Here is a 143,273-nt window from a genome sequence, read left to right on the forward strand (position 1 = left end):
TCATCGAAATTTCAGCGCAAAAAATCAACACAGATTTCAGAATTCAACAAAAAAGCAACACGATCGATTCAACACAAATTCAACAAAAAATCTACAAAAAATCAACACATATTTTAGAATCAATACGATTTCAAAAAAATATTCAACATCAGCAGAACAAAAGAATCAACGCAAAAAATCACCAACAGCAGAACAAAAGAATCAACGAAATTTCAGTGCAAAAAATCAACACAAATTCCAGAATTCAACAAAAAAGCAACACGATCGATTCAACACAAATTCAACAAAAAATCTTTATAAAATTAACACAGATTTTAGAATCAACATAGAATCAACACGATTTCAACACAAAATTCAACATCAACAAAGAATCAACGTAATTTCACCGCAAAATTCAAGCAAGTTGTTCGACGAAGGAGAGAGAACGACGAAGGAGAGAGAACGACGAAGGAGAGAGAACGACGAAAAGACGAAAAGTTGGAATGAGGGGGAGTAATTGAAACGGTTTAATTAGCGTGAATAGTGGAAGGAGAGAGAACGACGAAATCAGGATTACACAATTATTCTATAATTAAATGATTCACCGTATTATGAAAGTGTCTAATATACCCTTTGTTGATAGATTCATAGAAGTTATTGAAACTTTAATCTGGAAACATAATAAGCGTTGATCTGTAATAATTAGTGGCTAGGATTAAAGTTTTGAGTTTGTATTAGATATATGGTTTTCATTATATCACTACCCGTTCGTGATATTATTATTTACCAAGTTAAAAGTTTGTGCGGAAAAAACATTTTTTTAAAAAAATCGAGGGCCAATATATAGTCATTTTTAAAAATGAGGCCTTCAACTTCAGAGTTATTTGTAAGAAATAATTCGAACTTCTAAATACTCCCTCCGTCCTATAAAAGGAATTTTGGGAACGACAAGAGTTTTAATGCGAAATTGGTAAAGTATAATAGATGTAGAAAGAAAAAGTGATTGATATATTATTAGTGGAAAATGAGATGGGATTCACCTAATAAGTGGGAAAAGACCTGCCAAAAATAGAAATGAGTTATTTTTGTAAGACGTGCCAAAATGAAAAGTAAGAATATTTTTATGGACAAAGGGAGTATTAAAAAAAATAGTATAAGCTTGCATGAATCTATTTCTCAATTAATTGTTGGTTCACTTCGAAGATATGTTACTATGACTCAGACTAATCAACTCTTTAACACTTGTTTCAATTTACAGACTCGGAAAAGTTTGTCGTGAATTTATGGATTTTAAGTCTGCGTTTATGTTTTCTCTATTGTGTAGTGTTGAATGGTATTTGTATTATTGAAAATGTATTGTCCAATCGGTAATTAGAGGATATTTTCAAATATGAAAGTCAACTTTAATGCAAATAAATTGGCTCCATAAACTCGTGCATACAGTGTCAACGGTTGACACCGTGTTGATATTGTGTTGACATTGTGTTGGCATCAAAATTTTGAAATTTCACACTGTGTTGATATTGTCTTGACGTTGTATTGACACTATGTTGAAAAGTTTGGAGTTTGTACAATGTATATATGAGTTTGCATTTTATCACTACCCTTATATAAAAATAGGCCACGTCCATTTATGGAGAGTTTTTTTTTTCTAATAAGGTACGACTCATTCTTCATTAACAATATTTCAATTATTTAGATATTGCTTAATTTTTATAATTAAGATATATATAGAATTCAGTTAATCGGCCGTGTATAGCACGAGTATTACGTTAGGGTTTTAGGAAATTAACGTAAATGTCATATAATTACGAATAAAATCATATCATTAAGTAAGAGAAGTCAAAAAGATTTTTTCAATTGTTATGATATAAGTTTAAGGTTTAGGATTTAATGTTTATGATCAGAATTTAGAGTTTTATACTTTATCAATTCAACTCTAATTCTATAGAAACTTGAAAACTCTCTCTTTGTAAACAAAGAAAATTATCTTGAATGTGGAGTAATTATTTTAGGCCCTTATTATACGAGGAGGCAAGTAATAGTTCAATAACTTTGCCTTATCTTTAGACCTCATTAAGTACAAAATGAGCAAATTGTTGAGAAGCAAGAAGAAACTAATAGTGCGTGTCGGTGTGAGTTGGCCTTGCAGTAGTGTGGTAATGTCTGCGCCCAAAGGTCTCGGTTCAAATCGTGTGACGTTTAACTTGTGTTATTTGCCTATAAAAAATTGAAGAAACTAATAGTATAGACAATAGTTTAATTTTGCAAACAAAATTGTTTTGATGTCTGTCAGTCTGTACTTTAACTGTTGTCTCTCTATTTGATTTTTTTTTAGATTTTCAAAGCCTGTTATTTAACTAATACTGCATACATGCATAATCAATAAACTAATTAACAGAAGCGGCCAAAGTTTGGTTTTCAAACCACCATATCATATTACAACAAAAATTTGGATTGTTATTTTACAATCTAACTACCATATTCATATCTCCATAAATTGGAGATGTTTACAATCCTGTGGAATAGTACACATCGAGATGAGCATCCAAAGTTTTCTTCTAACAAATAAATGAGAATAACAGACTCTCATAGTCTCGTAGATGCAAGTGTGTTTGTGTGTGAAGATGTGATGAGAGAGAGAGAGAACAAAAATGAGGATCAAGTATAAAAAGAGAGGCAATCAAGAGTGCAGAAGAAAAATGGAAGGAAAGAATTCATAGGCGGTCGATTGGGGTAAAATCGATGGATTTTGATTTGGAAACCAACAAATAACCCACAAAGATGGAGACGGCTAATGCAACAACAGAAATCACAAAAGCAAAGGCACTGGCTGCATCCCAAGATCCTACTTCCTTATGTGTGGAATAGCCACGAACCACGTCCATCGCCACCCAATCACAGCTTACTGTATAGTGAGCTGAACCATGCCATGGATTTCCATCACCTGGGTACCACAGTGCAGCCGAGAATTTGCTTGACTGTCCAATACTGAATTGGGCATCCTGCACTCGCACCAAATAACACATAACTCTTGCTTCTAATAAATACCAGCACTATGACCAATAATCAGATATGCTTTTGAATAATACTTTAGTAACATGAAACAATGAAGTACAGATTTAACTGGAGAGATGAGACAAACCCGTTGAAGAAGATCCATGGTTCTCAAAGGGCGAGAGAATTCAAAGTAATATGTGCCTTTCTGACCAGATGATCCATAAGGACTGTCAACCTCAATATATCCTGTCAGTTGTCGTATCATGCGTGTTAAAGTTTAAGAAACATGGGGAAACTTCATTGAAGTTTTCAGTGTTAAAGTTTAAGAAACATGTCATCTTTAGTAGGGAAACTTCATTGAAGTTTTCAGTCTTCTTCGCTATATTACCATAAGAAACTAATGTCTTATATTTTCTCAAAACTAGTAAGTAAAAAGCAATACCAAAAGAAGATATAAAATAATATGCATGTAGTGTAATATGCAGAACCAAACAAATAGGAATTAAAGGGAAATCATTAATGAAACATATAAATATATATATATGAACCACTTAACTTTAGATATAATATACTAGTACTATCAAAGTATTAGTCAGAGAAGCAGCCAACAAACAAATGAACAACAATGGTGGGAGCATGAACCAAAATTATCTTTGTACAATAAATTGACTGCTAAAAAACGTTGCATTTTTTCCAGAGTTACTTCCACTCCACGAAGTGGGCCTGAAAGAAAACAAATGAATATAATCTTTGCATATTTGAGAAATACTAACCTGTATTGGTCGAAAAACTGCTGTGCCACCATGCACCTCTCCAGTCGTTCTGTGCAGCAGAACTATTTCCTGTCAAGAGAATTAAAATGAAAACTTGTGTCAAATGACTCTTCAAATAAACCCTATAAAGTTGCTCAACTGATTAATTAGGAAAATATATACAAAGCTCTTGAAAAAGAAGGAAGGTAACTGGAAGCTCCAAATGCTACATAAATATTGATATCATGTAAGTGTATATAAATTATATACCTGAAGGACCACTACCATCTATGTTTCGACAGTGTGGATTCCAGGAAAACATATCAACCAGACCTACACTGTAAAAGACAAATCAAGCAATAGCCTTTGGTCAATTATCGTAGTGATAATGGGGCCTTGTATAGAATATTAGAAGGGAAATGCTATTGACTCTACCTGTCTTCTTTACCCTCTTCATTTATGGAATTGCCACCATACAATCTTCCTGGAATAGAGTTTCCAATAGAGAAGTGCATGATGTCGACTTCATGGTCACGACAATTCGTGTAGTTGCATGTATCGGGTGATTCCTTGCATCCACCCATCTTGTTTCAAAAATATTAACACATGTCAGATAAAAGATGAGAAAAAAAACATTTAGGGTAAATGAAACTGTTATACAACGTACATTATGATAAGTAGCACTCTCTCCAACTTGAAACATCAAGGCTACTGATGGGCACATATGGTCATCACTGCATGATTGATAATCCAACAGAAATGGGAAGAGGCACTCAGTTTTCAGTAATAAGTCACTATCACTAGATCAAAATTACTAAGAGGGAAGTAAGAGCAACATAAAGTACTAATAAATAATAATATTAGACTTTTTTCCTTTTTAGCAAAATTTAGCAAATGACATCAACTACAGAAAAGTTTCAGATCATGTGTCTGTATAGAATTTGGATGGATTTTTAAAGGCCATTGAACTTTGTTTCCGCAGAAATTAACATAACGCATATTGAATATAATAACAGAACCAAAAACAGGGGATACAAAACTACTTTTCCAAACGTTCTTGCCACAATGCGAGGCTAACAGGAATCTCTAAAAAGGACAGTAAACTCAGTTACTCAAATGCACATCAAACCGCTGTAGGATCATGAATGGAGAAAGGCAACTCACCCTTTGGAGTATACATAATCTCCGGCAACTTGCAACATGAAGTAAACATCTGCTCCATCATGCAAAGCCTAAATACAATTATCAACCTATAAATATCACATCTCAAAAAAAACATACTCCATAAACTTATCTGTGCTTTGTCATTCCCAACCATATATAACTGGAATCCAAAAATCGATACGCAAACTTTGTAAAACAGAATCGTGGTGTATGGTCATTCACAAAGACGGACGATGGAAATATTTTTGGTAACAAAATCAACAACAGAAGTATAGTTTTCACATGAAAGTTGTATAGGTCAACATTGAAATTACCGGTTGAGTAAATCAATGCCATCTATTTCAACAAGCTCGTAACTATTAGAGGCCTCCAAATTTCAACTTCAATTTAACTTCAAACAAAAATCAGAACTCAGATGCTAAGATTTTTATTTTTTCCAAACGTCACATTTCCAGCCACCAAAAGTTCTAGATCCATCTATGTATAAAACGGAAAAACATCTATTCCAATTGCAACTATAGATTGCCATCTAAAACAGTTTCTGCAATTACAACTAATTAGGAAATAAGTTCATGTATGTTGGAAGTTAACAAACAATTCCCAAATTTGAAAATGGGTGTTTTACCTTAACGGTCATTTTTCCCGCTTTGTACTGTTTATCTTCATCAGGATCAAGCGCTGGGCGCAGCGGGAACTCGAAACCGTCGACGTCGACCCAGTCGTCGGCGCGGCCGTCGATAGTGACGATCCCGGGCCTGAACTGGGCGGAGATTCGGGCCTCGTCGTCGGGCTCGCAGGTCCACTCACCGGATTCTTGGTGAGAAGCTGCCAAGACTAATAGGCAGCCGATTAGGAGGTGACGAAGAAACAACATGAGTAGCCAATTCGGAGTTGGAAATTCTGGTTTACGATCTTAACTTGCTTCCCATTAATACATTTTCGAATTCACTCTGTCCCATCGTTAATACTACTACTATTTAATTTAATGTTATTTCTGTCCTATTATTCTTTTTTACTTTATTTTTTCTTTATTTTAATTACTTAGGGACAAATTGAGTAATTGATCTAAATGATAGAACAAAATCGAGTAAACTAAAACCGATGAAATAGAATTGCCTAAAATTATAGTTTTGCAAATCACTACATCTTATAAATCATCGTCATCTAGATGATCGAAGTGTAAATTTATCTTCTTCGTCAATATTTCAATCTATCATTTTTTCTTTTGCAAAATATTTTACACCCCTACCATAAAAGAAAGCGATGAATACTAAATGGTGAGATATTTTTGAATAAACACTCTAAATGACAGGACACAACAGAACATTTTGCATTAATTTAAGAACTAATAACCAATTTTATGATACAAAAGATAAAGAAAGATAATCATTTATATCAAATTCATGTTAAATTATTGACTCTCATGATTTAATTTATTAATTAGTTGTATAAAGTTTATATTAAGATGACATTTATTTTTTTATCTAATACAAAGTTAAATATTTAAATTTGAGAAAAGAAGATTTAATTTTTGTTATAAGAAAATAAATATCAAGAAAAATCGAATACTTTAATTGTTTGTCCGATTAATTGAATTTTTTCTTGTTCTTTACTTCCCGTCTTCAATAAATATCATATTTCCTTATTTGATTATATCTCAATAAATATTTCATTTTATTTTTTTACTATTTTAATAAATGAATTATACATTTTATTAACTTATTATACATACAATTATTATAAAATTAATAGATAAAAATAAGACATTAACTTTTTTTCTACTTACTTTTTCTTCATAAAGTCAAATACAGTAATTTTTTATAATTTGCACTGATTAAATATGTTGAAGACCGGAAGGAGTATTATTTAATTATATAAGATTTTGACAGTTGAAAAAGTTTTTAAAATTTTTTGATATAAAAATAAAGAAAGTTAATCTTTTTTCAGTTGATATTAAACGCATTTAATAAGTTAGTAGGAAAGTAATCCAAAAGTCGAGTAAGTTGGCTGATCTATTGATATCTACAGGATCAAATTTGATGAGGTTCGAATTTAGTGAGTGCTGTACAATTGATAACATAGTGAAACTCCCATAATGTTGTACTACTTCATAGCATTGCATTATCACACATAATTGAACGACTCAACTTTCATTCATATACATGTAACTCTACCGAAAATAAGATTATACCCAGAAATATAGATTCATGAGAAAAATAAACTTATTTCAACAAGGAAAGCCCTTTTTTCTACAAGAAACGCCTCAGTTAATAATGATTGCATACTCAAGATATATCTCAATGTATAATACTATCTCTGTCCATAAAAAATAGTTTTTGCAATAGACGACGCAAATTTTAATACAAAATTAGTACAACATATTAGTGTTAAATGAGAACTATACTTCATTCGAGAGAAAAACTTTCTAAAACTAGACATAGACTAATTTTGAAAAAACTTTTGTGACTGGAGGTGGTGCATATCTTCAAACCTCAAAAGATTATATGACAAGTTGAACATTAGAGTCCGGTTGTTCAATTTAAGGAAGAGTGTTAGAATGGAAAAAAAATGTTCCGTCCGTCCGTCCGCCATTAAATGTCTTATTTTTCCTTTTTTGTCCGTTCGCCAATAAATGTCTCATCTCAAATTTTACTATAGATGATAAGTAGACCCTACATTCTCACTAACTTTTTCTACCAACTTTACTTTATAAAGTCAAACAATTTCTTAAAACCCGTGCTGGTCAGATATGAGATATTTAATCTGGACGGAGGGAGGGAGTAATTAAATAAAAGAAGGGAGCCGGTGCGGGTGGATCTAGAGCCGGTTCGCGACGTCGTTCGATTGGGGCGAGGGCTAGAGGAAGGGGATGAAAACAGTTCATACACACTCTCAATACATAGATTGCATTCAACATCCACAGTCTCCACACATACATTGTTAAAACATCAATTTAATCATAAACTGCGGAAAGACATAATATCATACTCATATTCTTGAGAACACACTCAAATTGCTTGCACTGAGTAGGAGAATCTCTTTATCCTGTCGGAAAAATTGCATGTCCGATTCTTGCAAAAACACCCACGCTTCGATACCGTCGTTGCTTATGTTGTTTAGCATCATTATATGATCCTTCAGCTCCAACACCATCGTTGGCGTTGGGAGGCTGATCCAATCCGACTTTCCGAACCCAAAATCCAGCTCGTAATCACCGAATTTCGAGAAATCTGCCAACCATATCATCTTACAATCGTCGGTCTTGGCTTTCTTGTTGGCATTTAAGAAATTGTCGACCAGCAATTTCTGACCAAACTCTTTGTCCCTGAGCACCCGCGCGCAATCGCGGACTCCCTGCACCGTGGCGTGGCGGATTCTTGACGCCAGGGCTAGAAAATTTTCCCCTTCAGCGTCTGCCGCAGTGTCTTCTGCGGCTATGACGAGGAAAGAACTGGAAAGCCACGTGCCAAAAGTGTTCTTTGGCACGGGCGGGACAGTTCTTTCTCGAATATTGATGAGTTGCCCGATGAGGGCGGCTCAGGGTTCCCCACGACGCGCGATGTCTGTGCGGAGGAGGGCCTGGGCCAAGAAGGTAGAGACCGCGACCACCCTTGACAGAGGGGGCTCGGACGTCAGCCGCTGGCAGAGTTTCTTAATGGCTTTGTTGTCGAAGATGTAGCGCTCGGTGATGATGTTTTCATGAGGTCCGTCGTCGTGGGGCGGAAGATTCTCGGCAGGGAAGTAGGAGCTACGGTGGTCGAAATAGGGTTGAATTAGTAGTTTTCCGGTGGTGTGTGCGGTCGTGGCCCAGGCCGTAAAGAATAAGGAGAAGGAGGCGGTATCGACGACCCTGTTGTTGACAAAACAAAGAATATAAATATAACAATAGAGTCATGTTAGGTTGACAAGTATCTTAAATTGATAGCTGACAACTATGTCAACTACCTAATTTATAGATGTCAACTAAATTTAGTTGACATACGTATGTATGTCTTTTGTTGACATGTAATTTAGTTGACATACATATGTCTTCTGTTCAAGGCGGATCTACATGTAAGGTTGGTGGGGCATTTGCCCCTCCTCAAAAGTTTATAACAATGGTATTTTTCTCTAAATTTGAAAATTTATTTTATATTCTCCTTTAAGTACCCCTTCTCATTACTACAAAATATGTTTAGAAATATATTTTTGCCCCTCCTTAAGTCAAATCTTGGCTCCACCCCTGCTTCTGTTGACATGTATGTCAACTACATTTAGTTGACATACAAATGTCTTCGTGTTGACATAGTTGTCAGTTACTCCCTCCGTCTTTGAAATTTGTCATTTATTTCCATTTCGTCCGTCTCTAAAAATTTGTCACATTTCACAATTAGATTATCACCCACATTTTACTATAAAACGAATACTCCCTCCGTTTTTTAAAAATAGCAACTATTTCCATTTTTGGTCGTTCCTTAAAAATAGAAACTTTAGAATCTTTCTATTTTAGGACATGGACCACACAATCCACTAACTCTACTTTCACTACTTTTTCTCTTACTTTACTCATTTTTCTTTTTATCTCTCTTACTTTACCAATTGTGCATTAAAACCCCTGTCGTTTCAAATATTTCTATTTTTTGAATACGGAGGGAGTATATAAAAAAAGTAGGACGCACATGTCACTAACTTTTTAAACCTACTTTCTAGTATATTTATTAAAACTCGTGCCGGGTCAAATGGTGGCAAATTATTGGGGACGGATGGAGTATCAATTTAAGAGTTGAAAGTGTTATCAACTGATCATATCCTATAAGTTATACTCCCTTTGTCTCACAAGAATATGCACTATTTCTTTTTTAGTCATTTCCACAAGAATATGCATTTTCCAATTTTGGTAACTCTTTTCTTTCTAATGAGGTGGGACATTCTCTCTTACTTTACCAATTTTGCATTAAAACTCATGGCGAACCCAAAGTGCATATTCTTTAGGGACGGAGGAAGTATTCCACATCGTTGCATAAAGAAACCTTAAAACATTATATAAGTCTCATGGATTACTCTAAACCATTATATAAGTTTTATGGATCACTGCTTGTATGACCTGTGCGATACGCATGCAGCGATGGCCAAACCCCCGCATAGAAACCTGTTGATTTGGACCGCGAGGATTGGATGGGTGGGCCCGTCGACGGCAGCCAAGTCGACTGGGAGGAGCTGGTTCAGCTGCTGAGGATCAACGTGGCTCCTCAAGGTGAGAGAGAGATCCACATCGACTTGAGCAGTCGAAAAGAGAGCGCCTTGGTCGTTGCAATCCACTTGTTGTTTCTCCTTATTGTACCTCCCTGCTAGCAGGTAGAAGTTGGACAGAATTTGAGCCATTGATTCTTCCAACAAAATACATTTCGATTCTCCATCATCACATGAATAATAAAGGATTCGAGTGTGATTGACAGCCGGGTTGATCTGGTCTAAAAGGGAGATTTTGTAGCGACCGAGATGCAGCGGAGTAGCCTTGCATGGTTTCACTAGCTTCCGCGTCACCACCTTCACCTTCATCTTCATCTTCATCTTCACCGCACAAAAATAAGAGCAAATTGTAAGTGTTGTGTGTGGTGAGGAGGCTCAGCTCAATGTTTGCTCTATATATGAATGTAAATAGGGTTCCACAGATAGGGTTCTACACACACACACCCCCTCACATGATGGATGTAAATAGGGTTCTACACAAACACACGCGCGCGATGGATGTAAATAGGGTTCAACAATTATTTAAAATGCTGAAAGTTGGGGCTTAGTTTGGGACAGGCTGTATTGTAATTTTTGTGGCAAATTTTAAAAACCGACATGAGTAAAAGTGGCAGATTTAAAAACAAAATTGACATGACTAAAAGTGGCAAATTTAAATTAAAAAAACTGACATGACTAAAAGATGCCCTAGACCTTCGTAAATGTGAGACATGCATTAAGATAATAGACAAAATAATTATTAAAAAAAATTGACATGACTAAAAGTGGCAAATTTAAATTAAAAAAACTGACATGACTAAAAGATGCCCTAGACATTTATGTAAATGTGAGACATGCATTAAGATAATAGACAAAATAATTGTACTCCATTATTAAATTTCGTGGGGTCAACCCAATATATACTCCCTTGATCCCTCCGTCTCCAAAAAATATTCACTTTGAATAATGTATGAGAGAAAAACTTTTTTTATTTTTAAAAATGAGATTATTTTTCTTGGACACTCTATACCTATTTTTATTCGTGGACAAAGAGGGAATCATACGCGGACAAAATTAAACATTACCATTGTGCTTGCATTCTTGAAAGTAGCCCTGGAATCATTGGTTCGATTAATTGAACTTTTTCTTGATTTTCACTGAACTAAGAGCATTAGCAGTGGAATGGCCCATCCAAAGGGTCCTTTTTTATTATTTTCACATCAGCATTTTACCCAATAGCATATCTCTCCCTGCAATGGAAGGTCCTATCTTACTCATTTCATTTCTACATCATCACTATTTTATTTTAATTTTTTTACACTTCTATATTTAATATCTTATCAAATTAACTAAATTAAAATGCAAAAACTTTAATACGCAAATCTTTGTTGTATTACAATATTGGAAAAAATATAAAAAATGAGAGAAGATAAAAATGTTGATGTGAGAAATGGAAAGAATGGGATGGAGTATTTATAGTAGAAAATATGGAATAAAAAAATAAAATGTAAGGGCCGATGATCGGCCAGAGAAGATAAAAATGTTGATGTGAGAAATGGAAAGAATGGGATGGAGTATTTATAGTAGAAAATGTGGAATAAAAAAATAAAATGTAAGGGCCGATGATCGGCCATATGCCCGCAATGGGTGGCCGATCATTGGCCAATGGAGATCGGCCATATGGGAGGGGTCTTTAATTGGCTCTTTTCCCGCAATGCAGGGCCGATCTCCAGACCTCTCGATCGACCCTTCCATCGCTAATGCTCTAGTAAGATTTTGATAGATGGAAAAAGGCATTTTGATGGCCGTTAATCTTATCATCAAATTAAAGAAAAAGTCAAATTAATTTGGCCATTGTGTAATTTTCATCAAATTGAAGAAAATGCAAAAGATAGATGTATTGGTATTTGAGTTGGCTCTAAAAACTGTTGACGTTTGAGTTGTACTACTATGTCTTCATACGAAGAGTAATATAGTGTGTGTTGTACAATTCGAGCGTACAATTGATAAGATAGTTGAATTCCCATAATATTGGAGTACATTTGATAAGTTAGTGGAAACTACCATAATATTGTACGTACTTCACATCGTACTTAACTTGTCCAGTACATCATTAATTTTGGTGTGGATTACGTAGCAATAGATACACATAAAACCACTCAACTTCCATTCACATACATGTGACTACCGAAATTAAGTACCACAAAATATTGATTCATACTATCAAATAGTAGTATAAATTAATACACGCTATTATTCATAGACGATAATGAGCAACCAAAAATAAATCTCTTCCATATACAACAAAAATGATGATGAATTACCAGTCAATGGCTTTGCCATCAAGAATAAGATGTGATGATCTTTACAAAATGTTAGCATGTATTTACAGATATTAGGTGTAAATAATTTATGAGATATCATTTGTGCAGAATGGTTGAGACATTATCAAAGTAGCAGGGGAAGTGTAGTGTACCTCTCCTCGCCTTCCTGCTTGCACCTTTGCACCTTCATTTACACAATTTCAAATGCTTCACTCAATGAAACATTCAAACTACATTTTACTAAATCAAATAATCAAGCCAAATTCTATTTGCTTACATTGTGAAGGTAATGGCTCGAACGAAAATAGTCTTCTTTGGGCATCAGTGGGACTCTTCAACCATCTGCAGTACAAAGAAGCTGCTCCAACCACCGATGCAAGTGACAGCAATGCCAGATAACCAAAATGGGAAGCGTCGTTAGCAAGTATTGCGACCCCTAGCATCACCGACTCAGACAAACTAGCTACCGCCACCTCTGTTGTCCCACTTTAGATGCAGGGATCCCTGTTTGTAGAATCTGTGCCCCGACAACGTTATATGACATGTACCCCAATCTAGACAAAACCTGTGGATCAAAATGTCGAATTTCAAGAGTCAAATGAAGAGCAAACATAACAAGTTATCATGATAATATGACTGAGTAGTAGTAAGAAATTGAAATAGTCAAACAAAGAACAAAGCATAACAAGTTATCATGATAACTCTAAGAGTGATTTAGAATTTCAAAATGAGAGCAGAAAATGACTCACAATCAAACATAAGAAGAATACAACTGGAATTTTCTGAGACACAGATCCACTCCAGTAAACACCAACTGCAAGGGTAAGAAGAGCAGCATGAAAAATAAGGCCAGCTGCTCCAGCCTAGAATCCGAAAATAATCATTATCAGCAAAAAAGTCGATAAACTCTTACCAAAAAAAACTATAGATTAGGATCAACTGGTTTTTAAAACATACCTTAAACATGCCAAGTCGCTCAACCATCTTTGTAGAAATGAATGTTGCTGCAACACCCATAAGTGCACAGAGTCCAGTGAACCCTCCAATAATAGTAGGATTTAGACCTGAAACAATCACATTTACATCAACATAAATACTTGGTTTATCATTATGGAGGAAGTAGTTTTGAGTACGAACACCCAATATCTCATGAATCACTACGAATGAGTTTCCAAAACAAATTTCTTGTTGTCGATTTTAATTAAATTACTACTTAGATGACTACAGTGTCCAAAACACCTCAATTTCCATTATCATTTTCATTGTGTTATATTTCTCTTTTTTTTCTCCCCTCCACCTCTACTCGTCCCTGCTGAGTTCTCAAACTTTACAACTAGAACACCACTGCCGTAATCGTGCCAGTGATGCTCAAATTCAAAGTGGCCCCACTGAAGATCTGACAGGTGAATGCAAGTCAGACCTACCTTCGTATGCTTGAAATGTACAAGTCAGGGAAAAAGGCAGGACAGACTGTTCGTGTCAGGGGATTAATGGGAGAGGAATCAGTGGCCCATGCATATAAGTGAAGAGCAAGGAGTTAGGCTGCAGGTTTGTGGGCAAAGTCTGTTGGTGCTGGCAGTAATGGCTGTACTGGGGGAATCGGAGACCTAGGAGACTGGGTGGAGGTGAGGGAACAATTAGCATCGGAGGGGAAAATAAAAGGAAAGGAAGAGAGGGAAAATTGAGTGGCGGCAGGAGCAGAACAATTGAAAAGGAATAATAAAGTGGCAGAAATGAAAGAAAAAGAACAGCAGCAAATTTGACAATCATGGGCTAAAAGAATATCAACTGTACTGGGTCTTTCCGGCAAGCAAATCTTAAAAGAGATTTGATGTTTTTTAGAAAAGCATAATGATAATGATAATTTGAAACTTGACACCAGATCAATTTGACATGTGTGAACTTGTAATTTATAAATCGACATACCACAGTTATCATGCATTAACCTATTCGTTTAAGTTTAAGGTTCAAGACAATACCATGTTGCGTTAAAAATGCAGTCATCATGCCTCCAGGAGTAAGAACATTGAAATAGAGTAGCACATAAGCAAGGCTTGCAGGCAAAACAGGCTGCTGAATGTATTCTGACCACCCATGCTTGATTGCTTCTACACTTGTGGCCACTATGCAAAAAAAAAAGGTATCATTAGCTCAAACAATAAGCAGAACCAGAATCAACACAAATAAAAGTTAGTAACCATATAAACCGTTAGATAAAAAACGATATATAAACACATGTCTAGACATAAAAACCATTATATTACATAAGTTTGGGGTATTTGGAGTGGATTCTACTGATGAATTAGCAGAACAAGTTTGTGGACATTTGGCACGGTCCAGAACTCCAGCAGAAAGCTTGTTGGTTAACCAGGTAAGAACAACCTACGTCGTGCGAGAGAAAGTAAGAATTTAAAGGAAGCTATTAAACAAAGAACCAGGGAAAGACCAACACATATTATCACAACAGGTAAAGACCATATCATCAAACTAGCTGCCAGTTTTAAGTAGGGGTGGGAAATTATACCGAAATACCGTAATACCGGACTTACCGTACCGAAAAAATACCGAAAATACCAATTTTTCGGTATACCGCAGTTTCCGGTACGGTATGATACCGTACCGCAGTGTTTCGGTACGGTAACGGTATCAATTTTTCTATACCGCGGTATACCGAATCCTCGGTATACCAGTATACCACGGTATACCGATAGATTATTATATATATTAATATTAAATGTGTTGTAATATATATATTACATTTATATATATTATATTAAAAAAAATTTAATACATCAATTAATACAATAAAATTAAACATTCAAATGATAATTTATTCAAACAAATTCAAAATTAACCTGAATTATTTTTTTATCAACTCATCCTATTAAATATAATAAACACAATAGCACATAATACTGAAAGAAAATTGGAAATACGATATTGGGAATATGTTTCAACAGAGCACATTTGAAAGAATTTGTATTAACTCACACCATTTAGTATTTGATTCTTTGTGTAATGTCATATTCCAAATATACTAAGTATTAAAATTTTTGTTTTATTCTTCGTCCCACTTCATAAAATGTCAATTAAAAATATGTGCAGCTGAAAATGAATCAAATCGTTTAATTAGTGTTTAATTCATTGTATGCTATCTTATTTTATATACTACTTAAATTGAAGGATGAATAAATAGGATACTGATCAGTCATTCTTAATTCTTAAAGAGAAATAAATGTCCAATTTAAATTACTAACTAGTGTCACTCTCGTGTGATGCACGGGTCATTTTAATTTCTTCATATTTATTTCATTATGCGAAATAAAAGTTGTGAAATGATAAACAAAAGAATATTCGACATCCTCTTACTTTGGATTATACTTTTTCAATCACATTAACCCCACATAGCCACAAGAGTGCGTTTAAATGCCACATTTTCTTAAAAATGTAAATACGATCACATTAAAATTTCAACACATATTTGTGTTGACATTTTAATAAATTGTCTTGACATTTAAATATCAGACTTAAAATTAAAAAGCATTTTAAATCTGTGAAAATATGAATTAACCGTTGAGTTATAACTGCAGGAGCAAGTTTACGTTGCAATAATTAGGTGTTTTGATATATGGATGTTACACTCCATACATTTCTTTTGGTTTGGTTGTTTGTGTATTGTGATTATGCTCGACTATTAATAAAGGTTATCAAATGCAGGGTCATCTTCAACGATTTTTTGTGGAATTTTGAGAAATGAAGACAATGTGGTTGCAAGAAATGAAGATAATGTTGTTGATCATGACTTCATAAATTGTTTTAGATTTGAATGTTGAAGTTTTATTAATTTGAATGCTATGAACAAGATTTGATTGTGATGAAGTTTTATTATTTTGGGCTTTTTTAAATAGTTGAACACTTGAATTGTTATTTTAAATATTTTGGACACAATAGGTTTTTTTTCGGTATACCGTTACCGTTACCGTTACCGTTACCATACCGTTATTACGGTGTACCGTAATAACGGTATGGTAACGGTATCAAAAAATATCATACCGAATTTCCGGTATACCGAAAATTCGGTACGGTATCGGTATTGAATTTTGTCATACCGTACTTTCCGGTACGGTATGCGGTATGGCACGGTCGGTACGGTATACCGTACCGACCCACCCCTAGTTTTAAGCATTTCACTGGTTCATATTTAGATAAGAAAATGCCAAATAAAGATGCTCCTGCAATCTGCATTTGCAAATCATGAATATAAGCACTAAAAATCTAACAAAAAGCAGGAATTACAAAGGGATCATATTTTTCGGTCATTACCTCACATATGAGATCAATTCTACTCAAAGTTGCATTTGCTTGAGCAAGAGCAATTGGTCTATTTGTTCCTGCCAACTGTTGAGAATTACACGAACAATATAAAAATACTGCATAGCATAAGCAGGCTAAATAGTGGTTATGGAAAAGGAACTGATGAACTAGATAAACGTGTTACCAAAACAACCCAATCACGCTCCATTGCAACCCCTAGAGCCAACCCAGAGAGCCTTTCAACAGCCAAAGCAATAACGAGTACAGCAAACCAAGGTTGGAGAAGAATAGAATATGCAGCTTTTTGGTTGACTCTATGGGCTTGGATTATCATTCCAACAGATAACAGCTGAGCAGCTGCCTAAAAGAAGAAGAACAAAAGAATAAATTTATTATAGACAGGTTTCACCTTCAACATTATTCCAGGAAAGGAAGTAGAAGGTACCTGAACAACAGTCAAACAATTATATGCAGGTACTCTTGGAAAATGATCCATTAGCTTCCCTACCAAAGGTCCTCCAACAATTACTGCAAGCTGTTAAAGCAATCACATCATTGTACAGTTATCCAGCTGCCTCCAATTGAAAGTCTTTGTTATCTGTGTGCAACAATACCTTTGCAAAGAAGCCCATGACCGCCACAGGAAGAAGACTAGGATGAATCAATGCAATGGCAGCAGGCCAAGCAAAATTCCACAGCTGTTCGACCAAATTCCCAGCCAAGCAGCTACCATATAAAGCTAATTGAACATGCAATCATCATTAGAAGTTTAGAACAAGCACAGATAGAGTTTTGTACAACTGTAAATACATGAATATGAATATGTGGATTCACAGATAAAATATTCCCCGTTATCTCTTTAGATGAAACTGGAGAATCAGGTATAAAACAAGCTAGTATGTATTGGCACAATTAGATGATTATGAAGCATATGAAGGCATCTTGATTCGACAATAGAGACAGAGAGCATAAAGAGGGGCATCTTAGTGATCAGATCAAGTCTGTGGAAACCTTATGTTCCACTCAAGAAGATTTCACGGTGCCACTATACCTTGCAGCACCATTAAAGTCAAATTCTTCACAATGTTTTACACAAAGGCATCATCCGGTCAGCTGTTTAGGCAATAATACTCCAGGATATACCAAAGAAGACAGAAAAGACAAGGTGTTCGTATTACAATATGTTAATCACAAGTCTATGTGCTGCAAGGAAAAGGGAAGGGGCAAACATAGGCTTGGCCTTTCCTTCTTGTTTCATAATTTTAATTGCACTTAGGTATTTTAGTCTGGCCTGTCGGTTCCTTTCGTGGGTTTAGCAGGCTAAAGTAGATAAAAGAAGTGTCTCTCTTTTAGAAGATTTTTCTAGGAAGCTGAGAAAAAAACCTTTTCTAGGAAGCTAATAAAATAAGTCTCTCCCTTCCTGAGGAGGACTATCTAGGATTTTACCTTTGATAATAGGTTTATCTTCTAATAGTTCTCTTTACTATAACCTTGTTTTTTACTCCTCTGTTCCACGGTAAGTGACTTGTATTCCTTTTTGGGCCGTCCCAACTAACTTGATGCATTTCCTTTATTGGCAAAAAGCAATACTTTATCTTCTCTCCTAATTTTTTTCTCTACTTTTTTCACACTCCTACTTCATTCTCTATTTATTTGACCACTACCTAAAATCCTGTGCCCAAAAGACATGCCCCATTTACCGTGGGACAGAGGGAGTACTTTGTTTAGTTATCACTCATGTTGAGACGGATATCAAGGTGGTTGCTTCTCTTTAATCTTACACTTGTATATCATTTCTGAAAATGAAATATTTTTGTGAAGTATATCAATTTAGTGAAGAAACTAACTCAATTTCTTCAGCAATCTTCTTTTTTTTCTTTCTTTTCTTTACACCGTCTTTCTTTTCTTGTTGTTTGTAAACTCTTTGTTTGTAAAAATTTCTAAAATAGAATAGTAGTTAATTTTGAATAGCGGAAAGCTAACATTATAGTCCAGTTGGATGAGCAGGAGTGGCAGCAATTGCATTCTGCTCTTCCTCTGATAAGACCTACATAATCCCAATAGATAAAGATAGCCAACAATCAGATACGCAGAAACGTATAGTTTCACACTTTAGAAAATGCCAAGAAATATGTATCAGAAAAAAACTCACAGGCAGTGCTGTCAAAATTGTGTCTACATAGGTGCTACCACCAACTAGTAACTCAAGTCCATCTGTCTCTGAGGTATCAGATTTTATATGAACAACTGGGATTGAAGAATTCGAATCAAGACATGCACTATCCTCATACACATCCTGAGTTGCTACAGGATCCAAGACTGTTGGGAAATAAACACAGGCAATCACGAATATGAAAGAGAATGAACACAAGAAATTGTTTACCCAGTTCGATACAATGTGTATCTACGTCTGGGGGCGATGCCAAGCCAGGGATTTCACTATATAATTTCAGAATAAGCATAATTTAACAATGAGGGAGCACCTCTATTTATAAGCAACTAGAGAACCCTAATTCTAGTCAAACTAGGAAACATATATCACAAGGAAAAAATACTTCAGGGAAACAAATCCTAAACATGGTAGGAGATAAATTAGGCTACATAATTAACAAAAACTTCCGCGTTGATCAATGAACACCTTAAGTTAAATGGCATAAGCCTGCACATCAACGGTCGAACCTTTTGTGATAAGCAAAGTTACAATTAAATTGGATATATACACAAAGACTGCAATCATCGAATGGTTCAGCTTATCCAAACAGTGGCAACAATATACTCACATTTCAGCATAGAATCACCCAAACAAATCAAAATCATGAGAACAAAAAGGATAAAATTCCTGTGCCTAAAATTGAATACCTGCTGGGGACAGAATGGAGAGTCAACAATGGTGGAGTGTGAGAGAGGATTGGGTGACGTAATCGAAGATAAGACGGCGGAGGAGACAAGGCAGAATAAGGTTGGAGGAGGCGAAGGGCGGGGGAAGGGTGAGCGTGAGGAGTGATGACGATACCCATGGGTGCACCGTCAATCTCTCCTCCGAATGAGTGCCACAGCAATACGCAAGTCTCTCCGATCACCACCGGCGGCGCTAATGCTGCGGAATCCGAGTCGTCGTGTTGAACAATGATGCATTACATTTACAACGAAAACCTATTGAGAGTAGAATTGGAGAGGGAGAGAAAACAAGCAATCCAATTCCAAGTGGGATGAAATGGTTAGAGGCCATAAATCAGTCTGACGTCTACCCACATTCCCAATTTAGAGTACTAACGGGAATTAAAAACCCAATCACTGTGATTAGGGCATTAGCAATGGGGCGCCCTAAGGCGCGCCATAGGGCGCGCCACGTCAACAGTTTTATTCTCCTACCTCCCCACCTGCAGTGGGGCGTCCTAAGGCGCGCCCTATGACGCGTCACGTCATCATTTTTTTAATATTTACAAAATCCATACGAATTTTAAAAAAAATAATACATTAAAATACGAATTTCAAAACTTCATTTCATTTAATAAAAATTAATACATTACAATGCGAATTAAAAAAAATGCAAACTCAGCGACGGCGGTTACGAGCCCACACTTCTTCAATCATGTCGCTCGTGAGCTGTGCATGCTCCTGTTGGTTGCGCATTGAGGCCTGTCTAGATAGAACCTCTTCGAAGCCTAACGGTAACCCTCTATCGGGTGCGTCGGTCTATGTGCCGGAAGAGCTAGATGCACGGTCGTCTTCATTCCAGTCGGTGATGCTTCCGCCTTCACTCTCGACTATCATGTTGTGCATGATTATGCACGCATATATGACATCGGCGATGACTTCCTTGTACCAGAAACGAGACGGCCCTTTCACAATTGCCCACCGTGATTGGAGTACCCCAAATGCCCGCTCAACATCCTTCCGTGCCGCCTCCTGCTTTTGCGCAAATAAAATCCTCTTCTCACCAATTGGGCAGCTGACCGTCTTTAGGAAAACTGGCCACCGTGGGTAGATGTCATCGGCCAAGTAGTACCCCATATGATATTGGCGTCTGTTGGCAGTGAACTCGATGGCAGGGTCGTTGCCGTTACATTGGTCGGTGAAGAGGGTGGACGAGTTGAGGACGTTGATGTCTTTGTTCGACCCGGCTACGCCGAAGTAAGCAAGCCAGATCCAGAGCCGATGGTCAGCGACGGCTTCGAGGATCATCGTCGGGTGGCTGCCCTTGTATCCACTTGTGAATTGGCCTCTCCACGCCGTCGGACAATTCTTCCATTCCCAGTGCATACAGTCGATGCTCCCGAGCATCCCGGGAAACCCGTGCGCCCTCTCGTGCATCTGCATCAGACCCTGGCAATTAGTGGCTGTCGGCTTGCGCAAATATGTGTTGTCATAGGCCTCTACTATCCCCCGACAAAAGCTCTTCAGACACTCGCGGCCTGTAGTCTCCCCACAGTGGAGGTACTCGTCAAAAAGGTCCGCCGTGGTGCCGTATGCCAACAGACGAATAGCAGTCGTGCACTTTTGCAATGGTGTAAGACCGGGTTTCCCGATGCCGTCCTCCCGAAACGTGAAGTATTCATCACGTGAAGACAATGTACGAACAATGCTGAGAAAAAGGTACCTCGACATTCTAAACCGGCGGCGGAAAACAGTCGGGCCCCATCGCGGTTGATCGGCAAAATAGTCTTCAACCAGACGTCTGTGAGCTTCCTGGTGGTCGCGTCGGACATACGACCTATGTCGAATAGGCCAATGGACTTGCTCAGCCGCCGCCGCCTCCTTCTCGCGCTGCATTTGCGCATAGCATGCCGCCATGGCCTCTTCAACGGCTGCATCTAATGCTTCGTCAAGCGAACCACCGGATTTAGACGAACTAGAACTATTGGTGTCGCCGAGATTCATTTTGGTTGGATGTACAGAGAGAATATGTAAAGAGATAGTCGATATGTTCGTATGCACAACTGAATAAGAAAAAAGATTTAAATAGAAAATCAAAACTGCGTGCCATCGTCCGCGTCGATCATCCGCGACCTCCACAATGGGGCGGACGATGGCCATCGTCCGTGCTATCCTCCGCGACCGAAGTATAGGGCGCGACTATCGTCCGCGCCCTATGGCACGCACCCGCAATGGGTACTGACGATGGATGGCGCGGACGATGCGCGCCATCGGGCGTGCCATTGTCCGCCCATTGCGGATGCTCTTAAGGATGAACCACGAACCTAAGGAAATTTTTAAATCATTGGACCAATTATCAAATCCTAAGGTCCTATAAATTAGCAAGGGACTTTTTTACAATAATTGCTAGTGGATGTCTCTGATTCATAGGGATGACCAAAATACCCGTTCCAAACAAAATTGGAATTTTAAATTTGGTCATGTTTTTTGAAATTTCGGTTTAATTTGATTCGATTTAGATTTTTGAAAAATTTCGATTTCATTTTGATAATATAACAACCAAAAGCTGAATTTATTTTTGATATTAGCATACCTAAACCAAACTCTGTCTTGATTCAAAATATTGATTGATTAATTTTGAGGTTATTGGTAACGATGAATTTCCGTTTTTTTTATGAGCATCTGTTGTTGATGTCGTTTAGTTGATGTGGTCGTGGATGAATTTTTGTTGTCGTTTGTTTGATGTTGTTGTTGTTGCGGATGAGTTTCTATTGTTGAATTTCTATTATTGGAGATATGTGACCTTTCCCGCTGCCGGCCCGTTCCAATGGGGCGGTCCGAGCTCCCGGTGATTGCGGTTGCTCCCAAACCATTAGTTTTGACAATAGGTTGAAATCTAGAAACAAATGTGTGCCTTTGGAATGTGTTTTCAGCACTCACCAGAAAATAAAATATATTTCGTGAGTATAGGTGCACTGTGCACATATAGTAACAATATATAGTTTAATCTCTTTCTCTTTATCATCGCCAAAGGAAATAAGACACTTGAAATAAATAGCTCTAAACAAGTATAGTGGGAAAGTCAAAACCAGAGCGATCCCGTTTTGCTCAAAGAAAGCGAAAACAGGGGATTTTCCAGAGGAAAATGGCGAAGCAGCCCGGAGGTTTTTCCGGCCATCAAATGCCAGAATCAGCCACTAATGGAAAGGTGTCTGTGGATCTTTTCTATGAAAAACTAGGCAAACTGAACGAGTCATCAGGCCTCAGTTCACTGTGAGACTTCTTTCCCCATTTGCATGCATCCATTCCCATCTTCAAATATAACTACATGCATTGGGGATTTATATTTGATCGATTAATGCAACCTTTTTCTGTTGGTGCGGATTCTTCTTCTTGAATTTTAGCTCTACTCAAATTTCCCTTCATTTGGAATGGTTTAATCACAATGCTCTGGTGTTTTATTAAGAAGATTTTAGTTGAATCACAATACATTGTTAAGATGTTCTGCTTGGAAATCATGATGAGAAGGAATGGGGATAAATCGATGGACTAATAGTTTTCAATTTTCTAATTACTCCTTCTATCCTTGGTTAATTGAGGCATTTCTTTTCGTCATGCGTTTTAAGTAGAGAAAAATAAAGTAAATTAAAAGGGAATAGAGTAAAAGTGTTATTTTTGACAAAGAAGGCAATGATTCACTTAGTTTGGGACATCCCAAAATTGATTTCAAATCGCTTAACAAGAGGCCAAGGGAGTGCTATAGAAACAGAGTTTTTTATCTATCATTGAGATCTTTTTCTGCGAAATGGAGTAGCGTTTTCATTAATATTACTCCCTCCGTCCCAAGATAAGCGAAACACTTGTTTTTTGCACTCTTTTTGGAAAAATAATATAAAATAGTTATAATTGAGAGAGAGTAAAGTAAGAGAAACAATGTAGAGAAGAGTCTCATTTACATTATTCTACTTTACTCTTTCTCCACGTTAACTATTTTATACTATTATTTTCCCAAAACGAGTGCGAAAAAGAAGCACCTTGCTTATCTTGGGACAGAGGGAGTATAAGTCATGTATGGTGATCTGATACTCCTAATTATGCCGCTTTAATTTCCGTCAAGCAATGTTGGATTTGGATTGTGTCTACATGGAAGTGATGAAACGGGGAGGATTTTATCAGGTGCATATGTCTTACTCATGAACAAACTTTTTATTTTTTTCCTGTAATCTTCGATCTGGTTTCATTTACTTATCCTGCCGATGCTCGATAATAACTACTATGTCAAGGAACTCAGAGTCAATATTTGACGTGCAATGTAGTATACTATCTTCTGTGATCAAATCTTGTTCAACTCTTTTAGGTGACTAAAAAGGGAAAATGGGACGATGTTGCGCTAGTATCAAACTCGCGAAGCCGTGTATCCATGTCGTCAGCAGCTCAACTTCGGAATGTTTATGAAATGCTGATTCTCCAGTATGAACTAATGTCTTGTGGCAAGAAGTCCAGTCCAGCAAACTTATGGCCCGCCAAGAGTTCTCCAGGTTGTTATGCTTCGCTCTCCTTTACACGTCTTACATGTATATTTTGGTTACTGAAGCAATCTTCTGTTCTTCAAAATTTGATAATACTCTTCATGTTCTTTATTTCACACATAAAAAAAAATAGTGAGTGGTATTTGACAGGTTATTTTGGCTCTGGGACGAGTCCAAGCTGCTCGGCAGGAAAAAGGAAGCGCTGTGACAGCTCGTCTCCGTTTTCATCAGTTCATCTTGGTGATCAAGATGGCTGGACAGAGGAAAAGGATTGCTGCCGGAAGGAGACCAAAGGTCTTACATTTTCTTTTTTGTTTTGAAAAAGAGTGTTGTCGAGTTCAAAAACAAGTTTACACACCAAACAGAGATGCAATCATGCAACTGACATCTCAATTATTTCCTTCATTTTTGCATTATCAATTTGTTATAAGTGCAGGCCAGGAGACAGTTAACAAGAAATCAACCGTGATCATATCGGAAAACTCAAATGCTAAAGCACCTCAGAAGCCGAGGACTGGATATCATATATTCCTTAGATTGGAGACTCATAGGCTAAGGAAACATGCTGAGCTTCTCTACACCTAAGGAGCCTGCGGACGATGTTTATCACGTGTCCTTCGAAGATGACCTCCATTCACCTGATGAGTCAATGGTTGGATTGGCAATTGAGGCGATGAAGAATGCGGGATCCAGCGACTCGTTCTTCCAGATTGATTGGGAAAATGGCCCTCCTGGCATACGTTTTAACTGAAGTATGACAAGACACCCTCTGAGACGACGAGCTTGTAGATCTGGTGTGCAATTTTGAGCTTTCCTGGGAGAAGTTTTTGCATAGAAGGGCTTCTATAAGATGCAATATAGGTATGGTTCTAGTAGCTATTTCAATGAACATGAAACATGTAAAAGGACAAATCCAATTAGATGGGTGAAATTTGTGTGCAGATAAGAGCAGCATGGAAGTGGGCCCGACTCACTTTTATTCGTTTTTTACTCCATGCTCTTCCCCAAAAGCACAACACTCACATCCACGCTCTTCCGCAAGGACATGCTCAAGGGTCCCACCATTCTATTATTCAATTTAAATAAAAACATTTCCACAATATTAAAATGCATTAAAAATACCCGAAATACTATTATAAATTAAATTTTTTTTAAAAGTACATAATTAAAATCCTAAAAATTAAAAATTACATAATTAAAGTCCTAAAAAATAAAAATTACATAATTAAAATCCTACAAATTAAAAATTACATAATTAAAAATACCCCCGTGGAAGACTAGTCATCTGGCCCTATCCCTAATGTTTTTCGGAGACCGTATCATTGCCAAATGTGAATCAAGTTGCTCGGGAGTCATCCGAGACCTACCGGCCAAATTGAGTTGAGCCAAAAGGGTCCACAACGAGTTGGTGGGGTTTGAGGTGGCACAAAGGGAGCGGGGTCGGATGGAGTCTCGGCGTGACGGCGGTTGGCCGTCGCCTTCTTCCTTCCTTGTGGTCGGCGTTGGGAACTGCTCGTGCCTGCGTCGGGGCTACCCAAGTTAGCTCCGGCAAGCTGGCTAGCCACCTCATTAGAGCCGTCATCGTATAGGGATAACGACCTCAACTGTTTGTTGGAGGAGCTGGAGGAGGATGATAAGCCTCCCCTATACTTCGAATTTCTACGCACCTGTTGCCGAGCGCCGAGGTGCTTGAATGGTTTGTAATGCATGGAATGGTAGGTCGACATGGTGGTCGTGATGATGTCTGCCTCACTCATGCCGTTCCCCGTCGACCGCTGTTCCTGGAGGTAATACCCCTGGAATTTTTGAATTTCTTCGTTGGCTCTGAAGATGGTATTGCGCACCATACTCTCGTTGCGCTCGATGGTTCCCTCCGGTCGGTTGGCATTGTACCGGTGAGAGACGCGCCACCAAAACCTCTCCCCGGTTTGGTTCGTGCCGGTTTCCGGATATTCGGATATTTTTAAATAGGCTTTGAACATCTTCTCCATCTCCGGAGGAGTGTACGCGATGCGGACGTAAGGGTCACTGCCACGACTATGAGTAGGAACACTACGAGGAAGAGGAGGAGGAGCGAAGGGGTTGTCCTCCGGAGTTTAGGAGCCGCCGCTCCCTCCCTCCCGATCCTTGTTCGGGTGCCCACCCGTATCGCTCATCGTTGGCATCTTGCTCGTCCACTAGATAAGGCCGGTAGCCACTCAGAATTTGAGAACCTTGGGTTTGAAGAGGGGGTGAGAATTTTGTATCCGGATGAGGGAATGGTGTTAGGTTGAACCACTCGTGGTTCCATCCGCAGGAGTCGAAGGGGTGATCGCTAGAGCCGGACATTTTTTTTGCAAGAGTGAAAGATTGAAAATTGATGAGAGAATTTAGATGAGAATTGTATAGTGTGTTGTGAAATTTTTTTTGTAGAAATAGGGGTATTTATAGATGAAAAATGTGAATTTTGGGGGAAAAATGAAAAATAAAGTAAAAGTGGGGAGAAAACGGATATAATATATTGGGAAGTGGGAAAATATTTTTTTTTATTTAAAAATGATTTTTTAAATTAAAATTTAAAAAATAGAAAAAGCCAACAGCATTGCTGTTGGCCAATAGGAGACTGCCACGTCGACCTGCTCAGCGGCACGGACGTCGTCCGCCCCATCAAGCAGCGATGGGGATGGTCTAATGTGGCTGCTGTAAATAGCTTATCTATGTAACTAAGACTTCCTATTTTGTATTAATTGCATGTACATTAATTATACATGATGTCTAAAATGAAAATACACACACTCGGTACATACCGTGCCTTTGCTTGAAGTCGTGCACGGTATGTACCGAGCTTATGAGGAGCCTGATTTTGACTCGATTTTCGTCCCAACTCCATATTTCATCTTGTTTCACATCCTACAATGAAAAAACAACGTACTTTTATAAGTCCAAAACATATAAAACCACTTAAAACTAAGAAGATAAAGATCGTATTTTTTATTTGCTTCCGAGATGGGCTTGTGGCGAGACAAGGTTTCGCCAAGCTAGTCGCCATGTGCATATCGGGCTTGGTTCTCCTTATCTAGTATCTAGGCAATCTACAAATAAAAATAAGAAATTGAAAAAACATTAACTTATCAAAAGACCACACCCTTATTAAAAAAATCTTTTTTATTAATTTAAGATTATTTGTAATTTACTATCTTTTATTAAGGCTATTTACCAATAATAAATGATAACATAAACATACAAAACAGCAAAAACATACAAATTCTGATTCTGATAATTGTAAAAAATGTGTGATGACAGATCTGAACCTATAGGCTATTAACAATTCTATACAAAAGGGAAAAAAGAAAAACAAAAAACTATTTATCGCAGGTAAATCCACGAATAATGTCATTATAGTTTTAACTTATGTAGATATGATACTTATAAATTTACTTTTATTCGGTATAGCTCCTCGTTGCAGTATCTTCAACTATTCATTTTTTTGTCCTTTATCATTTTTTGAGATACTATAACACAATTTCTTTTTCATATTGTTGTGCCATCACATTCTATACTACTACTACTACTACTACTATCTGCAGTTTGTTGTCCTTTTACTTGTCGATTCATAAGTTTTAGTAATTTCATTTGTTACGTATTGTATATACTACCGTGCTCCGTCAATTGGATGTCTAATTTAATTAAACGACAAAATTGAAAATTAATATCGATTTAATTAGCCATTATATGTGCAAGTTGAAGAATTTGTGGTATAATTGAATGTGTACAAATCGGTAAGTACAGTGCTGCACCAGACCATGTGTTGCCTATTATCCTTCACATGATTTTTGCTTCATTTAAAAGCAATGAAGCTTTACTATTAAATTCAATAAAGCACATATATAGACTAGTTATCAAGTAAAACGCACCATCTCCCTATTCTTTTAACGAACAAATCAATTTTAATTAAGAAGGTTGCTAAGGAACAACGTGACTTAATTATTTACATTGTAAGACAAGATTTCTTTTTCTTTTTTGTGTGTGCGCGAGTTGTGTCGGCCAAATGGATTAGTTTTTTAACATTGTATTATTTGTCATTGATTTTGTAGTTTACATTCGTTCTTACATAAATACGCACTCGCAATTTTAATACTCCACTTAAAATAGGATATTGCAATAGAAAATATATTTGTCTGCAAAAACCAGTTACTTTGTCCTAATGTTCATTGGTTTTAAAAACGAGTACGGTTATTTGTTTGGTTTCACGTGCATCCGAAATGATACTATACAAAACAGCAATTTATTCGATTAAGAAAAATATATTACCAACTGAATTGGGCTTTGTTATCATAATTGTTATGATTATTGATAGATTGAAATGTGCTCTCTTCGTCTGGCTGGCATCCCATATTAAATATCACATTTAAATTCGATACAAGTTAGACGTAGAAAGTTATAGTGGAATGAATAATCTATTTTTATATAATTTTATAGTAAAATTCAAAGAAGATGTGCTAATATAATACTCCCTCCGTCCCTGAAGAGTATGCACTACTTTCTTTTTCTTTCGTCCCTGAAGAGTATGCACTACTTTTTTTTTCTTCTGTCCCCAAAGAGTATGAACATTCAAATTTTAGAAATTCCTTTCTTTCTAATGAGGGTGAGACTCATTCTCCACTAATTAACAATACTTAAAAAATGACTCTATCTATCTCTCTTTTACTTTATCAATAATGCATTAAAACTTGTGCCGAACCCAAAGTTCATATTCTTTGGGGACGGAGGAAGTATGTGATTAAGTTATTAAAATTAATAAAAAATGAAATGAGATATTTAGTGACGGATATTTCAAAATATGATATATTTAATAGCAGACGAATGTAATACCACAACGGAACAATCACATTTTATATATTTTACAAGTGCATGTTCCTTTTCATATTATACCTACGGTACATGTATTTTCATGGTGAAGCACTATACGTGAGTTTTTACGCCTAAGTTATCAATGAAATTCTTGAAGTGTCGGTATTTTGCCATCTATAGCCCAACAATAATAGAATATTCTGCAAAGTTGCCAAGTAAATGCAAAACCTACCACGACCAAACATAACATTTAAAGAAAATCTAGCGGAACAAATATAAAAGTCGGTGGTTGAATTAATTAATACTTAGGCTATTTCTAATTCAATTTCATTTCATATCATTAATCATACCATAATTCATTTTTTAACAGATAAATTACTAAATTAGTCTTCTACTTCAAACTCAAATCACCCACAACAGCTATATATACTCCAAATCATACCATAAGTTTAGTTTTTATTTTATCGTTTAATTATTCTTCATTTTCATATCATTTTAAAATGAACTAAACATTTAAAAAGTTAATTAATTTAAAATTTTGAAATTACAATAAATTATTTCTAAAATCTACTAAATAATAAACCAAACAATGCATAATATATAATCCTAAATTATTTTCGAATTATGCTTCTAATTATGTTAAGCATCTCTTGCTGGATTACCGGACAATTTGAGGGGCTTGGATGAGTACACTACTCAAAGTCACCTCAAACTTCCCCTTCCCCTTCCTCTTGGCCGCTTTATCTATGTGGGACAATTTTTCGACACTGTTGACGAGGAAAAGTGTAGATTCTCTTCCATCGCGACATTAAGATCGATGGTGGTAGTACCACTAGTAAATACTCTCTGAAGGCGAAGAAAGTCTCATTCGCCAATTGACAAATATCTTCCAAAATGCTTGCTACCCCAATTGATAAAGATGCATACTGATTTGGAGATACCATTCTATATTAAGGCCTAGTACTAGCGTAGCTAATTGACACATTTCGTCTTCAACTCGTTGTACTTCGTGACGCCCTTATGTTAGAAAATTCAAACCCATTGGTAATTTTAAATTATCAAATTTTCCGAGATTTACTTCATCGTTACACTAGCATATTTAAAAAGGACCAAGAATTAATAAAAGAGTTTTGAGATAAAACAAAAATTAAACATTTCGACAATTTAGAATTGAGTGTAGGTGTAGGAATTAGGATGCATAGACAAACTTATGTTTTAAGTAACGCAGGAATTTTTTGTTTTTGGTTTGGAAAACTTAAATTCGTTGAACCATCTCATCGACGATTTTGGCATGAAGTGTAACGAAAAGTTAATGGCAATTTAAGCCTCAACATTTATTATTGAATACCTACACTATTAATTAAAAAAATACCGAAAATTGAATGCTTCATATTTACACCTTCAGTATCTTGTCTATTGTGCACTGCACATTGCGTGGATGCGGTCAGGTCTAAGTTGTACGGAGCATTAGTAATGGCACCCGTCCCGGCGGAATTCCGACTGACGAGCCAGACGTCCGTGCGGGACGTCCGCCATTGTGCAAATGAGGCACGGATATGGACATCCGCTGCGGACACCGGAGTTCCGCGGATATCCGTCGAGACGTCCGTGCAAGGGAGGCACGGATATGGACATCCGCTGCGGACACCGGAGTTCACGGATATCCGTCGAGACGTCCGTTCGGACGTCCGCCATTGGGTTGACTCCCACGGACGTCCCGATTATTGCATTAATTTCTTTTTTTAAATTGCGTTGTCCTTGGAGATGTCCGCCACTATGCAGTAGGATGTCCGTATGACCTGACAGGAGGTGTTTTGGGGATATCCGCGGGACATCCGCACCGCTGCTAATGCTGAGGTGGAAACCTCATTAATAATTTTAGTAAGAAAATGGTGTAATTGTTATGCATATATTAACAGCTACCTGGTTTTTAGCACATGAAAAGTAGAGAGGGAAAAAAGAGTAACATGGCAGCACAATAAATTGATGAATAGACAAAAGACGCGTGTTTTGTCGTTTCTTCCCATCTCTCTCTCAACTAGTGCTCCACTTCTTCTTCCCCATTCTTTCTCCAATTCAAATTCTACCGTTTCTCTCTCTACAAACCGTTTTCCACTTTGATCAGGTATCGTATTTAATTTATCGGCGGATTTGATTTGGGGTGAATTGATTTGATTTTGATGTAATCCAATTTCTGTTGCTTTTTTGCAGTTGACTTTTCAATGGGATCGTCAAATCCCGACGCCAATTCGCGCAAGCGTCGCAAAATCGACCCGGATTCCCAAACCCGGATCCCGCCGGAAACGGGTCCGACCCGGTGGCGGACCGAGGCGGAGCAGCAAATCTATTCGTCGAAGCTCATGGACGCGCTCCGCCACGTCCGCCGCCCCGGCTCCGGCGGCCACGGCGCCGTCCGCGACGCCGCCGACCGGGTCCTGGCCGCCTCCGCCCGGGGCAGGACCCGGTGGAGCAGAGCCATCCTCACCAACCGCCTCAGCCTCCGCCTCGCGCAAATCAACAGGAAGCACAAAAAGGCGGCGAAGCCTTCCGCCGGAAAATCGCGCTCGAGAAAGCCGGTGAAGAAACTTCCGCCGGTGGAGAGCAAAGTGAAGGTGTTGAGCCGGTTGGTCCCCGGCTGCCGGAAGGTCTCGCTGCCGAACCTTCTAGAAGAAACAACTGATTATATTGCCGCTTTGGAAATGCAAGTCAAAGCTATGACTTTTCTCACCGGCCTACTCAATGCCGGCGCCGCCGGCCCAGCTTAGGTGTTTTTTTTCCTCTTTTTTTTTGTCTGTTTCTTTTGATTAATTTTTTTTGGGGTAAAAGTTTTTTAATTTTCAAGTGTATGTTAATAATTAAGGTTGATATATTCATGTTTTTTTTTAAAATTTGCCTGCCGTAGAAGTTAGCATACCCAATTTGTCATTTGTTTTTTGATATTTATTTGACTTTAAATTAGAATTATTTATTCTTTGGGATTATGAATTGTGACATGCCAACTCATATTTTGTTTTTATATTGTTTGCGCCATTTCATTTGATTCCCCACTAGCTATTCAATTATTGGATTAGGTTATTTTTACTTTGTTTTGTTCTTCTACTTATCTATCTCTTTATATATGATGGCTTAGTTTATTATAGAAGTACATTCGCGAGTAGCATCATCGATGAAAATTGGAATGGAGAAAGTAATACATTAGAGTTTTTTGTCACTTAAATTTACTTATAAACGTTTCATTATTAAATCAATGTAAGTATTCTTTCTTTCAAGTACTACAGTATGGTTAATTTTCAGAACTTTATTTTTTTTAAAAAAAGAAAAATTGACAAAATGCATTGTTTAGGACCGGAACCGTCAATATAAATAAAAAAATGGCTCCTTTTTCACTACCGGTTACACTTCCTGGAAAACCGGAACAGGTGGCATTACTAGCATTTATGAGGCCACCCACAACGCGTCACGCGGGTGGCCCGTATTCCGTCACGAAGGAACGAGACGGCGGCATGACGCGTTGCAGCGCTCCGTCTCGTCCCCAGCCCGTTCCGTGTTCCGTCACGGCGTGACGAATGGCGAGACGTCTCATCACGCGCCGAGGTGACGTGGCGCGCCCCGGCGCCATGCGTGACGCCCACTCGCCGGCCAGCGGATGGGCATCGTCACGTTGACGCAATAATTCATTTTTTTAAAAAAAATTGAATTAAATAAAAAATAAATAAATTAAAAATTAAAAATGGTAATATTACCGTTTATAGCCGTTTTCCATTTTTTAATTTATTATTATTTTTTTACTCTATAAATACTCCTAATTCATCCTCATTTCACACACAACTACATATCTATTCTTCTCAAATCATCTCCATTTCCTCTCCAATTTTCATCTAACATCTCATCACAAAATGTCCGGCGACGGAAACTCCGTCGGTGACGGCTCCGGCGGGTGGGATCTCAACGCGTTCGGCGACTGGGGGAGCATGTTTAACACATTGGGTGGTTCCGGTTCGTCGACGCCGGGCACCCAGGGTTCGTCGACGCCGGGGGGTACCAAACACCCAATTTTGACGTCGATGCATACGCCCGTTCCTCTGTCCCGCGATATTCGCAGGGATTATCCCAGATTTAGGAGGATTATTCCGTTGAACCCACTTTGGAAGAAGGCCAAGGCGGTGGAAGCTCCAGGGCGGACGAGGAGGAGAAGGATCTAGGCCGGCATCCGTACGGCCCCAAAGAAACGCTGGCGGTGTACAACGCCTGGATCAGCGCCTCGTACGATCCCATCGTCGGGAATCAACAACCCGGGAAGTGCTTCTGGGAAAAGGTCACCGAGGCCTACCACCAGATTAAGCCGAAGGGGTCCCACCGCCGCACATATAAGATGCTCCGCGCTCACTTTGACCGAGTCGACAGAGAGGTCAAACGATTCTGCGTCATCCACAAGAATGAAGCGGCTCATTACCAAAGCGGAGCCACGGGAGCCGACATTATGAGGTCGGCTTTGCCGTTTGCGGGTCTACTTCGACGACACCGACAAACAATTCCAGTATGTCGATGTTTGGGAGGTCGTCAAGGACGAGGAAAGGTGGGCCGACGGTGTGCGGTCCAGCACGGGCTCGACCTCGAAGCGCACGAAGCACACGACGAGTGGCCAATACTCGTCTGGTGAGGGCGGTTCGGGCAGCGGGCCACAAGAGTTTGCCTCGCAGGAGGTTGAGATCCCGACAGACGATGCTGGGGGGTCCTCCCGTGGGCGCCGTCGGCCGCAAGGGAGAAATGCGGCGAAGGCGGCTAGAGGGAGGAGGGGCCGAGCCGAATCAAGCCAGGCGGGCTCGGGCTCGGGGGGGACCCCCCCAACTCCCTTATGGCCCTGTACATGACCGCCACAATGACAGACACTTCCCGCATGACGCCAGCTCAATACCAAGCCTGGCTTAACGGAATTACGTTTATGGTAGCACAACTTGGCATTCCACCTCCTCACGGCTTCAGTGCACCTCCACCGCCTTCGGGGGATGATTCGCCGGCGGAGTAGTTTTTTTATGTTCTATAAAATTGTATTTTAAATTATGTCATTTTAAATTTTTTAGGATTTTAATTATGTTTTTTTTATTTTTTTTGAATTTTAAGTTGTATTTTTATTTTATTTTTAATGAAGTGTGTTTTTTTAATTGAATTTGGTTGGAAATAAAAATAAAAAATGAAATTGAAAGAATAGTAATTTAAGGGACGGTTAAAGGACGGAGGGTTGCAGGTTCCGTCCATTAGTTAAGGGATGAAGTTAAAAAGTACAGTGAGACCCGTAAATAGTAATTTAAAAGACGGTTAAGGAACGGTTTAGTGACAGCGTTGTGAATGGCCTGAGATATGTCATCTAACCAAAAAATCAAAATACTATTTTTAGCAATTGGCTTTATTATTTAAAGCATCAAATAATAAGCAATGTATCCATCATTAGTGTGATACCATCCTTTAGTAGTACATAATAATTATCATTTATAATTAATTTGGATTTAAAAATTGATGGTTTAAATTTGATGAAATTAAAATCTATACAGTATGTCAACTTAAGTGTAATTTAGGTAATGCCTAAAAATTAGGGTGGGAATTTAACTATAGGTACTGAAAATGTGGGATTCTTTTCCAAATAATTGAATGTTCATGATGTGATTTGAATAATTTACATCATTTTCCTCCTCTTCAATTATAGATGTGGAGAGAGAGAGATAAAACCCCACAAATTTAAAAGTAGGGCAAATTCCGCCAAAAGAACAGCCTAATTTTGCAACAAAAATGGCATGTCATGTTGTGGGCTGACCCACCCCGCCCCACTTATACCGCATGTGACATTCCTATTAAACATTCAAATCCTCTCAACTTTATGCTCCTATTAAACATACAAAGTATAACATACTCAAATATATAATTCACTAGCTACTTTGAGTATTCATCCACCACATATATTAACCCCCACTTTATTTCCTTCTTTTCCCATTGTGACTCTTAACTTATTCTTTCATTAACTTCCTCAATTTTAATTAGCCTTATGTCAGTATTTATCACAGAAGAAACTAGAAAAATAAAGTGACTCTCAGAAATAGTGTCAAGAGGCAAGTGTGATCGAGTGAGAGTCCCAAATATTGTCATTTGTTGGGATTGAGAGAGTGTGGTCGCCATCAAGGGTAATGGTGTGCAACTAAGACAAAGGTTTATGATGTTGATCAAACTTGGAAGCATTAAGATATCGTATATAAACATTTTTTTTGACGCACAACTTATATATATGGATAGTTGATTTTTTGAACAATTTAGTATTGACAATATCAAAGTGTATTCTCTCGTTGTGTTGGAATCTAGCTCGATCAACGTAATTTGACTGGGCTGTACAAGTGACATAAAATTTCATTTTGAAAAATCAAATAATATGATCAATCCCATTCCAAATAGATAATTATGATATAGTCATTTTTTATAAACCGATATCTGATGAATAAAAAATAATAGATTGAATATGTCCCAATAAATATGGAGCTATGAGATTAATTAATAAAATATTAATTTATCCCATAGTGGACACGTAGACCAATACTACAGGGAAAATAAGCATACGTGGCTTGACACGCTGTTTTCCATGTGTGTACATTGAAATGATAGTCCAGATACGTCCCTTGAACGAACAACAACATGAGAGGTGTACAGATACATTAGCCCAGGTTCATGCTTCATGATAGATGTTTGTAACGTCTGTAACATCCGAGTTACACTCCAGTATTATTAGCAGAGTTGACTCTGCATTGATTCCACATGCTCCACATATAGTAGGCATGGCCAATAATAGGGAGGCATACTCATGCATTCTCTAAACCAAGACACTTTTATCTGCATTAGTATAAACTCTCTATTTGCATTTCATAAGTTGAAGTTCTGCCTGCATATATAGCTGTAACAAACAAGGTGTAGCCATTTTATCTTTGAGAACGACACGCCTAAACTGAGAGCACTATTGAGATATTGTATTGCAGAAAAAATCATTCTTCGATTCAACTAAATACTAGTACTATTGTATTGTTTTATTTGTAATTCAATTTTGTAGTCCCATTTCTTTATTGTCTTATAGAAAAGAAATTATCTAAATTTGTGTATTATAGATAATATTGGGTTAACTTGATAAATTGGTGGGTTACATAAACATTGTTAAAATTATAATTTTGGCAAGATTGAGGCGGGCCTTTATCTTATGTTGGGTTCTGAATTAAGCTTACGTATGATACCAAACAATTAGAAATGTCCATATATAATTCTCTATCTTGATATTATTATCTTATCAAACACATCCTAGGTATTTTTTAGTATATGCAACTAGAATCGTTTGAGACACTTATATGTATATATCAATGGTCAATGGAATGCATGGAGTACTACGAATCATCACATAATTAAAACATCAATATATATGATAGAGATTTTCATAATACTAACACAGTAGTATAACTCGATACAGATGTAGAAATCACATAAACATATCAGTGACAATGAGAATTCCATGACATGAAAGCAATAGAATTCTTACATAATCTATAGATTGTACCATAATCTAAATACTACTCCTACGACCTAGAAATGATGAGAAACAAATCTTACCTAAGTGAACCACATAGATATAGACATATTCCGACCTCAAATCCCAAGGTTCTTGACAAAGAAATGGAGTAGCTTTTAGATATTAATAGCATTTGGGCATGGGAAAATCTGTTCACCAACCTTGAAATTATTGTCACGTGAAATAAGGCCAAATATTCCTCCACAAAACTACAATTGTATAGTTTAATAGATGAGTAGAAATTAAAGGTTCCATGGTCCACGAAGCAACACGTGCACATGATTTTACCATGTTTCGATTTCGAGGGAGGATTCATTTTTGTCGGTAGGCATTGCCAGTGCATTTAAAGATTTCACTATGGATCGTTATTGCTTCCAATTGAATTAAATTATGAATAAATAAAATACAAAAATTACATAATTAAAGTAAAAAAATATCCAAAATAAATAAATAATTGAAAAGAATCATAATCACCGAGGGAACTAAGAGCATCCACAACCGTGCTCTTGCCAGCGGCACGGTTGTGGGCCCGACCCCACTTTTTCTGCCTACTCTCTGGCAAGAGCACAACACACACAGCTGTGCCCTTCCGCAAGGACGAGCACAATTAATTTAAAATTCAATTACACAAAAACATTTCCATAATACTAAAATTCATTAAAAAAATCACAATAAATATTACAAATTACAAATAAAATAAAAAAAGACATAATTAAAATCCTAAAAATTAAAAATTACATAATTAAAATCCTAAAAATTAAAAATTACATAATTAAACTCCTAAAAATAAAAAATTACATGATTATTGGCTAATAATACCCGAGGAAGACTACGCATCCGGCGGCACCAACCCCAATTGTTTTTTGAGATCCAATATCATGTCCTCGTGCGTTTGAAGTTGCGTGGGGGTCATAGTTGACCTATCGGCCATATTGAGTTGGGCCAAAAGGGCCCACAATGAGTTGTTCGGGGGTGGAGGTGGAACATAGGGTGCGGGTTCGGGGGCGGGGGCCGATGGAGTCGCGGAGCGCCGGCGGTCGGCCGCAGCCTTCTTCCTTCCTTGCGGTCGGCGTTGGGAACCGCTTGGTCCGGCGTCGGGGCTAACCAAGTTAGCTCCGGCGAGTTGGCTAGCCACTTCTTCGGAGCCGGAGTCGGATAGGGATACCGACCTTGACCGTTTGGAGGAGCCGCTAGAGGAGGATGTTACGCCTCCCATATACCTCGGGTGGAACCGCGTTTCCTGCCAAACGTTGAGGTACTTGAATGACTTTCCGTTCAAGGATTGGTAGGTGCTCAGCGCGGCAGTGATGATGTCGACCTCGCTCCGGCCGCTCCCGGCATTCCGCGACTCCTGGAGGAAATAGCCATTGAATTTGCCAATTTCTTCGTTGGCTCGGCCGATGAAGTTGCGCACCATACTTTCATTGCGCTCGATCGTTCCCGGCGGCCGGTTTGCATTGTACCGGCGAGAGACGCGCCACCAAAAGTGATCGCCGGATTGGTTCGTGCCAACCGCCGCATCTTCGGAGATTTCGAAGTACGCCTTCAACAATTTATCCATCTCCGCCGGAGTGTACGGTGTGTGGACACCGGCGCGAGTAGGAGGAGTCGGAGTTTGGGAAGGGGCTGTCGACCTAGGCTCCGGTGTCCACCCGTATCGCCCTTCGGAGGCACCTTGGTCGTCGATTGGGTATGGCCGGTAGCCACCCGGAACGGCCGAATCTTGGGTGAGAGGAGGGGCAGAATATTCCGTTTCCGGACTAGGAAACGGTTGTCCCCCGAACCATTGGGGGTTCCAACCGTGAGAGGGCGGGTTGTCATCGCCTTGGCCGGACATTGTTAGGGTATGAGAGAATGAAGATGAAAATGGATATGGGAGAATGAAGATGAGAATGGATATTGGAGAATGAAGATGAGAATTGTGTAGTTTGATGTGAATTTTTGGGTGTGAAAGTGGGGGTATTTATAGATGAAAGTGTGTATTTTTGGGGGGGAAAAATAAAAAAATAATAAAAAAAAAGTGTAAAAAACGGTTATAATCTTTTTGGGAAGTGAATTTTTATTTTTTATCGGTTTTTTAATTAAAAACTGATTTTAAATAAATAAAAAAATTTGAAGGCAACGGCTATGCCGTTGCCCAATCCCGTGCCGCCACGTCAGCTGCTCGCTAGCGTGAGCGCAGCGGCGGCGGTGCTTCGCCTTGCCAGCGGCGCGGACGGCGGTGGCGACCGTCGCCACCGTTGCGGATGCTCTAACGCTTGCCAAATTTCTTCAATTAGATAATAGTGGAGTTGTCGACCATGTTGGTCTTTATTGCATGTCGATTCACATTGAGTTGGGTAATTGCATAAGATCGTAGGCGCACCTTGATTTGAGTGTTGCTTGCAATCGATGAGTCACTGTGTCTTCGTCTGCCCAAGGGAGAGGATCCCCTGCTGTGCCCAAATCACAGCAGGGCCTGCTGCCCCATACAATCCTATTTTTTTATTATTATTTCTTGTATTAAAAAAATAATAAAAATTTAATATTAAAAATATTTTTGTGAGGGGCAGCAGGCCCTGCTGTGATTTGTGCACAGCAGGGGATCCTCTCCATTGTCTGCCCAATTTAGGACATTGACTTTTTCGTCGTCGAAAAATCATTGCAATAGATATTTGAGAGAGAGTGAAACATAGAGATGAGTTAAAGAAAAATGGAAGGAGAATATAATTTTTGTGTGAATCATTAGGTGAAAGGTATTTATAGATAAAAATCGGAATAAAAATATTAAAAATACAAATGTAACGGCTATTTAATTTTTTAAACCAATTTTTCAGATTTTAAGAAAAATATGAAATGTCATGTGTCAACTGTAGTTTGGACGACACAACTCGTGCGAGAGTCGTGTAATCTTCGCCTTGCATCGACGTGCAATGACGTTGAGCACGGCTACTTACGGCGATGAATATGGCGTTGCCGAACTCATATATTTAACACTAACAATTTGATATCTCATGCAAAGAAACAACATTCACTTGTTTTATGTTTTCTACTCCCTCTGTTCTATAGTAGTGGAGTCATTTTGTCATTTTGGTACGTTCCAAAGTAGTAAAGTCATTTTTTTTAGTAAAAGTCAACACATTTTTTTTCACTTACTTTTCTCTCTCTTACTTTATTCTCTTTTCATCTCTTTAGCTTAATATCAAATGTGGATAATATACATTTGTAGCATAGAATTACGACATAATAAATACTTCCTCCGTCCCCAAAAAATATGCACTTTGGGGTCGGCACGGGTTTTAATGTAAAATTGGTAAAGTAAGAGAGATGTAGAGAGAAAAAACAATTAAAATATTGTTAGTGGAGAATGAGTCTCATCTCATAAGAGAGAAATGACTTTCCTAAATTACAAAGTGTATATTCTTGTGGGACGGACTAAAAAGGAGGACGAATGTATTATAAATTAGTGCTCCCTCCGTCCCGGACTACTCGCACATTTCCTTTTCGGCACGGAGATTAAGGAATGAGTGTATAGCAAAGTCAACAATTGCGGCTGTAGGTGATAATTTTTACTAAAAATGAAAAGAGTGCAAATAACTTGGGACGCCCAGAAAGGAAATAAGTACAAGTAGTCCGGGACGGAGGGAGTACTAGTATAGTATATAACCCCAACAATCCTATGGTTGTGATGGAGCCAGCAAAGCAAATATATGTGTGTGATTGTGAGGCACATCATAGGGAGTATATACTTATTACTACTATAGATACATATAAACAGTGACTAAAACAAAAATTTGTTTTACTTATTCAGAAAATGATGATGTGTGCCACATTGTTTTGTCAACAATCTCACATGCATCCATGTGAATTTCAATTAAGACACCCATCTTTTTTTTGGCATTATAAATTATAATAGCTCTTGCCGTCCTACAGGCTACAAGTTTAAAAATAAAATTAAAAAATACTCATGTTCCACTTCTGTTAATTTTCGATTTCACTGTGTGACTGTGTGTTTTTCATGCGTTCGTTTATGGGAAACTACGAACGCTATCCACGTTTTTTCCGCAGTTTTCTGCAAACCAATCAGTACGAATAAATTAAGTGAACTATAAAAATATTAGTGAAATTTAAATATCCAAAGTAAAGGGTCGTTTTCACCATAGCTGCAACATTCAATTTCCCAATAGTTATACCATGCATGTGTGTATATATCATTTCAATAAAATAAAATAAAAGATAAAGTTGTTCGATTTGGTTATTTTTGTATAAATGCTATGATGTAATTTTAATTAGTTCCATAATCCAATATATTGGACTTATACATGTCAAACTAATTAACGTCAAGTATGACTAACTTTAAGTGAATCAATTAAAGTTTTAAGTTATGAGTCTACAATTTTAAATAATTATGACTTTAAAGTCTAGATAGATTTTCAATCTGTTGAGTGATTAAATTAGAAATAAAAGTATTTACTCTTATAAGTATGTTTACGGTCCCAAACAACAGTTTCCACTCCATATTCTATATTATCTCAGCAGAAGAAGATTAAAATTGGTATTTTCGAACGTTTTGAAGACCATATCAACTTTTTGTTAATTTTACAGGTACACTTCCATATCAAGTTTTTAGTTTTGTGTAAATTTGTTTAGAGTAAAGTTGTGTTGTTTGAAATCAAATATTAATTCTCAATATTTTGTTTTGGAAATTTTAAAATAAGCGATGGCGTCGAGACGTTCTAAAATTTTCATAAATTGATTTTGGGGCTTTTTATACTTGTTTATTCAATTAAGTGATTATTAGCTGATAATAGGGATAGTGAATGAGTTCTGCCAATGTAAATCGAAAAACAGCAAATTTGATTTCGATAAGGAAAAGCTTATCGTGTTTAATTGTTAATTGCTTGTCAGACCACTATACTTGATTACATATTTACATGTTTGACAATTAAAGTTTCTTTTGAGAAATATTGGGAAATGAAATTCAGTTTTGGTAATTCTTCCTTTTTTAAAAAAGAAATCTAAATGTGGTATTTTTTGGGCCGATTCGGAGCCATTTTATTTCTCTCTCTCTCTGGTTTAGGCATTACATATGGGCATCTAGTTGTATACCAAAATAAGTGAATTATTCTTTCAATTTCTTCCCGGGCTATCAATTAATTGATGTCGGGCTATTTTTCCCAGGCTATCAATAAGTTGACGTCGGGCGGTTTTATTTGATTAAACAAATTAATCTTTATCAGACCTATACAAGGAATTATATACCTGACACAATCTTATTATTAATATTTGATCATTAATACGGATGTAAGTGTAGCCTCCAACTCATAGGCTGATCCTAATAACTCGCCAAATTAAAGGGTTAAGATTAGAAACTTTTAACACCGTAAAATTACAACTTAATTAACTCGCAAAGAGAGTGGGCCAGACCATAAACTTGATGAGTTGGCCTGATAGATTGGAGCTATTGTCTATTACTATTTCTTTATGTTCGACACATAATTTGATATTTAATAAATTATTTTTATGGTACAAATAACTATAAAAAATCATCTTCAATTTTATATATGATATAGATAGTATATGTTAGATTTTAATAATATAATAATAAATAAATTAATAAAGAATTTTATATTAATCATAAGAAGTATATGAATTCTAAATTATACTTTAAAATTTCTTAAAATAAGTTTAATTTTTATGTTATTTATACAAATTTTAAATTAGTACTCCCTCTATTTTATAGTAGTAGGGTCGTTTTTCCTTTTTGAGCGTTCCATAGTAGTAAAGTCATTTTTCTTTTTAGTAAAAAGTAACATATTTTCGTATTCTTACTTTTCTCTCTTTCTTACTTTATTCTCTCTAATTTCTCCTCGCTCCTACTTTATTATCTATCTATTTAATACATTACACACTTTTTTTAATCTCTGTAGCGGAAAGAAATTCCTATACTACTATGGAACAGATGGAGTACTATGTAATTGTCTGTTCAGTTTAAACATATATCTCAAAATTATTATAATTAAATGTTATACATACTATAAATATGACTAATTTTTGTCATTAAGTATTGGATTGAACACATGTTAAGTTTATCGCTAGCAACCCGATTAGATCATTGGACTAGCCCGAAATCCGAACATTTTTTTGTCATGATTGAATATTTATAACCCAATAAAATCACAACTAGATTAACCTGTAACCCGAGGAGGATTGACTTAAAACCCACTAGGCTGACCTGATTGACATCCATAACCATTACACAAACATTACTACTTAAGAATTAATATTAGTACTTCATTTGTTTTTGAAAAATAGTAACTCTTTCCTCTATGACTCGTTTCTTAAAAATAGAAACTTTCCAATTTAGGAAAATTTGAACCACATTTACCTTTATACATCTATGTTTTTAGCTTATTCTATCATGTGTAACTAAACTCATAGGTTCTAGGGGTGTGTTAGTAACGACTTTGGTTATACAATTTTGTTTTCTAATTAATATCCGTTTTGTTTTTACTTCGTTTCTTCCCTAAGTTGTTAGATAATGCTTCACGTTTGAGTGACACATTCTATGATGATTTAATATAACTTGCTACATAATCGTGAGAGGAGGTTGGTGAGTTAGATCCACTTAGTAGATACTACAATTAGTTTCCCTTAAAACGGCACTGTTAATTGAGACTGGGGACTTTTCAAAGGTCTTAGGAGCTTTTGGGAGTTACGGATCTAGGATTGACAACCCTAGTGTTAGTAATCTACGCTTGTGCCGCATGGGCAAAACTTATGTGATTTGTTCTATCGAAGTGAAGACTGTGCTAGGGTATTGTAGTATGAATTTGTATAACCATAACTGTGAATTAGTTGCAATTAGTTGTTTACTTGCTTTCAAACTGTTTTTATTTTCAAAATTCTAAAATTATCCCGGTTTTCCAAATAGTGAAAGAGGCTTAGTAGGAGGTAGTCAATCTGTGATTGTTTATCTTGTGTTCGATATCCGGTACTGATTTTTAGCTATACTATATATAGTCTATATACTTGCTGGTTTATTTAATGCTAATAAAAAGTGCATTAAGTTTTTGGTGCCGTTGTCGAGGATAACATTCACTACATGATTGATATCTTCAAAATGATTATTTTGCTACTTTGGATTTTAATTGCTTTCTGTTTTTAATTTTTATTTTGTTTTTGTTTCTGTCTCTTTCAGGTTGTGCATGCAAACGCGTTCTGGGAAGAACATCTTAGAGCCGCTCGATCACGAACTTGAAAGGACGCGTAGCAGAATAAGAAGTGATCGAAACACAATGGAGGACGAGACAAGAGTTGAGTTGGAGAAGCTGCAGATCTTAGTGAACCAGTTGATGGATGAAAAGACTGCCAGTGAGGAACAAGAAAAGAAAAATAGGGAAATCTTACCCGTGATGCATATGTTTAACCACGGAAATATGATTACTTTTCCCGAAGGCCCTCGTGTCGATGCTAACAACTTTGAACTACGAATACTCCTTATACAAAGGGTTGAGCAACATTCTTTTGCAAGTAGGGCCACAGAAAATGCAAACCGCCACCTTTAGAAATTCGTAGAGATTGCGAACACTCTGAAGTTGAATGGTGTCGACGACGACGCCATTAGGTTAAGACTCTTTCAATTTTCATTAATTTATTATGCTAAAGAGTGGTTTGAGTGTCTACCCACAGAGCAAGTCTCCACGTGGAAGGATATAGTGGCAGCATTCCTTGACAAATATTACTCGCCAGGCACCATCTTGAAGTTGAAGTGTGAAATCTTCCAATTCATGAAAGGCCATGACGAGCCCCTCTACGAGGCTATTGCTCGCTTCAAAGGCCTCCTCCGCAAATTCCCCAACCACGGTTTCACCGTGGACCATCAGGTAGGCATACTTTATAATGGATTTAATGAAAAGATTTGTGCTATGTTGGATTCAGAGGCCAACGGGGGATTCTTGCGGAAAAGTGGAGCGGATGCCATGGTGGTGATAGAGGAGTTCGCCACCAACAGCAGAGGGTAGTCAAAGGAAAGACATAACTCACGAAGGGTAGCAACCATCAACGAGGCCGATGAGAGTTCTTTTGCTAAGGAATTGGACGAGCTTAGAGTGCGGGTGGACCAGATGGACACATCAAGAAGAGAGGATCTGGTCCCACCGACCTCCATAATTGCGGTCACCAAACCCGACACTCCTCACGCTCCTACCGAGGATGTCAACTATGTGTAACAAGGAAGCGGTCCCAATAGGCCTTACAACAACAACAATTATGGCCCTAGCCAGGGGGTGGTAATTTAATAATTATAATGGGAACCGTCCTCACCCTAACCTTTCATATTCTAACAATAATTTCTTGCAACACCATGCAGGATTTAATGTGAGCAAATGTGGGGTAGTTGAGCCCATTAAGAAGGAGGAGAAGTACGATCAATGGATAATGAAAATTTTGGAAGTGCTAGTGCACGATAGAAAGACTAATGACACCAAGATTGGGGTCATTGAAGAAAGGTTGAACAACCTCGAGGCCGACATAAACTCCATTGTCACCGCCGTCACCAACATCAAGAATCAAATGGACCAAGTCTAACAAAAGATAGAGGAGGACAAGGAAAAGGCAGCAGCACGAGTGGCCGATATCAACAAAAAGTGGGTTGCAAAGCACAAAAGGGATGAAGTCAGCACCTCCGGGGCAAGTTCTGGAGTCTGCCCGACTCCCAGCGGACAACTGCACACGCCGCAGCTGGCCGCTGCCGAACAGTCAGAAGTACCCACCAAAGATGGACTCGTGCGGCACAATGGGATTGTACTCCCTTTCCAGCCAAAGAGGAAGTTCAAGCTTGAAGAGCAATTCAAGCACTTCTTAAATATGTTTTGTAAAGTTCATACTAACATCCCTCTCGTCGACTCGTTGCAGGAAATTCCTAGGTACGGTAAGCTACTAAGGGAGGCCGTGATGAAGAAGAAAAAGCTTACCAAAGCCGATCTCAAGTTGCCTCATTACTGCAGTGCGATCATTCAAAGGGAGAAGTCCGTGAAGCAAAGAGATCCCGGCCAGTTCATCATAAGGTGCTCGATTGGGCAAGGTAAGGTGGACAAAGCCCTCTGCGATCTAGGAGCAAGTATAAACATCATGCCGCTGAATTACTATGAAAAACTCAATATCAGGCCACTCAAAACATCAGATGTGATCATAAGGTTTGTTCGATAACACCGCAATCAGGACAGTGGGCATGATTGAGGATGTGTTGATAAAGGTAGACGATTTCATTTTCCCTGCCGACTTCATTATTCTTTGTATGAAAAAAGACAAAAATGTGCCTCTAATCTTAGGCAGAGATTTTCTAGCCACATGCAAAACTCTCATTAATATAGGTCGGGGCGAGATCACGATTAGTGACAACTATAGCAAATCCACTTACAAGATTGATAGTGTGATGCTTAAGTATGAAGAGGCGCAACAAGCTAAGATTGAGCATGAATGCAGGGTGGTCATGATGACCGACACGTCTAAGCCTTATAGGCCACTAGAAGGGGAAGATCATTCTAACCCTTCTATTTTCATCGTTAACACTTTACCTCAAGCTCCTAAAAAGGGCAAGCCTAAGCTTACTAAGGTTCCCTCGCAGGAAAAACCCAAGAAAAAGAAGAAGAAGACTCAACCTCTAGTCGACCCCGAAGTCTATGTGATCAAGACCTCGAAAGGGAAATACAAGTGGTGGAAAAAGATGAGCACTAAATTGGTCCCATTCGCGGTGTTCAACACTAGGATCGTCGATCCGCCCACCTAGTTGCGTCACTTCATGTCGAGCCAACGACTTAAAACAAAGGCGCTTGTTGGGAGGCAACCCAACTTGTTTTTCTTTATTTTCGTTTTTCCTTAATTTTTGTGCATTTTACACATAAAAAAATAATCCGGAGCGGCCACTGCACAATCCACAGCGGTCGCTACCCATTTTATACGTGTGCAGGTATAGGGCGGGCCTAGGGCAGGCTGCAGTGGTCGCTGTGCGGGCCGCAGCGGCCCGGAGGAAAGGCCCTGTTTCTGAACGCGTGCAGTGGTCGCTGCAGATTGGCAGCGGTTGCTGCGCGAGAGGCAGTGACGAGAAAATAGCCCTCATTCTTTTCTTCACCTTCTTATCCAATTCCAACTTGCACACGACCCCCACTCAAATTTATTATCAAATTCACACACCCACGCTCCCATTAATCCATTGCAATTCAATTCTCAAGCTTTCATCGTTCAAATTCACTCCAACACAAGGTATAAATCCTAACTTTAATTTTTTTAGTTCAGTTTGAATTCTTTCATAGATTTTGCTCTTAATTGATAAATTGTTTGGATGAAAAACCTGTTTTAGCATATGGGATGAGTGTGTGTAGTTTTTACTTGAGTTTCATGGTTCGATTTTTGCTTAGGGTGGTGAATTGCTGGGTTTTGTTGGTGATTTTCCTCTTGTTCTTTGTTGTTTATACATTGCGATCATGTTCATAGCATTGTGAGGATATTATTACTTTCCTAAATTGTGATACATGTGTAGTCATAGAGATTGTTGTTTAGTGATGATCATGTTGATACGTCTCTGCATGGGGGATTAATTCACGTTGGGGATGGATTGTTGTTGTTCTAAATTGTTAGCTTTGTTTTACATGTTCACATGCTACACTTTAGAACACATGTTTGATGCAAGCTTGCATATCCTTGTTGATTATTGATATATGTGTTTATTGGGTGCAAGTTTGGGGGAAATCCTTGTTTGTCTATTCATTGGTGCTCTTTTAAGAGTGTAATTTCTTTTGTCGGAAAATGACAACAAGAGGTAACCCCGAGAATGCGAAGAGTTACGGAGTTAGGCTTCCGACCGATGACCACAAGGTAATGTGGAAGAGAGTCTCGGCTAGAGACACGGTGCCCTCACGGTATCCACACGAGCTTCCCCTCACTACCTTGGGGATTCTCGAGGACTTTTGAGCGTTGGAAACGGCTTGATCCATATGTTCCAAGGGAGATGGCCCTCGTATAGGAGACTCACTCTCGATTTTCTTAGCACACTCAAGGTGCACAAGAACCGCCGGTCCCGCATCCCTGAGACGATAGACTTCCGCCTCGGCAACCGCAACCATACCTTCTCCATGGAGGATCTTTGTGAGGTATTCCATTGCTACAACCTCAACCTCGGTGAAGAAGTGGAGTATGACTACTCCGATATTTGGGGAGCAATGACCATGGAAGGGGAGGAATTCATCCCGGCCTATGCCAAGTCCTCTTCCATCCGCAACTTCGTCTTGAGGTACCTCCACCGGGCTATGACTAAATTGATGTTTTCCTAGATTGATGGTGGAGGAGTTTCCCAAACCGAGCTAGATGTGATGTGGAGTCTTCTCACCAAGAAGGGGATTAACTTTGGGATCCTCTTCACTACCTATGTCGACTGCATCTCCAAGAAGGACGGGAGTATCATTTGTTGCGGTGGGTTGATCACGGCGATTGCCGAACACATCGGGATCCCGACCACAGACTTTTCCGCGGACATGGGTGAAATGTTTATCAACTATGAAGTGCTCTTTTCGGTGGAGCTCATGAAGACCGACTCGAGTGGGCAAGCGTTATTCCTCCAAGTGGAGCGGATAACTTTCTCGTTCCTATTCCATACTTGACCAAGGTCGACAAGTGGGAAAACAAAGCCATGTGGAAGCTCGACACTCCCGCTCACCGAAGAGCCATTGAAGCAAACCCCGTTCAAGGGGAGTTAGGAAGAGGAACGTTCCGATGCGCATCCCCGCCTTCGACCCCGACAAGGATTCTGCTTTTGACGCCATTGATCAATATCATGACGACGGAGAGCATTCACATGCTCAAGGGAGTGGGGCACTGTCGCACCAAGAAGAAGAAGAGGAAGAGGAAGAAGTTGAGGGCCACCGCCGTCACAATAGAGCCAACCACCGTCGCAGAAGGCCAAATGCCAACAAGGAGTTTCAAGCCAACACCTCCGCCCAATTAAGAGAAATGTTCTCCTACATGCAAAACATGTCCAACACTTGGGACAACCATTGGGCGGAGCAACAACAAGTCAACGCCTTCAATCAACAAGGTTGGGAGGAGCAAGGTGATTAGCAGACGGCAGAACAAGACTTTTGGGAAGCTCAACGGCTCGCGGATGTGCAACAACGTCAACAAATCACCGAGCTCCAAAGGATGGTCGTCGTGGCTCGAGAGGAGCGCCAAACCATGAGTGGCGACATCGCCTATCTTATTGGCGCCTTAGATGACCTCAACACTCGCTTCCCTCCTCCTCAATGATCTTTGAAGAAGTCAAGCTCATGACTTTAAATGAGCACTTGTATCATAGTTGTTTTTGTTTCGAAGACAATTTCTTTTTATGTTTTGACAATTTTTGCTTAAGTTTTTGAGTACGTTTCAGGTTTAATTTTCGTTTTGTGTTGATTGAAAATTTTTGCAGGTTCTGAACTCTCCCCAGCGACCGTTGTGGCGCGTGCAGCGGCCCGCTGGGCACTCACGGGAAACGATCTGACCGTCGCCAGTGACCACTGCCCAATTGCAGTTTTCCAGCGTGATTTTTCAAATTTTTTGAATTTTTGCCCCGTCAAGCCATTACGCGAAAAATTTCAAGGTACGTTTTCTTTTTTGTAGTTTACTCACGTCCCTACCTACAAACTTATTTTACACTTTGTTGTAATTAAGTTTGGGGGGATGAAGTGGTGGACCGTGAGTTTAGGTTTTTGCTTTAGTTTTTAGGTTTTTAGTTTAAGTTTTTGTTTTAAAAACCCGAAGGTGAATCCATGTCATGAACATAGAATGAAAAACTTAGAAACACGCATGTTTAGATACAAATTATACCGAGTTGCCAATGATATGAAGTTCTTTTCATCTTTGCATAAGTATGGCTTGACGTCTTGATATGATGGTTTGGTGAAAAGGTGCATAATTAGTGAATTGCTTGTTCGCCTTGAATCACTTCCCATCTTTGGAAGTTTGCCACATGTGAGTGCCTGATTTGATTGCGTTAATTCATGCTTAGTCTATCTTTTCCATACTTTGTGCGCCTATTTTGTGTCTTTATTGTTTTGTTTGAGTACAAACAAAAATGTAAGTTTGGGGGAGTTGATACGCTCGGATTTTGCTCTCTTTTAAGGCCTTTATTTGGTCCCTTTTTAATGTCAAAATCACAATTCATGTCCATATTTTGCATATTTGACCTATTTTGGTATTTAGACATGTTTTGTGAGAAATGTGCACATTTGAGCCTAAAAAGACAGCTAAAAGTCGAAGTTGGAAATCTGGAGCATTCGAGATACCCAACAGTCCGCTGCAAGCCATATAGCGGCCGCTGGGGTGTAACGACCCGCTAAGAAGATATTATTAGAAACAATATTATTAGCTTGTTTATCTATATAAGTGACTTTTATGCGATTAAATCCGAGCTACGATAGATTGTCGTTGTTGTTTGTTTTGACGTTAGGCAAGTGAATAGAACACGTAAATATATTACACTTATATGAATATAATAAATTTAAATAAATAATAAATAAGAATCCCACAATCAAAATTTTAATGCCCGGTACATTCAACAAAAATCCAACAAAAGTCCAACAAAATTTAATATATCCCACGATCTAAGAAAGCGGATACTTCAACGCGGATGGCCCCGAACATGAACCGATTATATCTACACCAAATTAAATAAACACTCAAATAATTACTTAAATAATTAAATAAAATAAAATTTTAAAAAAAAGAAAAAAAAGAGATATGGCAGATCATGGAGGATCGATCTTCTGTCAGCAGCATTTAATACTACATTTAATACTAGCAGGGGGATATCAAATCTCCTGACAAAGGGGAATGATTAAGATAAGAATGTTAGCAACTTGCTGCCATAACTTGCTGCCAACGCCACTTTCACAGCCATCTTTTATACTTATACATGTAGATATCACAATCATTTTCTTCACCACCACATTACCATTAAACCCCAACTTCTTCCACATAGCAACAATTTTCAGGAGATATTAGGAATAACAGTGTGTGTGTTCCAGATCGGCCGTACCAACACTTTCTACTTTCTACCTTCTACCTACTAAGGTAATCTTCAAACTTTTTTATCTTCTTTAATGCAAATACATACATTCACACTTCAAGCCGAAGACTATCATAGATGCATTAGGCAACACCAACATCATGTGACTCTTATAACAATTATATGTAGAACCTCATGCTAAAGTCCTACAACAATTAACTAAAGCAATAACTGGAACTCATCTCTGGGAAGTGAATCTGCCGAATCTCCGGCAGCAAGCTTCGGCACTCCGTCACCGATAACGACACCCCCAAACTCTCGAATCTTGCACTAGAGTTAGGATCCTTACGAACCTATATAGTAAAACAATAAAACTTTCAGAATTTTTTTTTAAACAATCAAGTAAAAATCTAAAGAGGATGTGGAATAGAACCCTTACTGCTAGGGGACGAACGACGTAAGTGGGGCGTCAGGGGCAGCGGCGGCGAGGAGGTGCATGCCGGCGGTGGCCAGCGGTACGAGGCGCGGAGGAGGCCGAAGCCGCCGCCTGTGCATGCACAGTGGCAGAGGCGGCGGCGGCGGCAGCTGATCTGAACGGGAGGAGATCTAGAGGTGACGGCGGCGTCTGTGCTGCGCACAGTGGTGAAGTGGTGTGTGAGAGAGAGATAGGAGAGGGAGAGAGAGGGAAACCGACACAGAGAGAGAGAAGAGAGAGAGGGTGAGAAGGGAGAGAGAGGGGAGGAGGAAGGAGGACCACCGCCGGAGGTGGCGGTGGCGCGACGGCGGCACCGGAGGGAGGCTGGGGGTGGCGGCGGCGATGTGTGAGAGGGGGGGAGGCTATTGTTCTTTGATTTGTGAAATGAGGGAGGAAGATGGTGACTTAGTTTTAAAATAAGATTTCATTAATGTTTACTTTAATTACTGTTTTATGATTTCTTCAAATGATGTAATTAAACTAAAATAGTTGATCTTAGAATTTATTTGAGGGGTTTACGTAACTATTTTAGTGACACATGGAGTGTCACTTAGTCGAAGTCCTAAATAGCAAATAAAGTAATAATAGAAAATGTAATTTTTGGAAATTTCTTAATAAATAGTACTAATAATAGTAATAATATTAATTGTAATAATAATAATAAGAATAATAATATTAATAATAAGGTTAAACCTTGAGATTTTCCTTCTCATTTAATTAGATTAGTTTAAAATTAAATTAGTATTTTCCTATTGTGTTGCTTCAAAAGGTTATCTCCGCGAGTAAAATCGGAGTAAGAAATTCAAGTTAAGGAAACTAAGCAATCAAGGTGAGCGTTCCTATACTAAAAATACAAATCATATGTTATGAAACACGAACACATGTTCATGATTTTTAAAGATGTTGTCTTGACATAAATGTTTTTGTATGATGCATATCTGTTTGGCTAAGGCCAAGTGAATTATGAATGATGATATAAGTCGAATTCGGATCCCAGTGAGGGTGATGTCCCGCTCGGACTAGTGTAAACGGGATACCTCTGACCGTTGTGACTGTGGAAGGTGGCCACATTCCCAGCACAAGGATACCTTTGACATGATGGGCAGGGAAGGTGACCGTGTGAGAATACCATCTCAACGGCACAATGTGATCAGATATGGCTAAGTACAGGAAAAAGGGGGCTGCAGCCCAATGTGAATATTTTTAGTAAGCTCGGGCCTTTTCAATAAACACCCCCGAGTATTACTATGATGATGGCTTGACAATATTTTCAAATATATATTTGTATTTTTCGGCAATGTGTTCACTGAGTACTTTTGTACTCAGCCCTGCATATATTTCTAAATGTGCAGGTTGAGCAGCGAAGTGGTGGAGGGAGTGCTATTGAGACAAGACACTTAATTCAGTCAGATTTTGACTCTCGGAGGTTCATGTCTTCATACATGGAACCGCGTTCATTTGTTTCCGTTGTGCATCTTAAAAGACTCAAGTGTATTTTGTTCAAAACTCTGATATTTTGAAATTTTTACAAACAATTACTCGAGTTTTCATGATCGAGTATCTTTATTTCTATGTATCAGCACTTGATTAGTCATGACTCGCAACCAATGTTTGATTTTATTTTCCCATAATTCTTTTCCCCCTTCTTATACCCCCACCCCTAATCACGGTTCCCCGACTATGCTATCCTTAGCAAGTGCGGTCGTGACAGAGTGGTATCAGAGCATTCTTTCTCGCTCTGAACCCGAGAGTCTACTTTGAAAATCTTTGGTCTAGCCTTGTTCCACTAGACTGTCTAATTGATGAAAATGCTCTTAGCACTCCCACCAATCGCGCTCAATGAGGAAAAAGGTAACTTGTTCTTTTTCAAAAGAAAGTCAAGATGCTTGAAAGTTTGAAATAGAGAAATAACACAGATGAAAACACTAAGTTTAAAGAAAGAGTTGATGTTTCTTGTTTTGGTAGCGTGCTTAAAGAAAGAGTTAGTATGTCTTTTCTTGGCTAAAGACTGTGAAAGTATGAATAAAAGAAGTAACTTTCCTAAATGGAAGAAGGTACTGAAATATGAAAGTATAAAGTATACGAGTCTGGTACCAATTGGTGAAGTGACATCTCTTTTAAGTTAGTCATTGAATCATGTTGCTAGTATGGGGAAGTTGAAATTTTCAAGAACTTAGAATACTAAGTTATGCGTTCCTTCTAGAACACAATCTGAACTCGAACTTAGAAGTACAGTATGAACAATTCTCGCTTTCCCGAATGATGAAAAGAAAAGGACGCGATAAGAAAGAAACTTTGAGAAAAGCAATCCAACATAGAACAAAACGATGTTTCTAGAAAGATGGTAGGGGTTAGATGCCATTTTCAACATCCCAATGAAATGAATAATCTGGGTTAGCCATTGTCTTTCTTGACAATCCAATCACTCCAAAGGATCATACCTTTGATCCAACTAAGCGATGTACACATACATAGCAAGAGAATATGATTACAATGTAAAACAAAGAACCTAGTTCTACAATATAAGGTAACAGAAACGACGTGTTACGAGGATGAGCGTTACGACTTCTTTTGCAAGGTAATGTGCCATTATTTTCCCTCTTCTATGTCAAGGTTGTGAATCACTTTCAGTTTTGTGCTTGCTCCCTCATGTTTTTTGATAACCTCCAGTGGCTACGGTCCTTCTTTACTCGTTCTGTATAAAAGCAATACATTGACTCTCTGAATTCTTTCCACCAAACTCCTATACTAGGAGCTGCTATATTTATAGCCTTCAGAATGAACATGTTTCCCTAAACTATTGTCTCTTCAATGATAATATATTCTTCAAAGATCATTACTAGACCTTTACTATTTTCAAATGTGCTTGCTGACAAGCTCTTTAATTTATAAAGAAAGTCCCCTCTTCTTAATTCCACTATAATTATTCTATCATGCTGTGAGCTCTTCAGCAACTCCAGGTCTAAAGCAATTTGCTCTCTTCCAAAACTAGTTTGCTCTGGTTGTCTTCTATACTAGTTAATTTCCGTGATTTGGTTATAAACTTTGTGAATCCATTAACGTGATATAGTATCACGATGTTATTGACCTAACAGGGTAGTTCCTTGTTATTCTTCTTTCTCAAATCCACTTGAGACCAATCATTTTCAGTCTTACTATTTTGGAGCAGCCATCTGGTGAGACTTTAAACCTTTTAATTTGACCCTTTGTGTTTTCAGACATACTTATTGACAAGCTCTTTGTTCTACATGAGTACTCTCATCTTCTGAATTCAAATATGATTATTGTCTCTTGATTTGAGTTTTTCTGCAAGCTCCATGTTAGAGCTGGCACATTGCTTCTCCCCTGGCCAGTTTTCTCTTATTGCCCTCTTTATTAGTTAGTTTCCTTGAGCTGCTTATAAACTTAAAAAAAAAAATCGTGACATGGTCTTCTATCACCGTGTTGTCGAGCAAATTGCAATTGTTTGTTTTCCTATTATTTTTAAATCCATTTGTAACCAACCATCTCAGACCTTCCTGTTATCATCTGGGGATACTTGAAACTTTTCTACTTCACTGTTCATTTTGATTATATTATTGGCAACCTATTATTGACATCTACATTCTATTCATCATACCCTCACTTTCGCAATTTATTCCATCTGGCAAGCTCTTCCCACAATAAAATCCTCAAGTTCTATGGGTATAGCTCGAGCCCTTTGAAGTTGTATCTTTTCTTTTCTAGGAGTGAGCATAATGAGCCCAATTAAGCCTAGTCTTTGCACTTCATGAAAACCTTTGTTGCAAGCTACTGGTGAGAGTTTGTGGTGAACCAAACACTCACGTAATTGAAATAATTATGATCGTTTTGTTTCCATGGTTACCTTGGAGCCTACACACAGCAAGAACGATTTGAATATTTCTCTTGGAATCCCAAATTCAGTTCTTATCAAAGTTAAAACGGTTAGATCAACTCTATATTTCCTCGCATGAGACCCTCATGGGATGGCATGAAAAGAAGCATCGCATCGTTTGTCGAGAGATGTCTAACTTGCCAACGAGTCAAAGCATTGCACCAACGACCTTACGGGAAATTACAACCCTTGGAAATTTTCGAATGGAAATGGGAACACATCGCCATGGATTTCGTGACAGACCTGCCCAGACCCAAGCCCGGAAATACTGCCATTTTGGTGATCATTGATCGACTCACGAAAAGTGCTCATTTTATCCCTATTCCCATCACGTATGGATCCGAGAAACTAGCACAGTTATATGTACGGGAAATCGTGCGTCTGCATGGAGTGCTTGTGTCCATCACGTCAGACCGCGACTCGAAGTTTACATCCAGGTTCTGGCAAAGCATGCAAAGGGAATTGGGTACGAGATTAAATTTCAGCACCACATTCCACCCCCAGACTGACGGACAATTCGAGAGGACAATTCAAACCCTAGAAGATATGTTGAGGGTCGTCGTACTCGATAAAGGAGAAAACTGGGAATCCATCTTGCACCGGATAGGGTTTGCCTATAATAATAGTTATCAAGCCACCATCGACATGGCACCTTACGAGGCACTATATGGAAGAAAATGTCGGTCTCCACTCTTTTGGGATGAAGTGGGGGAGAGAAGAGTATTAGGCCCAGAATCCGTGGCGGAGATGATTGAGATCGTGAGACAAATCCAGAGTCGGATCAAGGAAGCGCAATACCGGCAAAAATCCTACGCCGATTAGCGTCGAACCGAACTAAAATTTAACGTCGGGGAGAAGGTCTTCTTGAAAGTATCCCCTTCCAAAGGGATAACCAGATTTGGACTCAAGGGAAAGCTAAAACCACGATTCATTGGACCCTATGAAATTCTGGAGGACGTGGGCCCAATAGCATATCGCTTGGCATTACCACCCAACTTTGGGAACGTACACAATGTATTTCACGTCTCCCAACTTCGAAGGTACATGTTCGACCCAAAACATGTGATTCGCCATGAAAAAAATCGCTCTAGAGCCTGACCTGAGTTACGAAGAAAAGCCGATAGAAATACTAGATCGAAAGGTGCAGCAGCTTCGGAATAAGTCGATAACTACAGTTAAGGTGTTGTGGAAAAACCACGGATAGGAAGAGGCAACATGGGAGCGAGAAGAGAAAATGAAGGAAAAATATCCCGAGCTTTTTGTCTAAATACTCCTAATTTTCGGGACAAAATTTCTTTTAAGGGAGATATTATGTAACGACCCGCTAAGACGATATTATTAGAAACAATATTATTAGCTTGATTATCTATATAAGTGACTTTTATGCGATTAAATCTGAGCTACGATAGATTGTCGTTGTTGTTTGTTTTGACGTTAGGCAAGTGGATAGAACATGTAAATATATTACACTTATATGAATATAATAAATTTAAATAAATAATAAATAAGAATCCTACAATCAAAATTTTAATGCCCGGTACATTCAACAAAAATCCAACAAAAGTCCAACAAAATTTAATACATCCCACGATCTAAGAAAGCGGGTACTTCAACGCGGACGGCCCCGAACTTGAACCGATTATATCTACACCAAATTAAATAAACACTCAAATAATTACTTAAATAATTAAATAAAATAAAATTTTAAAAAAAGAGATATGGCAGATCCTGGAGGATCGATCTTCTGTCAGCAGCATTTAACATTGCATTTAATACTAGCAAGGGGATATCAAATCTCCTGACAAAGGGGAATGATTAAGAGAAGAATGTTAGCAACTTGCTGCCATAACTTGCTGCCAACGCCACTTTCACAGCCATCTTTTATACTTATACACGTAGATATCACAATCATTTTCTTCACCACCACATTACCATTAAACCCCAACTTCTTCCACATAGCAACAACTTTCAGGAGATATTAGGAATAACAGTGTGTGTGTTCCAGATCTGCAGTACCAACACTTTCTACTTTCTACCTTCTACCTACTAAGGTAATCTTCAAACTTTCTTACCTTCTTTAATGCAAATACATACATTCACACTTCAAACCGAGGACTATCATAGATGCATTAGGCAACACCAACACCAACACCAACATCATGTGCATGCACAGTGGTGGAGGCGGAGGCGGAGGCGGCTGATCTGAACATGAGGAGATCTAGAGGTGAAGGCGGCATCTGTGTTGCGCACGGTGGTGGAGTGGTCTGTGAGAGAGAGATAGGAGAGGGAGAGAGAGAGAGGGAAACCGACACACACAGAGAGAAGAGAGAAGAGAGAGAGGGTGAGAAGGTGGAAAGAGGGGAGGAGGAAGGAGGACCACCGCCGGAGGTGGCGGTGGAGCGACGGCGGCACTGGAAGGAGACTGGCGGCGGCGGCGATGTGTGAGAGGGAGGGAGGCTGTTATTCTTTGATTTGTGAAATGTAGGTTTTAGTTATTTTGGGCTAGTCTTTTTTTTTTGGAATGGGCTAGCATTTTTTTTACTTTGGCCAAGGGAGTGAGGAATTAAAATGAGCCCAATCTTTTAAATCATGAAGGTTGTTTTAAATAGAGGGAAGCCCAATTCCAAAATTATTTGTGTTTTGGACTGAAAATGAAAGAGAGTCATCATCTAGTAGAAAATTTAATAATATCTTTTGAAAGCAAAAGAAATATCAAATTTTAGCCTAAGTTTTAAAATAAGATTTCATTAATGTTCACTTTAATTATTGTTTTATGATTTCTTCAAATGATGTAATTAAACTAAAATAGTTGATCTTAGAATTTATTTTAGGGGTGTACGTAACTATTTTAGTGACACGTGGAGTGTCACTTAGTCGATGGCCTAAATAGCAAACAAAGTAATAATAGAAAATGTAATTTTTGGAAATTTCTTAATAAATAGTACTAATAATAGTAATAATAATAATTGTAATAATAATAATAATAAGAATAATATTAATAATAAGGTTAATCCTTGAGATTTTCCTTCTCGTTTAATTAGATTAGTTTAAAACTAAATTAGTATTTTTCTATTATGTTGTTTCAAAAGGTTATCTCCGCGAGTAAGATCGGAGTAAGAAATTCAAGTTAAGGAAACTAAGCAATCAAGGTAAGCTTTCCTATACTAAAAATAAAAATCACATGTTATGAAACACGAACACATGTTCGTGATTTTTAAAGATGTTGTCTTGCCATAAATATTTTTGTATGATGCCTATCTGTTTGGATAAGGCCAAGTGAATTATGAATGATGATATAAGTCGAATTCGGGTCCCAGTGAGGGTGGTGTCCCGCTCGGACTAGTGTACACGGGATACCTCTGACCGTTGTGACTGTGGAAGTGGCCACCTTCTCGGCACAAGGATACCTCTGACATGATGGGCATGGAAGGTGACCGTGTGAGAACACCATCTCAACGGCACAATGTGATCAGATATGGCTAAGTACAGGAAAAAGGGGGTTACAGCCCAATGTAAATATTTTTAGTAAGCTCGGGCCTTTTCAATAAACACCCCCGTGTTACTGTGATGATGGCTTGACAATATTTTCAAATGTATATTTGTATTTTTCGGCAATGTGTTCACTGAGTACTTTTGTACTCAGCCCTGCATATATTTCTAAATGTGCAGGTTGAGCAGCGAAGTGGTGGAGGGAGTGCTATTGAGACAAGACATTTAATTTAGTCAGATTTTGACTCTCGGAGGTTCATGTCTTCATACATGGAACCACATTCATTTGTTTTCGTTGTGCATCTTAAAAGACTCAAGTCTATTTTGTTCAAAACTCTGATATTTTGAAATTTTTACAAATAATTACTTGAGTTTTCATGATCGAGTATCTTTTCTTCTATGTATCAGCACTTGATTAGTCATGACTCTCAACCAATGTTTGATTTTATTTTCCCTTAATTCTTTTCCCGCTTCTTATACCCCCACCCCTAGTCACGGTTCCCCGACTATGCTATCCTTAGCAAGTGCGGTCGTGACATGGGGCCCAACGACCGCTGAGCCAATAGCGGTCCGCTCTGGAGTAAGTTGTGCTGAAACGAAGAACACGCCCAGCGAACGCTGGGGTGTGCGCAACGACCGCTCTAAGAGATTCCGAAGCTACGGGATTAATCAAAATGACCGCTGCAATATAGTGTAGAGACCGCTATCCAAGAGACACAGGCTACGGATCATCCCGCAGCGACCGCTGGCCAAGGTGCAGCGGCCCACTGGAAAAACGTGGCGCACAGAATTGACCTACTTTCTCCCCAAGATTTACCAAACTTAGCCACTTTTTGCCTTATTTACTGGTACTCAAAAATACCACTATATATACCCCCTTAAACCTCTTCATTAAGGATCTTCTTTTTGCCATTCAATTCTAGAGCATAAATTTGAGAGTTCTTCATAGTGCAAGGGGTTGAAAAATAAATCAAGAGAAGATCAAGGCTACAAGGATTCAACATTTGGGTTTTATTTGCTTTAGTTTTATGTTATTTTTCTTTTCCCTACAATATATGTTTTTAGCTTATTCTATCATGTGTAACTAAACTTATAGGATTCTAGGGATGTGTTAGTAACGACTTTGGTTATACAATTCCATTTTCTAATTAATATCCATTTTATTTTTACTTCGTTTCTTCCCTAAGTTGTTAGATAATGCTTCACGTTTGAGTGACACATTCTATGATGATTTAATATAACTTGCTACATAATCGTGAGATGAGGTTGGCGAGTTAGGTCGACTTAGTAGACACTACAATTAGTTTCCCTTAAAACGACATTGTTAATTGAGAGTGAAGACTTTTCAACTCTAGTGTTAGTAATCTACGCTTGTGCCGCATGAGCAATGTGACTCGTTCTATCGAAGTGAAGATTGTGATAGGGTATTGTAGTAGGAATTTGTATAACCATAACTGTGAACACACATCCATGGAATTCCCTTATCTCTCATAGTTTATCTCTTTGATTACTTGCAATTAGTTGTTTACTTGCTTTCAAACTGTTTTTATTTTCAAAATTCAAAAATTCTCTCGGTTTTCCAAATAGTGAAAGAGGCTTAGTAGGAGGTAGCCAATCTGTGATTGTTTTCCCTGTGTTCGATATTCGGTACTGACCTTTAGCTATACTATATATACTCTGTATAGTTGCAGGTTTATTTAGTGCTAATAAAAAGTACATCACATATATTCCATATTGTCCATATTTGCCATTTCGATCCGTCTACAAAATATTGTTCACTTTGTTTTTTTTTCTTTCCATCTTTGATAAGTGGACTCCGCTTTCCACTAACTTATTATTACACTCACATTCTATTATAAAACTTTAATATAAATGTGGACCCACATTCTACTAACTTTTCAACTCTTTTTTTTTCATAGTATTTCTTTAAACCCGTGTAAAGTCAAATGTTCATATTATTTGGTGGACAGAGGAAGTACTACTAATGATGTGGATACTACAATCTACTAATACTAATTTTAGTGTATTTTTCTCTTCCTTTTTCTTAATTTATCTTTTATTTCTCTTCCTCTATCTTATTTTACCAATTTTATAGTAAAACTCATATCATTTTAAAAGTTCATATTTTTACAAAATGGAGAAAAAGACTATATAAAGACATGATATTAAACATTGTGGTTGGTAACTCGAGATATTTTCGACTTATTTGAATTTAATGAATTAAACGTGAGCATGATATATAGTAATTTGAATTTAGTTTTTTATATCTTCTCTTTTCTTTCTTTTCATATTTTTATATCTAGAAAATACTCCATAACTTTAACTTGGATTCCCAATATTGAAATCCTAGCTTTATCCCTGGATGCAACTACAAATTTAGTGTTTTCTAATGTTGTTCTCTTACAATTTTAAGAGTTTTTAACGATATTTATTGTTTCTTTAATAATATGAACTTATATTTTAAGGGGCACTATGGTAACACCATAGCTAGAGTGACACCATATCATAAAAATATGTCTTTAGATCTCTTATATGGATGCCTAGAATTAAATTTCGTGAATAGAGTGTAAATTGCAGTCTACTTTATTCGAAATTGCATGAGTGGGCATTTAGTCATTTCCGAAAATTTTAAGATGAATCAAATTTGGAATATCCCCAAATTTAGCGTGACTCTCTGTCCCCCAAAAGAATAAAGTAATATGTAAACTGTAAAATCGTCGTGGTAACACTGTAATATTCAATACATAGCACTGCAATCTGGTATCATTTCATAAAACTACATCAGGGACATGAAATTTCAATTTTGCCCCTTGGTGTTTTAAAATAATTACCAAAGTTAAAGTGTACTTCCTCCGTCCCAAGTTAGATGTCACACTTGAGAGATGACACATGATTTTAGAAGATATTATTTTGTGTGTTGAGTGGTGAGAGAAAATATAATTTTATAATTGATGTGAGAGAGAACTTTTTCCAAAAGAGAAAATGTGTCATCTTTTGTGGGACAAACTAAAAAGAAAAGTGTGACATCTACTATGGGACGGATGGAGTACTATTTTTATAGAATAGAAAGGGAAAGAAATAATTTCTATTTTAATGGGCTAGAGGAGTTTAATATACTACTAGTTTTACATTAAACTTATTTCAATGTCAATTTGACAGCCACCATAAATATGAACGCAATTTAGAAAGTCTCATATTACAATATTCCCACAAATATTATGTAGCAAATTTCAAATATCATGTTGCAAATTTCAAACTATCGTTTAGTTTTTTTCTCCATTTTTCTAAATTTCGAAATTATTGTCTACCAATTCTAGAAGTGTAATTTTACAAGCGATGAAAAATGATTATTGCAATACATTATATCCAAATATTAAAATTAATGCTGACCAACATTAAGATGAAGAAAATTCAAATTAGGCTTTAAATTGAATTAGTGGAATTTTGATTCCAAAGATGGAAAAATTCAAAACTGGCGGGCTGGTGGCACTATTTTCTCAAAAATGGCGGCTCTTTAATTAATGAATTCCCACTTATTTTTTCAAAACAACACCTATCTATAAATACATGGAAATGAGAAATTCCTACACAACGCACTCGCTTGCAAATATCAGAAACAAGGCACACCAAGTTGGAAAAATACAGTCTTTCACGAAGCAAATCAATCTCGTTCGTTCAATTTATTATCGATTGACGATGTACGTACCACGTCGACGTCGGGGCAGCTTCAAGGAATCTCAGCCAAAATTCTCAATTTTGACACTCAGTGTGTTATAATCAACACATATTGTTGATGTTCATGTATTGATTAGTGGTAGAATGGTTACTGTCTAAGATAAAATATTTCAGGTACAAGTATATCGTGATATTGTTTTTAAAAATTACTACCTATAGAAAATACTCTTACACATCCACGATAAAGTCATACTTTGACTCGATATAAACTTTAAAAAATATGAAAAAAGTTAATGAAATACAAGTCACATTAAATGATTCACTAATGCTAATATAAAAAATATAAAAAAAAGTACTGTAATTTACACTTTAAATCATTGATGTCTAAAAATGTAGACAAAGGAAGTATAATGAAGAACTATGGTGTATAGTTTTAGTACCGGTGCATGACGTACAATCACTAAAATGAAGTACAACTAACGTTTTAGAAAATTAATAAATATTTTAAACTTAACTATTTGAAAGATATATTATCATAAATTCAACAAATAACCATAGATATCCTTACAAAAACACCAAATGGTACGACATCTCTTTGTCACGAATGAATCCAAGTAAAGAAAAAGAACGCTTTTCCATAACTTAAAATAAAGATTACTACTCCATACTTATGGAATGATAATTAGAAATTATAAATACCATATCACTCGGTAATGCATGGCAAAATTTTCAAATATCAAATTTAAATTTATTTTAATAGGATCATAATCATTTCGTAACCAATTTTTATTGAAGAATTACTAACAATGAACATTTTATACACTTGAACATTATATGCACTTGTAGTGGACATAAAATAGATCAACTGATATGTTTTGTACTGCCAACTAATATAGTTTGTGCCGCCTACTGATATATTTTGTACTTCTAATTGATAATTCTCAATTTTTTCATTTTAAAAATAACTCACAATTGAAACACTCCCTATAACTATATTCTTAGTAATATTTATTGAAATATAACACTCCCTCCATCCCTGAAGACTATACATTATTTCATTTTTCGTCCGTTCCCAAAGAGTATGAACATTTCAATTTTGAAAACTCTCTTCTCTCTAATGAGATGAGACTCATTCTCCACTCACAATACTTAAAAAACTTTCTCTATCTATCTCTCTTACTATGCATTAAAACTCGTACTGAACCCAAAGTTCATACTTTTTGGGGACGGAAGGAGTAAAAGAAAAAAAGGAAATAGAAAAAATACAAGCACATATTGTATGTTACATGATAAATCCTACCTAGAATAGGAACATAGTATTCTTGGTAATATTTATTCGATTACATATTAAGAGATATTCGATTAATGGAGACTAAACTGAGTCAAAATTTTCTGATATTGAATTCGGTCGAACTTGTCGAAATATATTTTGTAACAGTAGGTGAAAGAAGGACTCAAAACAAAGATGAATTTTACATAGCATTACCTTAAAATTCAGTGCAAGGGTAAGGGTAAATACACTCAATTGAACAATATTGAAACTCAATTTCATAGTAATTTCTATCAAAGCTAACCCTTGCTATACATAGCAAAAATAATGAACGAATATTGGTACAAAATGTTAGAAGTTTCCATGCATTATACAAAAGGTTTCATTTGTGTTTCATTGTTATTTTTATTTGGGTGGCGTTAACTCTATTAGTTCATCCCCAAATTTTAGTTTACTTCTGTTTTGATAATTTTTCTTTTTAATGAGTTAGAGTTCAATTCTCAATTAACATTATTCTAGTACTACTCCCTCCGTCCCGTCCCGCTTAAGATGACACGTTTTCTTAATTAATTTGTCCCAACTAAGATGACATATTTCCGTTTTTGGAAATTTTATCTCTCCAATTAATACATCCAGCCACTTTTTCTCACTCCTATTAAAATATTCATTTTTCTTTCTCTCTATTTTAATACTTACACTCACATTTTCTCTCTTCAATTAAACAATTTAACCAATAACTCCTAAAGTCCCGTGCCGGCTAAGAAATGTGTCATCTTAGCCAGGACGGAGGGAGTACTATTTAGTATACTACTCCACTTGACTTGGAAGTATTTGTTTGCGTCTTCCCTTGTTTTGCAAAACCAAGGCAGGTTTAGATTTGATTCTCTCTTATAAAAATTTCGGTGGTTTTAAATATATTTGGCTGTTGTTTTCTTTTATTAATCAGTAGTATGTTTGTTGATTTGTGCAAGTTTTCAGAAATCCAGCATGTCTGACAAGGAGAAATTTCACATTTGCGGACCATCCGAACTGCCATCAACTATGGACTGGTAATATCTTTATCAACATCTTCTTCTTAGTAGTATATTTCTAGATCGATTCACAGTTCAAATAAGAATGGATCTGTTAGTTTAAGTGATTTTTAGTTAATTTGGTTGTGATGATGCAGGTCAAATCTCCGTGACCAAAAATCGGTTGTAGCTAGTTTTGTTCGAGGCACTTACGTTTTGGAGCTTGACCACCTCAACAATCGACAAGGGAATGCAGCCCTCGCGCCTCCATGGTTCGAATCTTTTGGTTTCGAGTTATCCAAACCCCTCGTCGACGACGACGACGACATATTCGGCGCCGTATATCGTCGCAAACAACACCGCCACCGCCACCGCCACCAGCCTAGTTGCGTGGTTGCCTTCCGCGGCACCAACACCAAAGGCATCGCCGGCTTCTTCACGGATAGCATGATCAACATCCGCATATGGAGTTACACGCTGGAGAAGACGGGCCGCTTCCAGAAGGCTCTAGAAGCCGTGCGTGGCGCGGTCGAAGATTTCGGCGTGGACAACGTCTGGATCGCAGGGCACTCGCAAGGCGCCGCCACGGCACTCCTCGTGGGGAAGAGCATGGCCAGGATGCACGGCGGTGTTCCATATCCCCTCAAAGTCTTCCTCTTCAACCCGCCCTTCATCGGTTCGACTAATCGCATCTGGCGCTTATTGGTCGCGATGCTGGCCGTAGGTATGGGGAGAGACGACGGCCAATCGGCCTTCGCGGCGAGCTCTTGTTGGTACCCGCTTCTGTTTGTGCACCCCGAGGACCCTCTTTGCTGTCGCTACATAAAGTACTTCCACCAAAGGAGGATGCGCACGGCGCAGCACACGGCCCGGGAACTCTTCTTCAGGGCAGAGTCGACGCATCTCATTCCGTCGGCTGTCCTCGTAGTGAACCACACTCCGCCCCCTCCAGCCAAGTGGAAACATGCTGTCACCTACATGAAAGAAGCTCATGGGATTTATCAGTGGTGGAGTTCTCCTATTGAGTTGAAAGCTCATCAATACACTTTTCATCTAAATCCACCATTTTCCACACAAGAGATGGCGATCTAGCTCTACGTCTAATTAATGTGTAGGTATGACTATCTTTCTGTTGCCTGATTTATTAAAGTTTGGGATAAAGTGTATTTAATTTTAATTTGTTATGAAAATAATTGTAAATCCCATCCGTTGTTCTTGATTAATCATGACGCTTTATATAATTGTTCATTCAATTATTACAAAAAGAGATATTATTGCCTCCTTATTGATGATTCTCTAAAATTTGAAAAGAAGAATTGAGGTTCCTTATTCTTGCTTGGTTTATGATTCTACTACAAAACTAGGGTTTGTATTTTATGAATTTGTTTCATTGATGATTGAATTGAGAATTCGTAATTATCGCATACCAAGTCAAATTTAGTTGATGAATTGAATTCTCAATTCATAGTTGAGATATTTTGGTTGATTAATGAACTTTTTCAATTCAAGGTTGTATTATGCAGCATGATCGTGACTGTTTTGAATTACTAATGAATTGATGATTCAGTTAACCGTTTTAAATTGATGAATACGCCACCAGATCCTAGGAATATGGGATTGAGTATAGATTATGATCATGAAATGTTACCAATAGTGTATTTGGCTGATTTGGTAATTAAATTCATCATCACGCATGTCCAGAATTTTTTCTTTGATGATGAATTGTGAATTTCATTTACGGTGGTTTATTTTTAATTTATGGTATAAGGTAATTAAGAATTGAGCATATATGTTTATAGTTTACGTGTGTTTGATCAATTAAAGTTTATGTTGAGACTTGAGAAATTGTAAACTGTATATTCTTGCATATTCTTGTTTGGTAATTGGATATTTAAGTTTTTGATTTTCTTGTAAATCCATAGGTCATAATTAGAATTTTGTTGACAGAAGTCTGAATTTATTGTTTTCCTTCATAAAAATCTAGTGTTGTTTTTTGGTTGTTTATATTGGTTTCGTTCTTGGAAAAGGAATTTTGTGAGTTTTTGAAAAGGAGAAGAATGGAGAAATTTCTCTAATTTGACCCTACAAGTGTGAAATGACTGAAAACTAAAAGATTCATTTTTTGGATAGATTTAAGGTAAATTCATGACAAGGTGTGTGCACATAATTTAAAATTGGTATCAAACAAATAATTTTGATAACTCGTAAGTAGTAACTTTATTTAGCTACCAAATATAAAACTAAGATAAATCAACTAGTCGAAACTATGATAACTATCGTGATTGTATCATTCTAATCAATAAATAACATAACATTAAACACAATGCATGGTCGATGTACGAACAAATTTGTTAATTCATGTCTTTAGAACTGTTTCACAAAGGCACAACATATCTATTAGCATAATGAAATTATTTTATTTCAGACTAATACCAAAATTCGTATATCTAGCTAACTTTTTTTTATTAAAGCTACCTTTACCCCAAATCGCAATACAGAATCACCCTGTCTATCTATCCATCTTCCTCCATGCCTCCCTTCCACTACACAAGAATAAACAAGGGTTTCATTTTTTCTTAATTTATTTATTCATAAAAAAAAAGAATAGTTACTTTTGGTTTTTTGTTTACTTCACTCCCTCCAACTACCTGCAATCCTCCTTTAATATGCTGATATACACCTTTATAGTCAATTCAATTTTAATGCCTGCTTATCTTTTTCCTAATTTTGTTTCCAAGCTTTACAGGTGTCCTAATCCTACTCGGTAGATGATACATAAAGTCATAATATTAATTACTTACTAATTGTTACTTAATCCCATTTGCCGCATCAAGAAAAAATCAACAGTTCAATAATTTTTAAGTTTACTGTAGTTTGAAAATATATACTCCATCATCCCCGTTAATTATCCACCTTTATCATTTTCGTCTATATTCTATTAATTGTCTACTTTCATTTTTTTTTACCATAAATGGTAAGTAGGCCATATATTTCACTAATTCATTTTATTCGCATTTTATTACAAAACTAATATGTAAAAGTGAGACTCATATTTCACTAACTTTTTCAATTCACTTTCATTTACCTTTCTTAAAACTCGTGGCAGAACTAAAGTGGATAATTATTGGGAAACGGAGGGAGAAATTGAAATTGCCTAATAAGGGCTGCATTACATTTAATGATTTAAAAAAGATATTTCATACTCCAATTATTTAAGATTGCATGCACCAATTATAATTATCTTTATTTTGAAATGCTAAGTTGTTGGTAAATTTACGAAGAGAGCAAATGACCATATATGGTCCATACTCCATACTAACACGGCATGCACTACAATTTGACGTCCTGATAAACCGACCTTAAATTTTTAGTACAATTTAATACTCACTCCGTTCCAAGTTACTTGAATCGTATTCCATTTTGGGTTGTCCCAAGTTACTCGAATCGTATTCCATTTTTGACTAAAAACAAAACATCTAATCTCACCTACTTTACTATTTTTCTTACTTTATTCTCTCCTTTTTTTTCTTACTTTATTCTCTCATCTACTTTATTTAACTCACTAAACATAACTTTCTTAAATCTTGTGCCGAAAAGAAACTCCTCCAGTAACATGGGACGAAGGAGGGAGTATTAACATTAAAGCATAAAAGAGGATTGTGACCATGCGCGAGTCGTAGCCATGGGCGGACCCAAGTGTATTGGGGGAGGGGCTTAAGCCCTCAATGAATTTCTTTTTTTGCTTTTTTTTTCTATTATTTGTTTTTAAATTATTCAAATTTAGCGTAAATTATAGTGTAAAGCCCCTACAAATTATCTAAATTACTCAAATATATACTTTAAAATAAAATTTAGAAATCCCAGCCTCTACCGATAAATATTTCTGCGTCCGGCACTGGTCGTAGCTGATAGTTTATTAATAATTAGGCAGATCAATATGCCTATAGATGAACTAGAAGTATATATTAGCATTCAAATTAAAATTGATTTTCATGTATTAAACCTAACCTTTGCTAATCGAGATATTGGCACACACCAGCTTTTAGTAAATTAGTCTAACAAATTGATAAATTCACTCATCCAGATTTTGCTTTGTTTTACCATGTTATAAAAATGAGATTTCACAATCAATGGCATAATGTGGTCGAAAGACCATCTCCAGCTAGCAATGTTGAAAAATAGAGTGCAACACCATAACCATTGCGTGTGGTTAAGTTGTTCTACTCACCTAAGCTACGACAAAATTAATCGCGTTCGTAAAATAATCAAATTGAAGCGTCATTAAATTGAGGACATAATTGTCTAATCTTTTGCTTTTTCTCGAATGCTTTCATTAATTTTAGTTATAACACCAAGATTAAAGACACCTTTTAAAGCTAATTAGCGTGAAGTTATAAACAAAATTAGTGTCTCTAATTGACCTAAAAAGTCCTTACACATTCTTTTATTTATTATAGTCTAAGAAACTCGAAAGTAGCATAGTACTCATTTGTCCTGACTATACGTGAGTGACATTAGGGCATCCGCAACGCGGGCCGTCGGCGTTCCGCGGGCCGTTCCGCCGGAACGAAACCGCGGCGGCACGCGTTGCAGCCTCCGTTCCGATGCCAAACCGTTCCCAAACCGTGCCGGGTGCCGACGGCACGGTCCGCGCCGCCACGCGCTTCGGCGACGTGGCTTCTCCCCGCGTCGTGCGTGATGCCCACTCGCCGGTCCGCGAGTGGGCGTCGTCACTTGCTGACGCAATAATTCATTTTTTTAAAAAAAATTTGATTTTTTTAAAAAAAAATTTAACGGTAATATTACCGTTTTTTTAACATTTTTCATTTTTTTTTAATTTTTATTTTTATTTTCTTATTCTATAAATACTCATACTACTTCATCCTCATTTCACACGCAACTACACATCTATTCTTCCTAAATCAACTTCATTTCCTCTCCAATTTTCATATTCAATCTCTTCACAAAATGTCCGGCGGCGACAACTACGGCGGTGGCGGCTCCGGTGGGTGAAATCTCAACGCGTTCGGCGATTGGGAGACCATGTACAACACACTTGGTGGTTCCAATTCGTCGACGCCGGGCACCCAGGGGTCGGCGACGCCGGGTGGGTACCAACCACCCACTTTCGATGTGGATGCATACGCTCGACCCTCTGCCTCGCGGCCTTCGCAGGGATTGTCCCAGATTCGGGAGGATATCCCCGTTGCACCCACCCAGGGAGGAGGCCGAGGAGGTGGAAGCTCCAGGGCTGCGTCTGAGGCGGCCGAGGAGGAGGATGAGGAGGAACAGGAGGATGAACCGGAGGATCTAGGTCGGCATCCGTACAGCAACGAAGAAACAAAGGCGGTGTACAACGCCTGGCTCACCGTCTCGTACGATCCCATCGTCGGGAATCAACAAGCCGCCAAGTGCTTCTGGGAAAAGGTCCGTGATGTCTACCACCAGACTAAGCCGAAAGGGGCCCGGAAGCGCAAATATACAATGCTCCGTGCTCACTTTCGCCGAGTCGACGTACAGGTAAAAAAATTCTGCGGCATCTACTCGCAAGAAGCGGCGCAATACCAAAGCGGAGCTTCTGGCACCGACATTCTGAGGGCGGCTTTGCGCGCCTTTCACCAGGACACCGGTAACCAATACAAATATGTTGATATTTGGCAGCTCGTCAAGGACGAGGAAAGGTGGGCCGGCGGTGTCCGCTCCAGCTCGGGCTCAACCTCAAAGCGCACGAAGCACACGGCGACCGGCAACTACTCGTCTGGTGACACCGGTGAGGCCAGCCAGGGTGAACCGCAGGTGTTTGGGAGTACGGGGTATCCAACGCCCGACGAATACGGCGGATCCAGCCGTGGGTGCCGTCGGCCGCAAGGGACGAAGGCGGCGAAGGCGGCTAGAGCGAGGAAGGGCCGAGGCGAATCAAGCCAGCCGGCCTCGGGATCGGGCTCGCTCGGACACACTTATGGTGGCGTACATCACCGCCACAATGGCGGACACTTCCCGCTTCTCGTACGCCCAATTCACGGCCTGGTGGAACGGAATTGTTGCTATGGCAGCACAACTTGACCTTCCGACTCCCCCTAAACCTCGACCGCCTCCGGAGGATGATTCGCCGGCGGAGTAGTTTTTTAATTTTCCCACGTTTAATTGTGTGTTTTTTATTGGGTGTTTTTTATTTTTTTTAGGATTTTAATTGTGTGGTTTTTATTTTTTTAAGTTTTAGTTGTAATTTTTTTTAATGTTGTGTGTTTTTTAATAAAGTGTGTTTGTTATTTAATAAATCGTGTTTGTTTTAATTGAATTGAGTTGGAAATAAAATAAAAAATGAAATTGAATGAATAGTAATTTAAGGAACGGTTAAGGAACGGAGGGTTGCAGGTTCCGTTCCTTAGTTAAGGAATGAAGTAAAATAGTACAGTGGGGCCCTCAAATAGTAGTTTAAGGAACGGTTTAGGAACGGTATAGGAACAGCGTTGTGGATGGCCTTATACCCTCACCGTTTGAACTATTGAAGGACACACAAGTAAGACTTTATAACTAGTATTTTTCTTTCTTCATTGTAAATTTTTTCGAGATTTTTGAAATTCATCCTTAAACCCTCACAAAGTTGATGCTGATGCCCAAATTACTAGAGGTGGAGGACTAATAATGCCTGAAATCACACAAAATAATAAAGAAAAAAAACAATGAAACTTGGTTTGAAGAGGATTTGAAAGAAGAAGATGAAAATTTTAGTAAATAATTTGTTCATACATTTGCAAGTGTGTGGTGACATTATTACTGTATTATGTGAGCACGTATCAATATTTGAACTGCACCTACCTTGAAGAGAAGTGTAGTTGAAAGGGCATTAATGAGAATAGATAGCAAGAAATTAATTTTGCTCCCATCTATATAATAGACACCACCATTCATCAACATCTCAAGTTCTCAACTCCACAAAACCCATTCATTTCAAATAGCAAGATGTCTCTGATCACCGACGAAATCCGAGCGGCCGCATCGGAGATGTACCGCGGCGACGACATCTGCCAGGAGAAATCCAAGTTCCTCCTCACCGAAATGGGGCTGCCGAACGGCCTCCTCCCTCTCCGAGACATCATCGAGGTCGGCTACATCAAGGACACCGGCTTCGTGTGGCTCATCCAGAAGAACAAATGCGACCATCGCTTCGACAAGATCGGGCGGCCCGGGCGTGCAGTACGGCGCCGAGGTCACGGCCTACGTGGAGCAGAAGAGGATCAAGAAGCTCACCGGCGTCAAGGCCAAGGAGATGCTGATGTGGCTCACCATCTGCGACATCTACGTCGACGATCCCCCCACCGGCAAGATCACCTTCAAGAGCCCCACGGGCCTCTCCCGCTCCTTCCCTGTCAACGCCTTTGTGATCGAGGATGACAGCGCGACGATCAAGCCCGAGCCTGCCGCGGCCGCGGTCGTTCAAGTCAAGGAGGTTTAGGGTTTTTTTTCCTTTTTAATGTTCTTGTTGAGTTTCATCAACTAGAGTAGCTCTATGTGTTTTGAGGGTTTAAGAGAGTTCGTTAATTAATTATCATGGTTCTGTTTTTATTTACTTGTTACAATCTTAAATTAATTATCATTCGGGGAATTTAATTCATTAAATCAAAATATCTCCACCTAGAATTAATTCATTAATCCATAATTAAATTCTAATAGTAGGTAGTAAATAAAACAAGGATGCATGGCCACTATTTTTCTTTCTTTGAGAATTATAGATTTTTTATCTTTGAGAATTATAGTTGTTTATACTGTTTGACGTATAGTTGTGACAATTAATAAGCTATAGGAGTACAATTTATGAAAATGCATACTAAAACCTATTTGTACTTTTTCTCGAAAATAATAGAGACCTACTTTCCCGGAGAATTTCACGCGGTTTAATACAATCACTAGAGATTAGAGAATACTCTGATACTTCTTCGTCTATTCCATAAAAATATGGACAATGGATATAACACATGAATTAAAATAAAATTGGTAAAGTAAGAGAGACAAAGAGAATACTATGATAAAGGAATGTTAGTGGATAGTGAGACCTATATTATTAAATTGATATAACTTTCTAAAAGTAGAATGCACCTATTTTTATGGGACGAGGGAGTAGTATATTTTTATATTTAGTAGGAGTACACTATTTAATGAATAATGCTGACATGATTTATTCCCAAAAAAATTGATGCACATTAAATATATATGCATGAGTACTGATTCATATGATTGAGAAATGCAAAATTTAAACCTTTAATTGGACAGTGGTTATTATATATAGGTTGTTCTAATTGCTATTTGCATATATCTCATCCTAATTAATTAGAGTGAACTACAAAAATGATCCTTGGACTATGAGTTTATCTCGCCCATAGTCCATCGACTTTAAGAATATTGGCAGACATCGCTGGACTAAGAGTTTATCTCGAAAATGGTCCATTTTCACTGTTTTCGGTCGAAAATACCATTTTTGGGGGGTTTTGGCAATTTGGTCTTTTTACACTTTTAACATTTTAAATCTGATATTATTTCAGTTATGTACTAAATCTGATATTATTTCAAAATTATCATTCTTCTTCCCTTTTGTCATCCTTCATTTTGTTTCTTTATTTCAAATTTTAAAACTATTAATAAATTTCAATTTTTAAATATCAATAAATTTTTTAATTAAAACTATTAATTCATGGACACTATAAATATTGATTAAAACTATTAATTTTTGTTATTTAATATAATATTCATGAATTGTTTTAATTGCTTGTGATTGAATATTATGAAGTTGAAGAAGCACAGAAAAATATGAGCTATTCTATTTAGCCTTCGTTCGGTTGTTATAATTGCTTGTGATTGAATATTATGATCCTACTAAAAATTTGATCCTACTAAAAATTTTATATAGGAGTATTTTTGTTGAAATTTTCTAGTAAATTTTGATTGTTTTCAAATTAATAAATGAAAATTATATTAGTCTTACATTAGATGCATATTTATTTCAGAATAAATCGTGTTATATGATCTAATTATGATTAAAGCTATTAAATATTGATTAAAACTAAGGCGTTGTCATACCTTATTGATTAAATATTAGACACTATCAAATATTGATTATGACTATTAATTTTTGTTATTTAATAATTTTTATAATTAAAAAAATTGAAATTTAAAATTTAATTTTGTAAAATTAAATCTAATATTGAAATAAAGAAACAAAGTGAATGATGATAAAAGGGAAGAAGACTGATAATTTTGAAATAATATCAGATTTAGTACATAACTGAAATAATATCATATTTAAAATGTTAAAAGTGTAAAAAGATCAAATTGCCGAAACCCCCCAAAACCCCTCAAAAGGGTATTTTCGACCGAAAACAGTTAAAAATGACCATTTTTGAGATAAACCCTTAGTTCATGGATGTTTGGCGATATTTTTAAAGTCCAGAGACTATGAACGAGATAAACCCATAGTCCAGGGACCATTTTTGTAGTTTTTTTTTAAGGAGGATCGACGATGGTTCCCCATCTATCCCCGAAGTGACTCGGACCCCCGGCCTAACAGTCGGAGGTGAAGCGTCTTACCACCGATCTACGCTTCGTTGTCGGGATAGGAAGGAACGAGTCAGTCAACCTTTCCCCAAGCACCAAGTTAACCTATCTCCCCCAGCGCCTGGGTTCATGCCAGAACTCAAGAACTCCCTAGGGAAAATTAATCCCCAAATTGGGCCTCCCATAGGTCAAACTGCCTCCCTCCTCAACCAATTGAGCTAGGGGACCATTTTTGTAGTTCGCTCAATTAATTATAGCCGTGAATCTTAAAACTTTTGATTGAGAGTTGCGTGCGGTACACGTGAGCTCTGTTGATTGGAAAGTTCTTAAACTAAGTTTTGTAATTAAAGAAAATTGGCTACCTTTTGTTTCATGGTTTCACAATTTTGGACCCAGCAACTACTAATTCTATGCAATTAACGCAAATTGCGTTGAAGTAAAGAATTTTGTGCTGTAACAAAAACAGAAAGCTTGTTTAAAAAAATAGGTGAACGGACAGAAAGCATGCTTATAAAATTGACTAGATTTGTCTTCTTATAAAGAGACTTCGAGGCTCAAGAGGACCCTGGCATTTTGCCTACTGTACTGATTATTACTCCCTTCGCTCCACCGTAATAGATGCATTTCATTTTACACACTCATTTTAAAATAATAATTATAAATAGTTAAAATGGAGAAAACGTAAAGTGAGAGAGGGAATAATGTAGATAAGACTGTTCTCTACATTATTCTCTCTTTTACTTTATTCTCTCATCACTTTAACTATTTAATATTATTTTTTCAAAACGAGTGCAGAAAATGAAATGTCTCTATTACTGTAGAACGGAGTAGGGAGTACTAAGTAACCAAAAGAAAAAAAAAATCAAAACTCATAACAACAAAAATTAAAATCAATAAAGAATATCAAATTATACTAAAGGACAATAAGTCAAGTAGTTGAGAAACGCTCTATCCACAAAATAATACCCTGGCTTGTACTATAGTATGCGTATGTGTGTATGCTCTCCAAGGTAAAACGATCTCAACTTTCCATCTCTATCCTATAAATAAATTTGAAATTTAGGTGGGGAGAAAAGAAAATACAAGTAAGTTTTCGATCTAATTACCTTTTTTCTACATGCAAATAGATGTTCGGTTTACTAAAAAAAAGTTTGGTAATCCCTCCGTCCCTGAAAGCTTGTCTCATTTTTCTATTTCCGTCCGTCCCACAAAATTTGTCTCATTTCACTTTTTACCATTTTTAGTAGTGGACCTCATATTCCACTAACTCATTCCTACTCACATTTTATTATAAAACTAATATATAAAAGTAGGACCCACGTTTCACTAATTTTTTCAACTCACTTTTCATTACATTTTTTATAACCCGTGCCGGTTCAAAGTGGAACAATATTTGGAGGACGGATGGAATATCTTTTAAAGATATCAAAATTGAGATGCAATTATTCTTTGGAAAGTTCTAAAAAATAACAACAATTTAGGACGCAAAAGAAAACGTCCACAAATTAACTTAATCTTTCGCTTTTTTAAGAGGCTTTCATTTGTGTCCTCTAATTTTAGTTGGGACACCTACAAATAAGGATGCTTTTGAAGCTTTGGTGGTATATTTAGAAACACAAATTAGTATCTTTAATTGCATTAAAAAGATCCTTAACGGTTTTTTGTTGTTGTAACGTTTGCTCGATTCTTGGAACCCACCAAATTCGTTGGTGTGTAGCGGGTTTGAGATGCTTCTATGTACTAGAAAGAAATCATTTTATTTTTGGAGACAATATGTCAATCCAAAGCATCTCAAAAATAGCATTTTAACTGAAAATCTGAGGCTAAGGAAAAATTAATGATATAACTCAATCTCAATATCAAAACTTAGCCCTCTATTTTGTGACAACAGAAAAAGAGTCACTATTTGTATCACAAAGAATCTAGTGAAATATGACAGGACGAAACATGGACGTAAAGGTTTACATATATTTTTAAAAGAAGAGATTAAAGCATTAATCTTGGAAAAATGTCATTTATAAGATCAGGAAGCCAGTTAGATAATATCCTAACTAATATTGTTAGTTTTTGGGGAGCTTTATGGGAACATAAAAAAAACAGGGGGAGTAAGAGAGTTAACGAGAAAAATGGATAAAATAAAAATATTAAAAGTGAGTAAAATACGAACGAGAACGAGAAAGAGAAAAGGTAGATAATAATCTAAAAGAACACCTTTTACTTTTAAATATGACTATTTGTCGTGGACAACGCAAAATGGTTTGATGGGGCTATTTTTCATGACAAGAGAGTAGTACTATAATTCCCTCAAAATTTATGAAATTAAGACTAACTTCCCTTTTATAAAATGTAACAGAGTGGAAATGAAAGAATAACAATTGAGATAATATAATACGATAAAAATGGATGAATTCGATAACAAAATATCTTAATATAAAAATAATTGCAAAAGGTATAAACACGAGACAAGGAATGTGCTGAAAAGGTGAAATGGGATAACTAATGAGGAAATAATAAGCAGATAACTCCACCATTTTACTAACCAAACAAGCCTTACAATGATGATTACTGTAAACGCGTACAAACAGATGATTATTCACTTTTCAACAAGAAATGATCAAATGCGCAGTTGTACTAATAAAAGAAATCCAACTTCATAAACATAGAGAAATGGGACTTAAATTAATAGTTCATGAATGTGAATATAATCCTCACCTATCTATTAGGCCAAGCCCACCCTTCCAAAATATAAGAGGGCTCTCCTATTTTCCCTTTGCTATATATCTATATATTAGTATACAACATTTGGCTTGAAAGTTGGAGAAACTACTAACCTATCGTCTGTATTAGCAGTACATGTATACGCATGGTGTTGTTTTGTGTATCTAAGTAGAAATAGATCAGATCAGAATCTGAGACTTGGCAAGCCTGCGCGAGCACTTCTTGCGGGTTGAGCTGCTCAAACCGCAAATACAGTTTTCGAGGATATCGTAGTCTTCCTCCCAGAACAAAAGGGCAGCTGCATCGGGCTTCTCCATCAGGATCTTTGTTGTCAGGTATCCTGCAATAGACCATGTCTGGTACAACCGCGCCTGCTTCCCTATAAACTTCCCACTCCTGGTGTCGTAGTATTCAGGCCACCCATCCAGAGAAAGCCGTTTCTCAGCTATGTCCAGAGCCTTCTTCGCCAGATCCGTCCTATTCATCTTCATGCACGCCAGTGTGAACTAAGTAACAAAACAAACCACCATCTCATGAGACAACGACATCTTCAACCAACTTTCTGTCAAAAGCGATTATCCAAGTGAAGCAAATAAGAGTTATTCTTACCTGCCACAGAAGTGTTGGCCAGGATCCACCGTTATGATACGACCAAGGTCTGCAGAAAGTCCAATAATATTCAGAAAACCACAAGGGATAGATGATATATAAAACTGCATCTATATCGAAGCAATTTTCTGGTAAAGTTGTTATAGGAACTCACGTATTCTTAGGATCGCTTCCAGTGATTATTCGCCACTCCTCTGACTCTACAGCAGGGTAACATATTTTAAGTGGCATTTGACCGATAAGATCATCCCATTTGGCTTCTACCAGATTTAATACAGCCTCATTCTGTCTCGGGGTACCCAGAGATGATACAATGGACCAGAGGTTTCCGAGGGTAAAGAATCTAAAATCCATATGAGCTGGCTGCAAGTTGCCAATCAGATAACCGCCCGTCTCAGGAATCCAATCCATTAACCAATGAGGAATTTGATCAGGGTATATATTAAATTTGTTAGTGGCTTCAGTGGAGTACTCCTCAGTCTTATAACGATAGATCTCATTAATTTTCTTCAGATCAACCCAATAATATTCCCTTATGTGAAACGACAATGCACTGAGTCTATTGTTGATAGCCCTCACCAAATTCTTGGATCCCTCATCTAACGCAAGCATCTCACGAGAGCACCGAAGTGCTGAGTAAAATAAGGACTGAAAAATAAAATAAAAAGGAACCATTCACTAGACTTGAATAAATTTGACCTGCAGTACAAATTGGAACTGCTCACATGCACAAAAATATGAAGCTCTACGAGAGTTGCAATTCATCTTCATTAAACATCAACAGAACATGTATGAATACCATTACTAACTTCGCATTTCCACCATATAAACTAGAAACTATGGAGCTCATAAAGAATAAATAAATAAATATGAAAATATTAGAAATAAAAGGTTCACAAATATTGTGAGATGTGGTAACAACCAAAAGTTGTTGAAGTTTTTTGTCACATTCTAAAATCTGAAAACAAACCATTCTTACGAGGATATGCAGCAAACTTACTTGAATCTCCAGTGGATGACCATGAATACCCATCCGTCGATCTATCATACAGGAACCATCTGTAACAAGTAAAGTGGGAAACATGTCGAAACCATCTGACAAACAGAGATTTAGAATAAGTTTTATCCCTGTCTGAACATCCACTCTTTCCTGCAATCCGTAGTCCCCAGTGAGCTTCCCATAAGCCCGCAGTAAGATAATCCACCAGAGTCCTAGATAAATGATAAACAGTTGCAACATCACCAAAATGAAAAGAAAAAATGAAGCTATTAAATTTTGACAGCTTAAATGTAACAAGCATCGACTAGGCATTTACTGTAAACTGCTGTAACTCCAATATCGCAAGAGTGCAACGAGAGAAGTAAATAGAGAAGAAAAAAGAAACAATATTGCCAAGCAGTGACACTGTAGCTAATGAAGAAACAACTTGCATACCAGAGTCTACAGGAGCTACACGGCCAATAGCTGATTCCCCAAAATCTGGATCGAGAACTTCTTCAAACTTATTATCATCTAGAGCAACAGATCTAACTTTAAAACTTGCTGGCATTAATCCCTGTCCAGGACTATAGCAATCCACCGTTTTCTCCCAACTCTTGAAAATGAAGCAGCATGAATCAAGTAGCCACATCCAATATTAACCACAGATTCATACAAAACCAGGAAAGAGAAGGAACATTAATTTAACAGTTTAAATAGTGAGTTAAAATTTATTATCTGTTTATGTCATTTACATCAAAATTGAGTACATCCTTAAATTAAATAGAAGAATAAAAATTGTGAGCAAATTCCCAATTACATAGAAGATGCACTGAGTAATTAAAATCCCAATCCAACTGTTAAAACAACTCTAACGATCAAGCTTATCAATGCTATCATTAAAGCTACTTTATTTTTATTTTACTTGCTTTAAAATATGCAACAAAGTTTAAGGCTTCAGTCACTTAAGTTTTTATTTCCTGAATCTTGCAGTAGATATTAAAATGTCACACCCTAAAGCCTAATCCCTAAACAGCACCACCATGTGGAACATGGAATCTTGCAGTAGATATTAAATTGATACAATAGCATTAGGCATTGTTAAAAAACATCTTGAAGTCGGCAATCTTCTCCAATTAAAACAATAGAGCTTAAACTGAAGTTTCGTATTTGGGTTTACTTAAAGTTTATAATGCTTTAAGTTATTGAATTTCTCACAGTTTATTCCCAGGCCATGCGAATTTCATAAGACTGACGTTTTATCATTCGACCACTACAACAGATACCTCGACCTTGACTAAAGCTGCTAAGTTGAGAAAAAAAAGGTTTCAAAATTGTTATAGCTTCTCAAAAACCTTCCTAATTTTTCTCCTGTTTCCTTCTCCATACATAAATTTTGACTTGGATCATTACATAAATCTTCCTATTATTCAAAACGAAGAATCTAACTAATCTAAATTCATTGAATATATACATAGTAAGTCCCGATGCTCCATTTTCGAATGTCTAAAACACGAAGTTAGCACAAAACTAGGCATACTCAACAAAAAGAAAACACACAATCAAAAGAAGTGAGAGAGCAGACTACCTGCAGCTGCAAGGTGTGAAGCAAGAAGTTCCTGACAATCTCTCCCTCACCTTTGAGCAGAAAGGCGAAGGCGGATGGGACGAAATCCCTTATAAACACCTGATCGTAGTTAAGCGGCGTTTTGTCATTGGGATCATTCGCCGCCACAGTGCCCACAGGGCTCCCACAATACGTGACGACGGCGTTCCTCAGTAGCTTCCACGCCTCCTTCTCCATCTCAGACTCCTCCTTCCCCACCTCCCTCGAGCATTCACTCTTCCGCACATTTACCCCACCCTCAACCCTCTCATCAGCACCAATTTTCTCCTCTTGCAGCGGCTTCACATTGATGCCACCCTGCACGTAAATTCTATCGAAATTCTTGTCGTTGGCGCGGCTCTCCACCGACGCTGAGAAATTCCTCAAATCCGGCGCAGCTCTGGCAACCAGGAAACGGGTACTCGCCCTATTGCTGAAATTGAAATGGTAGGAGCTGGAGAAGATTCTCGATTGGCCCCATGTCGAGTTCGTCCGACCTAGAATGGCTTTCAAGCCGAAAGAAGTGGGCGCAGAGGTATGCAATTGAAAAGCGGAGCAATAATTGGGATTGGGCAAGAAATTAGAGGATTTGGGGAGAAAAAGGGTGTTTTTGGAGGGCAACAGGATTCTACAACATGGCTTCATGTTGGTGAATTTGAATATAGCGGTCATTTCATTCGATCAAAACAAAATTTAGGAAATCTCAATTTGAGTTGCGAGGAAGATCAGTGGGGTTTTGAGGAGCGAAGATTTAATTAATCCGAAGTGAAAAATGGATTGCAGAAATGGAAAGAAGGAAAGATTTAGCGAAGGAAGCCAATGTTAGATTCTTGGAGACGTGGCAATATTTTATTGGCGGCTTAGCGGCGGCCTTCATTTTCTATAATTCATTAGAGCATCTACTGTGCTTCTGGACATGCAATAACCCTCCCATATTCTTGCCACTGCCACATCATCAGCACTAATATCCTCCTGTCACATTATCTGGACATGCAACTGGACATGCAATAGCCCATCCACATCACTCAATTATGAAAAACAAATAATTAACAATCACATAAAATACGGAATTAAATATACTACACATATACGCAAAATATACTATTTTCATTTAAATTAAAAAGTACATTTAAAAAATAACATAATTTTAAATAAAAACTAACTCTTTGCAATCCTCCGCGCCCACAACTCTTCAATTAAATCCTTTTGGAGTCGAATATGAGCATCCGTTTGACGCATGTCGTCATGTGCTTGGAGGAGGGCTTCTTCATCGTGAGGTACCCCACCTCGTACGTTGGCGGCGGCGACGCCGTGGCTTGGACCTGCTTCATTATCTTCGTTGGCCCAATTAGTCAGTTGTACACCTTCATCTTCGACAATCATGTTGTGCATAATAATACAGACGTACATTATATCAGCAATGCAGTCGACATTCCACAAACGTATTGGTCCCTTACATCCTTTTGGAGCCGAAAAAAAAAAATCTGACGCCGATCCGGGGCCTACAATGGCGCCGTGAGGATCGGAGTGAGAATCGGCGTCAGCCCAAGAATCGGCGTGGGCACGCCGATTTTGACGCCGATTTCGCCGACGCCGGCTATAATGGTTTGGCGTCAGCACCGGCGTCCGCGAAAACTCGGCGTGCCGGTGCCGACGCCGCCATTGGAGATGCTCTTATTTCGTACAAAAAAATAATTTTATATTTATATTTTGGATCGTGTGAGATCAATTTTTTATTCTGTATTACTTTTTCAATTTTGCATTAATATCTTTATTATAAAATATTTTTAACGACGGAACTAGTAATAAAATACTCCTAAAAGAAATAGAATTTCACTTTTTTCGCAATTTTCGCATTGTATTTATTCAAACAACAAAAATAACTATATCTGCTATGTATTCACGGTATCAATTTCATTCAAACGAAACAACAATTTTAAGGGGATCTTATACATGTAAGCAATATTGACCAAAGTCATATAATATAAAATATAATAATCCTAAAATAAATTGGTATAAAAAAGGATAGCGACTAAGTTCATTAAGGTTATTTGTTAGTAAGTACAATATTCACATTTCAAATTATTTTTATAAGGGATATTGACATCTAATATCACGAAATTTTCAAAAAATTGGGTTTTTCCTACGAACTTTAAAATTGGTAAATAATATCACTAACTTTACCCCCAGTTTGTTTTTTCCCACGAATGAAAAAATTCCCACAAATAATATTATGATACAGATTTGTTTTCGTAATTTCTCGACAATAATCTTGAGAGTTTCAAGTTTTTCAATCTTTGAAGATAGTTTTTCTTGAAGCACACCCTCCAAAATTGTTCTTCAATCTATTAAAATAACATGAATTTTTTTATTCGTGGGAAAAAAAATAAACCGGGGTAAAGTTCGTGATATTATTTTCTCAATTTTAAAATTCGTGGAAAAAACTCAATTTTTTGAAAGTTTATTGATATTAGATGCAAATATCTCATTTTATAAAGTATTAATGCATTACGATTCAGCATCATAACTGATTTACCTCTGGGACCAACAATTAGTTATGTTTATTCTTTTTTTTAGAATATTAATGCGTAAATATTCAAAAATTTGGATATTTTATATTGTACACGTGATCTTATTTTTTTTCTGTGTGATTTGCGTAGAAATCCTATCCAAATCGTATCTGAATGCTGAAATAGAAAATGATATGGCAATCCCTGTCTTGAATATGTAATTTTTGAAAGAAACCAAAAAAAAAATAATATCCACTTAACCATCCCTCTCTTCCACCTCACCTTATGATCTTTTCTCTCTTGCTAATATCCAAATCAAATCAACTCCAGAAACAGATTGGAATCAGATATCAATTCCCATCTAAAGTGTGAACAAATATTTGAAACAAAAAAATATCAAAAAATCATTACTATCCCAATCACTTATGGTTAAAAAGCTACACATAACACAAAGGCACTCTGATATATAAATGTACAACAGAAACACAGAAGGGTCACACTTGTATTGCTTCGAGAAATCATGATCTCACTTGAAACTCACCTCCTCTTGTGAGAGCCCGGAAACCTTTATGCGGTCGAGAAAGTGGATTCTTCAGGTCCAGCTTATCGATTTTTAAGCCAGAGAGAGCGACTCCCATGATCCGGAAAGCAACTTGGAAAGTGGGAAATACATGAAGCCGCTCCATACCTGTCTCAAGCACTAAGGTTCCAGACATAGAAGGAGCTTTATCTTTTGGCATCCGCCCGATTGTCCAGGAGCAGGTCTGCAGAAACAAGCAATGCCAAAGTGCAGCAATATTAGCAATCCAATATAAACTACTTCAAGTACCACAAAAATCCTAAATTCATATTAGTATTCAACTGAATGTGAGAAACATTTGTATGTTCAGTTGGTGTCTTCAATATAATGGTCAGATAACTAGGATGACATTCACTACTGGAGAACCCATACCTTGTCAGCAAGAACATTTACAGATCCATAATTTGGAGAAAGATCGGATGACGTGACGCAAGGTGGTAGTCGGAATTCAACTGTAATATTGTCAATTGACTTTCCAGGATCATTCCGAATTCCAACTAAAACACTTATACGACATGTCCCTGAATCTGAAGTGAATTGTGGTTTCACATATATTGGAGTACTCTTCAACTTCTTTACCCTGAAAGGCAATAATGTGTATTTAAAATAGAGTGTAAAGTCTGCATACAAAATGCACGAGCACACTGAGGCTCTGCAAACCTGTAACTCATGAGCTTAAATTGTCCATCAGGTGGCACAAAGGATAAAATCTGGTTTAATTCCCATGGCCGAAGTCTAACACAAGGGTGAAATCTCACGTCATTAAAAACTGAAGGGTTCGCAAACGACAGAGTGAGATCGGGGAGACCTGACAAATTTGAATTTACTTGAACTTCACCATAAATCTCGCATTTCACCAGATTCCCATCTCTAAGCAGAAAGGTGAGAAGGTTAGAGTAATCAGAATGTGATACAATAAACAGATAAAATACAGTATTCAACAGCTGTGTATGTTTCAATCAAGAACATCCAGGAAATATGGTTTGAAATACAATCCGAAAGAAAATTCAGTAATGCTCAACAATTTAATCTTAAAGAAGTTACCAGGGCTAGTTTTCTACCCAAACCCCACAATATCTCTTACAATTAAATGCTCTAATAATTTTTTGAAGTGAGGAGACGATTGAATGACAGAATTAAAGTTAAAGCTAGGCCAAGCTTCTGCAGTTAAAAGATTGTGAAATAGTTTTGAGATAAGAGCAAGAAGTAAAGTCCCTATAAAGAACAAATTGTTTTGAGAAATATAGTGAATAAATGCAAGGTGCATACCACAACCTTCTGTATTAGCAGATGAGAAGTTCCACATTGGTAAATACAGAGTATCTGTTACATTTATGTTTGCAACTTGATTTGGCCCTTTTATCCTCAGAATACCAGAACACCAAAGAGTAGAGTTGAAGACACACACACACACACACACAGAAATTGAAAACTGAAGTGCCAAATATGTGGTATTAGACTGAGAAATTAAGCAGAATTTTCTACGAAATAAAATTTCAGAAATAAATGCAAAGAGAGGTACACATAAGTTTCTCTAGGTAATAGGTATTTCAATGCACCTGTTTATGGTAGCATCCATTTCTTCCACTAGATCAACATAAACTTCATTGGTGGCATGCTTAAGGTCTGTTTTTCTCCATGGAACACAAGAAGCAGTTGCCCCTGGAAGTGTATTGCTCACATTGGACGTGTTACCAGTAACAACACTCAAAACCTTACTAACAATGTTTGGAGGGGCTATCATTTCCCTTAGGATATTAGGTTCTGTTGTTAGAGGGAAGCCATTGTCTATCATCTCATCTAGCAGCTGCAAAGCATTTAGTTCAATCATCTTAGGATTATAAAATAGCTTAGAAGGATATCACATGAACTATAAATGCAAAAACATACAGCAGTACATTGACAAATGACCCATTATTTTAAGCAATAAAACAATTGCTCATAGATAAATAGTTTTTTACTATTTTATGAACATGTGTCCCTTCTATCTATTGTCTAACCCAAGCCAATGAAACTTCTTCTGTAAAAAATTCTGACTAGGCATTTAAGAACTTACAGCAATAAATGTTTCTTCATAGTAACATACACTGAATCCAATATTCAGGATCAATCCCAACAAAAACATTGCAACAGATTCTTTACAATATTACCTGTCACATCACTGCACGATCCGATTTATAAACCATATGTATAAGACCAACCAAATAGACTATTGAATATGCATATGGCATATAAAAAGCTCCACCCTAATGTTAATAACAAATTTTTCAGACAGTGCCGTTATGTGTGCATACATGATACACCAGTTATCTTATATATAACCATCCTGCAAAATCACAGAATATAGATACCTCATAAACAATAACAAAGTTATCCTTAATCAGATCTTCATTCAAGCCATCCAAATAATTTGAAAGAACATCAGCCACCCTGCAAAGGAACTAGAAATCAAACTGTCAAGTGTTTAAATAACATCTGCTCAATCAATATTGAAAATCCATACTACATTGCATGGTGTGGAAGTATAAGATAAGAGACTTTATTAAGAATGTTAAAAAACAGCAACGTGCCAACTTCTGGCAATTTATTTTTTTGATACACGTGTTCTGTTTCTACAGTGCATGCTTGCATGCCTGAATACATTCTTGATACATCTCTTCTAATGATGATATGTACCATATTTGTAACTCTTTGTGGCATCAAATAATTCTACGACATCTCTACTATCACTGTTTTAATGCGTGGAGTGCTAACACAATGCACATAGCCATATGTACAATAAACTCTCTTGCTGCATCGAATAATTCAAATATCATTCCTTTTAGGATGGTTGTGGCATGTAAGAAAAGTTTTACGTTCATTTTTTTAGAGTATCAACGCCAGAACTATGAAGACAGAGTGGTATAAAAATACAGAGCAACAACCAAAACAATGATTTCACATGGCACTTGCAAGTGATGATTATTGTGCTTAATTGAAATTAGTACTCCCTCCATCCCACTCTAAGCGGAGCATTTCTATTTCGGCACGGATTTTATGTAGTGTTGTTTTGAGAATTAAGTGGAGAGAGTAAAGTAAGTGAGAGGGAAAAAGTAGAGAGGGTGATGTTTCTATTTTTAGAAATGTGTCATTTAGTGGGACATCCCAAAAAGGAAAATGGTTCACTTAGAGTGGGGCGGAGGGAGTATAATTTAAGCTTTCAATGGTTTTTTGAAATATGTAGGCTTTCTAATAATAATTTCTCATACATTTAGTTGGCCTAAGTCGTGCATTTTCTATTCAAGCACACAAAAAGATAGTGAGATCTTTAGTTGGTCGCTCAATCCTTCAAGGAATTTATATTGCAAATGGCAGTTCAAGTTTTGGAAGAGGAGTTTGTGAATCCACATTCCCCTTTGTAGAACTGAAAGAGCTAACTGTAGTTAAATAAAAGTATCAGGACCTATGGTACCCACCTCAATTGCCATCAAAGGTGGCATCTCAATTTGGGTGCATGCCAAGAAGGTGATCCCCTCACGAACCACTTGAAATAGGTAGTGGGTGGGTGAAGAAATAACAGGAACAAGCTATAATATCACAAGGGAAAGAAAAACACATACAAAGTAAGAGACATTAAACTAAAATAGGCAATCAAGTTAATGACACACAGATCTAGTGAACCGATATTCATGCAGAATTGACTCGTATCACAACTATTGCCGCTGGGGATACCTTCAAAGAATCACCTTGAGTAAGTATTTGGTTCCAGAACCAATCACATATGGCGCGGTCAACCCTGTGACCAGTAAGCTGCTTCTCAAGCAACACTTCCCTGAAATTTTAGATAATATCAATCATCAGCCTACTCACTCTTGCATTCAGTTACCAAAAGTGAAATCCCATTCTTCAAATTCTACAACAAATTGCTGAAGACTGGAGAATCCATATCAGTTGAAACAGAATTTCCATAAACAATATCTCAAAGCTGGAATATTTGCAGTACATGGTGATTTTCAACAACTTAATAATGCCAGGAATATTAAATCTAATAAACTTTTTCAACAATTTATTTCTGCCAGTACATATTGATTCGCAGTTCTGATAGCTGAATATGTAAAATGTAACCCCTCAAATCTGATCACACCACGATTAATTGACGCATATACCATGAACATAGTTGGGTGGGAAATGAATGATTAGAGATCATACCCGGAATCTGACAGAAGAAAAATACACTGCAACATGTTTCCGAATTTGTTCCTAAATTTTGTAGAGCACTTGGTTTTCTGATCCAATCCGTTTTAAACTCAATTCTGTCTCTCAAATTGAGCTCAAATTAATAAAATGTTGCGATTCGAGCTCGAAGCCAGCGAGATCGCAACGATCACTGCAAGTCACACAGCAAAAGCAAGCAACACCACCTCACGTAGCAGAGTAACCGAGCTAAGATAGATAGATCTGGGTAATTGATGGTTGGACGAATTTTTGATAGTAATAAATGCGGGTAAAACAAAATATAGATCACGACACAAGGAATTACGTGGTTCGATTTACTGAGGTAAATCTACGTCCACGGGAAGAAAGGAGGGCAAGATTGTATTGCTTGATCTGGTTTACAGCTTACAAATACAGACTTGCTATATGATATTTGATGACTAGAGAGCTTTTTTTTTCTCTCAGTCTATCTGATCTAAGTTCTATTTATACATTGAACTAAGATCGTGGCTTACATCACCACTAACTAGGTCGTGGATGTCGTGGAGGTCATGAGATCCTGAATGGGTCCACTATCTCTTTGTTTGGTCCGCTATCCTGCATGAGATCCTGCATGAGTTGACACCACTAAATAGATCGTGTAGTGGAGGTCGTGGAGGTTCTGCATGAGTCCACTATCTCCCAGCTCGGTCGAATACTGAGACCGAACTGCTGAACTATTGCCGAGCAGCTTTTGCCGATCTGAGAGTAGAGCTTGATTGGTCGGCTTTTACCGAGCTGTAGGCTGGGGCCGAACTCTTTGGTAATGCCGAACTGATACTCTTCCTTGGGCTTTGGGCTGATGGGTCGTCACTGCTATTGGGCTTGTTTAGTACGTACCCCATCACTACCCCCCCGAAAAGCGAAGTGAATCACTTCGGCGAAGCGAGTCACTTCGGCATTCTGGATGAAGGTACGGGGGAGGCTGACGTCAGGGGACGTGCCTTGCGCGTGACTGCATTAAATGCGACAGTAAAATCCGGCCGTTGAATCCTGAAAAGGTGGGATTCGAAACGGTGCGATGATTTTGAAATCTTCTCCGAATCTGATAAATACGTCCTTTCTTCATCATTTGAACACTTTTGCTATTGCTTCTTCTGCATTCTCTCTGTTTTGCGTAAAAATTTCCTTCCGCTTGCAAGAATTTCTTCAGAATTTCTTCAGACTTTCAAAGAGTAAGAACCATGTCTTCTTCTTCTTCTTCTGAGTCAGGTAGCGGTAGGAAAGGGGGTAAGGGGTCTTCTAGCCGGAAAGAATCCGGGGAGAAGACCGTAGAGTATTTTCACAGCATCTTGAGTAAGGATACTGTGATATCCCTACACGAAAAATATTTTTTTCCTGGGGGGAAGGTTGCGATTCCCGACGATCTTCATAGGGCTGACTCGCCGCCGGAGGGTTACGCCACCGTTTATGAAGCCGGCTTGGAATGCGGGCTTCGTTTCCCTCTTCCCCCTGCCTTTGTAGAGCTGCTTGATTTTTTTCAACTCCCTTTAGGTCAGGTGACTCCGAACTCTTGGAGGCACTTATCGGCCTTTGCTACCGAACTGCGTAGGCTAGATAAGGATCTGTCTCTGAGGGCAATCCTTAATTTTTTCCAGTTTAAGAGAAAAGGATCTTGGTTTTACTTGATCCCTTTACAGCCTTTTAGGGCCTTCTGCAAAACCAAGTGGCCAAAGTGGCAACATCGCTTCTTTTTTTATAATAGGACAGCGGCTCCGGGCTTTCCCTGGAGAGGGCCGAAGTCCGTGATTCCTCATCCTCGGTTAGAACCGTTGGACGAGCTCGAGGGCGAGCTCAATAAGATTCCTATGATTAGGAAGCAGTACCTGGAGTCTGAGCTCGTCAAGGGCGACTTCGTGTTCGACTCCTCGTCTTCGGACGAAGAGACTGAGGGTGAGGACTTCTTTTTTGTGCCTTACTGCTTTTGTGGCGAAAACTAACCTTGCTTTCTTGCTTTTTGGCAGTGAACTTGCTAAATAAGATTAGCCGCAAATCCTCCGAGCTTAAGGAGCCGGAGAAACAGAAGGCTACCAGCTCGGCGCCTGATGCCGAGAAGAATCCGAAGAGGCAGAAGACCTCTTCTTCGGATCCAAAAAAGCCGGAGTCCACTTCGGCAAAGGGGAAGGGGAAGACCCAGAAGCCCCCAAGAGCGCCGGAGAGAGACATCGTCTTGGCGCCCCCTTCGGAGCATGTCTGTGAGCCTTTTGCATGGCCAACGGACTTTGCCGAGGTAACTTCTCTTCTTGATTCTTTGGCTTTGCTTCTTTCCTATGTTTTTTTGGTGGCCCCTCTGTTGACTCTTTCCTTTTTCCATTTTCAGAGGAATAGCATGCTCAGCAAGCTCGTCGCAGTCGAACTCTCTAAAGCGTCCAGCGACTATGCTGAGATGCAGAGGAAGTTGGCGGCTGCTCGTCACCAGGCCGAACAGGCTAAGGCAGACTTTGAGAAGGCCAGAGCTGCTAGGATCTCGGCCCAGGATGAAGCCCAGTTTGCCAAAAACCAGCTCATCATCCAGCGAGAGCAGACGAAACGGAGGGATGCTGCCGCCGTGGTTGCCCAAGGGGAGGTTCTCCGTGCTTTCGCGGAGAAACTCTTTCTGAGCAATCAATTTTCGGCCTTTGTCGGTGATCTGCTGAAACTGATGACCGATAATGCCGAGCAGGGGCCCGAAGTCGTCCTGCCGCTGTACGGCCGAGAGATAGCAGCTCGTCTCCAGAGTCTGCCGCTCCTTGAGGAGCTTGCTTCGTCCTCGGTCCTGCTTTCTGCTGACCGAGTTCGTAGTTGCCGAGCTGACCGGGACGAGAATATGGAGGCTATCTTTGCCTCCTTAGGGCCAGTTTCACCCGCTCCAATTTTCCACGGAGAGGGTGAGACCGAGCAGCTTGATCAGCAGACCGGAGACGGGCAGGCCGAGCAAGAGGTGCTGCAGATCGGTGATGGGGGCACCGAGCAGGCTGGGGGGAGCAGGGAGGCCGAGGCTGAAGCTGAGGCAGACAAGGAGAAGGAAGCTGAACCTCACCGAGGAGCCGGAGACGAAGCTGGCGGAGTATGATTTCGTCTCCCTTCTCTTAGTTTAGTTTCTTCCTTGTTGTAAAATGGCCTTGAAGCCCTCCTTGTGTAAAAATTTTTTTTCTTATGAATGAAAAAATTCTTCTTTCTATACTTGTGTCTTCGTATAGCTTTTCGTACTCTCTTTTACTCCTGTTGTGGTTTACTACCTGCTCAGTAAACTGAAATGCCGAACTGACATAGCTGCTTTGTATTCTTAACTCTTAAGGAGCTGGAGGTACTTCACTGGAAGCGGCTGTACTCTTCCGCTTTAGACGAAGCTGAGAAAAAAGCCATAGCTGACCAGATGAAGAATGACGAACTCTTGGCTTGTTTAGTGAAGCTGGAGGCCGACAATAAGGACTTAGAGTCCGAAAAGAAAGATCTGGAGGCCGAGCTGAATACTGTCGTCGCTGAGAGGACTGCGTATGAGGATTTCATCTGCAGGCGCGGGGGAATGACCATCTCTGAAGTTCAGGAACGAGTTGACGAACTGTGGGAGGAATATCATGTACTCCGGAGGAACAATGCGCTGGAGAGCTCGGCTTGCCAACAAGTCGTGAAATCATTGCGGCGCTGGGCTTCTCGGTACGACATCATTCTTTCCCGGCGTCCCTCAATCGAGAGATTCCTTAGGCATTTCCCGCCAACAGATGCTCGCACTCCAGCTCAAACCTCTGATTCACTTGCTCAAAACCCTACTCCAAGTCAGTAACGAACTCAGGAACAACCGGAGACGTCAAGACGAGGACGGACTGAAGTTCGCAGAGGAGCGGTGACTATGAGTGAGCAAGATCGGCAAATGATTCGTGAAGAGGCTCTTCGCCGCCGAGGTGCTAGAGCTTCCCGGGCTCAGGGAAGAGGCGGTAGGTCGATTAGAGCATCTCGTCGACCTGCTTATTCTTCAGCTGCCCGGAATGGCCGAACTCGGCTTCACGAGGATTTTGTGAATAGATGGCTCAACTTTAGCAACCATGGACAGTAGAATAGTCCTTTGTAATGGCGTAACGCCTTCTCGTAGGGCAGCAGAATTATATGCCGAACAAGTTTTAATAAATGAAATCTTCATTTCGCTTCTATCACTGCGTATTTACAGCTCAGCGAAAAAATTTCATCGTGCTCGTCCTCGGTCTTATGAAGTAAACTTCTTTGACCGGACTCGTCCTCGGTCTTATGAAGTAAGCTTCTTTGACCGGACTCGTCTTTGGTCTTATGAAGTAAACTTCTTTGACCGGACTTGGTCCTCGGTCTTATGAAATAAACTTCTTTGACCGGACTCGTCTTTGGTCTTATGAAGTAAACTTCTTTGACCGGACTCGTCTTTGGTCTTATGAAGTAAATTTCTTTGACCGGACTAAGCTTGTGTCCTAATTTGGCGAGTTTTATCGCTCGGATCGGACTTTCCCTTGTCCTAACTTGGGGATCGGACTTTCCCTTGTCCTAATTCGGCGAGTTTTATCGCGTGGATCGGACTTTCCCTTTGTTGCAGTTCGTTTCAGACGAACTGCTTGTTTCTTAAGCTGAATTGTGGTCTTGTATCCTCCTTAGAAGCTTGGACTCACAATCGTTGGCTTATATATGTTCTAAAAAGGGGATCAGCCTTCGAAGAACAAGATACCTCAGTAACATTTGTAAGAGACGACACGCACATAGACAGACAAAACGCACATAGACAAATAAAAAGGACGAACAAGATTTTAAACTTTTATAAAACAAGCACAAAGAACAAGTAAAAAACAAAGAAAGCACATACCTCTAGGACCGAACTAGACACAAGACTGACTGACCGGACTGTCTCTTACAAATGGAACTTCTTGAGGTTGGAAATGTGCCATGTTCGGGGTACTTGTTCTCCTGACACGTGAGTCAATTTGTAAGACCCTTTGCCGAGGACTTCTGACACCCGATATGGACCTTCCCATGTGGGTTCGAGTTTGCCCAGCTTTTCTGCTCGGCTTACTTCGTTGTTTCTCAAGACGAGATCTCCCACTTGAAATTGCAGCTTTTTCACCCTTTGGTTATAATACCGGGCTACTTGCTCCTTGTACTTGGCTGCTTTTATGCAGGCCAATTCTCTTCTTTCTTCGGCCAGATCTAGTTCGGCTCTCAGTCCGTCCTCATTCAGTTCTGCTGAGAAATTAAGAGTTCGGGGACTGGGTATGCCGATCTCAACCGGAATCACGGCTTCAGTGCCGTACACCAGACTGTACGGAGTTCACGCAAAGACGCCTTTGTACTCTTTGAGGAGCTGGATGGTCTTTTCCCGGAGTAGAGGTGTTCCCGCGAAACCGATCTTCACCGTTCTGGATGGATCATCTTCATATAACCGAACTTCCATCGAGTTCGGCTCCGGTGTGACTTCGGTCATTTCGCCTGCCTCTGACTCCGGCTGCTGTGATTGCTATGCTTGATGGTGCCGATCTGATTGCTCGGCACTTTTAAGCGCAATCTGCAAACACTCTTTTGCTCTTTTTTGATCACCTCGGATGACCACTATTCCTCCTTTAGTGGGGATCTTGATGGTGAGGTGATAAGTAGAGCAAATGGCCCGAACTGTGTTGAGCCAGTCTCTTCCCAGTATAATGTTGTACGGGGACCGAGCTTTTACCACAAAGAACTCGATCATCGTACTGGAGCTTGTAGGCGCTCTTCCTACCGTAATCGGAAGGCTGATAATACCTTCAGGGCGGGTGTCCTCCTGGGCGAAACTTTCCAGAGGAAGCGGAGCCGGACTGAGCCGAGCTGGATCCACTTCCAGTTTATCGAAACATTCTTTAAAAAGAATGCTAACTGACGCTCCTGTATCCACGAACACTCTGTGGATCAGTTTGTTTGCCACTCCGGCTTGAATGACAATGGCGTCTTGATGAGGAGAGATGGCCGGGACGGGATCGGCATCTGAAAATGTAATCACTTCGTCCTGCTTCAGCCTTTTATGCGTTGGCTCCTCTCGATTGAAGCCTCTGCGCTCTGACTTCAGGGACGATTTAGTCTTCCCGGCTGGGAGAGCGTCAATAGTCTGGATTACTCCATCATATTGCGGCTCGTCATCGTCTTCGGGATCCTGTTGCCTTTTCGGATCCTGAGGAGCGCAGTTCGCACTTCTCTGCTTCTTGTTCTTTTTCGGCTGCTTGCTTTGGTATTTTTTTAACGTCCCTGCTTTCACAAGAACATCAATACCTGCAGCCAAATGTCGGCACTCCTCGGTATCGTGACCGTGGTCTTGATGGAAGGAGCAATAATTATCCTAACTTCGGCGCGCGGTCGATTTCGTCATCCGCTTTGGCTTTTCGAACATATCGGAATGCAGTTCGAAAATTTCCGCTCTCGACTTGTTCAAAGGTACGAACTGAGCGGGCGGTTTCTCAAGATCGAGACGTGGCCCCAATCGGTCTTGCACCGGAGTCCTTTGAATCCTTTCAAAAGGAGTTCGGCGAGGATGTCCCTGATCGCCAAAAGGAGTTCGGCGAGGATGTCCCTGATCGCTATGATCGGGCTTCCTCCTGTCTCCTCGGGATGAGCTGTCTAAAGACCGTTTGCGACGGTCTGCCTCATCGGCACGGGAGAACTGGTCCGCAATGTCCCACATCTCTTGAGCTGTTTGCGGACTGCATTCCCCGAGCTTTCTGTAGAGAGCTCCGGGCAGGATTCCATTTTGGAATGCCGAAATGACAAGTAGATCATTGAGATCATCTACTTGTAGGCATTCCTTGTGGAATCTCGTCATAAAGTCGCTGATCTTTTCGTCGCGACCTTGACGTATAGAAAGCAGCTGAGCCGAAGTGATTCGGGCTTCCGCTTTCTGAAAGAACCTCCTGTGGAAAGCATCCATTAGATCTCGGTAAGATCTAATGCTGCCTTGGGGGAGGCTATCGAACCACCTTCTTGCGTTCCCGATAAGCAGCTCGGGAAACAGCTTGCACATATGGACCTCATTGAGACCCTGGTTCGCCATGTTATACTGATAGCGTCCCAGGAAGTCATGAGGATTCACTAACCCGTCATAAGTCATCGACGGAGTTCGGTAGTTCTGTGGCAAGGGAGTTCGGGTGATATCGTCCGAGAACGGAGTCTTCAATGCTCCGTACATGGCGAACCCGACATCTCTTCGGTATGGAGGAGATGGAGTTCTCCTGTGATTCCGGTACCGAGGAGGAACAGGAACATGTCGGGGTTGAGGATTCTTCTTCCTGGAAGACACGGCACTACTGCGGTAGTGACTTTCATGTCTGGATGAGGAGGGAGAATCCACCGTTTTCGTCTCCGGCTTTTGGCCCTTTTGCAGGAAAATTAAGAACTCTTCCTGCTTCTCGGCCAAAAACAACTTGACAGCCTCGTTCAAATCGGGCTGCTGGGAAGACTCGGTGTGATGAGTCTTTGAGCGGCTTGTTCCTTCTCCGTGAGAACTGGAAGTAGATTTCTCCCGAGGCTGTTTTCCAGACCTGCGGGCTGGACTAGCTTCCTCATGGTTATCACGAACGGTATTATGGGTGTTACGTGATCTGGTATGCATTTTTTTTTTTTTTTTTTTTTGGGGTGGAAAAAGGGTCAAAAATTCGCTTTATCACAAATTTGGTTCTCTGTTTCCCACAGACGGCACCAGTGATGGTTGGACGAATTTTTGATAGTAATAAATGCGGGTAAAACAAAATATAGATCACGACACAAGGAATTACGTGGTTCGATTTACTGAGGTAAATCTACGTCCACGGGAAGAAAGGAGGGCAAGATTGTATTGCTTGATCTGGTTTACAGCTTACAAATACAGACTTGCTATATGATATTTGATGACTAGAGAGCTTTTTTTTTTCTCTCAGTCTATCTGATCTAAGTTCTATTTATACATTGAACTAAGATCGTGGCTTACATCACCACTAACTAGGTCGTGGATGTCGTGGAGGTCATGAGATCCTGAATGGGTCCACTATCTCTTTGTTTGGTCCGCTATCCTGCATGAGATCCTGCATGAGTTGACACCACTAAATAGATCGTGTAGTGGAGGTCGTGGAGGTTCTGCATGAGTCCACTATCTCCCAGCTCGGTCGAATACTGAGACCGAACTGCTGAACTATTGCCGAGCAGCTTTTGCCGATCTGAGAGTAGAGTTTGATTGGTCGGCTTTTACCGAGCTGTAGGCTGGGGCCGAACTCTTTGGTAATGCCGAACTGATACTCTTCCTTGGGCTTTGGGCTGATGGGCCGTCACTGCTATTGGGCTTGTTTAGTACGTACCCCATCAGTAATCGAATGTAAATTGCAAAAGAGGAATTACAAATAGCAACAACAAAGCAATAACGATAACAATGAGAATGAAACTCCTAATTGCTACGGATCACGGATCCTAGCCCAAATCAACAATCACATAACTAACATAACAAAATGAGAGTGTGGTCCCCCTTCTTATAGTTCACGCAATGCACACCGCATCCACCTATATTCCTCGGTGCCGAACTCACGTACTCCCCTTCCCATGCCAGCTCGGTGCCGAACTCACGTACTCCCCTTCCCATGCCAGCTCGGTGCCGAACTCACGTACTCCCCTTCCCATGCCAGCTCGGTGCCGAACTCACGTACTCCCCTTCCCATGCCAGCTCGGACGTCCACGTGGACCTATTATTATCCGCATACGACCCTTATTCCTTCATTTCATAACGCGGCTATTCCGCGAATTGTTGCATGCACGTACGTGGATTATGCATGCAACAGTACCCCCCTCTTAAGGTTCCTTGTCCTCAAGGAACCAGGGAAAACGTGCTTTGATTTCATCCGCATATTCCCACGAAGCATCCGCGGGTGAATACCCATCCCAATGTATGAGCCATTGAGTAACAGCTTGATTGTGCCTCTTCACCATTTTTCGCTCAAGTATAGCTTGCGGCAGAGCATCCCTAATGTGAGATATAGCAGGTAGGTTGGGCACTGGACCAGTAGGCTGAGAAGCCGGCCTAAGTAGAGAAACGTGGAACACATTATGGATGGTGGCTGATGAGGGAAGACTCAGCCTATAGGCCACCTTGCCGATCTTGTCCAGAATCTGGTAGGGCCCAAAAAACTTTGGTTCAAATTTGTGGTGCTTGCCTCGGATGGACTTTTGTCGATAATCCTGCAGCTTCAGCCACACCCAATCACCAATTTCATACTCGCGATCCACCCTATGCTTGTTGGCTTGCCTTTGCATCCGATCCGCAGCCTTCTGTATATTCATTTTGAGCACTGAAATCATTTCCTCTCTGTCCCGTAAGGCAATATCTACTGCCTCCACCCGTGAATCCCCGGGCAAATACGGCACATGTAGAGGTGGAGCATACCCATACAGAGCTTCGAAGGGAGTCATTTTGATACTCGAATGGTACGAAGTATTATACCAATACTCGGCGAGACCCAACCATTGATGCCAAGAATGTGGCTTCTCCCCAACCGAACACCTTAAATAGCATTGCAAGCATCGGTTAACTACTTCGGACTGGCCATCTGTCTCCGGATGATAGGCCGTGGAGTACAAGAGATCAACTCCCAACAAGGCAAAGAAATCGGCCCAAAAAGCACTCATGAACGTTGCACCCCGGTCACTGACTATCTTTAGTGGCATCCCATGAAGCTTAAAGACTGAATTCATAAAGGTTTCAGCCACTTGTTTAGAGGTAAAAGGATGAGTCATTGCCATGAAATGAGCATACTTGCTCAGCCGGTCCACTACCACCAGTATGGCATCCTTCCCCTGAGAAGTTGGCAAAGCCTCCACAAAATCCATAGTTAAGTCAGTAAAGAGTGAAGTTGGAGTAGGCAATGGCTGTAGTAGCCCAGCGGGGGGAGAATTTCCTGCCTTGAATCTTTGACAAACGACACAAAGCCTCACAAACTCCCTTACTTCCTTCATCATCTTAGGCCAATATAGTAAGGCCGATAGTCTCTTATAAGTAGGCAGAGCCCCAGAATGCCCCCCTAGAGCAGACTCATGAAATACTGCCAATATCTGTGCCTTCAATTGGATGTCATTTCCCACCACTAACTTCCCATATCTCCTCAACTCCCCTTTCTGCCAACTAAATTTCGGATGAGATTCAAGGTTTTGCTGTTTTTCTGAGATAATCTGTTGTAGCTGCGGATCCTTCTCCCATGTAGATTTGATTTTAGCTATGAGTTCCAGGGGAATGATGTAAGAGGTGAGAGCATGAACCATAATTTCAGGAACTCTTGAGAGGGCATCAGCTGCTGAGTTCTCTACCCCTCTTCTGTACTTAATTTCATAGTCGAAGTGCATCAACTTAGCCATCCAAGCTTGTTGTGTAGGTGTTGTGAGTTTCTGCTCCAAAAGGTACTTCAAACTTTGATGATCAGTCACAATCACAAACTTTCTGCATTGCAAATAGTGATACCATTTTTTTACCGCCAAGAGAATAGCCAATAATTCCTTCTCGTACACTGATAGAGATTGATACCTAGGAGATAATACCTTGCTGATGAAGGCAATTGGATGCCCCTCTTGCATCAATACTGCTCCTATTCCCACCCCAGATGCATCAGTTTCCACCACAAAGTCCTTGGAGAAATCCGGTAAGGCCAAAACAGGGGTTGAACTCATCAAGAATTTCAACTTTTCAAAGGCTGCCTGGGCTGCTTCTGTCCATTCAAAGGTCGACCCTGTGATAACTTCCACCAGAGGCTTTGCTATAACACCATAGCCCTGCACAAATCGCCGGTAATACCCCGTTAGACCCAAGAAGCTCCGAACCTGTTTAACCGTTTTAGGCTGAGGCCAGTTTTTGACAGCCTCAATCTTAGCTTCATCTGTAGCCACCCCGTTTTCTGATATTATATGGCCTAAGTATTCCACCTCCTTTCCCCCAAAAACACACTTGGACCTCTTAGCTAGAAGAGAATGCTCTCTCATTAATTCCAACACCACCCTAAGATGCCCAACATGTTCAGCTTGGCTTCTGCTATATACCAATATGTCATCGAAGAATACCAACACGAACTTCCGCAAGTACTTCCTGAATATGGTGTTCATCAAGTTCTGAAAAGTAGTTGGTGCGTTTGTCAAGCCGAAGGGCATGACAAGAAACTCATAGTGGCCCTCATGGGATTTGAAAGCAGTTTTGTGCACATCCTCCAGATTCATCCTAACCTGCCAATAGCCTGATCTGAGATCAATTTTTGTGAACCAACCAGCCGCTCCTAGCTCATCTAACAGCTCCTCAATCACCGGAATAGGGTATTTATCCTTCACAGTGGCTGCATTCAAAGCCCTGTAATCTACACACATTCTCCAGGTATTATCCTTTTTCTTCACCAATACTATAGGGCTAGCATAAGAGCTCTTGCTGTTCCTTATAACCCCGGCTTCTAGCATTTCCTTAATCATTATTTCAATAGCATCTTTCTGATGAGCTGCATACTTATAGGGCCTCACATTGATAGGCTCAGTTCCCTCCTTCAGAATGATCTTATGATCTAGCTCCCTTTGTGGTGGTAGGCCTTTAGGTTCTTCAAAAATCTCAGCAAACTCCTCAAGTAGCTGCTCCAACTCAGGCCACATTTCTTCCTTGCTTATTCCATTACATTGCCAAGTAACTCCCTCCACCGCTGTCACCACTTGGCTCATTTTTACTGGTTGACCAGAGACCTCCTCTTGAGTTATTAGTTGGATGCAATTGAGCTGCTTCTCCTTAGAATTCCACTTCTCTCCCTGCAGCTGATACAACTGACCATCTAACTTGAACACCATACTGAGTGTGTTAAAATTCCAGCCAATGTTCCCCAATGTAGATAGCCAAGTCACTCCCAATATCAAATCATAGGTTTCCAAGTTAATAACATGAACCTCAGTAGTGAATTTAGAACCCTGCATTTCCCATTGGAACTCCTTGCATTTTTTTGTGCACTGCAGTAGCTGCCCGTTGGCTACCTCAACTGCTGCGGTTGCTACTTGTGTCCACTTGCATTTGATCTTATCAGCTATGTGGCTGCTCAAAAAGTTGTGTGTGCTTCCTGTATCCACCAAAACTCTAAGGTATTTTTTCTGACAAACTCCCCTCATCCTCATAATTCTTTCCCATTAATTCCCCACATAGCATGCAAAGATAGCTGCAAGTCCTGGGCTACTTCACAATCTTCCTCCTCTTCCTGCTCCTCAGACTCTTCTTGCTTCAATTCCTCAAGCAATTGCATCACGTAGGATTTCCTTTTAGAGCAGCGGTGATTCGGTGTGAATTTCTCCGGGCACCAAAAGCATAGGTTCTTAGCCTTTCTCTCCTCCATTTCCTTACTTAGAAGTCTAGGTGGTGGTCTCGTTGGATTCCCTCTATCACTCTCCTTATTGCTCCCATAGCCGCCCGCACTTCCACTTGGCTTGTAGTTGGTGGTAGTCACCGTCAGTGATTTGTTATTCGCACTGTAGCTGCTCCCCTGCGAACCTCCCCCTTGGCTCACTTTAGGCTTGCCCTGCATTGCCTTGACAGTGAGATCCTGCAGCTTGGCTAAGGCATAAGCATCGTCTAAGCTCTGTGGCTTAAACATCCTCACGGGCATCTGTAACTCATCCACAAGCCCGGACAGGAAGAAACTGAGCGCCTGCTCTCCTGACACCTTTGATCTCGGGTATAACTCATCAAATTCGTCCATGTACTCCTGCAACGAACTGGTTTGCCTCAAATTTCTCAGATCAGCTAATGGATCTTCATAGGCGTGTGTCCCAAACCGCGCTGACATAGCTTTCACATATCCACCCCAATCTGCGTAGGCCCCTTCCCCTTGCAAACTCACAAACCCCCGGTGCCATTGCAATGCCTTCCCTTCTAAGTGCAGCGCTGCTGTTTTCACCTTTTCCCTATCCTCTGTCACCTTCGCGATTTCGAAGAAGAACTCCGATCTCATCACCCAACCTTCTAGTCCAGTTCCATCAAACTTAGGAAATTCGTACCGAGTAGATCGGCCGAGATCATTTCCGCCTTCATTCTTACCTCCACCATCGCCTACGACCTCCCGTTCCCTTCTCACTTCCGCCGTCTGATTCTGTACGTTTATCGCCACAATCGCTTTCATCATCTCCTCCATTCTCGCCTCCGCTCTCTCCTGTTTCTGACTCAATTCCACAATCATTTCCATCACCCGCCTCTCCGACTCCATCACCTTCCTATCCGCCTCCGTCGATCCCCTCGTGCTCACCGGTGTCATTTCACCGAGAATCGGTGGCTCGGATACCACTTGTTGCGATTCGAGCTCGAAGCCAGCGAGATCGCAACGATCACTGCAAGTCACACAGCAAAAGCAAGCAACACCACCTCACGTAGCAGAGTAACCGAGCTAAGATAGATAGATCTGGGTAATCGAATGTAAATTGCAAAAGAGGAATTACAAATAGCAACAACAAAGCAATAACGATAACAATGAGAATGAAACTCCTAATTGCTACGGATCACGGATCCTAGCCCAAATCAACAATCACATAACTAACATAACAAAATGAGAGTGTGGTCCCCCTTCTTATAGTTCACGCAATGCACACCGCATCCACCTATATTCCTCGGTGCCGAACTCACGTACTCCCCTTCCCATGCCAGCTCGGTGCCGAACTCACGTACTCCCCTTCCTATGCCAGCTCGGTGCCGAACTCACGTACTCCCCTTCCCATGCCAGCTCGGTGCCGAACTCACGTACTCCCCTTCCCATGCCAGCTCGGACGTCCACGTGGACCTATTATTATCCGCATACGACCCTTATTCCTTCATTTCATAACGCGGCTATTCCGCGAATTGTTGCATGCACGTACGTGGATTATGCATGCAACATAAAAGGGGGATTGAATTCGTAAATACAAAGAACTTAGGGGGTTATTTGACGTATCTCATAACTATTGGGGCCAAATTATGATTAGAAATTCACCACCCAAATCCCAAAGCTCAGTATTTCTGAATTTGTTCAACTAGACTTGAACATCAACACACGCCTATCAACAACACCTATCTCAAGAGTCGGAATTGAAGGAGATCTTGCAAATCGTAAATCCCCAAAGCATGGATCTTAATCCAGTAAGTTGATTTCTTTACATTTATTCTGTCGTTTTTCAATTATTCAATTGTTTATGTAAATTTTCCGAGTTGGGGGTTATGGATGATGAATATTGTGATTGTTGTTGCGACTAATTAGGTTATTATACTGTAGCATGGATAGGTTAATTTAACTTGTCTTATAAGCTGCATTTCTTGTTCGCGGTCAGTTTCAATCCCGCCATGGCAAGATCGGAATCTTAGGGTGTCATTTCTGTTGATTTTGAAAGGTTTCAGTTATAAGGCTTTGATGCATTGGAGAATATTCATGGTGTATGGGTTTTGGTGAAATGGCTCATTGACTAGGGATTATCCTGTTAAGGGCTAGCTATCTTCATTTTTTCTTGTTAGTGATAGGTCTTTGTAACGGTTATTGATACATGGGGAGTTTTAGAACTTCTTTGATCCACTCTGCCTGAAAAAAGAAGTTAAATTGATTTGGGAGGCTAAGGCTTCAGATATGTGAAGGTAGCAGATGAAGATAATATGTTTCAGGGTCATGCAAAACTATGTTGTGATAGATTTGCAGTTGTTAACTATGTGCCACCAATCAGCATTATGTCATGGTATATTTCTCATTGAGAGTTAACTTAAGGAACATAGCCAATGAATTATTAGACATGCCTTATTTTATACTTTGCTGATCTGTAGATGGCTTAACTAACTGAGTCGAACACATATGAGCCCCCTCCTCTTTTAAGTACTAGAGGTTCAACTTGAAGTGCTTTTGTAATTTAATGATTTGCAAAGGACTCCATTCTTTAGCTAATGCATGTGATGGCCCTTTTTACATGTTCTTTCTTATTCATAAAAGTCATGAGTTGGAATATAGGCATCCATATCTGGTTTTGTTAATTCAACAGCATTTTCTTCAAGAATAATCTCTTATGTCAATTGTAGTTCCTTCTGTTCTTAGTGAAGTGAGACCTTCTTATATTCCATTCCATCTTACTGAAATACTACGGTGAACCATAAATTTGAGATGCTTTGCAAGTTTGCATATATATAATTCATTTTAAAATTATATATAATTCATTTTCAATTTTAAAGTGAATGATATGGACATCTTTAGGATGTCTTCATGTACCCTGTGTTTTCTTGTATAAGTTCATCAACTTCTGCAATTTGTTGATTGCACATTCCTCAATTTCTAGAACTATTACAAAGTAGTAGGAGTACATTTAACTATAGGTTCAGACAGAAATTGTAGGCATCCTAGAAGTAAAAGTTAATCTGTTTCACATCCTTATAGCCATTTTGATTACATGGATCTAGATAAAATATTATAGATAAGGAATTTTTAAAGTAAATAAATTTGTTATCTGCCTTCACTCTTCTATTACCTCCACCCCAGAGGAATATAAGAATATGGGGATGAGAAATAGTCGAGAGAAGTGCAAAAATGCAGATAACTAATTTTTTCCTGCTTTCTTCATCTACAGCCTCAAGGGGAGAATTATGCTCATCCACAAATATGCTTCTTCCATGTGCTTTTCAAGGTTAATTCATTTTGTCGTTCTGACTTTTTTAGTTTGGTTGTTGTCTTCTATTTTGCTCTTGAATTTGTTTATATTCTAATGCCGTGAAAGTGACTTCTTTCTAGGGTGCTGCCTTGGCCTTTTATATTCTTTCAGCCCTATTTGTGGATAATTTTGTCATCATATTTGTGGTCACTGTACTTCTAGCTGCACTTGATTTTTGGGTTGTCAAGAATGTAAGCGGTCGCATCTTAGTGGGCCTCAGGTGGTGGAATGAAATCAATGACGACGGTGAGAGTGTATGGAAATTTGAATGCCTTGACCAAGAGGTGAGGATATTTTTCCACTTGAAGTCTTGAATACATGGAATCTGTTCTACTCTCCCACAAACATGTTTACCCATTGTTTCCATTTTATTCAGTCAATGGCTCGAATGAACAAGAAGGATTCATGGCTGTTCTGGTGGACCTTATACATTACGGTAAATAAAGACTCTAGAGTTAAGCTACCATACAGATATAATTTAGTTGGAAAGAAAAGAATGATGTATATAGATGATTATGTTACAAAGGTTAGCCAAATAAGGATTTACATATCAATGAATGGTGTGTGTAATTCTTGAGTTGTCAATTCTTCAACATCAACCATAAATCTTTTTGCATGTGAAGCCTTTTCTATTTAATATCATCTGATCTTCCTTATATTTTGCTAATTAATTGAAAATTTATATATTTTCTTGGCAGGCGGTTGCATGGATCTTTTTTGCCATATTCTCATTGATTAGGTTCCAAGCTGATTATCTTCTCGTTGTTGGTGTGTGCTTGACCCTTAGCATTGCTAATATCATCGGCTTCACTAAATGTCGGAAAGGTTCGTCTACGATGGATGCATATCTCAAGTGTTGGATTTTACAATTCTACTTTAGTGACTTGTCCACAACTGTTTTTACTTGCTTTCTGTATGAATGTGCACACTCTTCTGCTTAGTGCATAAATTACTTTGACTGCTGCTGATGCCTCTACTTGCATTATCTTGCTATTGGTGATACACTTAAACGTTGGATGTTTTGTTTTTTACACACATTATCTACTTTTACACTCTCCATTTTTGTTGTAGCCTGCCAAGTTCTTTTTTTGACCAGAGAATAATTCATGCAAATTTGAGTCTTAACTTTAAACCCGGAAAGTCAAAATATTCGTCTAATTATTTCTGTCCATGATATGCTTTTACTCGGTTCACCTTTTGTCTTGCAGATGCTAAGAAGCAGCTTCAGCAATTTGCTTCCCAGACCATTGCTTCTCGTTTCCAGTCTACCATTCAGTCAGCATTTAGTGTCGTTTGAGTTGCTTACACTATCAATCAGAGGAGAAGCGATATGCAGTCAAGCAGATTTTATTTGTTTATCGTGTAAATGAACATTAAATGTGGTCATATATGTGGAAGTGTTGCTCATATACTGGTGTAGACAGAGGAAAGTGCATGTCTGTGTACCATTTTGATATCAGAAGGTTTTGTAATACGTAAAAGCAAAGGGACATCTTGTTTATTAGGATCGCCTTTTTTTGGGTCTTTTCATTTGTTCTCATTCTATGGAATTGGAGATACTATTACACTTTAACATCTACTTTAGTACTATTACATTTGATCAAAGAAATATTAAGCTAGCAACTAAATTTTGTGGGATAAGTGAATTTTATACCCAGCTTGAGCTTTATCCAATTCAATTCTTGACATAATATTTAACTTAATTATTTGACGAATTCTGGGCATGAAATAAAGTTAGGGGCAAAATCGTCTTAAGACAGTAGCAATCCAGTTTGGATGTTGAAACAAGACCAAGATAGAGGGAAAATGTGGATATAATGAAGGTTGTGGTTAGAGTGTGGGCTTGTCTTATCCCTATTGTAAGAATCACAGAGCCCTGAATAATAACCCCATAAAATGTTTATGGGCCATTTGAGTGAACCAACTGATCACGGTGGTTGATATTCATTATGGCAAGTCTGGTGGTAGTGCAGCACAGACAACCGTCTTCCACCGTCCTGTCTTCTTCTCTATCCGACTTCAACGGCGCAAGACTTACCTCCTCAGTCCAGGTATACTCAAAATGGCATTCTTTGCTTATGGTCATGGATTCTAACTAAGATTTTGGTGCAGTTGAGGAGGAAAGTATGGCAGCCGAAAGGAGCATTACGCGTTAGTGCATCGAGTGCCAAGAAAATCCTTATAATGGGGGGCACTCGGTTCATTGGCATATTCTTATCCAGACTCCTCGTCAAAGAAGGCCATCAGGTTCTACTCATTCTCATCTGCTTTCTAGCATGATCACCATCGATGATTCTGTGTTGATCGTGTTCATGTGTCAGGTCACACTTTTCACCAGAGGAAAAGCTCCAATAGCTCAACAGCTGCCCGGTGAATCCGAGGCTGACTTCTCTGATTTCTCCTCCAAGGTATACTAGCTTCCATCTGAATAACATCATCAGAGAATGTACACTTCTTCACTTTTGTTGTGGTTCTTGTAGATATTACACTTGAAGGGAGACAGACAAGACTTTGATTTTGTCAAGACCAGCCTCGCAGCAGAAGGTTTTGATGTTGTATATGACATCAACGGTGTGTGTCAATCTCTCTCTTGTTTCATTTTCTTGTTGTGGAACTTCTCCCTCACATTTCGTTAATTAATAGGCCGTGAAGCAGTTGAAGTTGAACCTATACTTGATGCTCTACCAAACCTTGAACAGTAAGCTTTTTATTTTACCATCTTGGATTATATTGTTGGTTTTATTTCTGAGTGTTGTGTGTGTGTTTACACTTTACAGGTACATATACTGCTCTTCAGCTGGAGTTTACCTCAAAACTGATTATCCTCCACATTATGAGGTCTGACTATATCTTGTTTAGAATCAAACTCTAATCACTTACATATCTTAGCATCTGATCTGAGAAAATCGCACACTTGATTGAAGGTCGATGCAGTTGACCCAAAGAGTAGACACAAGGGCAAGCTCGAGACGGAAAGCTTGCTGGCATCAAGAGATGTGAACTGGACTTCTATAAGGCCAGTCTACATCTATGGGCCATTGAACTACAACCCCGTTGAGGAATGGTTCTTCCACCGCCTGAAAGCAGGCCGTCCCATCCCTGTACCCAACTCAGGCATACAGATCACACAGCTTGGTCATGTCAAGGTGTCTAACCATGTCCACTTCACTATAATCTTTCTAATGCAACTTCTACTCAAGGCCAACTTCATTCTTTCGTATCCGAACTTTTCAGGACCTTGCAACCGCCTTCATCAAGGTGCTTGGCAATCCAAAAGCAAGCAGGGAAGTTTTCAACATCTCTGGAGATAAATATGTCACCTTTGATGGTCTAGCAAGGGCATGTGCTAAGGTAATCCTCACAAAATGCACTTGCATAAAAGAGTCATAATTTATTACTACTAAACACAGATACATTGACAGGCTGGTGGATTCCCTGAGCCTGAGATAGTTCACTACAACCCTAAAGAGTTTGATTTCGGCAAGAAGAAGCCATTCCCTTTCCGGGACCAGGTACACAAAGAAACTATGGCATATCTGTTGTTAGTACTATTTTGTGCATTGCAAAGATTGCTTAGATGGTTGTTTTATATATGTTTGAATGCAGCATTTCTTTGCATCGATTGACAAGGCGAAGAGCTTGCTGGGATGGACGCCAGAGTTCGATCTGGTGGAAGGTCTTACAGATTCCTACAACCTAGACTTTGGCAGAGGGACATTCAGGAAAGAAGCTGATTTCTCAACTGATGACATTATTCTGGGAAAGTCTCTTGTTCTTCAGTCCTAGAACAAAACACCATCTCTTTTTACTCTTGTTGAATTTTTCTTTCAATTTTTTGTATGTTGAGTATTGATCTTCTCTGTACATTTGTGAACACTCAATCATCAATTAAATCTCAGTATGAAAATTTGTTGTTTTTGCACAATATGATGCCCTAGGCATACATGATCCATCCATGGTTTATTGTATTTATTTTTTAGACAATAGCAAGTTAATTATCAAATTTGGCCAATATAAAAAATTCTGCTCCCTCCGTCCACAAAAAAATAGTATTGGTGATTTAGTACTACCTTCAATGAAGTGCACGAAAAACAGTCTGGGAGATGAGGTAGGCATAAAATCAACAAACGGCGAACATCCCCTCCAATGAACGGGGCATAAAATAAAAAATTATCAATTTGTTCTTGTATCTATTACCGCCATTTTTAAAGAAATTGAAGAGTGACAATTTATGCCCTCAACAAGTACTTATCATTTTTTATACTCTATATATCCATTTGTAAAGGTTGGGAGATTTCTAATGGAAATGTTCCTGATCTACATACACACCTACAGGCGTATCTTCAAAACTTGATGCAAAAAAACACCACCTAAATCTTACGCAGGCGTATTATTTGCAGTGCTTTAAGAAGTGGATTGCAGGCCTTGGGTGAATTATAGAAAGTTTAGTGGATTGCAAGCCTTGGGTGAATTATGCAACTCAACATCTGATTTTTGCTTATTCATTCAATTCACGTCCTAATTTTGGATCATATATTGGGTCTCTGCCTAACACCCAATTTAAACTTCGAAATAATTTCTAGTACTTATACCGTCAATTCATAGGTGGTGTTCGGTTTCCTAGATTAAATAATACTAAGATATAATCTAGGATTTAGTTGTGTGATTATTTTAGTCATAAGGGGGTTAGTTATGACTAATTATTCCATGATTATCCACATAGGATTGAATCTCATTAACCAAACACACTATATATTTAATTCTGGGATACAATTTTGTGAACCGAACACCTCCATATAGTGTACTAAAATAGATGAGAAATAATAGGATTCGTAAGAGAGACGAGAAAGTCGTGAGGAGCTGGTGACAATCACGCACTGCCTAACTTTACGCCATTTTCCCCTATTATTATTATTATTTAGGAGTATTTATTTTGTTATTTAAAAAATTACACTCTTAATGTATTAAATTGTGATAGTATTTATTATAGATGTAGTATGACTTATGAATTTTGTATTTCTAAAAGTTTGAGTCATTTTCGTAAAATTCGAATTATTTTAAGTTTGTATTAAATTCGAACTACATGCAAGTTCGAATAACTACGCTTTTTCTTAATTTCCGTGCCAAATGCTTTTACTACTATGGAATGGAGGGAGTACACAATTTGATACGTGTAGTTCGAATTTGATATACAAACTACTATGGCACGGAGGGGGTGGGATGGAGGAGTATAAAGTTATTATCGACCAAATTAGAGATCCATGGAGATTGGAGATTGGAGAATGGGCTGACCTGGTGAACTTTTAACTAATTAAATTGAAATCACAATTTATTTTAATTCAATCAGAATATTATAATCCGTCATTATAGTTGAATAATATTGACTTCGCGTCCAATATTTGATGTGAATCAAATTGAGTTCTAATTTATCACGTTTTTTACGCATTGTTTGAATATGAAGATGAACAATTTTGATTCATACGGGTACACGGTTCTTAGAATAAAGAAAAGTGAATTATGCAGGAAGTTTACTATTTTATGAATCAGCCTTGACTTGTTATTAAATGGAAGTATGCATATATAACTTGTATTTATTGAGCAGACATAAGTGCATACATCATCAAATTCATCTTACACAAAAGATAGTAAAGTAAGAAAATTTAACGGTTTAATTGATACAAAAGTAATCAAGATCAATAGAGACGCACCAAACTATTAAACATGAACTAGTACAGTATTACTTATGAAAAGTGATTTAAGCAAAAAATTTACTATTTTATGGAATTGGTCTAATTATAAAGTAAAAATATACATATATAACGTGAATTTGTTGAGCAAACATAAGTGTATACATCATCAAATTCATACGTAATAAGAAAATAGTAGTAACTGAAAACAAGACGATTTAATGAAGACACTTTTATACTTATATAAAAGAAATCAAACATTAATATAGAAGTACCAAACTGTTAAACATGAACTACTCCTTATGAAAAGTGAATTAAGCATGAACTAATACTTATGGAATGTGAATTAAGCATAAAGTTTATTATATTATGAATCGATCTTGTTATTAAAATGGAAATATACATGTATCACTTGAATTTATTGAGCAGACGTAAGTGCATCATACATCATCGAATTTATTGAGTAGACGTAAGTGCATACATCATCGGATTTATTGAGCATACATCATCGAATATTTATGTAGTTAGAAGATAGTAATAATTGAAACTAAGCGAACTTAATAATTGCACTTTTTAACTGATTCAAAAGAAATCAAGCATCAATATAGACGTATCAAATTATTAATCATGAACAAGTATTACTTATGAAAAGTAATTTAAGCAAGAAATTACTATTATGTGGAACTGGTCTTATTATTAAATGAAAATATACATATATAACGTGAATTTATTGAGCAAACGTAAGTGCATATATCTTCAATTCATATTTACTTAGAAGATAGTAACAAATGAAAACAAGATAATTTAATGAGGATACTTTTACAATTGATATAAAAGAAATCAAGTATCAATATTGATGTACAAAACTATCAATGTTTTAAAAACTGGACCGGACCGGCCAGCTCGACCGGTCGGACCGCGAACCGGTAGGTAGTCCGGTCCGGTTCACCCTTTTAAACCACCACTGCATTGAACAGGTGGAACCGGCCGGTCGGACCGGTTGGACTGTGAACCGAAAACCGGTTTTCTATTTTTTTCAAAATTTTTTAAAATTTGTTGTTGGTAGAGGTTGAACTCATGACTTCTCTTCTAGTTAAGAAGACCTCTACTAAGAAGACCTCTACCACTCCACCACATGGGCTCATTGAACAATTTGAACATTAAATATTTTTATACATTAACCATTAATTTTATCTACAAAAACTAATAATTCATTTTAATTTTATTATTCTTTAATATAATTGTTAATTATAATATATATAATTATCATCCTTTTTGAATGATACTCTACTTACCACCTATATTATTATTAGTACCATATAAGATTCATTATTTACTATAAATAAATTTTTTATAGTATTACATACTTAATTTATATACCCTAGCTATTGACATTAATGAATAATCTTATCCAAACTAATTAATAAGTACTTAATTCATATTTAATTATATATTATTTTATGAAATAAATTTTCTTAAATTAATATAAACATTATCTACTTTAATACATGAAATATTAAATTTTTTATCTAGACTAACTAATATTAAGTATATATATCTGAATATATTTACTAAATTTTAATATTATTTACATTTATACATCACTAATTATCTATAAGGTTTAATGTTTTGTGATATATTATTAATTGTAAATCATTTACTAAATTTAATATATTTTTATATATATTTGCAGCAGTAAAACGGTTAGACCGGTGGTTCGACCGGTTGGACCGGTTGAACCGTGAACCAGTAACGTCGCCGGTTCGCTTGCCGGTCCGGTTTTTAAAACATTGCAAACTATTATGCATGAGCTATTTGTGAAAATTGACTTAACCAAGAAATTTACTACTCTCCATTTAATAAATTGATCTTGTTATTAAATAGAATATACATATATAATTTGAATTTATTGAGCAAGCGTCAGTGCATACATAAGCAAATTCATCTGTACTAAGATAGTAGTAACCGCATCCACAACCGTGCTTTTGCCAGCGGCACGGTTGTAGGCCCGGCCTCACTTTTTCTGCCTGCTCTCTGGCAAGAGCACAACACCCACAGCTGTGCTCTTCCGCAAGGACGAGCACAATTAATTTAAAAATCAATTAAACAATAACATTTCAATAATACTAAAATTCATTAAAAAAACCTAAATAATATTACAAATGACAAATAAAATAAAAAAGACATAATTAAAATCCTAAAAAATTAAAAATTACATAATTAAAATACTAAAAATTAAAAAAACCACTACGCGTTGCCGAATTTCGCCCACATGTGTTTGATTAGGTCTTCTTGTAGTTGATTGTGAATGGGAGATGAATTGATGTGATAAATGGATGATGAATGTGTGTATTTATAGATGATTTTGGGGGAAAAAATAAAAAAAAATCAAAAAAATTCAGAAAAAACGGGAAAAAAACGTCCATATTTTTGGGATTTGGAATTTTTTTAAAAATCAATTTATATAATTTAAAAATGATTTTTAAAATAAAAAAAATAATTCAAAGGCAACGGCTATGTCGTTGCCCAATCATAAGCCGCCACGTCGCCTGCTCGCTGGCACGGCGCTGCTCGATGCATCGAGCAGCAGCGGCGGTCCTCGTCCTCGCCGCTGGCACGGACGGCGGCCTTCACTCTCACCACCATTGTGGATGCTCTAACTGAAAGCAAAAGAATTTAATGAAGATAATTTTGTAACTGATACGAAAGAATCAAGCACCATTATAGACGTACCATATTATTAAAGATGAACTACTTTTGTGCATAGATGATATCTTTTTAATTATTAAAAGCGATTTAGGTAAGAAATTTACTATAGTAGTATTTTGTTGAATCAAACTTATTATTAGAAAAAATTATCAATATATAACTTGGATTTATTGAGCAAGTGTAAATGTATACATCATCAAATTCATTAATACTATAGTAGTAACTGAAATTTAATTTTTGATGAAGGTACTTTTATAAGCGTCAATATTGACGTACCAAACTATTATGCATGAACTATATTGCTTATAAAAAATGACTTAAGGAATAAATATACATATTTAATAGAATTGGTCTTTGTTAAATTGAAATATACATATATAACTTGAATTTATTGAGCAGACGTAAGTGCATACCTCATCAAATTCATCTATACTAAGAAGATAGTAATAACTGAAAGCAAGAGAATTTAATGAGAACATTTTTTTAACTGATATGAAACAAATCAAGCACCTATATAGACGTATCAAACTATTAAAGATGAAATACTTTTGTGCATAGATAATATATCTTTTAATTATTAAAGTGATTTAGCTAAGAAATTTACCAGTAATATATTGTTGAGTTGATCTTATTATTAAATAGAAATACCAATACATAACTTGAATTTAGAAATACCAATACACAAGTTGAATTCATTGAGCAAGTGTAAATTATTGTATATTTTGAATTTATGATATAAATTACTAAATTTTTGTATTATTGAAGCGTGTCATAATTTTTTTTGAAAAATAAAGAAATGCATACAAAATAAACAAACTAAATTACAAATTAAATGGAGAAAAAATAATAAAAAAATAAATAACAAAACCTATTAATAAAAATATAATCAAATAGAAATGAGAAAATGACTCCGGGGAATAAAAAATTCGACACAATAAACCAAATATAGAACCAATCATATGATGACATGTGTATTTTAAATTGAGGGTCATACCTCCGAATCTTAAACTTGAAATAATCACAAGATTCGTGCGAATGTTACCTTCTATAGTTTCAACAATTTATTGGTACATCCTTCAGTTTATTTTGATCATATAAATTAAAAAAATAAGCGTTTAGTAAGATAATAGTATGAGATAGTAAAAGAAATAATAAAATAAATAGTAATTAAATATAGAACAAAGTGAGAGTTAATAAAATATAAAGATTAAATGTATTAATTTTTTTGCTATAAAGAAAAATAAATGATTCAACAATAGTGGAACGATAAAAAATAAAATACGACAATAGGATAAAAGATTTTATCGAGTAATTAGCATATGACCAACCTCGTAGACATACTGTGTGGATAGCATAAAAGATTTTATCGAGTAATTATCCAATAAATTGATAAATTATCAAATAATTGTCCATAGATTCACAAATGTATATAAAAATTTATAGAGAAAGAATTTAATTGAAATAATTGAATAACTAAACAGAAGTAACGTATGGATAAAAAATGTTAAAATCATAACCTAAAAATGTATTTAAAATATTTATAATTTTTTTATTTGGGTAAAATATAACGATAAATTAATACTACAATTAGGACTATTCTTTTTTCTTTTGTCATTACTAATAGTTTGTATTGATTGGATATAATAATAAAAGTGTGTACAACAATAATAATAAAATAAAAATATTCAAACTATATATATTATTATTGTGTATTAATTACTTATGACTATTATTATTATTATTATTATTATTATTATTATTATTATTATTATTATTATTATTATTATTATTATTATTATTATTATTATTATTATTATTATTATTATTATTATAGTGCTAAACAGCCTGAATTACGAATTCAAATCAGTCCACACAAAGTATGCATATGAAATTGATGGCGCCGGTGATTTTTCATCTCCGGCGATCGGAATATCAGGAAAAAACCTTCTGCTTATTTCCAGAAACTTGAGGTGTCTTTTTAATATTGTTTTTTGCTTCGAAAATTTTCCTTGTTGAACCCTATATGTGAGAGTATTTCTGATAATTTAGTGTTTTTATCCATGTTCAGGTAATCGGAGTTTCCAGGTCGCCCTTTTCGAAGACAAGCTATCAATCTCCATCATCTATGTAACTCTTCACTTATTGGGGGTTTATTTTACCATTTTTAACCCAGAATTTCACCGGAATACTTCTAAAAAGTGCCAATTGTTTCATCCTTTGGATAATTACAATGCATATTTAAGATTAATTTTTAAATGCTTCTAATCCTTATGTGTGTGATTTTATTTTATAATCCTGTTTTTTTTTTGGTTTAGTCATTGTGATCAATTGCTATGTAGCATTCAACTAGTTGCTACATGACATTCTCTATTTCAATATTGCTTCTTCTCCTGCTTCATATGATCGTCACAGTGATCTGTGTACGGTCTAACATAGTCGAAAGTTCTTGAGGAATTCGATTAGTTGAAATAGGTTGTCTTGTTAATTGCTTTATGACTAATATATGTTAATCTACTTATAGTCATGACCACATTGTACATCCTCCAGCCCTTTCTTACTGAGTTTTTTCATCATTTTAGGTGGTTTGGTTAAAATACAGATTAATTCCAAAGTAAAAAATGGAAAAAATCTTCCCTTCTGTTGCTCTCATGCATCTTTTGCATGATCAGTGGTCCATATATCATACCTCCCTTAAAGTGGCTCAATGACAGTATTTTGAAACAGGAAACTAAATTCAAAATGGATCTCTTATATTATGTTGCAGGTTTATTGATTTTCTAAAATCTATTTAATGCAAATTTGCAGGTTTCTCGATTTTCTGAATTCATCTAAAATTCTTTTTTCTATAAATGCTGGTTGCATATAGTAACCCCACACCCCTCTCCCTTTGCTTATATGTCTAACATGAGCTCTCTCTGATAGTAATCTTCATGCTTATCTGTGGTGCTTTTTAAAGTTACAAGCTTTAAAACTATGAACTTTGATTAGTTCTGTAATTACAACATGACTTCTAGGTTGTAGCAATTATATCACTACTCTTTTTTTGGCAATTAAAACGTGATAAGTTTTAATAGGAAACAGAAGTTAGTGTCTGGATGTTGCGTTAAAGAGGTCGTGCTATATTTACAGCACTAACTAAAGTTCAAGATTTTAAGACTACTAGACCTAGGTATTGTTCATAGAGTTAAACTGTTTCTCAGTAATTCAATATTAGACTGTGATGCTTTCTATGTTAATCTCTGATTACTCAACACATTAAGTTAATGGAAATAAATAAAATTCATTTCAAGCTTCAGATTATGTTAAAGGCTCTCATCATACAGTAGTTTTTTGGATGTTTGAAGTTGCTGATAGTCTCTATATTGTCAATTGAAGATGGACTTTGGTTATTCCTTTCCATAAATCTACTAATTTTCCTAGCTCACGCAAATCATAACTCAGAAAAAAAAATTGGACATCTAGCAGCATTATGTAAGGGTTTGCAATAATTTTGTTTGAAAAAAGATAAGTGAATAATAATTAATCTATACCTATTATAAAGAAGCCTTGTTTTGGTTTGCCTATTATTATATCCATATTATATACTTCAATTTAATGTAATAGATTTATCAATTCATCAATTATCATTATAAATTTGTATTTTCATGAATTGTGATTTTAAATGCTTGTTATGTTGTAAAGATAGTAATGTAATTAAAAATGAATAGGTTTTATGTGATGTTTTTTTTTTCATATCTGAAATTCTTCAAGATTTTGAAAATGTTATCTATTTTTACATATTTATCTACTCCATTAACCCAATACTTCGTGTGTGTGTGTGTGTCACACGTACCATCCCGCTAGTTTGTGTAAAAGCACTTGCAACATCCTTTCCACAAATTCAAGTGTATACATTTTCATTTAATCTTAACCTCCTTTTAGAATTTACATGTCTAATAACATGTGAGGCAATTAGTTCTTACTGCATTGGAGCTTTCACAGCCATAGTAACTAGCAATTCAAACCAAGATATTTCCAAATAAATCACCAATATAAATGCTTTCGACGAAATGACTTTTATTTTAGCACTTTTTAATTGCTTTCGAGAGGCGCCAAAACTGGAAGATGATTCCAATGGTTGGTGCCAGATTTATTTTCGACGGTTACAACTTGATAAACAACAAAATTAGTTGAAGTCATAGCATGGCTGTAAGGACTTGCATTATCTCTACATTGGGATAGAAAAGCATAGCCTTAAATTTCCTTCAAGCGGTTGATTTATCTTGTACTACACGAGGAATGTGAATAACGTGACCAGATAGTGATTCGCAGACACCTTTTTCATACGTTTGCACAAAATTCTGAAACGTGGCTAGGCTTTGTAATGGCTCCTGCCCCAACTCACTATAAAAGCAGTACCCAGCGGAGAACATGCACACCATTGAAGCTATACATATCAGTATATGTGCTTGTACCTGCTTCAAAAATATCTCCTTCCTTAAGAAATTATTCTTGTTTTTTTAGAATACTTAGCTCAAATGGATCATGAAGTTGTCATTACTATAAACAAAACTTTGGCTGATGATAGTCTAACTAGACTTTATCATAGTTATGCATATGTTACTTTCTTGGCAGGTGATGGTGATTATGTGAAAGGTGTTGTTTGTCTGGCAAAGGGATTAAAGAAGGTGAAAGCAGCTTATCCACTAGTGGTGGCAGTTTTACCTGATGTGCCAGAGGATCATCGCAACATGCTCTTGAACCAGGGATGTATCATTCGTGAGATTACACCAGTTCACCCACCTGTCAGCAACAAGGGGAGCTCATTTGCCAGGGATTATTTTGCTGTCAACTACAGTAAACTTCGGCTTTGGAAGGTGAGCCTTTTCAACTAGCGAGTGCTTTTTCTTCTTTTTTTTTATCAATTTTCAGGTGTGGTGATTATTACATTAGGACAATTTTCACAAATGCATGTTTAAGCTGTGTTTTGAGAAAGTCGGTACCCTTCTTATATATTTATTTCCATATAGTTCATTGATATTAGATTTTTTACTATATAAGTAGGCATAGTAAGAGACATAATATACCCAAATTAAAATGAAGGATGTGTTTTTATAATTTGTTCAGTTTACGGAGTACTGGAAGATGATTTACCTGGATGCAGACATCCAAGTGCTTGGCAATATGGACAACCTCTTTTCTATGCCTTCTGGTATCTTCTATGCTGTGATGGATTGCTTGTGTGAGATGGATGGTGTCCTTTGTCCACATGTGGTCCAATGGCCTCAAGAACTGGGTGAAAGACCTCTTGCTTATCTAAATTGTGGCATGTTTATTTTTGAACCTTCCCGTCACACATATGTCCGCCTCCTGCGCACCCTTAAAGTCACACCACCTACCCCGTTTGCAGAGCAGGTAGAATGCAAAATACTTGATGAATATTAAATATGTTGGCTGCTTCGTGATCTAAATTAGAGATCTTCACACATGTGTGTCTCTGTGGTTCAATCTGCAGGATTTCCTTAACATGTTCTTCAAAGACATCTCGAAGCCACTCCACCATATCTACAACTTACTACTGCCAATGCTTTGGCGCCACCCCGAGGAAGTGGAGCTTGACAGAGTGAAGGCAGTTCACTTCTGTCTCCCTGGTTCAAAGCCGTGGGACTATACCGGGGAAGAGGAGAATATGGATAGAAAAGATGTGAAAATGTTGGTTGCCCGCTGGTGGGCAATGTATTGCGGTGCTCCAGTGGACCTCCCCTGCAATAGAACTAGTAGCCAGGGTTCTAATGGAGCTAGTAGGTGGGGCTGGGTTTTTAATGGAGCTAGTAGCTGGGGTTTTAGCTGGGGATTTTTTACTAGAGCTAGTAGCCGGGGTTCTGGCTGATGATAATGTATCTTTTACCTAAATAAAGGAGGCTCACACAATAGATGTGGATGTCTTTAGTTTCCATGTTCTAGTCGGATTTGCTCATAACCTTTGCATCTGCGATGCAGGAGAACTACCTACCTATATTATCCAAACTTGTTTGTCCATTGCAGTGCAAACTTGTGTGTAAATCTCTGCTTAGACATGTTTCTATTACTATGAATAAAGAAGGATTTTATTTTCTCTCAATAATTAGTGGCTACACTGTTATGGGATGTGATGTTTTGTAATTTGCTTGAATCTTCACTCAGTCATATTTCAGAGTAAACAATTATCTAAGGATCAATGAGATCTGAGTTGAGTGTTGCCTCAGAAATGAGGTTTTGAGCAGAATGGTTCCATTAAGTGTCATATTACTAAGGGGTTGTTTCACTCTTCATGATTTATGATGGTCGATAGACATGATTGATTAAAAAATCAAGCAAGTTAGCTCAGATTTGTTCAAGGGTCCTTGAGATATCTCAAAGTTCCAATTTGCCTTGGTAAATACTAGGAGTGACTTATTAGATATGAATCAATTTTACTGAGGAGTTTGCAATGGGTTTATTCATTTTAGTGATTTTACATTTTGCCTTAAACTGTTCTCTCATTAATTGGGATGGTTTTATGCCATATATATTAATCACTGGCACCAATTTTTGAAAGAAGAAAGAAGCATAATTTATGAATTATAGTAGTGAATTCAGGAAATAAACATGCACTTCAGATGCTCAGCACAATTTCAAGAATCCGAATTATCAAAGAATCAGTCTCCACAAGCAACATAGTCGTTGCATATACAAATCTGAGTTTACTGAAACCGAATCACCTAACCTTCTTCGATCATTGTTTTCAAAACAGAACGCTCAACAATAACATAAACGGGCTAAGTATACAGAACGAACACGAGATACGTTTCCCTGCTAGCAGGTCATCTCCCCAATAAGGCGACTCGCTCCTTCTGTACTGCTTGTGCCAAACTTATGTCAAACAACTCGCATCGAATTGGCATCTCCATCTCGTAGAAAGGGTTCTTCAAGACATAATCTGTGTATAACTCATATATATGTTTCAACAGATTCTCCATATGCTGAGTTCCAGGCTCACAAACCACAAAGAATTTAGACCTACACGATTTAATTCATGACATCAAATGAGAAAAAATCAACCCCAAAAAGTTTCAAGAATCGCTGGACAGTATATAAAGGGACGGTGACAAGATGTATAAAATCGTGTTTTGTGTAATTGACAGTCATGAAATTACAAAGGAGCAATCATAAAAACACATGCAAACCTACCACACCTCCAGGTTCAAGACCATTTCTACCTAGATTTTTTTAAAAGATTACTGCTAGACTAGCATAAGGCAGACAAAGAAAAAGCAGCCAGTACATGACTCCAGGCAGACCACTTATTTGGTTACCCAAAATTAAGTTCCACGTCCACATGGTGAAGCTTTTACATCCTCAAACTCGAACTGCTCAACATAGATGATAATTAAACTATAATGCATCTAAAAAGCTGATATTTAATGACGTTCTCAACTGCGCGTGCAGCCATGCACTAGTACTCTTCCAAGACAAGGCATAATATTTTAAGGATGTAACAAAGCGGAGTCAACCTGAGTATTGTGAAACTTAAGCTTGAATTATTGTTTATCGAGTCAAGCTCGAGCATTAAGTAATGAGAATTCAAATCTCACACACTTATTCAAGCTTAAGTGCTTAACAGCACGAAATTTCAAAGTTTTGATTTAAACATAAATACTTATCTTTTAAAATTAATACTGTAATATATCTGTGCCACCATAAATTGTACTATATGAATCATTTCAGGAAGCAATCCATTCTACTTAATCACCGGAAAGGTTAATCCTCGTCATGTTCCCAACTTCCCACAACAATCTCACAAGATCTTGGCAAACTGTTCAATAAGGCATATGGGCAGTGTTGCAATTATCCGATTTAAAGCACATGTTCAACCAGACAACAACCAATGCTGAGTGTTAGAGCAACACCAGGGTCTCCTCTCTAGGTGGCTCTGACTCTTGCCCATTATCAGTTTCCTAGAAAAGATAGTGTCTAGGAATAGGACAAGAATAAAATATTGTCCTGATATCTGATAGGACAAGCATATGCAATATAAATATCCTGACATTTTCCTAAGGCCTCGATGCAAGCAAACTAACTAGCGTGGTCCTACTTTATGCTGATTCTTAATACTAAAGCATACAATGCAACAAGACATGGTTATTTACCTCCAGTGATAGCTACCGGCAACTCTAATAAGAATTATACATGTCTCAGTGATATGAAATCCTCACTTCCAGGGGAATATCACAAGGAACTCATGTACGTCTATCTATTAGTTGAGCAATGAGTGTATGCATATATGCATCAACATAAGTATCTAGTTACTTCTTTACCCTAGGAACTAACATTCTTGAAATCCGAACAATGGAGCTTACATCCAATTTTTCTGAGTACAAAACCAGAATAGCCTTGAATCAAAAGTAATCACATAAATTAATTTAATTCCACAAGAGATGAGCAAGAAAACAAGAGGATAAGCTATAAAATTTGTGGGATAAATGCAGGTTCTCATCACGTTTTGCAAATGACAACCTAGCACTTGGAAGAAGATTTAGAGCTAATAAATTTTACCAACAGATCATGTATATCAGTGGCCAAGGAAAAGACTGACAACTTAGCCCAATATGAGGATTGAGGAAACAAAGAGAAGTTAAGAGCTAAAGATCAAAAGCAAAGCACCATTGAGCATCCTACCAACCATTTCCCTTCTGAACATCCTCCGTTTTAAGTGTGCTTCTACCCACTCCTCTCTTACATAGCAAGGCTTATGAACACTTACTCTAGTAACTCATTTGTTTGGAACGATTTGCTTTTGTTGCAGAATGCAGATCATAAACACTATTGGATTTTCAAGATGAACAAGATTAATTTTTCCAAGACCTCCGATTCTACCCTCTGTAAAAAACCTATCCAGCTCTAGCACTACAGCTGAAATCACACCCCCTCCCCCCACCCCGAACTCCACATTCACATTCACATTCAATCAACGACATAGGAAGACGGGGAAGCAATTTAAGAAACTTAGTATAAATAAATACTAGTGCTGAACAACACGGAAATCTTCTAACCAGTAAGAGACTGAAAACAGTGAAGATCGAAAGTATCAGCCTGAAGAAGCTCGATTCCAAAGCAGCCGGAAACGGGAGAGAGCTGCTGCGAGATGGCGTGCATAGAGTGCCACAGACTCGCTAACCTCAAACTGTCGTTCGTATCCATTCTTCCCGCCGATCCATAATCCTACATTCAATATTCAGATTTATCTCTTGAATTCCAAAACATCGAACACTGAAGATTCAGAGAACACGTGGAAGGGGGAAAATAGGCATTTTACCTTACAGAAAATGAGACCGCCGGATTTATTAATGATGTAGAGGCTGTAAATCGCTGCCATGGATTTAATCTGTTACTCTGATCTGAGGTTTATGAGCTCAGTGTTTATACCAAGGCTTCCGATTTCACGATCGGCAACGGCAACCTCACTAAATTAAAACTCATTTATCAATTAGAAATTTCTAATTTCATAAATTCCTATGATTGGGTTCTGAGTTTATTAGTTTTTGGGCCATGTTTTTAAAATTACGAATTTGCTCATTAAATTTTATGGTATGTTTCAAAAAATTTCTTTTGATTAACAATTTTTGTTTAAGAGTGTTTAGAGACATTATTTTCGATATGTCTGTCATTGCCAATATATAAAATTTACTTTATTTACAAAAAACTAAGAATTTTAGCAAGATTTGTTTCATTATAAATTATTCGGTGTTATAATACACCAATGTCACTAGCTAAATTAAAGTTAGTAATAGACTTTAGATTGACTTGAAATCTTTTACGATAGATTTTATCTGTTTTCAATTTGGATTATGAAATTTATTTTTCCTCAACAGAAAGAACTTCATGACTTATGAATACCTAGAGTTATTTGCTTACTTATAAATATCTGAATACATCATGATTTCTTTGCTTTTCTTATAATTATAATTTTTGGGTTGTTCCATTTTGATATATCTTGACCATCGTATATTATATTTGACAATCCATACAAACTGCAATAGACAACAAGATTCGGATTGAGTTAGGTATAAAAAACGGTCTCTATCATATCATTGATACACAAAATCATTTGTCATTAGTCGTGGCTTGAAGACAGCCAAAAGTTGTACATGAACTGAATTAGAAACACAGCGAGGTTTGATAAAACATAGCCTTTCCAATACAAATCCTAACACACAGAGTCAGTTTAGATTGGAAAAGAGTAACAACAACAAACATCACCATTTTTCTTAACTCTGAATCATGTTACATTTTGAAGCTATATATTGCCATTCACCATTTGTCATCCTCAAATCTGGTATCTGAACACTCGAGCCAAAATTCTGCAGAAATGGAATTAGATTGAATGAAAAAGACTGATTAGAATAAGAGAAGAAACTAGCTGTTTTTTTTTTGTGTGAGTGCATCCCCTAATAAATTAAATAAAAATACTAGTAAAATTGAGAAATGAGAGCATAGGCATCCCACATCGAAATTATATAAACTAGAGAGCGTGAGGAAAGTGGTATAAAAGGGGCAATTAGGTGATTGAATATAGTATGATCCTTCAGGCAAGTTTTGAAAGGGGTGTGATGAGTGGTAAATGCTCGCAATTAAATATGCGAGATGGATGCCCACTCCGCCTGTTACGACAATGAGGCATTCTCATTAATACCAATCTGATCCCTCTCTTTTTATTTTATTAAATTAAATTTTTTTTATAAAAATAATTTTAAACTATACATTACAATCAACAAACCAAATTTCAATAAAAAAACTTTTCAGATTTCACTAAAATTTGTAGCTATAATTTATATGGTACCTCAGTGTACATTGTTAAGTTTTCTCAACTAAAATTTATAGATTAATAGGAGAGTGTGTTAATACTACTTTTTCATAAAGATTGTTTCATTTTTTTCATTTTCGTCACAAAATTTGTTTCATTTCACTTTTTACCATTTTTAGTAGTGGATCATATATTCCACTAACTCATTCCTACTCACATTTTTTATAAAACTAATATATAAAAATATGACCCACTTTCCACTAACTTTTTGAACTCACTTTTCATTACATTTCTTAAAACTAGGATTGGGGAAAAATACCGAAATACCGGCCTTATCGTACCGAAAAAATATCGAATACCGAACTTTTGGTATACTGTGATTTTCAGTACTGTATATAATACCTTACCGAAATCTTTCGGTAAGGTAACGGTATGAATTTTCATATACCGCGGTATACCGCTTCATACTGAAGTTCGGTTTGTATCGCAAATTAAGGTATATACCGTAAAATATAAATTTAATAGTATAAAATATATTTTATATATTTTTAAAATTATAAAATTTATTGTGAAATATAAATATAATTATGAATAAAATATATGTAATATATATATTTTTAAAATAAAATATAAATAATATTGTAAAAACTCAAATTATCTATTTTCATTGATGTTGAAAGTAAGGTATACCGCAAAAGTACGGTATACTGAACTTTGGTAAGGTATACCAAAAATGAGATCCTACATCGGTATGGAAATTGGTCATACCGAAAATAAGGTATACCGAAAATTTTGGTAATGTAAAAGTATGATTTGTTCGCATACTGAATTTACGGTAAGATATACGACATGGTGGTTTCGGTAAGGTATACCGTACCTACCCACCCCTACTTAAAACCCGTGCCCGGTCAAAGTGAGACAATCTTTGTGGGACGGAGGGAGTAGTATTCATTTCGATTTTTCAATAGTGTTATTATTTATTCAAAATTAAATTAATACATTTTCGCAAAAACTTACCAAGCATATATATGCAATGTGAGATCCATTCAGCAGGAAAAGGATGCATAAAGAAGGCCTATATATATAGTATTAACTGCAGAGTCTTAAAACTCAATTATACATACATACTATCTAGAATAACACTATCTATCTACATATATATATGAAAAGTAATATGATCGCATGGGAAAAGGGTAGTCTCGAACAAGGTTGGCGCCAAAATGCATCCAAGCTTTCTTGTTTAAGACTGTTAAGAAAAAAATAGAAAATGAGTGAGAAGATGCATTTGATTAATTAAGTGATGGATGGTAGGTACCTTGTTAGCAATATTGTTAGAGAGCCAGTCGAGGCCCTCGTATAGGCCTTCTCCAGAGGTGGCGCACGCACTCTGGATATACCAATGACGATCGCGAAAAGAGTGAAGCCCGAGCTTGTCAGTTATCTCAGCAGCATTCATAGCATTCGGAAGATCCTGTTTGTTAGCGAAAACTAGCACCACTGCATCCCGAAGCTCATCCTATATGACAAACCCTAACCCTAATTAATTCCTCATTCACTCCAAAACTAGCAACTCATGTTTCTTTACCTCATTTAACATTCTATGCAGTTCATCCCTAGCCTCAATAACACGATCTCGATCGTTGCTATCAACCACGAAAATCAACCCTTGAGTGTTCTGGAAGTAATGCCTCCACAATGGTCGAATCTACCGCAATATTAATTACACATATATAGTCAGAGCCATTAAACATAACCAACCATCAATCTTAAACACACCCAACACTATTGAAATGAGGTACAACTTATACCTTATCTTGACCACCAACATCCCAAACAGTGAAGCTTATGTTCTTGTATTCAACTGTCTCCACATTGAATCCTAAACAAAAGGTGATCACATCACACAACTAGTAAGGCCAAAGGCAGTTCTCATCAATAAATCTATGATCCACCCTAGAAATTAAAAGTAAAAGTAAAAGTAAAAATCTGTGTAAAAGGTACAAAAACTAACGATATATACTTGATCTCAATATTCTAATCAATCAGAATAAGCTGTTGAATGAAGTACTATAAAATATGAAATTTTTTCCCGAACATAGAAATAGAATATATATGGAAAGAAGCATACCAATTGTTGGAATTGTTGTGACGATTTCTCCCAACTTGAGTTTATACAATATGGTGGTCTTACCAGCAGCATCAAGACCTACCATAAGAATTCGCATCTCCTTTTTCGCAAACAGCCGGCTAAAAAGCTTCGTGAAGGACAACCCCATTTTCTCTGCATTTCATTCATAGATATGAGAACTAATCATTTGTCTAGGACATAAATATTTCAATAAATATGCGCACTTTCAAAAATTCATGCAATATTAATAGGAATTAGACCATATTTTGAAAAATACATGACTTACGTGAAAATTTGACCAAAGACTTCTTCATTTGGAATATGTTTGAGAAATAAGGAAATGGGTTTTGTCGATGTTATTGAAACAGCAAATTGTGACGTGATATGCGAGAATGGCATCCAAACAATGTTATCGAAACAGCAGCATAGGGCCAACCAACAACAAATTGTTAACACAATAATAACGAGGAGGGAGAAGAAGGCCACATAAAATCTGTTTGTGGTTATACTTGATTTTGTGGAGATGAAGCCAATTTATTTTGGAATGAGGTTATTTTCCAAGCCAAGTCATAAAAATGTAGTATAACCCAACTAAAGATTTAGAAATATGGAAATGCTGCATTTGTTTGTTGTGTGAATGCGAGAATAGCGTTGAAGCATGCGGCTGCAATTACTGGATGAATGTGACACCAATAAAGAGTGGGTGGGTAGCAAAGATCGACACTAGAGGTGAAAGATATATTTGAATATTAAGTTTTAATTAATTGATTTTGGACCATTAATTAATTAGAGGAGCAAACAACCAAATCAAAACACATAAATGGGAATTTAAAAAGGCTAAATGTAAAATCAAATTGCGGGTTTTATATAATGGAGAATACGTATTTTATAGTAGATAAAATAAAACAAATCTACGTAATTCCGTGTATTATAGACACCCCTATATACAATTGCATAATTGGTTTGAATGGAAGCGCAAATGATAATGAAAGTTTAATTAAACCTTCATTAAGTCACCAAATATCATCCACCATCTTTCTTTCTTTCTTAAGCCTGTTGTTAGTCGCCAAAATGAAAGAAATCAAGAACATGAAATAACACTTGTTGAGAAATAGTACAAAATTAACCTGAGGGGGCAACAACAAAGACACAAACCTTATCAGCAAAGTTGTCCGAGAGCCAATCCAGCCCCTCGTATAGCCCTTCCCCCGAGGTGGAACATGTACTCAGGATGTGCCTGCAATACATGCCAAGAAGAGCCTTAAATAGTTGAGGCAGGTAACTAAGTAGGATAGTAGTAGTAGATCCCATATGCACGACGTTTTCCATATAAATAACAGCATAATCTGCTAAGCACAGAAGAACACCCCTCTCCTCCCAACACACTCACACACAAAGAGAGAAAGGCAGATTGAGAGTATACCAACGGCGTTGCTGGAGAGAGTGAAGTCCTAGCTTGTCAGTTATCTCAGCAACACTCATAGCATTTCGTAGATCATTTTTGTTAGCAAAAACAAGCAACACAGCATTCCTTAGTCCGTCCTACATGGGCATCAAAGCTAGTTTTTTATGTGACTTTAAGCCAGTAGGTCCATTGAAAACCTTTATACATCAGGCAAGGTCACCAGTATGATAATATTTAAAAGCACCTTTTTATAGAAAAAGGAAGCACACCAAAAGTGTGTATGTTTACCTCGTTTAACATCATATGCATTACATCCCTAGCCTCAACAATACGATCTCGATCATTACTATCAACTACAAAGATTAGACCTTGAGTATTATGAAAGTAATGTCTCCACAATGGCCGAATCTGTAGGGCCGATAATAAGAGAATTTAAAAAGTATACTATAATCAAGAGAGCATGAAACTTGCACGAAGAAACGTAGCTACACCTACGAAAAAGTAGAACAAACAGAAAACTGACACCATTACCAGGAGCATTGACATGTGAAATACCAAGAGCATTGAATCTAGTAATATGATTACTATTGAATATGCTGTAAGCCAAGTGAAGCAGATATTGAAACTGAAAATACAATCAAAGAAAAATAAGCTCTTCTAGTGGCTCCTGAAGCATTTATCCGATACAGAGTAGGGTGATACGTTTAATATTTAATTATTTAGTTGCATTATTTAGTTGCATTATTTAGGGATTGCATATCTTTTTCATATCTTTTGTCTTGCTCATTAAGTTAGTATTCCTATTATAAATATGGCTATTATTATTCTCATTAATCAATCAATGAAATAATCGTTTATCGCCTTTCTTGTTTTCTTTATCGTTTTTCTGCAAACCCTAGTTGTCGACGGGATTTCGCCTCCCGGGACTTCTAATCTATCTTCCGGCATCGCGTTAAGAAGATTATCCTTAACAAATTGATGCTTTCATCCTCGAACTCATGGCCGAAGTCAATCTTCGTTCATGGCCGGAGGTATCGCAAGTATCCGGAGACTTGCAATTTAATTCAATAGCTACAAAGTTGGAGCATATTCTCGCTAGGTTCGCCCGACTCGAGTCCCGATTGGTTGAGCATGAGTACAGGGTAGCAGCGACGCTCCCTCCGTTGCAACCCGAACCTGATCCACCCGAATCGACCCCGGCTGTACGACCAACCACCACCCCCAACCTGCTCACCGCTGGACCAGACTCCGATTTCTCCTATTGGGAAGCCCCTTTACACCGAACCAGACCCTAACAAACAGTCGTGGAACTCTCACGCCGGTTACCAACCAAGGCAACTGGATTACCATCCTCCATGGCCACAATTTGTTGGTCCAGAGACATTCAGGCAGCCGCGGTCCTTCCCCGCCAGATGCCAGCACGGGCGGTCAGACTACCACCCGCCGGGACAACCCTCATCGCAAGGATTCCCGACATATGAGCAGCCATCCCCAACCGGCTGGCCCCCCGCAGCTGTCATACTACCAGTCTTCTCCCCACAACAGTCACTATCAACCCAACGGCTACGGACCGTCGACCACATATGAGCATGAACCCTACCACCAGCCGCATTCGGGGGTGCCCCAGCTCCCACCCTATTCTGGTTGGGAGTCTTATGTGCAGCGGTTTCTGCTCCAAGACACTCAGGTGGAGGAGGAAAACATGGAGGAGAATATGGATTCATATGGACAACAGGATGTCAACGTTATTGATGACCTGCAAAAGCTGAAGATAAAACAGATTCGAGAGGAGGCTGCCAAAAGAGAAATTTCTGCTCGTGGCATGAAGAAAGAGCTTCTAGACAGGCGTTGCACTGACAATGACAATGTGGTACGTGACAATGATATAGTGAAAGAGGAAGTCAATGGGGATAAAATTGTCACAACTGTGAAGAAAGATTCTGTTGTTATGCACTGCAGTGAGTCAAGAAATGAACCACCAGCTCAAACAGGAACAACACCTATAAGGGTGTTGAGGCCGGAAGAATCAAAGGAGGAACCTCGTATTGTTAAGTTTATCTCGCTTATTTGCAATATAAGGGAGCCTCTACGTGAATATCTTGAACGTTGGCGTGGATTTTACTAGAGCATTCATCCTACTCAGACGGGTCTATCACACATCGATATGTCATCCACTGCAGGCATCGAGCCTCACTCGGTGATTTTTTATGGGAATAATGAAGGAAGTCGTTCAATTATTCGGTGTGCATTTGATCCGGGGGGAGTTATCTCGCCAAAGCTGTTGTTTTGGACTCTCTTCATTGTGTCGTGGTTCCCACCTTGAGGACAAGGTGGATTTTAACCGCGGGGGAGTTGATACGTTTAATATTTAATTATTTAGTTGCATTATTTAGTTAGATAATTTAGGGATTGCATATCTTTTTCATATCTTTTGTCTTGCTCATTAAGTTAGTATTCCTATTATAAATATGGCTATTATTCTCATTAATCAATCAATGAAATAATCGTTTATCGCCTTTCTTGTTTTCTTTATCGTTTTTCTGCAAACCCTAGTTGTCGACGGGATTTCACCTCCCGGGACTTCTAATCTATCTTCCGGCATCGCGTTAAGGAGATTATCCTTAACATAGGGCAGATTCTCCAACTGCTTCCACATAGCTCTCAACAAGGCACAAGCTAATTCAACTAATGAGTACATAAAGGTGGTGTTCGGTTTGCAAGATAAAATAATGTCAAGATACAATCTAGGATTGAGTTGTGAGATTATTTTAGTCATAGGGGGTTAGCTATGACTAATTATCCCATGATTATCCACCTAAGATTGAGTTGTGGGGTTGAATCTCATGAACCAAACACACAACAAATTTAATCCCGGATACAATCTTGCAAACCAAACACCTACAAAGTATCTTGAGAATTCTGAAAGGATTTACTATACCTTATACCTTTGTTGACCCCCAACATCCCAAACTGTGAACCTAATGTTATTATATTCAACTGTCTCGACATTGAATCCTGGATATGATGAAAGTAAATTCAGTATTAGAGGGTGATTGGCCAAGCTTAATTATTGTAAAAAGCTTATAAGCTCTAAAAACTCAAAAACAGAGAAGACATTTAGCAAGAAATAGAAAAGAATGATCATACCATACCTACTGTAGGAATGGTAGTGACTATTTCTCCAAGCTTGAGCTTGTACAGTACAGTGGTCTTACCAACAGCATCAAGACCTACCATAACAATCCGCAACTCCTTTTTGGCATACAGTCGGCTGAAAAGCTTGGTCAAAGACACCCCCATTTTCTCTCTACAAGCAATACAAATTTGTGATTTCATTTTCATTTTGAAGGAATCCATTTATTCGATATTGAATATTAATCACCCCCATCACTGGAAATGCTGATTCATCGGAAAGGAGAATCTACATAAACGAATTTCGAGTACATTTTTCGTAAAGTTAGAAAGCGCAATTACAAAACGCGCGTTGCCTGAGTTTAAAAAAATGTCGACGAACCCCATATCCTATTTTCGCGGTTTTGCCCAAAATTAAAATTAAAAAAAAAAACACATTTCTCGCGCAGTGGCAAATATAAAAGAAGCGTATTAACAGAAGTTGAATCAAACAATCTATGGATAGCTATATATAGATGGAAATGCAATAATTGAAAAAATAAAACAAAATGAAGCACGAAATCCTTCATCATGTACTTCACCTCAAACAAGCCACGGAAAACGGTATGACAGAATAACCAAGTAGGATCAATGAGATTTTGTCCAAATTCTGCAAAAATGGAAACAACCAATCGATAGTAACATGCAAACACAAGATAGGAGATGATAGAAAGCTCACAAATTGGTGATCAAGAAATTAAAGTCAAATGATTCGAAAACAAGAGAAGCACGTTGTCCTAAAAATTAAGAGTCGCTTACCTGATCTGAATATCCCTTTTAAGTTTAAATTAATTGTGGATTCGAGGCCTAGTCTTCTTCAGACTTCAATATTACCATTAGTTAATTGAGAGCCTAAACTAAAAGTGCCACGGGGTTGTTCGGTTTGCAAGATTGTATTTCATGAATAAAATATATAGTGTGTTTGTTTCATGATATTGAATCTCACAACTTAATACTAGATGCATAATCAAAGAATAATTAGTCATAGTCAACCTCTTTTAACTAAAATAATCTTACAACTAAATCCTAGATTATATTTTGATACTATTTAATCTAAGGAATTGAACCTAATATAATTTCTATAACAAATGTCACAAACCACAAGAAAGATTTACTTTAACCTTAAAAAAAATTTGTCCCCAAATCTTAACGTTGATTGTAATTTTTTAGAAGTATTAGAGCACCAAACGACATTGTTATGGTGTCATTTGATACAAAAATAAAATAACAATAGTACAAGGTAGAATATGGGGAGGTAGTCAAGATTTTTGGGGCCAAAAAATAAACGCATGATATATTTAATACAAAGCCTATATTTTCAGGTTAAATTAAATAATTCTTATAAGGTTGTTCGGTTCTCATGACTTATTATCATATAACTATTCCTCTAAAATTAAGTTGTGATATTATTTTATTTGGAGGGAATGACTATGACTAGTTATCATATAATTATTTATCTAAAATTAGGTTGTGAGATTCAATCTCATAAATCAAATATTTAATCTTGAATATATTTTTGCAAACTGAAGAGCCCCACGGTATTTGTATACTAAGTATGAAGTACTTACGCACATGCAATATCTAGAATTAGGTTGTGAGATTCAATCTCATAAATCAAATATTTAATCTTGAATATATTTTTGCAAACTGAAGAGCCCCACGGTGTTTGTATACTAAGTATGAAGTACTTGCACACATGCAATATCTAGAATTAGGTTGTGAGATTCAATCTCATATATCAAATATTTAATCTTGAATATATTTTTGCAAACTGAAGAGCCCCACGGTATTTGTATACTAAGTATGAAGTACTTACGCACATGCAATATCTAGAATTAGGTTGTGAGATTCAATCTCATAAATCAAATATTTAATCTTGAATATATTTTTGCAAACTGAAGAGCCCCACGGTGTTTGTATACTAAGTATGAAGTACTTGCGCACATGCAATATCTAGAATTAGGTTGTGAGATTCAATCTCATAAATCAAATATTTAATCTTAAATATATTTTTGCAAACTGAAGAGCCCCACGGTGTTTGTATACTAAGTATGAAGTACTTACGCACATGCAATATCTAATGGGTTGACAACATCCACAACAAATTGAGTCTTATGTTCCTTTAAAAATTTTCATTTTTTATTTATTTAGTTCTTTCTTATTTCGCACAAAAACAATTACTTACATTAAATATAATTTGTAATAAAATAAAGGAGATTGCATGATTAAAATATAATTAATCTTCTTAATTAAATCTAACTAGTCTCATGATTAATTAATTTTGAGAAATCAAACCTCCCAATTTAATTAGTCTCCAAGTGAGTTGAATCTCACTATTCTAGAAGAGAGAAAGAAATTTAAATAATGGAATTGAATCAAGATCCTTAATTAAGTAATGTCTGAATAAATTATAAATTATAAATTAATTCAATAAATGGAATCTCTTGATTTAATTAGAATGAAAGAACTAAAGCCGTCTAAGTAGGACGAATTATATGATACATATTCCTAGTACGATAGTTGCATATCATTCAATATAAAATATTCATTGATCTAAATAAAATATTCCTAGTAGGGATGGAAGCATCTTTATATGAATACAAGTATAAATTATTGAAAATATTGATTTTATCATTTTGTTAGCAAAAACAAGCAACACGGCATTCCTTAGTCAGTCCTAAATGTGCATCAAAGCTATTTTTTTTAAAGGAGCAACTGATGCTGTTAGGCCTCGAACGAGTCAAGAAGATGGTGATAGGATTACTAACTTAATTATTTTAATATAATACTTCATCAAAACACTTTTTTATGGAGAAGGAAAGCAAACTAAAAGTGTTTGCTTAGCTGTTTACCTCCTTTAATATCAGAGTTTGCAACATATCCCTAGCCTCAAACAGCAAGATCTCGATCATTTGTAATTACGCAATATGAACTACAAAGATTAGACCTTGAGTCTTCTGATTTATAGTTGATAAATCCAAACATTATTATTTGGAAATTTGTTAACAATCAATTCCATGCATTGAAAAAATAATATAATTAAATATTTAATTATCATGATAAAACAACATATCCGTCTTTCCGACGTTTAATCGCTATTTTTCAAACTCAATTTAATCAAAACTGTAAATATTGCTAACACATAACTTAATGTGATTAGCATACTTAGGAAGTCAAGAGGTATTAAAAAACAACTTCACAAGTGGCATCATTAGCAACTATATATATCCAATAACTTCAGTTGAAGAGCCTCAAACCATCTGTTGTTGTTTTTTTATAACCAATAAATTAATTTTGATCGCAAAGATAATCCACAACTTACATCATTCTTCGAAATTGTATTGGTTGAAAAGAGAGCATCTTATTATTCATGGTGATTGCAATGATACAATACAATAGAATACAACACAACACAACAATACAATATAACACAAGAATACGTCCAATATTAGTTTTGCATAGGTTGAAAATATATTTGTGGGTCCAATCGAGGGGTTCGTACCGTCATCTCTAGACTCGGCCAAGTCAATGTTGTTCGTACCGAGAGGTGGCCTCCAGCTAAAACCCTGAATGAGTCTAGCAAGAAGTATAGTGCTCATGGTAGAACCAAGCACGATGCCAGGGCATCCGCGCCTTCTGGTACTGAATGACAAAATGCGCAAGTCATGATCAGCAAGCACGACTTGTGTTTGTTCATCAAGAATGTGCCGCTCGGGCTTGAACTTGAGAGGCTCATCCCAAATCCTAGGGTTTCGCCCGAAGCCAGGACGACTTAGGATCACATAGCTCTTCTCTGGGATCGTGTAGCCACCCACAACAGTTTCTTTGCTCGAAATGTGAGGGACATTAACGGATGTAGCCTAAATGACTCTTTCAAGCATGCCTTGACATAATTTAGTTTGGGTATGTCCGATTCCTGGACTAGCCTCTTCTTACCTACAACACTGTCCAATTCTTCACATGCCTTAGCAAGTAGGTCTGGTTGATTGATCATCTCTGCCAAAGCCCACTCAGCTGCATTTGATGGATTATCAACCGTTGCAATCATTATTTCCTGCAAAACCAACATGACTCCAAAATCAAATTATACTCTTTATGAATTTTGGAGTCTAGCCACAGGCTCCGCAACAAATTAAGTAGCTAGCTAGAAACCCAAATACTTACAAAAATAAGTGCTTTGATCTCTCGAATGGACAAAAGGGGTTCATTTTCTTGGTTCTTGAGATTAATAAGAAGATCAAGAATATCATCTTCATCTTCTTCACTCTTATGCCCTAGACTCCACATCTCCATTATCTTATCGATTGCCGGATCTTGGTATTTTCTTACATTCTTAAGGGCATTCGTCACAGTCCTTTTGTGTCCATCCAAATCCAAAACCTCCAACCACGGTAGAAAATCAGCTACCCCGAACGCATAGAGACAAGAAAGAATCGCGAACAATCCATCCACGTGTTCTCTTTCTTCAATTCCCGGGCCCCCATCATCCATTCCCGGCCCGAAAAACCTCTCACCAAACACCATTTTCCTGCTCATGTTGCCGCAGTAATGCTGGGTTGTTTCTCTCAAGTTCACCACCCCATTTATGTCCGGATTCATCCACTGGTTGTAGACAAATCTCACGAGGTGGTCGGCCTCCTCGCATCTCTTCGTGTGGAGCCTCCGGAACACACTCGCGGTGAGCACCTCCGACGCCATAACTCTCCTCATTTTCTTCCACTGATCGCCGGAGGGCGAGAGGATCAGCCCCCGGTACCCGTCAGTGGCGAGGCGGGCCACGAGATTGTCGGGCCGGCAACCAAGATGGCGTCGTGCTTCTTCAAGAACTCTCTAGAGAGTTCCGGAGAAGTGACGGAAATGACGTGGACGCCGCCGAGTTTGATGCAAGCGATCTATGTGTTGAGCTGTTGCATGAGATTTAGTATCCATCGGGACACAGGCTTGTTTGTCAGCATTTTCGGGAGGCTGCCGACGAAAGGGAAGGCCGTCAGACCCGGCGGAAGAGGCGGCGCCGTGGACCTTTTCTTGTTGGAGATGAGTTTGAAGATGATTAGGGAAAGTAAGCATAATGCTAGGATTTCAAGTTTAGAGATTGTTTCCATTTTCACGTTTGGTTTGAAAAGGTTTGGATATGTTGATCATTTATTGGCTTATTGCCTTGTGTTTTATAGTGGAAAATTATGTATGTTATCTAATGCATGTTAGGACATTACTTATCATCAAAAACAAGAGCACATTACAATCTTATAAAAAATATAATAACTCGTTATTTTACACATCATTAATAACACGAGGACATTAATTCTATAGTACATTACAATCTTAAAAAAAATATAACTAACTCATTTATTTTGCCACACCTTTAAAAACACGAGGACATTAATTCTTAAATGTAGTAAGTACTCCCTCCATCCCACTCCAGGTGTTCACCTTCTTGAATGACACGAAATTTTAGCCGGAGTTATTAGGTGAAGTAAATATAGAGAAAAAAATAGTTGAATATTTTATAGAAGATGAGAGAAAATTTTATTTTCAAATATAAAAAGTGGACATTTTGAATGGGACAACCCACAAAAGAAAGGTGCACATCTTGAGTGGGACGGATGGAGTATTAGTTATGTAATGAATATTATGAATCCTAGGTAGGAACAAGGCTCTAGCTTGTTTCATAATTAATGAGTAAGACATGAAAATGACGTGTTTCATACAAATATCTATACCTAATGATCAAACTCAAAATTCTAGAGTTATATATTGTTGAAGGCTCAAAATTACTAGTAATTTAAAATTTGATTCGTGCGTCGAGGCGACCGAAACAACTCTAGACGTGTACAACCACTCGGCCAAGTGAGGATCGAGGAAGGAGGAAAGGGAGGTTGACTCAAACGAGTCGGCCGATGCGTAACAAGGAAAAGGGGGCTGAATGTTTGACTTAGCCGAGTGGGCACAGTGACTCGGCTGAGTGGCGCCTTTCTAGACAAATTTGAGACCTACTTTTGTCCATTGTTTTTGGGATACCCTACCTATAAGTACTCTTTTGTAGTACTTTTTTTTATCATAAGTTTAGATAAATGGGATACTGTAACAAAAAGAATGGCTAAGGACATTTTTAATGCTATTAAAGACGCTAATTTGTGTGTCTAATTATACTATCAACGCTTCATAAAGTATCATTATTATTGGTGTCTCAACTAAAATTAGGAAACCCAAATAGAGAAGCGTCCTAAAAACCTAAAAGTTTAAAATAATTTGCTCTCAACTTAGGAACGCTTTCTTTTGCGTCCAAAATTATTATTATTTTTAAAAAATATCAATCGCTAACAGTTACGTCTCAATTTTTGTGACCTTAAAAGATATTTTGCTGTGGGGGTATTTTGTAAGACTGTTATGAGGAAACCGTTTCATTTGTGAGATTTATCAATTCCATTATTGAATGGTTGTTTACTTTTAGGATTAGTCAATATGCATCTTCAGCTAAGTATGGCTAAATTTGTGGAAGTTTGCCTTAGTGAAAGTTTTTTAGGATTGTCATTTTCTTTTAAAAAGAGATTCTAATGCCCTAAGGATGATTCACACCTTTTTCCTTCCTTTTCTTCCATCTACTCTCTTTTTGGTCTAATTTTTGTGATTTGATGGCATATCATTTGTTTATTTGTTGAGATTTACAAGAGGTAATTCATGGAAAACAAAGTATAGGCCTGATTTTGATTTATGGGCGCTACCCGATTGCCCCATTTGATTTGGCACCTATTCCTATCGTAGAGCAATTTAGTGGTGATGCAGACGACAAGCCATATAGATTTGAGAGTTGCATGAATAGGTGAGGCGTGACATTATGCAACACAACAATTGGTATAAATTACGAGACGATAAGCAATAGAAGAAAGTGGTTTTCCAAATAGGAAATTTAATATGGATTCATTTGAGGAGTGAACAATTTCCTAGCAAGTGTTGGGGGAAGTTAATGATAAACACGGGTTTTGCATGTTATTAAGGCCTAGATTTGGCTCGTTTTAAATGTCAATCATGCAAATTATTTTCTTAAATTGCATATGTTGTATATTTTGCTATTTTGACATGTTTGTTGATAAATGATGGAAAAAGATAGAAAAAATGTGAAAAGAGTCAAGGTGCAGCAGCCTCAGCTTGAGCCCATTCTGCCAGCGAGTTTAAAGTCCAATAAATACCTACTACATATCATTCTCTTTATTTTTGAAAGAGCTTCGCGTGGATACCTTGAACATCTAAATCAAATTTCTTTGGAGAAAGTTATGGCTATTCTACGAACGTTGCGCAGGGCAGTCAAAAGTTGACGGAAATTCAAGTAAGGAAAGAAATTGTTGCCTTATGAAATCAAATCTCTCCTATTACCATCTTTCCCATTACTTAGGATGACAAGTTTTACCAATTAGTATAAATCTTTTTAATGCCTATATATACCTCATAACCTAATTCATGATATTCATCTCAAATCCTCCAATCCAACAACTACAAAAAAAAAGAAACACAAACGCAAACACAAATGACATCACAACAACCAAAGAGTTGACATCAATAGAAAACAACAAGAGTCAAAGTCAGAGGAGAACAAGTCAAACACTAACCGGTAACACTAAAGCAGCTAGCACCCAAGGACCCCGCTCGAAATTACAACAAACACCAAACAAGAGAAGAAACAAGTAGTTCCCCAACAAGTCATCTTCGGGGTAGGCTCGTTCCCGTTGCCCACCTTTTGATATTTTCAAAGTTTTTCATAACATGTCCCGGTGAAAATGGAAACTCAGAGCACCATCCTCTCATCCAATATCCAAGGCACCAAAAAATAAATTTCTTCTCAATATCCAGTTAGGCTTGAACTTTTGGAAAATGATCTTATTCCGAATATCCAAAATTGACCAAGAAATAACATAGAACAAGAAAATCCAAATTTGTTTTTCAACCTTGCTAAGAGGAATACCAAGCCATGACATGAGGCAAGCTCCTGGCTGATTAGGAAGACAGAGGGAGATATTCCACCGATCACTGCAATAGTATTAGAAGTTGCTTGAGATTTTGCAGCTGAAGAAGAGATGTTCAATAGTTTTCGGGTCCTCTTTGCAGAACGTACATTGATCGTCTTTCACTCCAGTCACACCGAATCTGAATAATCGAGCTTTGGTATTTAATCTTCCTTGGAGAATAAACCATACATGTAATTGAGCTTTAGGCGGGGCAAGATTCCTCCAAGCCAATCGTCTGTGATCTGTAGTTGTTTCATACTTCCCCGTGAGTTTCGTGACCTTTAAAACAAAGTTAGAAACCGAGAAAGATTTCAAAGGAAGCCAAGACCAAACTCTGACATCCCTCGTGCTTTCACTCAAACAGACGCGATTTACGGCTGATATGATTTCCCCGAAGAGCTCCTCCCCCCAAGCAAACAATTTCCTCATCCAATAGAATGACCATTTCCAACTTCCCAGAACTCGTTCACCCATATTCGCTACAAAACTGTTTTTTGAGTCGAAAGCAAGAACAACCTAGGAACAAAGATTTTAAGCTCGCTTCTCCAATCCAGTGGTCCTACCAAAATCTCGTATGAGCCTTGGGTTCCATTCTTAGCAACCTCTTGCACCTCCAAACTCTTAAAATTATTAATCTGCCACCATATGCTTGAATTATTCTTACCATCCAACATTTGGGAACCTTCCAAGTGTAAGGGTCCATGATTCGATTCAAAAATTTCCTTCCATAGAGGTCTCTGGCTCCACCACCACTTAAAGAGAAGAGATGCATTTTTAACAAAAATGTCGCCCACACCAAGCCCTCCGTGCTTTACGGGCTTTTGGATGGTATTCTCCTATTACCATCTTTCCCATTACTTGGAAAACACTTTTTTACCAAATCTAAATCTTTTTCAAACCTATATATACCCAATAACCTAATTCAAAATATGCATCTCAGAGTCTCCAATCCTTTTCAACACATGAATTATTTCATCTCATATTTCACATATAATTCTTCCATTGGAGTGGAGCTCTGCAGATTCAGGCAAGACAACACTGAAGATCGAAGATTCAACCTTGGATTTTATCAATTTCTTTCATGTCTCGTACTTTAATTGTTGTTTTTTACTTGTCTATGAGTAGTAATCCTCTTTTGTGGAATTTTTGATAAACATTCTATGATTATAAGTTATTTAATTGATTCTCCTTATTAGCTCTTGTGGTTATTTCAACTTTTCTTGTGCTTATACATCTTGTTTGATTGGCCATCTTATTAATGCATGTGGATTTTACTACAATAATCGAGAAATGAGTAGTTTAATTTGAAATAGGAGAAATTGATGTTTTTGCCAATAAAATTGAGAGATTTGAGCCTTTGAATGAAGCAAATTATCTTGTGAGCTTTTAGGAGTTGTTACACTAATGCAACTTCGGTTCTAGGTACCAATCTACAAATTGTGTACTTCGAGAGAAGATATGATTTTACATCTGAGATAGCTTAGTCATTCTAGAGACCGTAATTAAAGGAATTCGATTGGATATTAGCTTGTGACTGTAGATCCTAAAACTCTACATTTCTTAGTCTGCTTTGTATTATTTGTTTTTATGCTTTTTGTATTTGTTTATTTATTTCTGTCTAGTTTATAAATCAAACCAAAAGTCTTGTGGCTCTATAGTATATGGCGCCTAGTATATAATAGTCAGTTGCAATCTTATTCCCTACGTTCGAAATTCCGGTACGGACCTTTAGCTATGCTAGATCTACCTTATATACTTGCAAGTATTTTTAGTGCTACTAACTATTGCATCAGTAACCATCATTGGGTAGGTGGTCCCTTCCATATTAACAAGTGAAAAAATGATAATGCATACAAGGTGGACTAGCCTCTTGAGTACAATTTGTCAACGACGTTCGACGTTGCTCATTTATCCCCATATGAAGCAGCAGTGAAGATGAGGCAGCTGAAAGAGATAAAGGGTTGAGTCTTTTTCAAGAAATTGAGTATGATGAAATTCGAGTTAGTAACGTAGGTGACACAGTTGATGCCAAAATTGCCGAAACAAAAACAATATCCAAATAACGCGATGTTAGAATATGGAAATCAAATTATGTGGAAATCAAATCATGTAACTAAGGAAAGAATCATGTAATTAATATGTAATTGATAGCATATGTAATTAGGGGATTCTTACCATATGTACTTAGGGAAATCCTCTATATTAAGAGGATTGCTCCATTGATGGAATACACAAAGAAAATAATCTCAAACATGTCTTCTTCCTCTTCCTCTCTAGATTCTCAATTATAATATGGTACCAGAGCAGGTTGAGTGAAAGGGGCTCAGAATTTATAATCATCATCGCCCATACCAATCCTGAACCCTCCGACTAAGGGCAGATCCTGCAACAAACACAAAAACCATGTCAGATCCAACAAAAACTGACGGAAACAATTCTCTGGTAAATTTCGATGATGAAGATGCAAGGAAATTGGCAAGCTTTCTGCGTCAAGGTTTCCAAAACTCCTCAACACCCTCTTCCGGACAGATGGTAAACCCAGACAACCTCGGCGAAATTGTTATCACGACCAAGCTATCGGGTGATAACTACCCATTGTGGGCAAACCTCATGAAGAGGGCGATTGGGGGGAAGGGATTAACCTCCCACATATCCAAAGAATCGGACTCCCCACCGACCACAGATCCAAACCACGCGGCGTGGCAGAAATTGGATCACTGTGTCTTCGGATGGATTATCAACAATATGGAGCCCGAACTCGTCAACGAGGTCTCCCAATACCCAACGACAAATGAACTGTGGGAAGGATTGGCCGTGACCTACGGCAGCGGCGGAGATTCCCTGCAAGTCTATGATTTACATGTCAAAGCAAGTATCCTGAAACAAGGAGAAATGAGTTTGGAACAACTATGGCAGCGTTTCCAAAATATTTGGATGTCTATCGACAGAAAGAAGCCGAACAAGATGAAGTGCCCGGAAGACATTGCCGAGCACAACAATGATGTCCACGAAACCAGACTTTACCAATTTTTTATGGCGCTCAACAGCAACCACGAAGCAACCCGGAGGGATATCCTAAAAATGGACCCCCTGCCCTCGGAGAAGAACGCCTACGCCACCGTCCGACGCGAGACCACAAACGAAAGCGTGCTCAAACCAACCGCAGAGACCAGAAACTCAACGGACGACTCGATTGGGCCAGGACTAGCGAGTCGCAGCAGCAGCGGCGGACAGAGCGGGCAGACTCCACACCGAGGATATGACCAGCGATTCATGGAGGACAAGAGCCGATTGGTATGTACGAACTATGGGGGAAAGAAACACACGAAGGACCAATGTTTCCTCATCGTCGGATATCCTGATTGGTGGGATGAAATGAAGAAGCGACGGGCTGCCCGAAATTGGTCGAATAGAGGGAACAGAGGAACTCCGGCAACAGGGGAGAGCAACCGGGCTACCGGCGCTGCAAATGCAGCGGGAAGCATCGGCGTTTCCACCGCCGGACGAAACGACGCAGATGGGAATGGGAATGCAGCGGCAGAGGAGATTGCATCGGCTAGGGTTGGCACAGGTATAGAGGGGTTTAATTCTAAATTAAACCCCTCACCTTTCCCTTTATTGCAATTGAGTCCTCCCAAATCTGGAAAATACTAGAAAATACCCCAGTCTGTATTTATGCGGTCCCCAGATAACCCTAAATTAGAAATCGACCCCATTTATACTCATATTGTTGGAAAAAGGCCCCCAGACTCTAGAAATTTGAGCCTGGAATTAATTGCAAAAATCGATTTCAAGTCCTTGAGAATATATCCACAGCCTTTTGTATGTCCGAATCCTCATATAAGGATAAGGATTGGATTTTTGATTGTGGGGCTACCGATACTATGTCTTTCGATAAGTCTGATTTTACTGGGATGTCCAAACCTCACAAAAAATACTTCCAAACTGCCAATGGGGAATTACTTATTGTCCAGAGAACAAGAACCATTCATATTTCACCCGCTCTAAAAATCTCGAACTGCCTATATGTGCCAACCTTGTCCCATAAACTATTAGCAGTCAGTCACGTTACGAAGGAACTGAATTGCACCTTACTAATGCAACCATCTTTTTGTATGTTACAGGATATTCAGACGGGGACGATTGTTGGGCGTGGCACTGAGCGACGTGGTCTCTATTATGTGGATGAGGTAGCTCAACAGAGTATCGCGATGCTGACTCACGGATCCACAGACAGACAGGCTTGGCTATGACATCGTCGATTAGGACACCCATCACTAGGTTATCTTAAAGTTTTGTTCCCTAGTTTTGATAAAATTACTCGTATGGATTGTGATACATGTTATTTGGCTAAGAGTCATAGACATTCTTTTAAGTCTAATAATACCCGTGTGGACCAAGTTTTTTCCCTTATTCATTCTGATGTGTGGGGACCAGCACCTGTTACAGGCGGTCAAGGGTTTAGATATTTTATACTTTTTATTGATGACTGTTCACGCATGACATGAATCTATTTCTTGAAATCTAAGTCAGAAGTCTTTGATAAATTTGTCTTATTCTACACTTTCGTTCAAACCCAATATAAGAAAAAATCCAAATCCTAAGATCAGATAATGGGGGGGAATATGTCAATGCCCAAATGCAACATTTTTTTGCCAAACAAGGCCTTGTACACCGGACCACTTGCCCTCACACACCAGAACAAAATGGGGTAGCAGAACGAAAGAATAGGAAGCTCCTTGAAATGACCAGAGCCCACCTTATAGAATCCAAAGTCCCAAAATCCTTTTGGCCCGAAGCCCTAGCCACATCTGTCTACACCCTAAACCGTCTACCCACTCAAGGTCTCGACAAGAAATCTCATATCCAAGTCCTATCTAACCAGACACATATACCTCCCCCACTCACTCTTGAACCAAAAATCTTCGGATGTTCTACCTTTATTCACATACCCAAACATGAGAGATCCAAGTTCTCCCCGTGCGCTGTGAAAGGTGTCTTCCAAGGATATACCCAACAACAAAAAGGGTACCGGTGCTACGACCCCAAAACCAAACGCATGTTTGTCACAATGAACTGTGATTTCGTAGAGAATGAGTATTTCTATTACCAACTTAGCGGTCAGGGGGAGAGAAATCAACCAACATAAACCATGAGTGACCCGCTAAGTTTGTTTCCAAGCAGTCCTACGCCAAGTCCCGGTCTCGATGTGGGTCCAACAGAGAAGGTTAGCTTTAACACAGAGCAGGCCTCAAACACACCGTCAGAGGCCACTGAAACTAGTGACGAGCTCGCAATCACCTCGACTGATAATCCTGAGGTAAGAAACTCTGACCCAAGTGAATCAACTGTTATTGAGACTGATCTTGAGCATAGAGAGGAGACCATCCAAGATGATCCAGACACATCAGAACAACATATTCTTCCACTGCGAAGCAATAGAGGGGTGCCCCCAAAAAGATACTCCCCGAATTAGAAGGGAAGAAAAGCTCGCATCCCATTGCCTACTCCATGACTGCCCAGATGACTGAAATGACACGAGCATTTGACGCTGCCCTATATGAGGATGAAATACCAAACTCAGTGGAGGAAGCAATGAAGCACAAACACTGGAGAGAAGCCATGAAGAAAGAGATGTATGTTCTTCTCAAGAACAATACATGGGAGAAATGTGTACTACCAGAAGGGAAACGACCAATTGGATGCAGGTGGATCTTCACCATAAAAAGACGAGCCAATGGTTCCATTGAGAGATACAAGGCAAGACTGGTCGCAAAAGGCTACACTCAGACATATGGGATTGACTACGCCGAGACTTTCTCACCAGTGGCTAAAATGAGCACAGTAAGAATTTATTGTCTGTTGCAGCAAATCAGAACTGGCCTCTACATCATCTCGACGTTACTAATGCATTCTTGCATGGAGAACTGAAAAAGGAGGAAGAAGTATACATGGAGGTCCCACCTGGCTATTCTGATGAATTCGGCCCAAGAGAAGTATGCCGCTTAAAGAAGACATTGTACGGTCTAAAACAGTCACCCAGAGTATGGTTTGGAAGGTTCAGCCAGACAATGCAGAAGTATGGATATCAGCAAAGCAACTCAGATCATACTCTTTTCCTCTAGAAAGAAGGTGAAAACATAACTTGTCTCCTAATCTATGTGGATGATATGATAATCACAGGAAATGACACAGCTGAAATCAAGAAGCTACGAAAAATCTTTCCCAAGAATTTGAAATGAAGGATCTAGGAGATTTAAAGTACTTTCTGGGAATTGAGGTTCTACGATCAAAAAGTGGAATAACTGAGATTATGTGGATACGGAGGCTCGTGACAGAAATAGGCTTTCCGCCTACTTAGAAGAGTCAACTGTTCTGCGACAACAAGGCAGCAATCAGCATAGCCGAAAATCCAGTCCAACACGACCGAACGAAGCATGTGGAGATCGATCGACACTTCATTAAAGAGAAGATAGAGAAGGGAATTATTGAGTTGCCCTTTGTCCGCTCAGAAGATCAACTGGCAGATATCCTAACCAAAGCTGTCCACCCGAAAGTGTTTGAAGAAGTA

At 38.0% G+C, this 143,273-nt stretch overlaps 11 protein-coding genes, 1 non-coding gene and 4 pseudogenes across 15 annotated transcripts; 8 read left to right on the plus strand and 8 right to left on the minus strand.

Annotated features, from left to right (window-relative positions):
• Positions 1–2,398: 2,398 nt before the first annotated feature.
• On the minus strand, positions 2,399–5,831 carry LOC121757996. Its single transcript, XM_042153440.1, has 8 exons — positions 5,521–5,831; positions 4,896–4,963; positions 4,399–4,465; positions 4,167–4,315; positions 4,002–4,069; positions 3,753–3,821; positions 3,125–3,225; positions 2,399–2,984 (listed from the first exon to the last, which is right to left on the minus strand). The coding sequence occupies exons 1-8, from the start codon at positions 5,767–5,769 to the stop codon at positions 2,697–2,699; spliced, it is 1,059 nt and encodes a 352-aa protein (XP_042009374.1). The 5' UTR covers positions 5,770–5,831; the 3' UTR covers positions 2,399–2,696.
• A 1,947-nt stretch (positions 5,832–7,778) lies between these two features.
• On the minus strand, positions 7,779–10,595 carry LOC121758033 (pelargonidin 3-O-(6-caffeoylglucoside) 5-O-(6-O-malonylglucoside) 4'''-malonyltransferase-like). The gene is made up of 2 exons (XM_042153470.1): positions 9,979–10,595; positions 7,779–8,745 (listed from the first exon to the last, which is right to left on the minus strand). Exons 1-2 carry the CDS (start codon positions 10,443–10,445, stop codon positions 8,433–8,435), a joined length of 780 nt encoding a protein of 259 aa, XP_042009404.1. The 5' UTR covers positions 10,446–10,595; the 3' UTR covers positions 7,779–8,432.
• A 1,744-nt stretch (positions 10,596–12,339) lies between these two features.
• On the minus strand, positions 12,340–19,758 carry LOC121757804 (annotated as a pseudogene).
• Positions 19,759–24,015: 4,257 nt separating this feature from the next.
• On the plus strand, positions 24,016–24,990 carry LOC121758498. The gene is made up of 3 exons (XM_042153885.1): positions 24,016–24,156; positions 24,298–24,441; positions 24,584–24,990. The coding sequence occupies exons 1-3, from the start codon at positions 24,039–24,041 to the stop codon at positions 24,730–24,732; spliced, it is 411 nt and encodes a 136-aa protein (XP_042009819.1). The 5' UTR covers positions 24,016–24,038; the 3' UTR covers positions 24,733–24,990.
• A 5,919-nt stretch (positions 24,991–30,909) lies between these two features.
• On the plus strand, positions 30,910–31,958 carry LOC121757079 (transcription factor bHLH149-like). The gene is made up of 2 exons (XM_042152566.1): positions 30,910–31,102; positions 31,189–31,958. The coding sequence occupies exon 2, from the start codon at positions 31,200–31,202 to the stop codon at positions 31,740–31,742; it is 543 nt and encodes a 180-aa protein (XP_042008500.1). The 5' UTR covers positions 30,910–31,102; positions 31,189–31,199; the 3' UTR covers positions 31,743–31,958.
• A 32,282-nt stretch (positions 31,959–64,240) lies between these two features.
• LOC121757133 (GDSL esterase/lipase At4g10955-like) lies at positions 64,241–65,664 on the plus strand. The gene is made up of 3 exons (XM_042152633.1): positions 64,241–64,258; positions 64,368–64,438; positions 64,558–65,664. The coding sequence occupies exons 2-3, from the start codon at positions 64,377–64,379 to the stop codon at positions 65,489–65,491; spliced, it is 996 nt and encodes a 331-aa protein (XP_042008567.1). The 5' UTR covers positions 64,241–64,258; positions 64,368–64,376; the 3' UTR covers positions 65,492–65,664.
• Positions 65,665–71,317: 5,653 nt separating this feature from the next.
• On the plus strand, positions 71,318–71,965 carry LOC121758325 (annotated as a pseudogene).
• A 4,615-nt stretch (positions 71,966–76,580) lies between these two features.
• Positions 76,581–80,677, minus strand: LOC121758857 (alkaline/neutral invertase A, mitochondrial-like). The gene is made up of 6 exons (XM_042154269.1): positions 79,843–80,677; positions 78,711–78,870; positions 78,276–78,487; positions 77,430–77,923; positions 77,276–77,324; positions 76,581–77,172 (listed from the first exon to the last, which is right to left on the minus strand). The coding sequence occupies exons 1-6, from the start codon at positions 80,530–80,532 to the stop codon at positions 76,846–76,848; spliced, it is 1,932 nt and encodes a 643-aa protein (XP_042010203.1). The 5' UTR covers positions 80,533–80,677; the 3' UTR covers positions 76,581–76,845.
• A 2,018-nt stretch (positions 80,678–82,695) lies between these two features.
• Positions 82,696–87,395, minus strand: LOC121757990 (AP-3 complex subunit mu-like). 2 transcript variants are annotated; one of them, XM_042153432.1, is made up of 8 exons: positions 87,139–87,395; positions 86,662–86,761; positions 86,406–86,516; positions 85,302–85,391; positions 84,510–84,757; positions 83,611–83,820; positions 83,323–83,530; positions 82,696–83,134 (listed from the first exon to the last, which is right to left on the minus strand). In XM_042153432.1, the coding sequence occupies exons 1-8, from the start codon at positions 87,171–87,173 to the stop codon at positions 82,889–82,891; spliced, it is 1,248 nt and encodes a 415-aa protein (XP_042009366.1). In that variant the 5' UTR covers positions 87,174–87,395; the 3' UTR covers positions 82,696–82,888. The 2 variants fall into 2 exon arrangements, with proteins under 2 accessions (XP_042009366.1, XP_042009367.1); XM_042153433.1 differs by lacking the exon at positions 87,139–87,395 and having other exon boundaries at positions 86,676–86,761.
• Positions 87,396–101,109: 13,714 nt separating this feature from the next.
• On the plus strand, positions 101,110–104,305 carry LOC121759343 (Golgi apparatus membrane protein-like protein ECHIDNA). 2 transcript variants are annotated; one of them, XM_042154899.1, is made up of 6 exons: positions 101,110–101,260; positions 102,721–102,777; positions 102,882–103,085; positions 103,178–103,237; positions 103,500–103,626; positions 104,010–104,305. In XM_042154899.1, the coding sequence occupies exons 1-6, from the start codon at positions 101,246–101,248 to the stop codon at positions 104,096–104,098; spliced, it is 552 nt and encodes a 183-aa protein (XP_042010833.1). In that variant the 5' UTR covers positions 101,110–101,245; the 3' UTR covers positions 104,099–104,305. The 2 variants fall into 2 exon arrangements, with proteins under 2 accessions (XP_042010833.1, XP_042010832.1); XM_042154898.1 differs by having other exon boundaries at positions 103,500–104,305.
• A 359-nt stretch (positions 104,306–104,664) lies between these two features.
• On the plus strand, positions 104,665–106,723 carry LOC121759342 (chloroplast stem-loop binding protein of 41 kDa b, chloroplastic). The gene is made up of 10 exons (XM_042154897.1): positions 104,665–104,852; positions 104,914–105,048; positions 105,123–105,209; positions 105,282–105,372; positions 105,445–105,499; positions 105,579–105,639; positions 105,726–105,947; positions 106,036–106,152; positions 106,224–106,313; positions 106,408–106,723. The coding sequence occupies exons 1-10, from the start codon at positions 104,751–104,753 to the stop codon at positions 106,585–106,587; spliced, it is 1,140 nt and encodes a 379-aa protein (XP_042010831.1). The 5' UTR covers positions 104,665–104,750; the 3' UTR covers positions 106,588–106,723.
• Positions 106,724–113,063: 6,340 nt separating this feature from the next.
• LOC121758868 (galactinol synthase 1-like) lies at positions 113,064–117,297 on the plus strand. Of its 2 annotated transcripts, XM_042154286.1 has the most exons (5): positions 113,064–113,167; positions 113,266–115,647; positions 115,812–116,053; positions 116,304–116,591; positions 116,692–117,297. In XM_042154286.1, exons 2-5 carry the CDS (start codon positions 115,608–115,610, stop codon positions 117,064–117,066), a joined length of 945 nt encoding a protein of 314 aa, XP_042010220.1. In that variant the 5' UTR covers positions 113,064–113,167; positions 113,266–115,607; the 3' UTR covers positions 117,067–117,297. The 2 variants fall into 2 exon arrangements, with proteins under 2 accessions (XP_042010220.1, XP_042010219.1); XM_042154285.1 differs by having other exon boundaries at positions 113,266–116,053.
• Positions 117,298–117,815: 518 nt separating this feature from the next.
• On the minus strand, positions 117,816–120,694 carry LOC121758870 (annotated as a pseudogene).
• A 1,102-nt stretch (positions 120,695–121,796) lies between these two features.
• Positions 121,797–121,899, plus strand: LOC121759786. Its single transcript, XR_006041731.1, has one exon. It is a non-coding gene; the product is annotated as a small nucleolar RNA Z279/snoR105/snoR108 (small nucleolar RNA).
• Positions 121,900–123,183: 1,284 nt separating this feature from the next.
• Positions 123,184–128,831, minus strand: LOC121757805. The gene is made up of 10 exons (XM_042153286.1): positions 128,684–128,831; positions 128,470–128,546; positions 125,820–125,939; positions 125,550–125,668; positions 125,254–125,363; positions 124,127–124,279; positions 123,807–123,877; positions 123,584–123,703; positions 123,314–123,514; positions 123,184–123,244 (listed from the first exon to the last, which is right to left on the minus strand). The coding sequence occupies exons 1-10, from the start codon at positions 128,829–128,831 to the stop codon at positions 123,239–123,241; spliced, it is 1,125 nt and encodes a 374-aa protein (XP_042009220.1). The 3' UTR covers positions 123,184–123,238.
• Positions 128,832–131,939: 3,108 nt separating this feature from the next.
• On the minus strand, positions 131,940–133,804 carry LOC121757806 (annotated as a pseudogene).
• Positions 133,805–143,273: the final 9,469 nt, after the last annotated feature.

This window comes from Salvia splendens, chromosome 12 (assembly GCF_004379255.2).
Source record: "Salvia splendens isolate huo1 chromosome 12, SspV2, whole genome shotgun sequence".
In the NCBI taxonomy this organism is placed as follows: Eukaryota; Viridiplantae; Streptophyta; class Magnoliopsida; order Lamiales; family Lamiaceae; genus Salvia; species Salvia splendens.

What these genes read in the sequence shown, in the direction of transcription:
- LOC121759343 (XM_042154898.1), top strand. An exon ending in TTGAATGCCTTGACCAAGAG is followed by an intron (nt 103,086 to 103,177) that starts GTGAGGATATTT and finishes CATTTTATTCAG; the next exon opens with TCAATGGCTCGAATGAACAA. An exon ending in GGTGGACCTTATACATTACG is followed by an intron (nt 103,238 to 103,499) that starts GTAAATAAAGAC and finishes TTTTCTTGGCAG; the next exon opens with GCGGTTGCATGGATCTTTTT.
- LOC121759342 (XM_042154897.1), top strand. Translation starts at nt 104,751, where the DNA reads ATGGCAAGTCTGGTGGTAGTGCAGCACAGACAACCGTCTTCCACCGTC. An exon ending in TCGTCAAAGAAGGCCATCAG is followed by an intron (nt 105,049 to 105,122) that starts GTTCTACTCATT and finishes TTCATGTGTCAG; the next exon opens with GTCACACTTTTCACCAGAGG. An exon ending in CACAGCTTGGTCATGTCAAG is followed by an intron (nt 105,948 to 106,035) that starts GTGTCTAACCAT and finishes CGAACTTTTCAG; the next exon opens with GACCTTGCAACCGCCTTCAT.
- LOC121757990 (XM_042153432.1), bottom strand. Translation starts at nt 87,173, where the DNA reads ATGTTGCAGTGTATTTTTCTTCTGTCAGATTCCGG. An exon ending in CTCAAGGTGATTCTTTGAAG is followed by an intron (nt 86,517 to 86,661) that starts GTATCCCCAGCG and finishes GTGATATTATAG; the next exon opens with CTTGTTCCTGTTATTTCTTC. An exon ending in TAAATGTTCTTGCTGACAAG is followed by an intron (nt 83,135 to 83,322) that starts GTATGGGTTCTC and finishes TTGTTTCTGCAG; the next exon opens with ACCTGCTCCTGGACAATCGG.
- LOC121758868 (XM_042154285.1), top strand. Translation starts at nt 115,715, where the DNA reads ATGGATCATGAAGTTGTCATTACTATAAACAAAACTTTGGCTGATGAT. An exon ending in GTAAACTTCGGCTTTGGAAG is followed by an intron (nt 116,054 to 116,303) that starts GTGAGCCTTTTC and finishes TAATTTGTTCAG; the next exon opens with TTTACGGAGTACTGGAAGAT. An exon ending in CTACCCCGTTTGCAGAGCAG is followed by an intron (nt 116,592 to 116,691) that starts GTAGAATGCAAA and finishes TTCAATCTGCAG; the next exon opens with GATTTCCTTAACATGTTCTT.
- LOC121757996 (XM_042153440.1), bottom strand. Translation starts at nt 5,769, where the DNA reads ATGTTGTTTCTTCGTCACCTCCTAATCGGCTGCCTATTAGTCTTGGCA. An exon ending in GAAGAGGGTAAAGAAGACAG is followed by an intron (nt 4,070 to 4,166) that starts GTAGAGTCAATA and finishes TGTCTTTTACAG; the next exon opens with TGTAGGTCTGGTTGATATGT. An exon ending in AGATGGTAGTGGTCCTTCAG is followed by an intron (nt 3,822 to 4,001) that starts GTATATAATTTA and finishes TTCTCTTGACAG; the next exon opens with GAAATAGTTCTGCTGCACAG.
- LOC121758857 (XM_042154269.1), bottom strand. Translation starts at nt 80,532, where the DNA reads ATGACCGCTATATTCAAATTCACCAACATGAAGCCATGTTGTAGAATC. An exon ending in TTCACACCTTGCAGCTGCAG is followed by an intron (nt 78,871 to 79,842) that starts GTAGTCTGCTCT and finishes TTCATTTTCAAG; the next exon opens with AGTTGGGAGAAAACGGTGGA. An exon ending in GTCATCCACTGGAGATTCAA is followed by an intron (nt 77,924 to 78,275) that starts GTAAGTTTGCTG and finishes TTTATTTTTCAG; the next exon opens with TCCTTATTTTACTCAGCACT.
- LOC121757805 (XM_042153286.1), bottom strand. Translation starts at nt 128,831, where the DNA reads ATGGGGGTGTCTTTGACCAAGCTTTTCAGCCGACTGTATGCCAAAAAG. An exon ending in GGGGTCAACAAAGGTATAAG is followed by an intron (nt 125,940 to 128,469) that starts GTATAGTAAATC and finishes TCGGCCCTACAG; the next exon opens with ATTCGGCCATTGTGGAGACA. An exon ending in CTTTGTTGTTGCCCCCTCAG is followed by an intron (nt 124,280 to 125,253) that starts GTTAATTTTGTA and finishes AATGAAATGCAG; the next exon opens with AGAAAATGGGGTTGTCCTTC.
- LOC121758498 (XM_042153885.1), top strand. Translation starts at nt 24,039, where the DNA reads ATGTCGTCAGCAGCTCAACTTCGGAATGTTTATGAAATGCTGATTCTC. An exon ending in GCCCGCCAAGAGTTCTCCAG is followed by an intron (nt 24,157 to 24,297) that starts GTTGTTATGCTT and finishes GGTATTTGACAG; the next exon opens with GTTATTTTGGCTCTGGGACG. An exon ending in CTGCCGGAAGGAGACCAAAG is followed by an intron (nt 24,442 to 24,583) that starts GTCTTACATTTT and finishes TTATAAGTGCAG; the next exon opens with GCCAGGAGACAGTTAACAAG.
- LOC121757133 (XM_042152633.1), top strand. Translation starts at nt 64,377, where the DNA reads ATGTCTGACAAGGAGAAATTTCACATTTGCGGACCATCCGAACTGCCA. An exon ending in CTGCCATCAACTATGGACTG is followed by an intron (nt 64,439 to 64,557) that starts GTAATATCTTTA and finishes GTGATGATGCAG; the next exon opens with GTCAAATCTCCGTGACCAAA.
- LOC121758033 (XM_042153470.1), bottom strand. Translation starts at nt 10,445, where the DNA reads ATGAAGATGAAGATGAAGGTGAAGGTGGTGACGCGGAAGCTAGTGAAA. An exon ending in GCTGCATGCGTATCGCACAG is followed by an intron (nt 8,746 to 9,978) that starts GTCATACAAGCA and finishes TGTCAACAACAG; the next exon opens with GGTCGTCGATACCGCCTCCT.
- LOC121757079 (XM_042152566.1), top strand. Translation starts at nt 31,200, where the DNA reads ATGGGATCGTCAAATCCCGACGCCAATTCGCGCAAGCGTCGCAAAATC.